The following is a 118,010-nucleotide window of genomic DNA, read 5'->3' on the forward strand; positions in this document are numbered from 1 at the left end:
CTTAAAGTTATACGCATGCATAACCTCTTTTGAGTCGTTAATACAGTGATGTTTTTAGTGCACAAGTATTTGGGTTAGTACAGTTAAGGTCAAGGTAGAGTTGTTATACCATGGACAAAGTATACCTAAACGACGTATAAATTGTCTATTTTTAATAGGGAAAAGAGTCAAATAGGTCTTCAAACTTTAGCTTAAAAGTCAGTTAGGCCCCTAAACTTTTTAAAGGTGCAATTACACACATCAACAATTTATTTAGGTGCAGTGAAGCCCAAAAACAAGTTAATGATCTGCTATCGCAGGTCATTAGGGTTCAAGCCACTTTCCGGCGAATTTTTCGACAAAAAAAGAATGTGACCAGCAATTGACCCAGATTTGCCGAAAATTTCGCCGGTCACTTCTTTTGTCGAAAATTTCGCTTGTCACTTTTTTCTTTGCCGGAAATATTCGCCGAAATGTAGCCTGAACCCTAATGACCTGGGATAGCAGGTCATTAATTTGTTTTTGGGCTTCATTGCACTTAAATGAATTGTTGGTGGGTGTAATTGCACCTTTAAAAAGTTTAGGGATCTAATTGACTTTTAAGTTAAAATTCGATGACCTATTTGACCCTTTTCCCTTTTTAATATTGAAATTTTAAACGTGTAAAACATAAATTGTATTTCTAAATCAAAATACATAATAGTTGTAAGAATCGTTGGATTAAAAGCAAAAAATTCATATCAAGATATTGATAATTTATGTTGACTTTACAACTTTTAATTAAAACACATAACATTACATTTCTATTTGAAAAGTAGTTCAGTTTATTCCAATAATTCTTTTTTTATATATATTTAAAAAAAAGAATTATTGAATATAAATCATTTTTGAAAAAAAAATAGAAGAATAAATATAACTTTATATAAATAAAAAAATAAAAATAAGAAAAACATAATTCTTCAAGAAAACAAAACATATATGCTAGCAATAACATCTTAGTTGGTTAGGTGAGACTCCATGAACGTTCATTATCATATTTATATATTAAATGTTTACTGAATTTTAATTTCTCTAAACAGTTAATTTATTTTTGAATTAAATATCCAGTATTATAAAACGAGTATTTTATGCACGATGCCCAAAAGTAGGTATCCAATATTGATTCTTAATATTAATATTTTTTTATTATAAGGACAGAGGATACCCTACATATACACACTATTGTCTCAATTGAGGTTCGAACCTTACACCTCCCATTTAGAAGAGCAATCCAATTGGGAGGTGTAAGGTATTAAATATCCAGTATTAATTTATTTTTGAATTAAATATCCAGTATTATAAAACGAGTATTTTATGCACGATGCCCAAAAGTAGGTATCCAATATTGATTCTTAATATTAATATTTTTTTATTATAAGGACAGAGGATACCCTACATATACACACTATTGTCTCAATTGAGGTTCGAACCTTACACCTCCCATTTAGAAGAGCAATCCAATACCAGTGGACTACAAGCCACTTGATTGATTCTTAATATTAATATTAAGATTATATTTAAAATAATTTCAAATATAGTAAATATACCGTCTAACTGCGGACTTAAATTTTAGTTAAAATACAACAAATAATGTAATTTTTATATTGTTAAAATTGCTATCATTTTTGCATCTTTCACCATTAATTTGACACGACACAAAAAAAAAAAAAAAAAAAAAAATTAGGTTTATGTTAAATCTTTGATTGAGCATGCTTAATAAATGCTTTTCAGAAGAATATTTGTATTTCATCATGGGTTTTTTTTTTTTTTTGAAAGGTTTTTTTTTTTTCTTTAATTTGTGTCATTTTCAAGTCTATTTGTCTTTGTCTCATTGACTATAATTTGAATGAATTTCATAATATATATAGTGATGGTAATGACTTTCAAAAAAAAAAAAAAATATAGTGATGGTAATGACATTTAAATTTAGATTTATTGTCGAAAAGATTGAAACAAAAGAATAATTTTCTACTATAGTACAATTGTCATTGACTAATGACTTATGCCTATACATATATGTCAAGAACTCAAGATAGATCAATGTCTTTAGTTTTTTTATTTATTTTTTAATTTAATTTAATTTTATTTATTTACAAGAAACTCACAGTTGTGGTACTAATTGACAAAGAATTACAAGCTAAAGCGGTAAATCCCCTATCAGCTCGATCAAACTGAGAATGTCATGTCAATAGACATCTTTCACAGAGCGTCAAAATGTGAAACTTTACAATTACCAAGTGAATCACCCAACTAATCAACTAAGATAATGCCATTTTGTTTTTTTTTTTTTAATATTTTGTACTATGGTTGAAAAAATCGTTAGGCGCTCATCGGACTCTCAGGAGGCACCTAATACCTAGGGTGCCTAGGTGGCGATTAATCGGCTCCTAGGCGCCCGTGTATTTTTTATTTTTAAAAAATGTGTTTAATTTTTTTAATATTTGATAATTATAAACTATTTAATACTTTAATAATTAATACTAAAATATTAAATATTAACTTACTAAACATCTAGAGTTTGAACAATTTAGAGTTATTTTGCTCAAAATGATATCTTTTTGAGTGAAATAACACATTTAAAAAATAAGGGAACAATAGCTAATCGACCGACTAGGCAACCTAGTCAGCGCCTAGGCGGTCGAGATCAGCCGCCTAGAACACTAATTATGGTGATACGTTAGGCGTCGGTTAATCAATGCCTATCCGAAATTTTTACAACACTATTTTGTACATGATGAGATTGACGAATAAGTAATTAAATTAAGATTTTGTTTTTTAATTAATGTCATACTGTGCACAAATCTGACCTATGATCAAGGTATACAAATCCTGTCAGTACTCAACAAAACAGATCACAAATAAAAATAAATAAAAATCTTGTTTGGTGTGGGGAAATCACATCTAATCACTCACGGGTGAAATTAATAAATGTTCTTATACTCCTAGCAATAAAAGTTTGATTGATTGGGTATAATATAATTTTTGTATTAAAAAATTATATATTTAATTATCAATATTTGTTGGGTTGAACTTGTTGTACATAGCTTTTTTAGTACAATTTATTTGTCATGTGTAATTTGTAAGTTATTACACAAAAGTATGATTTATCCAGTGCACGTTCTCGACAAGTGCCTGTAGATTTCACTCATCACTAAAAATGTTTGGATTAAGGTTATTTAATTTATTTATGAGCTCTATTATATAGACTCTCAATCTCTACTCATCACTGCTACCCTCTGACGTGACAAACAATGATAAGTTATCTTCATTCCGCCTCTGTAAATTTAAAAAGGATATCTACATCAAAAATTTATGTAAAAGAGTAAAAGATGAGAATAGATTTTGATTTTTGAGACTCCAAATAGTATTTTTATTTATTTATTTATTTTGCCTCCTAGCTAGGCTTGCTTTTTTTTTTTTTTTTTTTTGAATAATCCTCCTAGGCTTGATTAGTTATTAACTTATTATATAGCTAGTGCGAAAAAGAAATACGCCTCATAGGTTCAAATCCTAATGAGACATTAACTCTTTGTGTTTCAATAAATTAAAAAAATATGTATAAACAAATACTAGGACTATGTGGTCCAATGGTATCCGGGTTGGATTTCCACTTGAAAGGTTGTGAGTTCGAGCCTCAGTGGAGGTGTTATTAGCTCTTTGTGTTTCAATAGGTTGAGAAAGTATATGAACAGATACTACAATGTAATAGAGCTAGTAGCATTCAAAAAAAAAATATATAAACAAATATTAAATTATAATAAAGTCAATAATACTAAAACAAAATACTCCTCATGTGTCGTGCCGTTATTCTTAATAGGGGTTTAGGGTCTCCCCTATTGAGGGGGGAAAAAAAAAAAGGTTTGCTTATGCCTTATAGCGACATGTCCATGGGATTTATATAATTGTAATGGCTAGTCATAGGGGTATAAAATGAGTTTATAATTAATTGTGACTTCTTACCTCCTTTTATTATTATTTTGTAATCGCATCTATGAGAAAATAATATATATAGAAAATGAAATTTAAATTTCATGTGGAAAAAAAAATCGTATTCCATTGTTTTTTTTTTTTTTTTTTGGAAATTTTTGCAAAAATTCAAAAGAATTCGGAATATCTAAATTAACTTTTTCTTTTCTCATATTAGGAATTAAATTAAAATTAAGAAAGCACTCTCCCACTAAGCAAATACGGAAATTGGCAGCAACAATGAATTATTGAAGATTTTTTTTTTTTACTAATCCCCTTTCGTACCGAACCGGTCAGATTGGTTTTTTCATATAAGAAGGGGTTCAAACTTCCGATCTCTCTTAAAAGACAAGAGTGTATGATCACTCACGCCAACCAAATAAAATATTCGTTTAGATTATTTGGTGAGACACTATCAATATTATTATTTAGTGATTAGGAAAATTTGTAATCATTACTTGAGGGCGTGCTAATACAACCTTGAAGTTGTATGGATTACTCTTCTTCGAGTCAAGAGCTGAACTCTATAAAGTGAGGAGAGAAGAGATATATGGTTGTGCTTCGAGTGACAACCCAACTCCAGAAAAGGGGATAAGAGATGAGATTGTCGCCAGACAAATTAATATATTATATTCTTCACTCTTTTCTTCAAATACATAGGTTACATGATCATAAAACTATCCACTACTCCATTAATAACAACAAGAACAACTGCAGCAACAGTGTCCCATTGGTTGTATCACGTGCACCTACACATAAGAAGTAAATTGCGCTAGGAAGAGTGGAAGACTATGTTCGCCAAATTCGAACTCCTTACTAGCTTTCTGGTTAGTGAATCATGCTTTAACAACTCATACTTATTATTAGTATTAGAGTTCTACTACATGTACTCTCAAATCTTACTCCCTCAATTTTATTTTCTGATGTGGCAGGCTTTGATAAACTATTTTTTCATATGAATCCCAATATAAATGTTTATATTAAAAAAAATTTGTATAAAAATAAAAGTTGAGAGGAAAAAATGGAATTACACGTAACATTTTCCTTAGTATTATTGGAAAAGTAATGATCTGAGCTTCTGGAAGTTTAATGCCAATGGGTGTCTTTTGACTATGTAGTATTTAATTTGACCTGGAAACTATATATTATTGGGGAGACACGACAAGGATAGGCAACAACCTCGTCATTTGTTGCCATATAGCCTCCTACTTGGACCTTAAATTCCACCAATTCTTCTTTTTCCTTTAAAAAAATTAATTACAGAAGAAAATTTACTCAGACTTTTGTTGACTCTCACACTTTAATAATCCAATTGAGTTGTTTTTACAAATCTACAGATTTATAACTAATACTCCGTATAAATTATTATAGATGGTATTATTATGTGATTATTACATTTTTGATATGTTTTGAATATCTAAGCATGATATAAATTGTATGTTTTCTGAATTATTATATTTTCTCTAGAGCTCTCTTATGTAGAATAAAATTCTATATTTTATGATCAAAGTTTATGTTAAATTTACAATTGCATGGCTTCACGAGCGGACTCTTCAGCGGGAAACCTTACGCCGACGGCGACTCACCGGTCGCCGGAGGACCAAGATCTCTTGGAAAGAAGTACAAAGAAATCCAAAAGAGGACGATACCAATTGCTGACCACGCTGTTGTCACCAAAGGATGCTTTGGGTCAAGATTCCCCAACTGAATCGAACCAATGGAGAACCCCTTTGGTATCTCCCAGCAACCCGTGGAATCGCAGAATTCCTGATCGAGCACCAGTGGTAGAGATCGATTCCGATGACGACATGGAGGAGGACGGTGTGACTTTTGATTACCCGGTCATAAAGGTGAATAAGGAAGAGAAGGAGAGACTTAGGCGTCCCTGGCGTAGATCGCTAATCGTTAAGGTTCTTGGAAGATCTGTGGGCTATTCCTATCTACTCCAGAGGATGTGGAAAACGGAAGCTGCCTTTGAGCTAATAGCCCTAAATCATGACTATTTCTTGGTAAAGTTTGAATCTCTTGCTGATTACGATGCTGTCAAGTTTGGGGGACCTTGGATGGTTCTTGATCACTACCTTACTACACAACAATGGAGACCAAATTTTGACTCTAGATCGGACAAATTGGAGAAAATTCTGGCTTGGATAAGATTCCCTTCACTCCCGATCGAGTACTTCGATGACGATTTTCTCAAGAAGATTGGAGATGTGATAGGGCGTCCATTGAAGATCGACATCACAACAAGCATAGCTTCGATAGGTAAATTCGCAAGAGTTTGTGTTGAATTAGATATCACTAAACCGCTATTGTCTAGGTTTGTCTTGAATTGGACGGAGTGGCCGATTGAATATGAGGGAATCCACCAAATCTGCTTCAAATGTGGTATCTATGGTCATCGCATGGATATGTGTGGTAAGGAAAAATCTGGAGCTGGTGAGGGTGACGAGCAAGATGGAAGCAGACCAGCTACTCAGGGCAATGAGTCCTCGCAACAACTCCCGAAGGAAAAATATGGATCTTGGATGCTGGTAACTAGAAGAGTAAGGAGAAATTTGCCTAGGGCAGCCAATGCTACGGGAAGAAGAAGCCAACAAGTGCCAATTCCGCCAGTCCCTCCGCATGCAAACGTAGCCTCAAATTCCAGATTTGGACCTCTGGATGGTCTGGAGGAGGAAGCAGAGGCTTCTCAGCAGCACCTTCTCCCCAACCAGTCCGAAACCCCCCAGCAGGCGAACACTAACTTACCAAGGATTAGGACAAATTATCGTGGCACTAGGCAACATGTTGAGCAGAGGGAATCAGAGAATGAGCCAAGAAATGTGATCCCGCAGGCACCCCAAAGCCGGCCTCAGCAGAATGCCCGAAGGCCTGGAGGTGCACGAGGAGATAAAGGACCACAACCAAACCGAGCAGCGGCGGAGGCTGAACACACCGTAGTTCGGGGGTCCAGTAGAGATGGAACCATTTCCTCTTACACCGTTTATAGCCCGAACACCACTGAAGTGTTTCCAGGTTCCCCGTCAATGGTAGACTGTGAGAACACATTCAAGGAAGTGCCACCTGATAAATTGAGCGACCCTCCGCCCTTAGTTGTTCCCCAAGATGTAACTATGCAGATGGTCGATGGTCGTGATGACCCGTCAGTTGCTATGGCTGATTCTAGCCTACACCAATAGGTGTGCTCGTTCCTCTCTTTTTCTTTTATATTTTTCATGATTTTTTTTACTTGGAATTGCCAGGGTGCGGCCTCATCTTCCTTTAGGCGTACCCTTAATTACTTGATTCGCTTGGATAAACCGTCCGTGATATGCCTTCTCGAGCCTAAGGTTTCGGGTAACCAGGCTGATAATATTTGCGCGTCTTTAGGATTTGATGAATGGGTTAGAGTAGAAGCATTAGGTTTTTCGAGGGGTATTTGGATCTTATGGAAATCCTCTATCCTCTTAGAAATTTTGTACACTCATCCACAATTTGTTTGCTTGCAGGTTCAAGACTACGTTGGACATTGGCTGCTCTCTGTGGTCTATGGCAGTCCAACCCTGTCACTTAGAAGAAAACTGTTTGCGGAGTTATCTGGTTCATTCTTTGAACCACAGGGCCCTTGGCTAACGGTTGGTGACTTCAATTCGGTGACATGTCGAGAAGAAGTTAGCAACCCGGAGACCTTCACTTCATCAAGAACTACCGATTTCAATGATTGGATTTTTAGAGAAGGGCTTGTGGACTTAGGATTCACGGGTCCCAAGTTTACATGGACACGCGGTGTTGACACGACCACATTCAGAGGAGCCCGTTTGGATCGTGCCCTTTGTAATTTGGACTGGAGATGTCGCTTCCCAAATGCAGTGGTGCACCACCTCCCAAGAGTTGGTTCGGATCACTCTCCGTTATTAATTAACACTAATCAGCATAGGCAAGGTGATACCTTGGCAAGGTTCAAATTTAACATGGCTTGGCCCACGCACCCTAGCTTCCTAACTTGTGTGCAAGCTACATGGAATGGTGATCGGGATCTAATTGAGAACAACATAGCCATGGCAGAAGCATTAACTTTCTGGAACAGAGATACGTTTGGTAACGTTTTCCAGCGCAAGAGACGTCTTTTAGCAAGATTACAGGGAGTTCAACGCAGCCTGTCTTTGGGCTCCAGAATAGACCTCATCAGACTAGATTGCCGACTTCGCAAAGAACTAGAAGAGACCCTCCACCAAGAAGAACTCATCTGGTTCCAGAGATCCCGTGAAGAGTGGATCACATCCGGTGATCGGAACACCCGTTTCTATCACACAGCTACGGCAGTTAAAGCAAATCAGGCAAGGGTAAAATCTCTGAGAGATGAGGAAGGCAATCATCTCGTCGAAGAATTTGCTATTAGACATCACATCAAAGCATATTTCCAGACCCTTTTTGCTATGGACTCCAACTGCTCTGCTCATGCTTTGAAAGAAGGTTTGTTTCCGGCAATAGGGGTCGAGGAGTGGGCAGAAATTAATGCCCCGATTAAGGTAGAAGAAATCAGGAAAGCTCTTTTTGATATGGCACCTTGTAAAGCCCCTGGGCCAGACGGTATTACTGCTGGCTTTTACCAAAAATCTTGGGAGGTTGTACAGGGCAGTCTCATAAAATTTGTAACAGATTTCTTCGAACAAGGTCTTCTACCACCGAGATGTAATGACACGCTCCTATCACTCATCCCAAAGGTCCCGAACCCGGAAAGTATCAAGCAATTTCGCCCCATCGGTTTGTGCAACGTCTCATATAAATTACTTACGAAAATTATGACCATTCGTCTTAAAAATATTTCCAGGAATTTAGTAGGTCCACACCAAACGAGCTTCATTCCGGGGAGACAAATTTTGGACAATATCTTGGTCTATCAAGAGATCTTGAACTCTATGAGAACGAAGAGGGATGACTTAGTCCTCTTTGGAGAAGCTACGGTCCGTCAAGCCATGGAGATGAAGAACTGCCTAGAGTTATTTTGTGCAAGCTCAGGTCAGAAAATTAGCCCCTCCAAGTCCTCTCTATTCTTTTCCAAGAACACGGATCCTGCCATCCAACAGAGTATCGAAGAGGCGATCGGCATACCTAGAGTACAAGATTTGGGAAGATATCTGGGAGTACCTTCTATTCACGGCCGTCTCAAGAGTGATTCTTTTAGTGGAATTTTAGAGAAGATACAAGCCCGTCTAGCTGGCTGGAAAGCGAGATCCTTATCCTTAGCTCGGCGTCATGTGCTGGCTCAATCCGTACTTGCCTCAATACCTTATTTTACCATGCAGACTACCTTGTTACCGGAAGGCGTCACTTCTTCCATCGAAAGATTGATCAGAAATTTCCTATGGGGCAGCAGCGATGGAACTAAAAAATGTCACCTCTTAAATTGGGACACGGTGACTAATAGCAAATCCAATGGTGGTTTGGGTATTCGCAGTCTCAGACACATGAACCTTGCCTTTCTAGCCAAATTGGGATGGAGGTTGTTTCAAGATGATGATTGTCTTTGGGTTAAGCTGTTCAAAGCCAAGTATGGTGTGACGAATTCAGACTTTCTGTCTTGGCAAGAAAAACGAAATAATTCGAATGCTTGGAGAGGAATACTAAGGACCAAACCTATTCTCCTCAGTGGATCAAAGATGACGGTGAGAAATGGTCAAGACACCTTATTTTGGTATGACAAATGGTTAGACAATAGACCTCTTTTAGAAGCAGCTATGGACACTGTTCCCCTGCATGACCGCAGTCGACCGATTGCATCCTACTGGGAGGAGGGTGTTGGATGGCGCTGGGATCAACTTGACACACTACTTCATGTGGATATCCTCAGTAAACTGGCAGCCTTCATCCTTGTAGAAGATCCTCAACTAGCAGACATAAAAGGATGGGATAACAAATCCTCTGGGCTTTTTTCAGTGAGCTCTGCCTATGAATTTTCTGTGAACGCAAGTGAGTCGGTTGAAGCGGCTAAGTGGAACAATATCTGGAAGCTTAAGCTGCCTAATCGCATCCGCACCTTCCTTTGGCTTCTTAGGCATGACAAAATCATGACAAACCTGAACAGGATGAGACGCGGATTAACTAACATTGCTACTTGTTGGCTCTGCGAGGGGATAATTGAAGACACTGACCATGTACTACGCCTCTGCCCAGCCGCGAAAGAAGTCTGGAATCAGATCTTGCCCGATATTCACAGTAGGTTACAGGGATTAGCTCTAAAAAATTGGGTTGATAAGGGTATCTCGTCTACAGCAAATAATAGAAGGCCATGTAGTGACAATATCACCTTTGCCGTTACCACATGGTGGATTTGGAAGTGGCGCAACGAAGCGATTTTCAATGGAAGTATTAAGCCGCTTAATTCGAAAATCGGCGTCATAAGAGCCCAAGTTGCAGAAATCAACACAGCCTTCGCTAGAATAAAGGGTCCCCACTCAGCTGAGAACGCCATGATTTGGAAGCAATTGTGCTGGGATAAGCCAAGGGAAGGCATCATTAAACTAAATGTGGATGGCTCTGCAGTCTCAACCTCACAAACAGTTGGGTGTGGTGGAATCATCAGGGATCACAATGGGAAGTGGATGAAAGGCTTTCTTGCATCCTTTGCATCTTGTACACCATTCGAAACAGAAGCTTGGGCGATTCTAAAAGGTATTCAATTGCTTGCTTCTTTGTCCTATAACCATACCATCATTGAAAGCGACTCTGCTGAGGCGGTGAAGTATATCAACTCGTCTAGATCACCCACAATTGCTGGCCATAATATCCTAGAAGCTTGCAAACGAGAGATTTGTTCTCTTGAACATTGTGAGATAAGATTCATTCCCCGGGAAATTAACTGTGTGGCAGACAGTCTTGCACGCTTAGCTAGAACACAAGGCATCAGTTTTCAAATCTTATCCGACCCCCCTGTAGAAGTCATTCCGGCAATAGAAGACGATGCTGCTGGTTACCCAGTTTGGCGCAATATGTGTAATTCCCCTTAGTGTTTCTTGTACGCTTTTGTGGGTTTCCCCCTTCCATTAAATACAAAAAAAAAAAAAAATTCTATATTTTATATTTTTTAATCAATAAAAATGCAAAGTACACAAGAGAACAAACACAATTTGTAACATACTTGATCCTGAGCCTTTATATAAGGTTATCAGTTACAACTTCCCTTAATATCAAGGCCCCCTAAACTTCCTACTTTATTTGCCTGACTCTCTTATTTAATTGCATCCTCTTCCACAGATAATATAATAATATAATAATGATAATAATATATGGAATATTATTATTCCATCAATACTATATATGATTCATGGTTTTATTTTGATTTGTTAGTGTTGAATTTTATATTTTACATTTCTTTTTGTCTTTAATGTTTAATTTTAAATATTAAATTTTATATTTTATATTTGTATATATTTTTTATAAAAACAATTTGCATCATAATGTTTTTATGACATATTCCATTAAATTGATTAACGGACAATTAAATAAATAAATATGAAACAACTCCTTCTAGTCTATGTCATATTTTTAATGAGCATGGGTTTTGTGTTATAACTTTTTATCTCTTGTGTTATTAAATTTTGTATCTTATGACTTTATGAGTAGAAATTCTGCACCTAGAATAAATTAGTAATCGTGTCTCTTATGTTATTAATTTTTGTGTCTTGTGTTGTAAAATTTTATGTCTATGAACATAAATTATGTATCTATATCATATTTGAAAAATAAGTAAATACATAACATGTGTATGTGTCTTGCGTTATGATTTTTTGTCTTGTGTTATGAAATTATGTACCTTATGAGTATGAATTATGTACCTCGTCTTTTTCAATCTAGTTGGGTCCATAAAACTAAGTTATGTGTCTTGTGTTGTAATTTTTTTTGTGTTTTGAGTTATGAAATTCTATACCTTGAGTATGAATTCTGTACCTCGTTGTTTCAATTTATGGTCCATATATATACTTATGTGGACCTTGGTCTATGATATAAATTGGATGACCTAAGGTAGTAGTAATTAAGGTCCATCATTTGAAAAGACCACCTTTAATTTAATTTGCATGAAGACTCCCACCCCAAACATTGAGGTGGCCTGGTGGGAAGGGTAGGAAACAACCCGAAGTTAGGGTGTACATGAAATAAATAGCAATTCACCATAAAATTTAAGAACAATAATGACCATATATTGATAATTCTTGCATACAATTTTAAATTTGAATCTTGTAAATAAAGTAGAAAGTAATATGTATTAGAAAATCTTTTTGTATTGATTTAATAATAACTTAATTATAACTGAGTAGTTATGTTCTGCATCCGTATGCACCATGCATGGTGCATACGGATGCAAAAACGACGTCGTTTTATTAAAAACGCGCGTCTCCCCTTAAAAAAAATCAGGTTCGATTCCCAGCAACAACATTATGTTGTTCATTCATTCTGGAATTTTAGTTCACAGATTATGGAATTTTAGTTCATTGATTCTGCAATTATAGTTCATCGATTCTGGAATTGTAGTTCATCGATTCTGAAATTTTAGTTCATAGATTCTGGAATTTTAGTCCATTCATTCTGGAATTTTTAGTTCATAGATTATATTCTGGAATTTTAGTTCATAGATTCTGGAATTATAGTTCATCGATTATGGAATTATAGTTCATCGATTATGAAATGAGTTAATACCCAAAATCGTCCTCAACTATAGTGGTTTTTCTCAATTTCGTCCTAAACGACTTTGGTGACCTAATATCATCCCAGACTTTTGTGTTTCGCTCAATTTAGTCCCAGACTTTTGTGTTTTTGCTCAATTTAGTCCCTCATTTGTTATTCTGTCCATTTAGTGTTAAATAAATAGACAATTCAGTAATTTTAATATTGGCATCTCTTTACTCATAGACATGTGAACTGCGAAATCCTTTTTTTTTTACGAAGTACTCCCAGAATTACTCCTAAAACTGCGAATATAAAATTTGATTTGCAGGTCCGGGAGTAATTCTGGGCGTAATTCGTACAAGAAAGAGGAATTTCGCACTTCACAAGTTGAAAGTAAAGAGAGATCAATATTGACGTTACTGAATTGTCCCTTTATTAACACCAATTTGACGGAATAACAAATGGAGAACTAAATTGAGCGAAACACAAAAGTCTGGGATGATATTAGGTCACCAAAGTCGTTTAGGACGAAATTGAGAAAAACCACTATAGTCGAGGACGATTTTGGGTATTAACTCATTATGAAATTATAGTTCATCGATTCTGGAATTTTAGTTCATATGTTGTTGCTGGAAATTGAACCTGAATTTTTTTTAAGGGGAGACGCGCGTTTTTAATAAAACGACGTCGTTTTTGCATCCGTATGCACCATGCATGGTGCATACGGATGCACAGCATAATTTGCCATTATAACTAGCTTGGTTGGCGTGAGTAGTTGTGCACTCTTGTTTCTTTAAGAGAGGTCGGAGTTTGAACCCCCCTCATTAATTAACTTATTTATAAATTAGTACAAGAGTTAATACCTAAAATGATCCCTTAACTATTTCTAAATTGGTCATCAACTATCAATTCACTTAAAATTGTCATTTGATTATGCCAAATTTTATTAATTTTAGTCTTTCGTTAACTACACCGATGACTAAATTGAATAAATTTTTCATATTCAGTGACCATTTTATGTGAATTGATAGTCGATGGGCTATTTTAGATATTATCTCTTAGTCAAAATATATATACATTGTACGTGACAATCAAACTAACACTTATGGGGTATATAATAATAATAATAAGGGATAAGGGTCAAATATGCCCTTCAATTATAGGTCAATGTGCAATTAGCCCCTTAAACTAACAAAAGCTTCAATTAAACCCTTCATCTTTTCACTTTTATACAATTAAGTTATTTGTTACATTTAAGTTACTTGCAAACTTTTTTTAACTTTAAAATTTAATTAAAATAAAAAAAAATATTTTTAATTAAAATAAATTAATAAATTAAAAAAAAAAAAAGAAAAAAAAAGGCTCGGCGACCGACCAGCTTCTCTGTCCAGTTGGACGGAGAAGCTGGTATAACTTCTCCGTCGAACATTTTAGTTCTTCTTTTTTTTTTTTTTTGTAATTTTTTTTTTAAAAAATAATAATTTTACCTGTTATTACCTTGTGTTTACCTACAAATTGAGCTAATTGCACAAATTTAAAAATGACAGAAGTGTCAAATAGGTTCATTTACCAGTTAAATTTGTTTTATTATCTTTTTTTTTTTTTTTGCAGGTTCCTAACCGGTTGTCTATTCAATTATTTAAAAATATATATAAAATATATATATATATATATATATATATATATATATATATTTATTTATTATTATTATTATTAGGACTCTATGTATATGAGTCTGTTTAGAACTTCTTATCCTTGTCACACTGTGACTCTCTACTTCTTATCATTGTCACACTGTGACTCTCTATTCTATATATTCACATCATCTGATCTCATTGTAATCAAGTTCAGAAAATATAATACAATCAGTTCTCATCTGGTATCAGTTAGCTAGGGTTTTGTGATTCATAAAATTAAGAAGATGCAGCGCTGCGATGGCAACCTTAATTACCGTGGAGGTCAGCAACGTGGCTTCGATGATCCGTGTCAAATCTGTAAAGGTTTCGGCCACACAGGAGTCAATTGTTTTTGGCGCTATGATGATCCGTGTCAAATTTGTAAACGTTTTGGTCACACGGGAGCTAATTATTTTTGGCGCTATGATGATCCGTGTCAAATTTGTAAACGTTTTGGTCACACGGGAGCCAATTGTTTTTGGCGCTATAATGATCCGTGTCAAATTTGCAAAAGTTTCGGTCACACGGGAGTCAACTGTTTTCGGCGATATTCAGGGGCTCCGGGTTCTCAGGCTAATTTGGTGTTTCAGAATGGTTTAGTTGCTAAAACCTCGTCAAATTCTCATACTTGGGTTCCGGACACTGGAGCCACAAATCATGCAACTCCGAACATCGTTGTCCTTTCTACATCGGAGAAGTACACTGGTAATGACACTTTACGTGTCGGTGACGGTATGGGTTTATCTATTAGTCATGTTGGCCATGCCTCTTTTAATACCCCTTCTAGATCATTTACATTGTCTGATATACTTCACGTTCCGCGTTTGTCTAATTCTTTATTATTTGTTCAGAAGTTTGCATCCGATAATAAAGTCTTTTTTGAGTTTCACCCCTCCTTTTTTGTTGTAAAAGATATCAATACCAAAGAAATACTTCTTCGGGGCAATAGTTCGGGGGGACTATACACACTTTCATTACCTAGTTCGTCTCCGTCAGCGTTTATTTCCGCTCGTGCCTCGGCTTCCACTTGGCACAATCGTCTAGGTCATCCTCATAACCGTGTTCTTAGCCATATACTTCGTTCTTGTTTGGTTAGTGGGTCTCGTGATAATATTCGTTGTCATAATTCGTTATGCAATGCGTGTCAATTAGGCAAATCTGCCCGTTTTCCCCTCCCCCGTGTTGCTTCCTCTAGTTCTCAAGTCCTAGATCTTATTTACACAGACATTTGGGGTCCTGCGCCCACTTTATCTACTTCTGGCTTCCGTTATTTTGTGATCTTTGTGGATGACTATTCCCGTTATACATGGTTCTTTCCTATGAAATTAAAGTCTGATCTTTATGTCATCTTTGATAAATTTCGTACTCTTGTTGAACGGTCCTTTAATTGCAAAATAAAGGCCATTCAGTCTGATTTAGGTGCTGAGTACAAAAAGTTCATTCTTTGTTTGTTCAATTAGGAATTCAACATAGACAATCCTGTGCCTATACACATGAACAGAATGGTCGTGTTGAACGAAAACATCGTCACATTGTTGAAACTGGTCTGGCTCTTCTAGCTCATGCCTCTGTTCCTTTGAAATTTTGGGATTTTGCCTTTGAGACTGCTGTCTATTTAATTAACAGAATGCCATCTTCTGTATTAAATAACTCCAGTCCTCATCTCCTGTTACATAAATCCCCTCCTTCCTATCTTTTTCTTCGTGTCTTTGGGTGTTTATGCTACCCTCATCTTCGACCATATAATCGTCATAAGATGTCATACATGTCTTCTCCATGTGTCTTCCTAGGTTATCCTGAGTCCTTTAGGGGGTACAGATGCATGGACTTACATACTAATAAGATTTACACATGCAGGCATGTCAGATTTGATGAAGAAGTTTTCCCCTTTGCTACTAAAACTTCTTTGCAGGATCTATCTACTCCGTTTTCTGGACCTTGGGCGGAATCTGTTCTCAGTCACAGCACACCTATTCCTGACGTGCCCAATGATGAGCTGCCAGAACCGCCGCTACCTGCTTCATTCGAACCAGCCGTGGTTCCTGGACAGGCTGCCTCGTCGGGTGATCCTGTGGAGCCTGTTGCTCGCCGGCGAGGCCGTCCACGTGGGCGGTCCATCAGGCCCAATGTCCGTACTCACTCTATGGCCACTCGCAGCAACGCAGGTGCTCCTCTTTTTGCTCTAGCAGCTCAAGTGCATCCCACGGAACCCACATGTTACTCTCAAGCTGTCAAATATCCTGAGTGGCGTGAAGCCATGGACCAAGAATTCAATGCTCTCCTGCATAACCACACATGGTCTCTAGTTCCACCCACTGCAGGTATGAATATTATTGGCTGTAAATGGGTGTTGTACGAAGAGAAAGGCTGATGGTGCTATTGAAAGGCATAAAGCCATGCTGGTTGCGAAAGGTTTTAATCAGGTTCCAGGTCAGGACTTCTTCGACACTTTTAGTCCAGTGGTAAAGCCTACGACTGTAAGACTCCTTCTATCTCTAGCTTTATCATCTGGGTGGTCTATCAAACAGCTAGATGTTCATAATGCTTTTCTGAATGGTAATCTGGCTGAAACAGTTTATATGAAGCAACCCCCTGGTTATATTGATGCTAACTTCCCGAATCATGTTTGTTTGTTAAAAAGATCTCTGTATGGGTTAAAACAAGCTCCCAGAGCTTGGTTTAATCGACTACATACGTTCTTACTATCGGTTGGTTTTCAAGCATCCAAGACAGATGTCTCTCTGTTCTATTACTCTAAAGACTCTGCTTTGGTTTATCTATTGGTGTACGTGGATGACATTCTTGTAATGGGAAGTGATCAAGGTATTATGTCTCAGCTCTTGTCCAAACTGTCTGCTACATTCAAAATCAGAGATCTTGGTGAACCAAATTTTTTTCTGGGTATTGAAACAGTTAAGAGTGACAATGGGATTATTTTATCTCAACAACGGTATATGAATGATATTTTAAAACGGGCTGGAATGTCTGAATGCAAACCCCTTTCTACACCTATCTCTGTCTCGAAAACTGTCCCCTTCAATTCAGATCTATATGATGATCCCACACAGTACAGGAGTCTAGCTGGAGCACTGCAATATCTCACTGTCACACGACCTGACCTATCCTTTGCAGTTAATCAGTTATGCCAGCATATGCATGCCCCCACCATATCACACTGGGAGCAGCTCAAACGGGTACTCAGGTATGTTAAGGGAACAGTTGATCATGGTTTACGCATACGACGGTGCTCATCTAGAGACATTCATGCTTTCTCTGATTCTGATTGGGCTGGTTGTCCTGACAATCGAAAATCCACGAGTGGTTTTGCTGTTTTCTTGGGGAGTAATCTTATATCATGGGTTTGCAAGAAACAGAGAACTGTTGCCAGGTCATCCACTGAGGCTGAATACAAAGCTCTTGCAGATGTTTGTGCTGGGGTTCTATGGATTATGTCGTTATTGCGTGAGATACAGATTCCGGGTATTTCCATTCCAAAATTATGGTGTGATAATCTAGGAGCTACATATATGAGTGCCAATCCAATCTTTCATGCGCGCACCAAGCATGTGGAGATTGATTATCATTTTGTTCGTGATCGAGTAGCTTCGGGCGATATCCAAGTCAACTTCATCTCCACAAAGGATCAAGTTGCTGATATCTTCACCAAAGCTCTGCCTGGACCTAGATTTTCTTCCTTAAGGGGCAAGCTACTGTCACACTGTGACTCTCTATTCTATATATTCACATCATCTGATCTCATTGTAATCAAGTTCAGAAAATATAATACAATCAGTTCTCATTATTATTATTATTATTATTATTATTATTATTATTATTATTATTATTATTATTATTATATTTTTTATATATTTTTTAATAATTGAATAGGCAACGTATAAAAAAAAAAGTCAATCGAACAAATTTAGATGATAGATAGGTCTATTTGACACTTAATTTAGTTCGTGGTGGGAATTGAGCACTTCGCAGTAGTAGATGAGTCTATTTGACATTTCTGTCTTAAAAAATTTATAGACTTAATTGCATACAAGTAGAGAGATTAAGGGCCTAAATGAAGCTTTTGTTAGTTTATATGGCTAATTGCACTTTGACTTATAGTTGAAAGGTCTATTTGACCAATAATAATAATAATAATAATAATAATAATAATAATAATAACTTTTAGTCTTGCTTCCCGTGATAGGGTGAGGGATTGAGCTACACATGAAACCTAAGCAATTATTGAGGGGTTTTGACTAATCAATGATGATGAAGATTTCTTGATCTGAGAAGTGTATATGTGACTGGGAACATAGAATCATTTGAACAACTTAGAATTTACTTCTTTCATGGATCTTGAAACGAATTCATAGATCCAGAATATAATTTGACGAAGTTGAAAAACTGAATTATTAAAAAAATGAAACTTAAAAGTCATGTCAACAAATTAGATGGGATTTATCAATCAATTTGGAGTTTGGACAGATGCATCGCTTTTATTCAAGATCTGAATCATTTCAAATTCAGCCCTAAAAGGGATGAACAAATAGGTGGAGCTTGTAATAAAATTTATTTATATGTTCAATTTCTGCTAATACTTTGTTGGTCGAATCGGTCACACAGGATATTTTTAATATATATGGCAAGCATCTTGTGTTTAGATGGCATGTAGTGACCTCTCTCATGTGGGAGGTCATGAGATCGAGCCTCAATAGAGGCGTTGTTGACTTACCTCTCTCATGTGGGAGGTCATGAGATCGAGTCTCAATAGAAGCGTTGTTGACTAGTATGTTTGAACAGATATTACAATAATGTAATATGACTTAGTATGTTTGAATAGATATTACAATGTAATAGAGTCAATAGCATTCAAAAAAAAGTGAATGCCTCTACTGAAGTTTGAATCCATCACCTTTTACATAGAGAAGTAACTACATACATACATACATACATATATATATATATATATATATATATATATATATATATATATATATATATAAAAGAGATGATGTAATACTTAAAAAGTTGGAACATAAATATAAAATGGAAAATAGAAATAATAAATAAATTACTTTAACATACAATATAGAAAAATAAGAGTGACAAAATTACAAATTATTGAAAATTTCGTGGTATACCACGTTGATTGTTGATGTATAGAGGAATTTGAGTTCTTGGCAATCAATATTTTAAGATCATCTGGGTTGTTAACTCGAGAAGTAGTCATGTACAACTGACCATGCACAAAAACTGGTTTTTTAAGTAACAATCCTACATGTGACAATGTTTGACCTTGACTTTTGTTAATAGTCATTGCTTATGATAACATCAATGAGAATTGTCTTGAATGGCAACCTGGTATCAGATGGTGACATTGACATTCTGTGGATCAACACTTTTGTTCCTTTGTTAGCACCATCCATTAACTCAGCTTCAATTACACGGGCTGCTAACTTGGTGATTACCAATCGCGTACCATTACACAATCCAACTGAATGATCAACATTTCTTAACAACATGACTGGTGAGCCAATTAAAGTTAATGAATGGTTTGGTACACCTGAAGCTCTAATGTCGAAAATTCCAGTGTGTGTACATCACCCAGTATTCCAACGTCTGCATCGGCTTTGCACACTGTGTCACAACTAAAATATGTTCTACTTACAGCCTTATGCAACTCACTCATATGTTGTACATTTTTGCACGACACAACTGAATGAGTCAAACAATTAGATTAGGTTGTCATAGTTGACATGCTGTAATAGTTTTTGTATGTGAATTATTATTACTATAATAATTACTAATATATACGAAGTATATATATATATATATATATATATATATATATATATATATATAACAATAATAGTAACTAATATTATAATTTTCTTTTACTCAACATGTTAAATTACATGAATCTATTTATAAAATAATATGAATAAAAATTTTGGGAATTACATGAATCTATTTATCTATTTATAAGTTAATATGAATACAATAAATGTTTTTACATTTGGAGGGAAAATTTTTGGGAATTACATGAATCTATTTATAAATTAATATGAATACAATAAATGTGTTCACATTTTGAGAATTTTTTTTTTTTTTTGAGAACCAGGAAAAATTTTTGAGACAATTATTTTACTTTAATATATATAGAGATAGAGATACAAACTCGCAACCAATTAGTAATGTTTAGCCTAATAAAGCCAGTTCAATACCAAATATATTTGATTGTAAGTGAACACTAAGACTAAGTTTTAGTTATAAATGTTGCAAAACTTGTCGAAGCTGATGTCTACTTCCCAACCATCCCCCTACCTTCCTGGCATATTTCAAGTTTATTCAATATACTAGTTTTTTACGCGCATTGCGCGATTGGGATAATGCCCAATGCTTTTTTTAAAATAAGTAATTTAAAGTATATTAAGGCAAGATTATATTGAAATTGTTCATGCATAGATAATTGAAGGTTGAATTTGCGTATTTAAATAGGTAATTCTTCTCCCAAAGGTTGAGTCCCGAACCCCAAGGGCCCCCCCACACTCCAACCCGACAGAGCATTGTGGGAAGTTGTAAATCACGGTGACTCAATGGTTTAGCAGACAGGGCCAAATGCTGGTACGCACAAGGAATCTGCCTACTTTGGACATAATTCCCGCATTGCCGGCGCCGATGTTCAAACCTTGGTCTCTTCTCCCAAATACTACCCACTAAACCATTGAGCTAAGCCCGTGCGGGTTAAATAGGTAATTCTAAGTTTACAAATTCAAGATAATATAGTCAATATTGATTATAATTGTCAATAAAATAATTGTATAGGTATGGTTGAAACCAAATACGGGACATAAAGGAGAACAAATAAAAATTAGGGCATAAAATATGAAATATATACTAATATTGTTTGAGGAGATTCCGACATTAGGATTTGTGGTTAAGTTCTATTAAGACTTTAATATTAGAATTAGATTAATGGTGTAGTTATATTAGACATTAATATTAGAATTAGACTAACGGTGAATTGACGGAAAAGTTAAATGGATAATCATATAATTAAGGATAAATTAGAAAATCTTAAAAGAAAAAAATTAAAACCTGAACAATATGAACCATTCATTTGATTTAATAATTTGGCGGTCATTTTTTCTACCCATTGTTAATAATTAAATAATCCGCTAACGTTAACCGCTAACTGCTGATTGTCAAACAAGGACATTGCGAGGTAGTTCTCACTTCAATTTGTTATGTGATTTGAATACTCTCTTTGTCACAAAATCTCTCAAGTAGTTAATATGGTTGGCTTTATTAATTATATTTTTTAAATTTTTTCATGGTATTAATAAAATACTTGGTAAATAAATATATAGCATTATTTTATGTTATAACTTTGATATTTAATTAGAAAAATAGTGCACAAAAAAAGATAATAGATAATGTAGTGAATATAATCAATTGATGAATTTGAATGTAAAAATTTTTACATTTGAGAAAAATAAAGACAATATAACTAATGAAAATATTTCTTTTAATTAATTTATTGATAATTAATAATTTGTTTTTCACTGAATAAAGACATTGTAAGGACAATGTAGCGAATATAATCAATTAATAAATTTGAATATAAAGAATTAAAACCTGAACAATATGAACCATTCATTTGATTTAATAATTTGGCGGTCATTTTTTCTACCCAATGTTAATAATTAAATAATCCGCTAACGTTAACCGCTAACTGCTGATTGTCAAACAAGGAAATTGCGAGGTAGTTCTCACTTCAATTTGTTGTGTGATTTGAATACTCTCTTTGTCACAAAATCTCTCAAGTAGTTAATATGGTTGGCTTTATTAATTATATTTTTTTTTAATTTTTTCATGGTATTAATAAAATACTTGGTAAATAAATATATAGCATTATTTTATGTTATAACTTTGATATTTAATTAGAAAAATAGTGCACAAAAAAAAAAAGATAATAGATAATGTAGTGAATATAATCAATTGATAAATTTGAATGTAAAAATTTTTACATTTGAGAAAAATAAAGACAATATAACTAATGAAAATATTTCTTTTAATTAATTTATTGATAATTAATAATTTGTTTTTCACTGAATAAAGACATTGTAAGGACAATGTAACGAATATAATCAATTAATAAATTTGAATATAAAGAATTTTTATATTGAAGAAAAATAAAGACAATATAACTAATAAAATTATTTATCTTATTTAATTTATTGATAATGAATATTTTTTTTTTTGAATAAAGACATTGTGAACACATAATTCTAAATTAAAGAAATGCATATGTATTATTTTTTGTTGTAACTACTAAATTATTATTTATATAATTTAATAAGAGTAAAATAGAGTACTAATTATGCCAACTTTGATTGGGATGAGGTTCGAACTTAAGACCTTTTTTTTTTATTGAAATCAATGAGTAAGTTAACGGTGAACTAACGGCAATTCTTAAAATTTTAACGGAATTAGTAACGGTGTGTGGGTATTTTAGAAAATTTTAGTGTAAAATTTAAATCTGATCAATCTTTTAATCAATCTGAGCCATTCATTTGATTAAAATCTGCGACCGTCATTTTTTCTACCCATTATAGGTCTAACTCTCTTGGGCTTTTATTAGTATATATATATATATATATATATATATATATATATATATATATACTCTATTAAATAAAAGTGATAAATATAATGTTAACTCCTAGGCAGTTTCCTTGAAATGAAAACTCTTGTTTCAATTATCTATTTTCTTGATAAAGAAACATAAAAATTTTATCGTGTTACTTTTATTTATTTTTACCCTTTAATTTAACCATATTGCATTCTTATTTCTTAATACTAGTTAGTAGTTACCACACGCGCATTGTGCAAATAGTCTAATGCACGGCTAAAAATTATAGAATTTTCGACCACCTAAAAGTGATCTTAAATCAAGTCGAAAGCAAAAAATTGTCGAAAATAGCAACAAAAGTTTTTCCGGATACCAAAAGTGATCGGAACAAGGCTCTCGACTTGATTTAAAATCACTTTTAGGTGGTCGGAAATTCTATAATTTTCAGCAGTGATGCTCAATGTGTATTATATTTTTAAATTAATGTTTCAGAATTTATCAAAGTATCATCCAGTATCCTGACGTATATCAATGAAAGATTATCAAATTTATCATTAAAATAAATATTTCAAAATTTTCTATAAAAATAAATATTTCAAGAATACATAAATATGACATGTGACATAAATGTTAGATTAACTAGTGTAATAGCAGTTTAGAGGATAGTACCCAAAACTGTTATATCAAGAATCCATAAATATGACATGTGGCAAAAATATGAAGCACCCTCACTAGATACTAACCAAGCATAATTTTTTCAACACAGAACCCTATTAATTTTAATGTCTGGCGTGATCCATGCTTTCTCTTGTTATCACTCCCGCGATAAATGAATTCTTGATTAATTAATCAAAGTTCATGTTAAATTTTATATTGTATTTTTTAATACATGCACTCTAACATTTCATAGTATAAGTTCAACAATTATGTCAATTCTGATTTGGATGGGGTTCGAATCTAAGGCCTTTCTTATGAAAATCAATGAGTAAGTTAAGAATAAGAATTAATTTCACTTTTGGTCCCACGACTTTTGAGTTCTTATCACTTTTGGTGCACAACTTTAAATTTTTTCAATTTTGGTGCCTAACTTTGTTATTTTTATCAGTTTCGGTCCTTCCAGCCAAATTAACGATAAAATATTTCCGGATTTTATATTTTAGGGGCAAAATCGGCATCCCATGGAAAGATCTTCAATATTTAAACAAAAGAAAAATCATATTAAGAGGAAAAGAAGAGTTTGCCAATGGTCGAAACTATAAATCCCATAGATCTGTCTGGTTTCTGCCCATCTTCCCCATTATTCTCATCATCAAACACCTATAGGTATGATTTTATGGTGATTTTGTTTAGATATTGAAGATGTTTCCTTGGGATAACAATTTTACCCCTAACAATATAAAATCCAGCAACATTTCACTGTCAATTTGACCGAAAGGACCAAAACTGATAAAAATAACAAAGTTAGGCACCAAAATTAAAAAAATTTAAAGTTGAGCACCAAAAATGATAGAATATCAAAAGTTGTGGGACCAAAAGTAAGATTAATTCTTAAGAATAATAATATAGTTAATGGAACATTTCGTTACTAAAGTTTACACTGACGGAATGCAATGATATTTAGGAAAAAGTAAATGATATAATGAAGGGTAAAGTAGGAAAAAATAATAAAAATACTAAAATCAAAATGATATGAATCATTCATTTCAACTCATAATTACATCAACATTTTTTAGTTCCAGTTAGGAACCTAACTTTATTGACTCTTGTAGACAATTTTAATTTTAGCTGCATTCTATAATTTTATAATATCAAGTTTTTTTACTTATCGCAACATAATGTATCTATAAGTGCCAAGCACCTTGTGCTCAGATGACACCTCTGTAGCTCTCTTTGAGGAAAGGTCACATGATCAAACTCCAGCTCTTTGGACTACAACAAATAGAAAAAGTATAAAATATATACTACTTTGTAATAAAGTCAATAGTACTAAGAAAAAAAGTATCTATCTGTATTTAGAGTTAGACACTATTCCTATTATTATTCAAATTAAAACTTGAAATACAAACCAATATTTAGATTTTGAGTGAACCCGATAGGCTATTATTTATATATTTTTAGTTACGTTATGTATAAAAAAAAAATGAACTAATTTGGCATAAACTCAACATGTTAGATTGGATATTTTTAGTTATGTTAAACTCAAATATAGGTTTAATTTGAATAAGAAATATTTAAAAAAAAATATCGCCATCGAACTATTAACCTGTTAAAAATATTATCTGCATAAATTTATAAAGTTAAATAATTTAATTACAAATTTTTTATACAATGACTCAATTGCACAAACATTAATAGTTCAATGAACTATTTAACATTTTTCCATTAATTTATAATCGATTCTAATATTCTATGTGGTATGTATTTTTAAAAAAAATAAAATTTATTGAGCATCTTCGAGCATTCCCATTTACGAATCTAGATCAAAAAAGCGGCGGTATACACCCCTTGAGACTTGAGTCCCCTCAAACTTTCCGGCGTATTCTAGATCGAACACACTTTCAGTTCTATCTTGCGCAGTCTGTGCGCGACTGCGCGCTACGTATCTCACTCTCGGGACTCGAAAAAGTTGAGAAATTACGAATTTACTAAAACAGGTTACATTTTCACAGTTGAATTTCCGGTAGATTTATTGCCAGATTTGCTAAATTTGGCTTTCAGTGATCATTCTACGTAGATAGATACAGTGCTAGATACGTATGCATTCGGAGAAAGAGGGAGAGGGAGTTGATTGGAGCGAGTTCCAAGTTTCGATGCAATGAACTTTTGAAGCTATGAATCGGTGCTTTGTATCGGTCTCCTCTGCTCTGTTGCTTGAATTCATTATGTTTGCTGTCGTGTTGACTCGGTATTGACTCAGTTCCTGTGAATTTCGCTCCTATTTTTGTTGATTAGTTTGTGGAAATTATGTGACTCGGTTGATTTTCTCTCTCTATATATTGCTGCATCTTTTTGTTACAATAACAATGGCGTCGATCCGGAGAACTCTGTCTCCATATCACGAGCGGCATTATCAGAACGGAGGACATCCGGTTTCCGTTCCCGTTCAATCTCAGTCTCAGAAGCTCATGTCCAACGGAAAATTCTCGTCTCCATTACCTTCCTTTGGATTCGGTGTTTGGAGGTTGCTCGGCGGAATGAGATATTCGCGGAGAAAGGTTTTGTCTAGGTGTTTGATCTTATTCTTTCTAGGGTTTGTACTAGGTTTGACAGTGTTTGGTGATTTCGAGGATTTGAACAGCAGCAACTTCCCCGGGAAAATGAAGCCTCCATTGATGAATGATAGACTGGAGCTGAAGGATGCTGTCATACCTAGACCGAGTGCTCTCGTCGATAGAGTTCAATTACAAATCGAGGAGAAGAAGGAAATGAATGAACAACTAGATTTAAATCCTCAGAAACAGTTGATTGTTGTAACTCCAACCTATAACAGGGCGTTACAAGCCTATTATTTGAATAGATTGGGGCAGGTTTTGAAGCTCGTGGAGCCGCCATTGTTGTGGATTGTGGTTGAGATGAATGCAGCTTCAATGGAGACTGCAGATATTTTGAGGAAGATGGGAATTGTGTATAGGCATCTGGTGTGTTCCAAGAATATGACGGATATAAAGGACCGCGGTGTGCATCAGAGGAACTCTGCACTGGAGCACATCGAACGTCATAGGCTTGATGGGATTGTTTACTTTGCAGATGATGACAATATATATTCATTCGAACTGTTTGAGAGTATGAGAAAAATCAGGTAATGTTGGGTCGAGTTTACTTGTTTTTGTTAAACGTCTTCCTTGAATATAGTTAATGTGCCAAACCTGCAATAATTTGATATGATATCATTGTGTTTTCTGCTGATATGAAATCCAAAAATAAGATGCACCACTGGGATTAGTTAATTAATGTATATAAGCTTGCTTGATTGAAACTGACAGTAGATACAGTAACTTCAACAAACTAAATTTCTTCTCTTCGATGTCTAAACAGCAGTGTTTGATATGCAGTTTCACATTTTTATGATGCTCACAATTGCATAATATGTTGCTGAAGGATTTCTTCTAGTATCACATAATGAAGTTAAACGTTTTCTATGATTTGAAAATTAGGACTTTAGGAGTATACGAATTCTTTAGTGAGAAAAAATCTTGTGACTGTGCTCTTCGAATGTGCCTTTTTTTTCGTGGTTTTACTATTCTTATCTAGCCTTTTTTTTTTTTTACCTTGTAGCCGTTTTGGCACTTGGCCTGTTGCTATGTTGGAGCAAAGCAAAAACAAAGCAATATTGGAAGGTCCTGTGTGCAACGGAAGTCAAGTAATCGGATGGCACACAAATGAGAAGAGTAAACGACTAAGAAGGTTTCATGTCGATATGTCTGGCTTTGCCTTCAACAGCACTATTTTGTGGGATCCAAAACTGTGGCGCAGACCCACTGCTGCTCCAATCCGGCAATTGGACACCGTGAAAGAGGGCTTTCAGGTATGTACCTAAGCTCACTTCTTAGTTTGCCTTTCGCTTGACATTTGTTAGCCCGGGATACAAGGTAGTAATTTGTCGTGACCACTGGCAGGAGACCACCTTTATAGAACAGCTTGTCGAAGACGAAAGCCAAATGGAAGGAATACCTCCCGGGTGTTCGAGGGTGTTAAATTGGCACCTCCATTTGGAAGCTCGCAAACTCGTTTACCCAAAAGGCTGGTCGATCCAGGAGAACTTTGATACTGTTATAGCAACTTGATGAGGAAGACCAAGTTTGTTTATTCATGAGGTTTGCCATCTGTTTCTAACCTCAATCTTCCCAAAACCTTATACAAACATATACTGGAAATAGTAACATACTAGAGCTGATGTTTGAAAATCCTGTAATTGGGAACAATGAAAATCCTGTAATTGAGAATCCAATTTTTTCATTTTATTCTTTTTTTTTTTTTTTTTTTTTTTTTTTTAAATCAAACTGGGCTGTTATTAGCTCAATTCAGATAGGAGTTATTATGAGAACATTGATTGATTTGCGTCATTTTTCTCAAGTTGAATTTTTTATATTTATTACGGAGTATAACATAATCTGGGTTGGTTTGGGATATAAATTATTGGGGTTTTACTATCGCTACACTTCATTTGTGCAAGAATTATGATAGGCTCACTTCCATTTTTCACCGTATTTATTTTTTTATCACTTGATGTAAAATGTTTTGATTATTCAATTTTTTTTAATCTAGGAGGCCCTTAGTAATATCAATGACCAATGCTAGGAAGTGAAAAAATAGGAGAACTAAATATTTTCCTTTGTGCAGTTTGAGTCTCTTATCCTCATTTAGTATCATTAAACGTCCACAAAGTTCCATTTTAGTGTTACAAGTGGTAAATATTTATAAGTGGTCCATCTTATTATAACATGATTCACAATATAACGTCTCCCACTTAGTCGTTATTTTAGTTGGACTGTAACTAATTAATTAACTATCAATAATTTAGAAGGTATATGATAATTTAACTAGGTTAATAGGTTAATAAGTTTGACTAGTCTTATTAATTGTTAGCTAATAGCGCATTACATGCAAAATGACTTTTTTTTTTTAAAAAAAAAAATCTTAAATAACATTTTGAATTTTAACATTTTAAATCAATAAGCTGTTAAAAAAATTAATTAATCAAACAATTATATTGATTGTGTAATCAAGTCAAACAGCTAATAGTGATCAAATGAGTTTAAAATTAACTGATAAGCTAACTATGTTAAAAAATGTAACATAATCAATTCATTTTTTTTTTTTACCTAATTTACCACATAAAGCAAATTGAATGACCTGGGGAGGAAACAGGGATGTGGGCATAGTCTAACAGAAGTAAAACTGATTAAAGGAAAAACCAAAATGTTATTTATGGTAACCCAAATAGCCAACAACAGGCCTCAATTACAACAAACTCACCCATACAAAATTAACTTTGTAGATTGAAGGAAAATTGGTTTTCAAATCAACTGCAAATATATATACATTCCCTGATTATGATTAGTACAAGAAAGGCAAGGAGGATTCTCCTCCAAAATTTGCTCGCTAACTCATATCACCAAACATCTGCGACTCAAACTACTCACCCGGGAGTCATGAAACGCGAGACAAATATAAGTACGTACTCCGGCATCTACTGGAATATGAGCGAGCCTGCAGATTTGTGCAGAGAACTAGAGACCTGGAAGCGCCAGTGTGTACAAGTGCTCGAGTTTCATGCTTCGATTTCCAGAGCGCTATCATGTTAGGGTTGCACCATGAACAGATGGACTTGCTTCAGATGGATGCAAAGAAGGCGAAATATGTGGTTGCTGCAAATTTGAGTCGAGCAGGCCAAGCACCGCCAATGTTGGTCTGCAATGCGAACATTAATTAGGACTTAGTAGTGCCACAACACTATACAAGTGACGAAATATATCCAACAACTATCAATTTAAATGATTGTCATGCCCTGGCTCTGATCATGGGATTTGTGTAAATCTTCTTGATTAATCATTCACCAAAAGTAATTGGTTTTAGTTGAACTTCTTCCACCAAAAGGTTGAATCCCCGCCGCCCCCAAGGACCCCGACAGAGCCTTTGGAAGGATATAAACCATGGCAACTCAATGGCTTAGCAGACAGGACTAAATGCCGGTGAGCATAATCCCCACACTGCCACTACCAAGTTTCAAACCTTGGTCTCTTTCCCCAAATACTGCCTATTGAACTAGTGAACTAAGCCTGTGCGAGCTGGTTTAATTTGAACTGTATAAACACATAGATGCGCAGAATATATACCTGGGGAGTGAATTTTTAATGTTTGGTTGACTAGCAAAGGCAGCCAATGGACCTCGGAGGCCAGCATATTTGTTCAAAGCACTTTCGAGTTGTGGGGGAGGCAACTGCAAGCAGGACATAGGAGCTATATGACCCGAAAAACTAACTCAAAAAAACAAAAAAAAAAACATTGACCTGAACAAACTAGAAAATACCTGTAACAATACAGGGAAGGAGTGTGGCTGCGTTTGTGAGACGCATTTCAAGAACCCAAACCATAATTTTGGCATTTTCCACACCTATGCAAAGTGTAGCGTAGAGTCATTTTCTCGTCAAAAAAAAAAAAAAAAAAAAACAAACAAACAACCTTGCTCTATGGAATGAAAGCAAATGAATTAAACCGGAAGAAAGCAATACCTGTCTGTTTACAAGTTTGGACAGTATCTCCATGACAAAATCAACCTGAATATAAAGCAAAGTATAAACACGAACACCTATGATAAAGTTGGCCTGGATATCAGGCAATCATAAAATTACAGTGTAGAGGATTATGCACACCAATGCAATGCTAGAGATCAAAGCATCAATTTAAGCCCCCCCCACCAAAAAAAAAAAAAAAAAAAAAAAAAAAAAAAAAAACTGCATTTACCAGAGTAGGAAAAGCATCAATTGCCTGAATCACAGTTCTCATGAAGAGCAGTGGAAGGGGAGTTTGATCAACCTGCACAATGAACATTTATATGATGAACAGATTGTACTGGTGATCTGATGATCTATCTCTTCACAGATATTGACAAACTTTCTCCATACCATCTGGTTCAAGGCCTTTGCCAGAACTTGTTGTGTGAAAACAGTCCGTTGCTCAAAGCAAGCTGAGCAAGCATCTGTGATCTGAAAGCAACAAGTTCTATGTATTAGTGATAATATCATTTATACTCGCATTAGCAAGAAAAAGCATCTCAGATTGTTTAATACTCCGTAGTAGATAGTGCTACATTAGAGCAACCAGTTCCCTCAAGAAACTTTTTAAGGGTTAACATATTCAGAGCAGTGTGAAAACCACCAAGTGTTTGAAACTAGTGGAAACCTGTATGAATACCAAATCCAAAGTGGTCGAAGACATACCTTCTTTAGTGGCAACCCATCTCTCTCAGGATTAATGGCATGGATGGCAACCAAAACCTCAGCTGGACTCAATGATGGACCTGTATGAGCAGAACCCTGCAATAGAACACACATAGGACATTGTAGTTTTGAGACTTCTCCAAGATCAACCACAACGTTCTTAAATAAAAAAAAAAAAAAGAAAAAGAAAAAGAAATTGCTCCATTTTAGGTAAATCACGGCAATCAGACGAAAAGTATTAATTTAATCAGGACCACTCTAGGTTTAGTGTCACATAGCGCGAAAGTTCACTGAGCAAACAATTAAAAGAGATACAGGAATCTAATTACAGATGGGTCTGTGTGTGCAAAATATATCCAGGATGGCCATATCAGACAACAAATGTTGTAGTGTGCTTTATATGCCCAATTTATATGAGAGCTTATTTTCAACTTATTTGGGGGCTTGATTACCGATATAAGCACTCTTACTGTGTTTTACTGTGATTAGATTGGCCTATGAAAAGAATATCCTTTGAAAAGTTTATTTGCGCTTATTTCCATATGCTGTTTCAGTAGGTTAATGAAAATAAGCTGAAAAAATAGCTTTTCAGAAGTCAGTTGCAATACCAAACACTTCTTTAAGCTGTTTTGAGCTCATTTTAGCAGCTTAATAAAAATTACTTATCATCAAAGTGCTTATTTAAGTTGTTTTGTCCAAACTATGTCTTAGACAGCCATCTGAGCTATTTCTGATGCTATATAAAGTAGATAGGTTTTAGATACCCAAATAAAATAAATCATACGATCTAAAAGGAGATAAAAAAAAAAGTAATCACAGTAGTTCATATATACCTGCAATATACGAGCCATTGCAATCTGAAACTTGTCCAGAGGAAGAGAGACAAGGCGAGGAAAAATAGGTAAAACCTGATAATACATATTCACAAAAATGCACTCCATATCAGGAAAAGATAAATTTTTTGTCCTCTTAAAGTCATTTAGCATGCAACTCTATTTATCAAACCTCATATCATATGAACACAAAAATACACTCATCAGAAAAAAAAAAAAAAAAAAAAAAAAAAAAAAAAAAAAAAAAAGGAAAAAAAAAAGGATAAATGCTCATAAGATACAACCATATTTATCAAATTGCAAGAGATGAACATAAAGAATAGCAAATCACTAGTCGGAGACTAGACATGAACAGAGTTAGAATAGCCTTTCAAGAGACTTCAAACATAGGTAAACATGGACAAAAAGTTAAACACAATTACTAACTAACTATAGAATAGATACCAAAGATTGTGTATGAGGAAGTTGCCCATCAGGAGCAGAAGCAAATAGACTATAGACAGGGCACATATATCCAGGAAGACGAATGTTCTCAGAAAAATCATGGACTATAAGTGATAACAAAAGAATGTTAATCTAGGGTATATGAGCATTATTCATTACCAGAATGTAAGAGGGGAAAAGAAAGAAACAACATAACTGAAAACATTAAAATAAGTCATATCCAAGGAATACCTCGCTTTTAGAAAAGGATGAGAGCATTGGGATAAGAATACTTGCATCCTGTAAGAGAACAGACACGTGAAGGCAAAATTGTCACAAACCAATCGTGTTTCGGTAGAATAACAGTTAAAAATCAGCAGCTCATCAATAGACCTTTAGTTTAGTTTCATATAGATGCTTAACAACTGCAATCAGATCAGGTGGAGGTGTTGTCCCTTCTGACAAAATAGTAATCACCTTGCAGTAGATAAAAACTGTCAGCTCGAGGAGAAGTTTCAAGAAAATATTTCTGGAAGATATACAAACTATGAGTGAGCTTGAATTTAGATAACCTACCAGTGTAAGCAGACTTTCGCATCCTTGGGGTGGATCAGATATTATATGGAGCAGTTCAGGATTTGAAGAACCTATTGCTCTAATAAGAATAGGCATATGGCGATGAATGGCCTGCATAGAATCAAGGAATTGGGATTACATCAGAAGGTAGCTTATTAAACTATAGGGAACAGCAGAATTTCCACACTCAGTTGAATATCTCTTGAATTTTTCTAAGGATTTAACACATCCACAAGTAATAGTAGTTCAAAATGGGCCTAAAAATGTCAAAGTGTGAAAAATAAACTCTTTGTTATAAACTAAGATTGGGCTAGGGTCACTCAATTGGGCTATAATGCACATGGCCAAAGTGCCAAACCACACTAAAAGATTGAATCCAACCAATTAGCTAGTCTAACTCATGGCCTTATAAACCATATGTTCTCTCTTATTTTATCAATATGGGACTCTTAACACTCTTATATGACTTGCAAAATCAAAAGCAGACAGACGAAATAAAGAGCCACAAATGATAACCATCAAGTATCAACTGTTTCCACATAAAACATAATGATAACCACAACTAACAGGTTAATCATTTTGGGCAGTTGATTAAGGCCAAATTCAAGTTGCAACTGTGGATTTCTTGGTACAAGTGGCTCACTGGGTATGCATTGCTGGCCCTGGGTCTCACAGTTACCAACTTGAACCCCAGAACTAATGCAGTTAGTGACATCATAACAGTATACAAACAAATGTAAGTAACAGATAGCCACCTGCTTAACAGCCTTGGGAGCCCTTCCATAACTATCAAACACATGTTGAAGGAGACTAGGCTTCTGCAAGAAAAGACAATCCTTGTGACAAAAATGAAAATAAAAACTTACAAATAAAAGCAAAAAAAAAAAAAAAAAAGAAGAAGAAGAAGAAGCTCTAGTCAAAATCTTGTGTACCTTGGTGCATAAAGCAAAAAATAATGAAACTAGACGTTGTGCCTGAGCAGAAGACAACGCAGAATCACTTTGAGAATCAAACTGAGAACCCCTCAATGAATCATTTTCAGAAATTCCTGTGTCTGAACTCTGAGAGCCACTAACAGAGGTCTCTTGGCTTCCAACCTAAAAGGTAATTTTCCCAAAGTAGAGTTATTATAAGAATAAAATGGAAAAAAGACTTTCTATTATCTGCTGACTATGTCAAAGGCAAATACTTAGAGGTGATGCAAAGTGAGAGAAGCCAGCCAAATGGAGAAAAAAAATGATTCTTTTTGCTCGCAATGCTGTGCCAGATTAATTTCTTTGTATTCCACATACATATCAAAAACAATATGACTCTGGTGTCAGAATGAAATCTAACTTTTCTGAATAGTTGCAAACCATTGTTTTTTACTTTCTTAACCAGATTACAGTAAAAATCCATGAAATACCATGCTTATTACAAATTACAAAAACATCCAGATTTTTCTTCATTTAAATGTCTATTCGTTTAGCACAATTTTAATTCATTTAACAAGACCAGCAGCTATTCACTACTTTGGATGAAACATCAGTCAGAGGCACAAGATGCAACTATTTGATGAAAAGGAAAATATAGTCCAGCTCTACTCTATCATGGTGTCATACAATGAGGAAAGGTGGCACAAAAAGTGAAACTATAAATTAGGTACTACACACCTCCACCTCTTTTCTCTGATTGGTGGCTCCAGATATTGAATCTTCTGGACCTGAAACACGGTTATCTACAGCAGACAAGAATGTATTCATTGCAAACTGTTCGATATTTTCCGAGGTGTGGCTCAGCACATAGAGTTTGTTTGTCACCTAAAGACAAGTGCAAAGTAACAAAGCTCAATAAATGTGCAAACAGTAATTGACAAATTATTTCTCAATCTGAACCATTCTCAGAACTCTGGAGAAAGCAAAGAGGTGAAGAGTATGAATACCAGGCGGATAGCTTTAGCTCGAACGTCTTCCTTTGAGTGAACAGCACACTGATACGAGAGAATTGCATTAGTAAAAGCAAAATATTTGCAGAGTATCCGAGTATGCAAATGAATCCTGCAAGTGTGGTTTTCCTTTATTTTTTTTCTATCCTTATTTTCATGCAGTTAACCAGCACATCAGTTCAAGTGATCACCCCTTTGCAATTCAACTTGTTAGGTTCTGCAAGAAAATACTAGGAAACTACCTATACCTTTTTTTAAGCACTCTAGGTTCCAATGATTAATTAAGGAAAGGAAAAAGAGGCCATGAAATACTGTGTAGAATAAAGGACTAATTGCGCACTTAAAGTTCTTCCAGCTATTATAACTCGAAACTTATTTTTACTAGGCTGTTGGTCATCACCACAAGATGCAGCATAAAAGAATAAGTTGATTAAATAGATCTAAAATAAGGATGTACTATAATCAGTAATGGAACTCAAATTGTGACAACACCTTCAAAGCAATATCCAAACAGGCTTGGCGATTGGGTGGCCGTCCCAAAATCAAGCCCCACACAGCACCAAGACCCTGTGTGACACGGTCACCATCACGACCATCTTTTCCCGAATAATTTTCAGAGCATAAATCAACTAGTAGCCGCATCACAGACTCAGGCAAATAAGGAACTTCACTGAGAAGTCGGCTAAATGACTTGTCAGTTGCCGGCAAAGTATCTAATAAAAATTTTGCCTGCACATAACGATTGAACATGAGCAACACAGGGCACCATTAGGAATATATGTCATAAAGAAACAATCTTACCACTCCCAGAAGAACCTTATCATACAGAGAAGCAGCAGATGAAGAGCTTTCATCTGAATCTGATAACATGAGGGTGCGCAAATGGTAAAGGACATGCATTATGACCTCATGCCCCTGGAATTGAAATCAACATAAGCATTTACTTGCATGACTAAACACTAAGGTTCAGTATAAGGTATAGACTAAAATGTCTAAAGCTCTAATTACTTGCATGTCTAAAGCTCTAACCACTAATCAGGTTTTGAGACAGATACCTTTTGTTGTTGATAGTCTGAGAGAATATGCTTTTGAACCACCACAGCTACATCAGCATCAGCATTAATCTGTGAGCAGAAATATTTGATGTTATATCATGTTATCTTCAGCGAGCAAAAGACACAAAACCCATTTAAAAGAGCAACTCCTTTTATATGTTTCAGGAAAGAAAATTAATAATTCAAGCAATCAAGAGAACAGGGAAAAGTCATACAGGTGCTAGCAAACCCTAAAAACTCTGCAATGTCTTGGTCACACCACATTGTAAAAATAGTTTGATTTTAATTCGGTTACTTCAGAGGTTAGAGTTTCACATCTCCCAAACTCCTAATATCAATTAGATCAAAATGTTATTAATTTTCTCCTTTGATGAGAAGGGTAAGTGTGAGCTTACTTGCTAATGATGTGAGCTTCTTATGAAACAAAATTTGGACAAATTCCAAAAGGGTTGCAATCTCACTAAAGACAATAGGTAATTTATCATTTTCTTCCTCAATGGGACACTGCTGTGGATCAATGGAATATGTTTCACGTGGTTTTTTGAATGATGAGCTCTCTCAGTACCTAATTGTTCAGAGTATGCTATAAATCTTCTTTGGTGCATTTGGAATAATTCATTACTTACCAAAAGAGAATGTTACAAATTAGTGAATGATGTGTTCCACATCAACAAAAGCGTAAATGGTTAACCAGGATACACATTTATCATTTTATATTTATCCTTGACATAAATAAAATAGAATAAAATGTACCAAGTCCACAAAGGAAAACACGCACATCAACCTGCAACTCATAGTTCCTAAAATTTTATATAGTGACAAGAGATTCATATAGAAAGAGAAAAGGAGTAAGTTAAACCACAATCAAAGACAATAAGCAAAACAGTGACTTTACCTGGGCAATCAAGCGAGAAAGCATCGCCATGCCTGTTTGTTTGTTATCTGCCCCTTTTAACCTCTTGTATGAGTCCATTATTTGTTCAATTGCCAAAGTTTCCACACTTCTTTGCTGCTCTTCGGTCAGCTCAATGTATGGCGGAACCGAAGGCAAATAGTCACACACATCCTCAGAGGCAATTGTGTTTGAAATGGGTGGAGAACGTTGATCAGTTTCTACTGAAGATGGTGAGTATACCTCATCTATCATTAAAACATTAGATGGCATTTGTGCCATCAAGTCCTGTTCCAATTTGCCAGCAGAAGAGAATGTTATATCCGCAGTAGCATTCTCTTCAGTGTCAGGAACACTTCTCTCAGCTTCTTCAACCTGAATTTCTTCTTTTGGAGCTGACCAGTCAGCCAAGGCAGAATCTAAACTCTCCAAAGTGTTGTCAGCTTCAATTTTGGGATTCTGAGACACAGGCATATTTTCTGAAGTTGGAAGGATGGGTACCATAAGGGGTCTGTTAAAGGTATTAGAAGCATCAACTTCAGATTGCACCACAGGTTGCATTGGATTGATATTATCTTCGATGATGGGTGGTGGTGGTGGCACTCCAATTCCAACAGTGCCACGCCTTGGGTCAAGGCGACGAGGATCCTGGAAAAAAAATGTCCATTAAAAAGCAAGAACCAGACTGATTCAATTGTGAGACATGGAGTACAAAGTGATGGTAACACAAAAGAAATGGTGATAAATGAAAATGACTGTAAGGTAGCCAGTAATGATTTGGTTGAGCTTACCCTTCGAGGATCACGTTTAGAATCAGGAGGTAGTGAAGTCGACATTTCTGATATAGATGAGTTGACAGCATTTGAAACAGAAACAGGTAATTGAGAAGTGAGAGCTACAGTCTGTTTGGAAACTGAGGAACCTATTGGTAACACACCATTCAATGGAGCACTTGAAAAATCACTTTGCTGAGTTAATGGCAGGGTATCAAACTTGGTGAATGAAGGGGGGTTTCTAGGTAAGTGCCTCATATTTGTAATGACTATATCAGCCATCACATCTGGTGGAATTTTAGCTATTAGAATTTCCAGAGATTCAACACCTCTTTCTCCTTCTGATATTAAAGCACCTATCATGGAGATCATTTGTTCAACAAGGTTAGGGGCATTAACGGCTACAGGAACTTTTTGGGGCACTCCATTGACATAATCCTTTCCAGAATCATTTCTTTCTCTCTCAACAGGTGGAACTACGTGATTGTTGGGCACATATCGAACCCTCTTTGCAGACAAATCATGATTAATAGTTGAATCTTCATTATCTGAAGGAGTGGCCCTTTTCTTTGTTGCATCCCCTGAAACAGGCAAATGATTTGATGGCTGGTCATCCTGAAAGAGACAAACGTTAAGATTTTGAGTGTCTTGTATATATAATTATATGTGGACATTGCATGAAGGACTGATAAATTTAGGATCCAAAAAAGCAGATAAAGCAGAGCAAACTATCCTCTTCTGAAACTAAATTACCTTGTTCATTCGAGCCTCACGTGAAGCACGCTCATTGTTTCTCATCATTTTATCCAGTTGACGGAGAACTTGATCAGCTGCATCCCCAGCATTCATTGCTCGCAATGCCTTTTGCAGTTTCTCTCTTGACTATGTTCAAAACAAAAAAAGTAATTTACCATAGAGCCACTAATTTGGCAAGGGAATGAATGAAACACAGTAAACTTAGGATACTTTTGTTTATATCAATTTGTATTGATACACACAAGAGTCTAGTACATAGAGGTGCAACTTACATTACACCCTAAAAAGTTGAAAAGCAAATAGTAAGGTTGTAATATGTTCCTTCCATTATACAGAAAAGAACAATACAGAGCCTTTCAAGGGCACTGCAGATTTTTTTGCATATTTAGAGCTTCTCATTAAAGAATTTGGATAGAACAAAAGGGATAATATTAATCAATGCCAGCAGGTGTTGGTTGAGAACTAATAAATAAAAACTCAATTAATAGTGCATCAAATTCACAAATCACTCTCAACAATGCTTTTGATTTATGCAAAAATTTCTTCTTATAACAGTATCTTAATTTATCAATTTAAAAAATCACTTAAAACAATACGATGGAAAACCTTCTTTGAAATGTAACAAAAGGACATTTTTAAATTCATATTCTTGTGGTAGAGTAAGTAAAGCTTTTAAATTGCAATAAAAGCATCAATTTCATGAAAAATATATCTTTCCAACTGTGGAGGAAAGCAGCATTAGTATGGAAGGACATTGTCCAACATCAGGAAGGCAACTGACACCTCCATCCAATTTCCAACACCAAATATGACAAAATTTGAAGTTGTAATGCTTAGTGGAAAGCTGGAAAATATTACCTCTAGAATAGCAGGATGAGTACATCTTAAAAATCCTAAAAATGCTGTCCTCAGAGAATACTGAATGCTGGCAGTATGACCTCCTTTTGTCATCTCAAAGTTGGGATCAAATTCAAGCAATGCCGAAAGAATGAAGTTGTAGTGAGCAGGTCTCTTCTTTGCTATAGTAGCAAGGCTGCAAATAAAAGATTAAACAATTAGATTTCTTTTGAAGGAAAAACAAAAGTTAAAGAAAAGGGCATAGAGATATAGTGATATCTCTAGATCTGAAACAAAATGAAGCAACCCTGTGTCATCTGACATATCAGAAAGAAGCCAAAGAAGGCCCAGCTAAAGCATAAAAACCTTAATACAGAGACTAACAATCTATGAGACTGGCTGAAACACTCCAAATTCTCCTATTTGCATAAGGAAATCAAGTCACTAAGAGTGGTAGATTAAACTTTATACATCATACTGACTAAATAAACACTTCTATGATTCAATCAATCACAAAAAAGGGCTTATGATGAAGTTACTAAATCAAAGTGCTTGTTCAGCTGGGAACATTTCAAGAAAATGAAGCCTTATAAACAATAAAATATAGATTAAATATAAGGCCCTTCTTCACAAAAAATAAAGCCAACGCAAACAATGACCACTTGGCTAGGCAAGGCAAAAGTGAGTATGTGCCTCAGTTACTCTAAATATATAGCAACTTTCAGCTTCAAATGACCTCTAAAACGAAAATAGGTTTCCTACTTTCCTCTAGTACCCTAAAACTTCCCACTGGATGAGGACAGTGGCATGCACTTCCAATCAATGGGGCAAACTTATACATATTTTGGCATGCACACATCTCCAACTGTAAAGGTCAATGCCTGAAGGAGGACAACAGTTAGATATCCTCAGCAGGTCAGCTTACACAAATTAATGACTAAGCCATGAACTAAAATTATGAGGAATTCAATGTTCTATTCTTGTTGGAATCAGCACTACTTTTTCCTTTATCCAAGTAACTGACAAAGCAGATGACCGAGCCAATGCGCAGAAAGATTATGAAAAATCATCCATGCATAGAGTAAAAAGATTCCACGGATCTTTTTGCAAGCCTTGTAGCCTAAATTAAGGGAAAAAATGAAGGCTCAAGAAAGACTATTTCAATCTATGCACAGAAGTAATAACACCCTCAATACATCTTCCGTTCTCTCTCACAATATTGACCCACATGAAACATAAAGGCATCATATTCCAAACTCCTGTCACCAAACAAATCAGCAGTAATATTCTTCCTGCTAGATTGTAAATGCTTTCGTTTGAAAAACTGTTCTCAGCTGCAAAAGATCAGGGCATCTTATTGCTGTCAAAAAGGCTAGATAGCCCCAGCTTCCACCATACCTAGCAACCTATATAGAAGGCATTAAAATCATGAATACCATTAACTCTGTTACTGACAGAAAATGCTCCAACGGTCCAACCCTCTTGGTTCACTGGAATTACGACCTTTAAAAAAGTGGCACTAAGGGCTAGAGCAATAAGCAGTAGACCATCAATACTCACAACTAGGATGGAACTTTTAAACAGTGTTAGTAGAATAATTCACAATCTAAACAAGGCATGTTTCACCTCTGGCACCACCAAACGTTCCCAAAAGAGAAATTGGCACACCCTGTCCAAAATATTAACCACTACATATTTGCTTCTGGAGAAGCTAGAAATTTAGCACCCATTTTCATTGCAGGTTTTAGCCAGCACACAATTTTAAAACGGTAAACTATTTTCTCTATACTGTGAACTTGCCCAACCACAAATGACCTCCAACCAACTACATCAAAAAGAAAAACAAAACAAACAAACCAAAAAATCGAAAGTAAATCAGGGTAGTCCCACAAACAGGAGAAGAAGAAGAAATACTACATCATTTTAAGACATGCAAATACTGAAAAGCACATACAGAGGCAATGCATAACAAACAATCGTATTCAGTCAGAGCTGAAGGTACAATAGATATGCATCCATACAGTCCTTTCATCAATGTTTAATAAGAAAGTAAAAAGCTAAGTGTCAAAATGGAGAAAAACTAAAAACCTTGTATTGACATAAAATCTATGACATGCACCATATCCGTAACTGGAAAAGAAGTGTAAATGTTGTATTAAGCCCTACAAATAAGTATCAAAACAGAAATCACAGTAGTATTACACAGAAATAGTAATCACATAGCATACAGTGATACAGATAAGTGTTTATCCCACCCAATTCCTGTAACAATTTTATCTTTCCCTACGATTTGAGCACACCAGTGGCATAACATTACTTCAGGAGACGGAACATTCATAAATTATTTGCTCAAATTCTAGCCACTATAGTATACTCAATGAATGACCAACAACAATTTAAGAGTACAACTTCCAAGTTCCAATCAGCATCCCTCAAATGTTTTCAAATGAAAAATAAGTAGCTTTGTGTTGGCAGCAGAAAAAAGGCAATTAGGATTATAGATACTCTTCTCCACTGTGTTGACCCGTACGTTAGATCTAGAGACTTAAAAGCTAGTCTGCTACTTCATCGCCTGTATAGGGATGAGTAAAAAGAGACAGACAGGTGAATTAGAGATTACTGTTATTAAGTTTTGAAGTCTTTATACCCTGGCCATTAGTTCTTCCAAAAATTTGAAGTCTTTATACCCTGGCCATTAGTTCTTCCAAAAATTTTACAGAAAAACATGAAACATGATATCAATATTTTTTTGTATTTTGGTGTAATTTATCCAAATATAAGGTACTCCAGTCAGCTGAAGGGACTCATCAAGAAATTGGAAGGAACATGGACAATTTACTAAGTGCAGAAAAATCCTAAAACTGACTTGCACCCGACTCCTTACAGTTTATCTCCTAAAGCTGTCCATCCATCTTAATTGCAGAGGAAAGCTGTTGGATGTCTCTGACACTAAATGATGTTCCATCCTTCATTGCAATGTATAAACTTCTATCCTTACTGAATAAACATCATAAACTGTAAGTAGGTGTTAATTCATAGAATTACATCTCCCAACATAACTCAGTTCACATTCCTGCAAAAAGTAGATGAATGGATATGCAAGAACTAAAACTTCAGACTTCTGCAGATAATATGCATGGCACATCACATCACACTCCATTTCATTTTATTTTCTTTTCCAAATTAACGTACATATTTATCAGAATACTAAAATAGTTAGGTTATGCTCCCTATATATCCCAGAAAAATGCTTCTGGAATAATCCGGCAAATCTCAACTTGTGAAGAGAGGTCACACAGAACCCTAGGGAAATGTAGCATCACAGAGCAGGATAGTTTAATGGAATGGCCAATGACAGTAGAAATTTGATTGATGTTTGGTTCCCTATCACAGCAAACCCGTAAAAGCTCCATGCCAACATATGTTGGCTCCCTATCAACAGCAAACCCGTAAAAGCTCGATGCCAACATATGAAGATGAAAGTTGTCCAAGCCATGATCTTTCTGTATGCAAGTGTTAAATATTTTGTAAAAGGAGTTCAGCTTCATGTCCTTTCAAATTATTTGATTAACAATCTATGAAAGACAGCATATCCAAGGAAAGAACAGTATTGAACATCAATACAATAACACCATATATTTTTGCAAAACACTAGAATATCATATGAAGCGAGGGGCAAAAGCCTGAAGATTTTGATTAATGAGTAATACCATGTGTAGCAGTTTTACAAATTAGCAATACATTTTCAAAGATACATCAAGGAGGAGAAAAGTGATTACTGTATAATATACTAAAAACGGTAGAATTAAGTGTTTCTATCCAATATACTATACAACGTGGTTAAATTGCTTGTCCAACCAGTTTTAAGCAATAGGAGAATTTATCCATGGGACCATGGCTTAATCATCCCTACCATCTGTCAAAGCCGTTGGCATCAGCTTTCTCCTGATATCCGAACAGCCATTCAGCAGCTGAAGCAAAATCCTATTTAACTCCACATTAAAATGCCAAACTTCATGCTGCAATAATAGCACGATCAAGCTGTCGAGCTTGTACTCAACCATTTCCAAGCTTCAATTTTCCCTCCATGATCTTAAAAATGATAAAACTGATTATGATGTACAACTCAAAATTATGAAACTCCACCCCCACAAGCGTGTTAAGGTCACGAGCATCAAGATATTTTTTATTTGTATAGTGAGTAATATATGGATAAAAGATTGAGAAATAGAGACGAGAAACCACACGTAACACAACCCCATTACTAACCAATTAAAAGCTGAAATCACACTATGCTAGAAAACAATGTGATGTTCTCCATTTGAAACTGTCTTAGATAAAAATTACATTCACAAGCACATATGTAATTTATTTATTAAAAAAAAAAAAAAAAAGATCACTAACATACAAAAGTTTCTCCAATATTCAACCAGAAGCAATTTGGAAGTTATCACTTCATAATTTTGGGTTCACATACACAAATTCAGCATGTCATGTGCACTAACAGAAAGAAATTTAGAATATCAAAATGCAATCCCAATATGCCAAACAACAGTAATAGAAAATGATGGATAGGATGAAAGCACAGATAGTTTAGATAAACAAAATATTAAATTCAGATTTGATGGCACGAATAATGCCCCATTTTAGTGGGACCTGAATCTCAGAACAGAACCTCAACCTTAGCTAGAGGAACCCCTTATTGATGGGATTCTATTTCAAACCTTGACAGCCACCCCAGTAAGCCACTCTGCCACTACTTCTTACTAAACAAGAAATGCCAATCCATCACTTAATGTGTATGCCACTTAATTATTTTTTTTGTTTGTTTCTTCTTTCAGTATAACACTATAGTACTATACATGGAATCAGATATCATTTATAAAAATAAAAATAAAAATAAAAATAAAAATCACTGCAGGGGAAAAGAATAGTCCATGCAAAATGCATCAAGAAATTGTCTGTATTTTTTAGGATAGTTTCTCATTTAATGTAATTTACAAGGATTCCTTCGGTGAGAAAAATAAAAAATAATAAAAACAAGAGAGTTTTCCATCGGTTGTATGTGTCTCTCACTCTCTCTGTCTCTCCCAATCAAAATTTTCACATTGAACTCTCATTGGACATTTGGACCTACCCCAAGTTGCTTGCAATTAAGAACAAAATAGATAAGATAGGTCCTTTTGCATTAAAGGACAAGTATGGATTGAGCTTCCCAAAAATTCTACCAAGCAAAGCTACACCAGTTTTACAGACCAAAAGAAGCTATAGACTGCCTCCAAGTTAGAAATTAAATTAAATAAACAAAAAAAAAAATGTTAAATTCTGAATAGAAAGATAACTGCAGCAAAGTTCACATAATGATTAATGAACATAACATGAAAACAGAGCAAAGCAAATAATTTTTCTGCTGTCATAAATCAAGCTAAAAACATTACGTTCTTTTTTTCAGAAAGGAACAAATTAACCTAAAATCATGTCACTATCCTCTTGAGTTGAAAGGAAAAAGAGCAAAGAATTTTCAATAATAAGAATAACAAGAGTAATAATAATATTTTAAAATTATAAGAAAGCATCTGAGTGATTCCCTTTAATAGTTTAATAACCACTATACTCACATAAGATGCAATACAATCATCACAAGTAGTCCAGAAAAATATTACTTCCTTCCTGTAATACTGCCTAGTTTAAGTAATCAATTCTCTGTTATGCACCTTCATATTGAAATTACATATCCAGTTTTCTTTTAGACACCTATAGAAATCAGTTCTTACTACAGAGTCAAAGTCATAAATATTATTACACACACAATAGATGCAATATAAGATTTGCTTTAAAAAAAACATTGGTGAGAGAGGTGAATCAGGATTCAGGAAGTCACCTATTAACAACAGAGATCGTCAGTGAACCAGGAACTGAACTTGCAGAGCGCAAAAGCTCCAATAGAATGCCAATGGTTCTATTTGCATCAGATATCAGGGCAGCTGGATCCATAATAGGATGATGACCAATTATCCAAGAAATATTAAAGGCCCGCCTAAATTTTGTCGGAGCTAGAAGCAAAAGGAATAACAAAGCATATATATGTTAATAATTAAGAGCTGGAAACTTTATGGCAGAGTGCTAAAGCACAAAAGAAAAAGGAGCACTATACTCTCCTGGTTCTGAAGCAACATAGAAAAATGCAACTGGCCCACTGGGCACATTACATGCACCCAATTAAACCAGGAGAATGCTCAGGACCAGGTAAAAGCAATTAATATGAAGAAAAAACTCAACATCCTTCAAGGTCAGAAGCACACACCTTCCGATGTATATCTCTCAGAATCAGTTGCATCTGGTGTGAAAAGTAAAACGTATATTTCCAAAAATTTTATTGCCAGCAATCTTACACCAACAGGGCCAGCCTAAAACAGGAAACCCAAGTCAATCCATGTCATTTCTGTCCACAATACTGTGATCTAGTTGTGACAAAAGAAACAACCTCAGCGTTTGTACAATATAATGCATTTTCTCTCTTTTATCAATAGCAATTTATTTGTCAAACAAGTGTTCCAAGAGCCTAAATTAGGGAATTATCTTTTCATTTTGTTTTCCTATGTTTTTTTCATTAACCTTTGTCCCTTTTTTTACTTCTTTTTTGTTTTTTTTTTTTTTTTTTGTAGGGTGATTGGAGTGAAAAAGGTCCCATCACTTTGTGTCAGAGATGAAAATGAAACAAATAATTAGTAACCAAAATCATTTCAAGTGTGAACTTGCCATTCTTTAGCAATTGAATTGTTCAGGAGCACAATGTTAAGTAGCTCATTTAGGAAATAGAGTTCATAAAGACTCAGCCAATGCAGACAACTCAAGCACTTGGTTTTTATTTTATAAAGTATTATTAATATAAGAATGTAACTGCACTGTACAGTCCATACCTATATTTCAGATTATATTGCTCATTGCATCACAATTAATAGTCCAAAACTACAGAAGTTACTGAACCAGATACAACTTGACTTGATTGAGATCAAATACAACTCTGTAACAATTTATAAATGTACCATTTGTAAAATGACTGTCAACCAACTTTACATTACATGAAGTTGTGAACTAATCTTGTATTAAGATATTTTCTATTGTTTAAAAAGATCATATATTTCCATATACCCACTTTTTGATCTTTATTTACTAGTTCTAAATGTATGGTTGCATTATGGCAAGGCAAAAACAGGCAAGAAAACTTAACTACTTTAGTTGCAACGTTCTATATGATACCAGCATAACTTTTGAAAAAGGCAAAAACAGGTGTAACTTTTTGAAAATGAGAATATTCCCATTTATATACACTATATGAACAATGCTAAATACATCTAAAACAAATATCAATCATTACTAAAGAGAGAAATCATCTCTTAACCATTGCACTTCTTGATTTGATCTCTCAGTAGCAATCATACAGGAAATATTTTCATGTTACCAATAGATGCATAATTCATGAAAAATGCACAGTTGCACACATACCTCAAACAGAATTCCAAAGATGGCATCCTTGAACTTGATCATCCATGTCCAAAACTCTTCAAGCCACCTCTCGATTAAACCACGCCGGTGAAACTACATTTTGCAAAATAATCACATGTATTAATGTGTGTGTCTATATAGATATATATATAGGATTCCAAAATAATATGAAGAGTTTTATTGTTAATAAAAATAAATACATAAAAGATTAAACAAAGTTATCTTTAAAAGTAGAGATTGAAAACAGAAGCCATCCATACTGGGGAAAATGACAAAAATAATCAAGTCCAAAAAGAGAAGATTGTTAAGATTTAGAGTAAAAATGATTAAATGAACTCTGCATATTGATGCATTGCAAACTATCAAAAACTTGAGACAGATAAAACATTTTTTTAAGCAGGGATAGGAAAAGAAAGTTATTCAGACTCTAGAGAAACACAAACAAATCAACTCCAGAAAGAGAGGAATGTTTGGATTTAGGACAGAAATGAGGAAGTAATCCTGTTTTAGCACTTAAAGATGATAAATTGAATTATGTATATTAATGCATTAAAAGTTTAAAACATCTCAGACATGAAATGAGGTCTGTATATAGCATTGAAAGGTGTAAAGCTTTTGAAGATCAAAAGAAATTGTTACCTAATATAATTAAAATATGAAATTCATTATATCCAAATTTTGTTGAACTCTCTCCTCTAATCTAAGATAAGAAAGACACCCTCTTGCAAGTTGTACAAGCAACCCATTGGCATTCCATATTTTAACCAAATATGATTTTCAAGAAAAGCATTGGCCTTCAATATTTCATACTTTTCCAGATTGCAATGTAAAATAACATATACATTCAGCTTCATCCAACAACACAACGGCAAGCTATTTACTAACTATATTCTCCAGTATTAGAGAAACACATCTTAGTCTAAGAAATATAGAGATATCCAACTTAGGACCAGAATGTATTGTCATTACCCCTTCCTCTTTCTTTCACAAGTCAAATTTATAGTTAAGTGTTAAAGCAGGAGAAATTTGAAAATATATTTTAAAAAACAAAAAAAAAAAAAAAAAACAAACAAACAAACAAAAAAAAAAAAAAAAAAACAAATTGCAGACCAAAAGATTTGGGAAATAATATGCGGGAGAACACCAAATCAAGTGTAAGAGGGGGACCTGCATTGATAATTCTTCCACCACTCCATAGAAGATGCTTGTTCCAGAAACAATGGATTGCTTCACAACCAATGAACTATTATCTCTCAAAGATGCTAATAACACAGGCATTAACATCAAAGCATGCTCCATTGATTTTGCGGCAATATCCTCAATCACCCTGTTTTTTCATGTATAACTTCCAAAGAATGAGGGGAAAACTAAGGAGAAACACAATGCACTGGGAAATGGAAGATTCAGTTATCATGATAAGGACTGTACACACTATGTAAATACAAAATTGTGTAATTCTTCTTGGATGATAACTAGCCCCTAAATAAAGTCTACAGATCTACATAGCCATTAAGTCCCTGGCAAATTTAGGGGTATAAGACCAACTTGAGTAACGAGTCAAGCCAAATTCAAGTATTTCAACTATCTTAATACTCTGCTGAAGACGCTTGTGAGCCTAATAGAGCTTTTACATTTGTATATACTTTTTTTACATATAATATATTAATAAAACTACAACTTTATACAAATATTGTTATATATATTTATAAAAATAATTTAAAATATAAAAAGTTATCCTAAAAGTTCTTCTCACAATCAAGCCTTCAAGCTTGTAGTGCTCAAACTTGACTCAACTTGATTAAGCCCCTACCCACAATCAATAATGCCGTCCTCAATTAAAAGATTCCTCCTCCACACAAGTAAAAAACTCCAAGCTTTTTAATTCCCTTTCCTCGACACAACCACAATCAATACAATATTGTACCCCATAATAACCATCCAAAAAACTTGAACCATTTTGACAGCATTTCTCTATACCCCATAAAAACCAATTCTACTGCATTATTGAATTAAAGTTAATTAAAGTTAATTTCGATCACCCAAACATGCGAAACTAAATAGAGCCAAACAAAACAGAGCTAAAACATCCAAAACGGGGAAATTTCTTACTGAATTAGGTATTTCCGCAGCATGGTTTCGGGCGAGGACTGAAGGTCAATCAAATAGGGGAAAATCTCGGCGGCCTGCGACGCGTCAGCAGACAGCAAGACATCCTTAACCTGCCTCAAAGACGAAAGCTTGACATCCAAATCGCCGTGGTTGTTGGCGGCGGCGAGGAGAGGGAGCACTTGCTCCCGTATCAGCGGCCCGGCCATGCGAAGGGCCAAGAGGAACACAATTGGCGACTAGGGCGGTTCAGATACGGGTGATTAGGGTTTCGTCGGGGGCGACAGATTGAGTAGACGCTAGGAATCGGAGAAAATCTTGGAGCGGTGGTGCGTGCGGCTGTGGTTTGAATTTATAGAAGCGCAGAGTTGAACCACACTTTGCCGGTCGGTCTGCGAAACCAAACTATGTTCTATGTAGTACAAAACCAGAAACTGGGAAAACTGAACAATTTTGTAGCAAAAGGAAATGTATATAAATATTTTGTTAAATAGGTATTAATATTAATATTAACTTTATAATTAAATAATCGAGTAAATACCAATTTTGGTCTCACGAGTATTAATATATTAACAAAATAACAATTTTGATCAACATGTTTAATTCCTACAAATTTTCACGACTATTATTTTAGTACTAATTTTCATTCACAACTACTGTTTTAGTGTCAAAATTCATCACGTTGATCACTCTTCCGTTTAAGACATGCCGAAATCTAAAATTTTTAAGGATATTTTCGTCATTTTCAACTTGAGATCTCAATTTGAGCATAAATAAAGAAATTTAAGTCCAAAAATTGATCTCATTTCACAATTATCCGCCTCATCTTACCTTAATTTGAAGAGTATAATTGCGAATTGGGATCGATCTTATGACTTAAATTCCTTTATTCATGCTCAAATTGAGATCTTACTTCAAAAACGACAAAAATACTCTTCATAATTTCATACACTTTACTACAATCGAAACCATACAACTATTCGCGCGATGATACATTCGATTTCACAACAAAACACAATATGTTTAGTGATAAGGGTGGATATTCCTTGCTCATTCTTATATAATCTTTTGTTTGAGCGATAAGGGGATTGGAAAAGGTTTTCGTTAATTGATACGAGACAACAGGATTACAGAGTATATCTAACTCTAACTAATCCTAACAAATACATATACTAAGTCAAGCTATCTAAGCCACACAATATAAAACTATACAAAAGAAATAATAATAATAATAATAATAATAATAATAATAATAATAATAACTTATACTAACACACCCTCTCAAGCACAAGGTTGGAGGGCGACAACATTGAGCTTGTCACGCATGGCAGCAAACCGTGGAGCAGGTAACGGTTTCGTGAAGATATCTGCAAGCTGGTCTGTCGTGGATACATAATTGACGAGAAAATCACCCGAAGCGACCTTGTCACGGACAAAATGATAGTTTATCTCCACATGTTTCGTACGTGCATGGAACACCGGATTGGCACAAAGATACGTGGCCCCTAGATTGTCACACCAAAGCGTTGCAGGCTTCCCAGAGTGTAACACAAGCTCACGTAGTAACGAAACAACCCAAGTAACCTCAGCGGAGACATCAGCTAAGGCTTTGTACTCAGCCTCAGTGGAGGACCTAGCCACAGTGCGCTGCTTCTTCGAGAGCCAAGAGACTAGATTGTCACCTAAGTAGACGGCAAACCCACTCGTGTTTTTCCTATCCACAGGGCAACCTACCCAATCAGAGTCTGAATAAGCGTGAATATCGGATGTCGCAGACAGAGAAATTCGTAGCCCGTAATTCAGAGTACCCTTAACATACGGCATGACTCGTTTCACCAAACCCCAATGCTCATCAGTGGGTGAGTGCATGAACTGACAAAGACGGTTGACGGCATAACTCAAATCCGGCCTCATAATGGTTAAGTACTGCAATGCGCCGATACTGAGTCGGATTATCATAGAGCTGAGCGGAAGGTACAGTGGCCTTTGTGACGGCTGCTGGCGTAGTAAGAGGCTTGCAGTCGGCCATACCTGAACGGCCCAACAGATCAGTCATATAGCGTCGCTGTGACAAAAACATACCACTAGTAGAGAACACAGTCTCGATACCCAAGAAGAAACCCGGTGAGCCTAGATCTCGAATCTTGAAGGTAGAAGCAAGCCGATGTAGGATAGTGTCTACTAGTGCACCATTGTTGCCCATCATAATTATATCATCAACATAGACGAGTAGATATACACGAGCGACGCTTGAAGTGTAATAAAACAATGACACATCCGTCTTCGATGACTTAAACCCTGCTGACAACAGAAAATCGTGAAGCCGCTTAAACCAGGCACGAGGAGCCTGTTTGAGACCATACAACGACCGCTGTAAATGACAAACATGTCCTGGTGTAGACGGGTCTTCATACCCCGACGGTTGCTTCATGTAAACTGTTTCTGCTAAATGACCGTTTAGAAAAGCGTTGTGAACGTCCAGTTGCCGGAGACTCCACTTATTAGTTACGGCTAGAGAAAACAAGAGTCGTACCGTGGTCGGTTTGACCACCGGACTGAACGTGTCGAAGAAATCTTCACCTGCCACCTGATTGAACCCTTTGGCTACCAACCGAGCCTTGTACCGTTCTACTGACCCATCTGCAATGCGCTTCGTTCGAAATACCCACTTGCACCCGATGATATTCATGTGTGGCTCCGGAGGGACCAGATGCCAGGTTTGATTATGTAATAAGGCGTTAAACTCCTGATCCATGGCCTCACGCCAGTGGGGGTGCCCTACAGCTTGTGAGTAACAAGTGGGATCAGCAACTGCTGTCAAGGCATGAAAAGGCACAGATGTGCCTTTGGTCATGTGACGAAGGCGCATAACATGATCACAGCTTTGCGGTTGTGCACGCCGTTTGCGAGGCCTTACCGGAGCGGTCTGTGTGATCGCCAACTGAGGAGGAGCCCTTGCTAGAGGTAAAGGTTCACTTTCAGAGAGCACAGTATTAGATGATACAGTGTGACTACTATTCGGTGCCGGTAGACATAAAGGTGCTACCGCCCAAGGTACCGCCGGAGGTGTAGGTACTTGTGTATAGTCTCCTGTTGCAAAAGGAAAATTAGACTCGTCAAAACACACATGGCGACAGATATAGGTTTTCCCAGTCGCCAAGTCAACACATCTATATCCCCTAAATGAGGGTAGGTAATCTAGGAAGACGCAAGGAATGGAGCGGTGCTCAATTTTGTGTCGATTGTATGGACGGAGATGTGGGTAGCACCGACACCCAAAGACACGTAGGAAATTATAGGGTGGTGAAACTTTGAATAAACGGGTGTAGGGACTTTCATAATTAATTGCTGATGATGGTAAGTAGTTGATTAAGCATGTTGCTGTTTCAAAACCGTAGTCCCAATATTGTTGCGGGACTTTGCCTTCAGCAAGTAGGGTGAGGCCTGTTTCAACTACATGCCTGTTACGGCGTTCAACTTTGCCATTTTGTTCATGTGTATAGGCACATGATTGGCGATGATTTATACCTAAAGATTGGAAAATTGTGTGGAGTTTGCGGTATTCACCCCCTAGATCGGATTGAATAGACTTGATAGAGCGCGAAAACTGTCGCTCTACCAAAACACAAAACGACTCAAACACTTTATATATCTCTGATTTCACCCTTAATGGGTAAAACCAGCAGAATCTGGAATAGTCGTCTACAAATAAACAAAAGTAACGATTACCACAACTATATAGTTAAAGGGAAGGACCCCAAATATCGGTAAAAATTAAATCGAGTACATTTTCACTGAAATGAGAAACACTATCTAGTTTAAATCGAGACGACTTGCCCAGGTGACACGATGCACACAATTCAGGAGTGGTGTTTTTATTGACCGTGACGGGACAGCTTTTCAGGACTTTATTTAATACTTGACTATGCGGGTGACCAAGCCTGTTATGCCAAATAGTGGGAGTGGCACGGGAACTGACGAACGCATATTCTGACCGTAACAATAGAAACTTGTACAACCCACCAGAAGTGGATCCCTTAAGTAGAACCGCCTTGGTTGTGGAATCCTTCACAAAAAAAGAATCGTTATGAAATTCAAAAAACACTTTGTTGTCATTAGTAAATTTATGAAAGGACAACAAAGGAACAGACAAACGCGGGACATGTAACACATCATTTAAGTGGAGATTTTTAGATTTGGACGGAATAGACGTGTGACCGACTCTCGAGATAGCCGAACCTGCCCCATTGCCGACACGACGCACGTCCGGCCCACCATACTCCTCGGAATTACCCATCATTGACGCATCGGGAGTTGCATGCGCAGTAGCCCCGGTGTCGGGATACCACCCATCTGGAGCATGCGATGCCGAGGACGACGGTGCCTCACCGGACACAGCCACGTGAGCCTGAGCGGGCGGTTGCGTGGAATACCGCTTGTAGCAATACACGGCCGTGTGACCATGTGATCTGCAAATTTGACACCGCTGATTACCACAGCCTCCACGACCGCCACCACGGTTCTGATTCCGACCGCCGTTGCCGCTAGAAGTCCGTCCGCCACCCCTGTGTTGGTTCCGGCCGCCACTGTTATTATTCGAACCGCGCCCGACATACAAAGCAGTGTGCACCGCACCACCATCCAGTGATGGATAATCATCCACCAATATAAATTCATGTGCCTGCAAATAATCAGATAAGTGCGATAATGTCACCGGATTCCCGGTTGCCGTCAGCGCAGTGGCTAGAGTCTTGAGCTCCGGACGAAGCCCGCAAATAATATAAAGGTTCTGCTCCATCAACGTCAATGGCCGGCCGGCCTGGATCAGCGACTCCACCAGAACGCCGGCACGCCCAAGATAATCGTCGGTGGTTAAATTGCCCTGTCTGAGCATCTGGAATTGCGACAGCAGATTTAGGCATCTCGCCTGGCTTGAGGATCCTAGCGCACCGGTAATGGATGACCATATCTCGGCAGATATGTTCATCCCGAGTGCGAGATGAAGCGTCTCATCCGCCATAGATGAGACCAGTAGAGAGATGATGGTCTGGTCCTGCTTCACCCAGGCTTTGAAAGCCGGATTCGGAGTGTCGGACTGGACGGCTGCGCTTGACGAGGCGTCGTCATTCGCCGGTGTACCGGCGATAAACTCCGGTGGGCAGGGAAAGCTGCCATCAACGAAGCCCAGAAACTCCTGGCCACGGAGGAAGGAGACGATCTGCATCCTCCTAAAAAGATAATTCTTCAGCATGAGCTTCATCGTAACATAATGATGAGCGCCGGCGAGTGAGCCACCGGCGGCTGGAGCTGCACCATCGGACGCCGTACGATCGGAACCGGCGGACGACATGGCTGATTTGGAGTGCAGGAAGGGAGGGGGAATATTTGCGGTGGAGGTTTAAGAGAGATCGAAAAACCTAGTCTGATACCAGATTGGAAAAGGTTTTCGTTAATTGATACGAGACAACAGGATTATAGAGTATATATAACTCTAACTAATCCTAACAAATAGATATACTAAGTCAAGCTATCTGAGCCACACAATATAAAATTATACAAAGGAAATAATAATAATAATAATAATAATAATAATAATAACTTATACTAACAGAGGGAAACCTGAAGCCACTATATGAGGGTGTGCACTAGGTAAATATCGTCACAATGAGGTAAGGTCGTTCGTGTTAGAAGTCAAACTTGTAACTTTGTAGTTACCAAGTTAATAACATGACAAACTTAGACAAGGTTGCCTCAAAAATTTGTCCCTAAACTAACTAATTTTATGCAATTAGTCCAATTTATAGGTTTTCCATGTTAGTAACAAGTCACCCCAAATTTCAAATATTTTTTAAAAAATAATTATTAAAAAAAAAAACATCTCCAACTAGAGATGAAGGAGGTTTCTTCGTCTCCGGACATTGTCTCCATGGTCGGAGACGAAGATTATTATTATTATTATTTTTTTTTTTTTTTTGCGGAGACGTGTTTTTTTTTCAAAATTTAAATAATTATTTTAAATAATAATTTTTTAAAAAAATATTTGACATTTGGGATGACCTATTATTAACCTGCAAACTTGTAAACTGGATTACTTGCATGAGATTGGTTAGTCTAGGGACCCAATGGGTACTTTTTTAAGTTTGCATTATTGTGTGGATTTCGATGACCTATTTGACCCTTATTCCAAAAAAACAAACCAAAAAAAAAAAACCTAGTATGCTGCCGTATGCATATTATATTAGTAGAGTTTATATATATTCGGGTGAAATTTGGATTAGTTGAGCACTTAAGGAGGTTGACAAAAATCAAATTCATAACCTTTAGGTATGATAGGCATAACCCACATACTAAACAACCAATTCGATAGCCCATTGATCACCAAATTAATTTTAATTTGATTAACTAATTAACCAAACAAAATTTTATTTTGATATATTAACCAAAGAATAATGTTATTCTCCCCTCAAATATTATCTTTTTGATGTGGCTTTAAAACCTTTTCTATCCATGACTATGAATTTATTGATCTCACTACTACTAAAAAAAATAATTTAGTTAATAATTAAATACTGAAATGTCTCATAAAATAATATAATGTTAAGAGAGAGAATTTAAAAGTGTTCAGCATATAGGGCTTGTTTGGTTATCAACGGTTAGCGATTAGCGGTAGCGGGTTGTGTTAGCGGTTATCAGATAGCGGGTTTGACCAGCAGATTATATTAACGGTTTATAAAAAAAGTGTTTGGTAAAATTAGCTGTTTAGATTAGCGGTTAACATGTAAAATGACCATAAGGGTATACATTATAATTTATAATTTATAATAATAATAATAATTTTTAAAAAACAAAGAAAAAAAAAGAAGGGAGCAACGCAAGCTGCTCCCTTCTTGTATTCCCACTTTTCCCACCGTCCCACATCGGTGGAAAAAGTGGGAATGGAGCCTTGAGGCTCCTATTTAAGGAGCCGTTTTGCTCCCCAAATTGAGGAGCCATTTCGGCTCTTCAAAATTAGTTTTAAGTTTTTTTTTTAATTAAATATAAACAGGGGCGTTTTGGGAAAAATTTAATTTTTTCCAAAACGCCAACTGCAAACGCTGCATTTTGTAGCGTTTGCCAAAGCAGCGGTTTGGAGCAAATCACTGCTCCAAACTGCTGCTAACTAAACGGTTTTTTTTTGCGATTTGACATGGTCAAACCGCCAAAAATGGCGGATCCGTCAAAAAATGGTGGATCCGCCAATAACCAAACATGGTCATAGTCATTAATGTGCAATCCAACTATCAGCTTAACCTTTTATTTAAGATGGAGCACATGCTTCAATTAAAAGAAGTGTATAGAAATACTTTGAACCAAATCGAAAGTGGAAATTTATACAATTCGAAACATATTTATCTAGAACAATACTCTCCAAAGATAAAAAAAAACATTGGATTGCAGTCTACAAATCCACAAAACATGTGGCAATATAAGCCCATGCAGCCTGTGAGAGGAAATGGTGTAGGTACAAGCAGCCCATTCTCAATCTTCCAAGATTGGGTTTTCATAATTAAATGAGACAATTGGGGCAAATTATTTTGTGAATCGGGGTCACCTTGCAAGGTGGATTTGAATCTAAAAGTATACAATTTATATATTGAATGTTCATAATTTTACATACTAAATGTTCACAATTCAAATTTTGAACATTCAGTATGTAAATTGTGTATTTTAAATCCAGATTCATGGCATAACTGTTTGACAATTGGACAAACTAGTGGTGTGCCATAAATTGGCAAATTATTTTGTGGACCCCGATCCAAATGTTCACAATTTACATACTAAATGTTCATAATTTACCCTTTAAAAATTCACATTTTTGTATACTATGAACACACAATGATAACATATATATAATTGATTACCTTGTTTTGTATTCACAAGTTTCTTTCAAATACTGCCTTATATTGTATTCAGTTATTCACAAATTTTCTTCTACATATGTTATGTGTTTTGACTTTGAAACACAATTTATACTTTAGAAATTCACAATTTCAATACTAAAAAAAATACAATTTATACGCGTTTAGGACTAGGGTCCACCTAGAGTATCAACGACACTTTGAAGGAGTGTCTTTTAGGTTCATTCCGAGATCAGTGAATAAAGCCGCTCATGCCTTGGCTAGGGCTGTTAGTTCTCATTCTGGTCCTTCTATTGAGTTTTCTTCTTTTCCTCAATGTATTGAACACTTGATTTAATGAAGTATTCGTTTTGGTTTAAAAAAAAAAAAAAAAAAACTATATTTTTCTATTCTCATTTTTCACACACACTAGTTTCATTATAGTAACACTGAAGTATCATTTTAATTACACTTTAGGTTCATTTGACAATATAAATTATTACATGAGATATGTTTTTTAGTTTCATTTTTTACACACACTAGTTTCATTATAATAATGCTGAAGTATCATTTTAATTACACTTCAAATTCATATGACAATATACGTTATAGGCTTATAGCATGAACTTTGTTTTTAGTTTCATTATCAACACACACTAATTTCATTATAGCAACACTAAAATATCATTTTAATATACCCCATTTTCATTTAACAATATACATATTTGTAATTTGATATGTCATTAATTAACAATAACGGTGAAAAATGATATCGTATTGGAGCATGGTTCACTGTGTAACAACTACACACATATAGGGGTGGATTCAAATGAAAATAATTCTCCTCTAGAAAGTGATGGCTGATCACAACTACCCATCCAAGTCATCAATTATTGGAGATTTTAGTATTAAAAAAATGCAAGGTCAATTTTATAATTATGCAATATTTATAAAACTAAGACAACTCATTTTCTTTTTATTTTTCAGCAAACATTAACCGCTGAGCTACCCAAATGAATCAATCAAATAAGTTATTACTTTTTTATCTATGAACAAATTGCCGCTATTTTTGTTAAAATATTAAAATTACAAAAGATATTTATATGACCATATATAGAATAATGTTTTAAGTTTGTGAACCCGCATGAGCAGCTCAATTGGTCACAGAGGTGAAACTTTGGAAGAATGACCAAGGATTGAGCACAGATCTAGCCTCTGTGGTTCATGTTCAGTTGAGTTGCCATGATTTACATCCTCCCAAATACTTTGTCGAGTCGGAGTATGAGAGCCCTTAGGGTTGGGATTCCGCCTTTTGGAAGAATGTTTTAAGTTTGTGGATCTCATTTTCTATTTATCATTTAATTTGAACCCTTGCGTGTGACTGCGTGAGAGAGTTTTCTAGTAATGCCTTTTAAACATTATCTTTTTTTTTTTTTTTTAACATTATCTTAAAAAGTTAAAATGTATTTTTTTGAGAACCAAAGCTTATATTAAACCATCAAAAAAACGTGAGATACAACTCGGAGGGTTCCCAACCCAAACCTCAAGATCAGAAGAAGAACCAGTTGTCCGTGCAAACACATGAGCTACGTGGTTTGCTGACCTCTTGACATGGCGAACAACAACGTTCCCAATGTCCCTAGCAATGGTACGACATTGCTTAACGAAAGACCCAACATAAGACAAATCCTGCACTACGGAATTATAATTATTAACAAAATTAAGACAATCAGACTCAACAATAACATTATTAAAACTACAGCTCTTGAGTCACGCGAGAGCCTCTTTAACCGCCATCGTTTCAGCTTGGTACGGATCCCGTAGGGACATGAACCATCCATTCATTGCAACGACGAACCCACCGTGATGATCCCTTAAAACAGCAGCATACCCAGCCCCCTCATCGAAAACCGCCGCATCAATGTTGCATTTTAAATAACCTTGCGGCGTAGTGGGAGCTTCCAGTGGTTGTTGCCCTCTTCCCACCTGAAAGGCCTGCTGCCACTCCAAGACTAGCGCACACTGTTTCTGCTTCAGCTCTCCCATATTCCATCTCTTCCCATTCCAGTAAGACTCATTCCTCGCCAACCACACTGTCCAAAAACTTGCTACTAGCTGGACATGCACAACAACATTACTAGAAGTTAGATAATGCCGCACCATTTGAAGAAAAGTGCTGCCAGTTGCAGCCCCAAATCCCTCCCAAAGCTGCATTATGACCCCACACTCATAAAATAAATGTGACACACTCTCAGAATAATGGTCACAAAGCAGGCAACCCCCCACCACCATAACCCCTCGTTGACTCAACACCTCACGCACGGGCAGAATATTCCTCACACAACGCCACAAAAAATTACGTACCTTCGGCGGGATCTTAAGGCTCCAAATCGCACACCAATTAGTAAACTCCAGGCCTGGTTCTTGACTCAAATGTTCACGCATGAGGGAATTATAACCATGCTTAACGGAATAGAGGCCACGCAAATCCCCCTTCCAGTACCATGTGTCGGAAGACTGTATAGAGACAGGCGTATTAAGAATCCTTGGCACGTCCGCCTCATTGAAAATATCTCGCAGCAGCTCCACATCCCAACACCCTGCATTATCCAGAAGACCACATACTTTAGTATCCTTCAACTCCTCTATTTATATTAGTCAAAATTCACATTTATTTTTATGCGAAACAAATATAATGATACTTCAAAACCTTTTAAAACTCATTTTCTCCAACTTCATGTGTATACTGTGAGAATCAAATTCTTATTCACCTAGCTATAAACTATTATTCACTTTGACTCTTTGAGGGTATAAAAATTTCAAAATTCATCTTTTCAACTAGGAGAATGCAACTCATCTTCGACCTTATTATTAGAACCAAAAGTTTATCACCTTACATAGTAAATGCACATCTTTATCATTTTATACTTGGGTAGCTAGCGACCAATGCCATATTTCAATAGTATGCTGGTGGACTTGAACCTCCAAGTTAATATCCAACCCTAATAAGTTGTGAACAACACTCAAAATAGTCGTTCGATCACATGCCATTTAATTTCATACTAATTTTTCAACATGATTTTTATATATATTATGCATTTATGCTTAACATGCAACTTCACGTAGAGGTACGTTTCAATCCATAACTTTTCACTTGGGTTTAGCTCTAATACTAAACTAAAAGATATGTTCCGTCTCAATTAATTAAAAGTTTAAGCTCATAGTTAGAACATGCATTTATTATTTATAAGAAAAATTACATTTTTGGTCATCTAGTTATACTCGTGATATAGACTTAGTCATTGAGTTATATGCATGACCATCTTTAACACATAAGTTATGCATGGAGTGACGATTTTAGTCCTTGAAGGACCAAATCAACCACTTTGTTAAGTGACAAATTAGTGATACGTACAAATAGTCCCCGAGGGATTAAAATTCCCACTTCGTGCATAATTTAGGGTTTAAATACAATCATATATATAACTCATGGATTAAGTTTGTACCACGAGTATAACTAAATGACCAAAAATACAATTTTCTCATATGCTAAACAACACACAATTAAATTATAATATCAATCAATAAATGTAATGCAATTAACAAATTTTAAATATTAATATAACCAATGTTTCAAAAAAAAAAATATTAGTATAACAAACGGTAATATTTATAATACGGACTACCTTTATGTAAGTAGAGATGAAATTAAATATCATGGATAGTAATTCATATTTTGATTTTAAAAGTGACTGTTTAATAGATACGAGTGACAATACAACTTTACCGATAATACCATGGACCAAAAGTCTAAAACATGCAAAACGACAACTTGTGCACAAATTAAGGTGGCAAAACATGGGATCAAGAAACTAAGTTAATTAATTCCCAACATGTTCATCTGTCTTAGCTTTAAAAGCATGCAATGCTTTCTTGCACCAAGAACACTAAATCTTGTCTTAGTGAAACCATTCATTTCTTTAATCATCTTCTGGGTTTTTTTATGTTAATGAAAATGTACGATTCTATTTAATTTGTATAGTGAGTGGGGTGTTCTTTCGTAATTGTACCAAATTGTTTCGAGTGACTTGACTTAAAAACAACGAGAAAACGGTTATGTTTTGCCTAATAAAAAACATTCATATTATATGCAAATTAAAATAACTTATCGTTTCTTAGCTTGTACTTCTTAGACATATCGGTCTCTGCTTTTGTAGTGTATTTCTCACCGAATTGTTTTAACTCACTTGACATAAAAACATGAAAAAAATAATTATATCTAACTTGAACAAAATCATATTGTATGTAAAATAACATATATATTATTTTGAAGGTAGTTTCTTTATCACATTGTTCTTTGATTTTGTACCATACAAATTTGTTTTAAATATCTTGACTTAATTAAAAATAACAAAAATATAGTACTTACCTTGATAAAAAAAAAAGCATATTTTATGTTAAAAATACTAGTTTAAAATATTTATTCAACACGTTGCCTTCCCTTTGCACTATATACAAAATTGTTATAAACGACTTACTTAAAGAACGATTGAGAAAATAATTATATCCTATTTAATAATAAAAAAAAGTATATTTTATACAAAATATAGATATTTTAACCTTCTAAGTATGTATTTCTTCAACACATTGGCATTCATTTTGAGTTGCTTCTCTTTTTTATTATTATTATTATTTTTTTTTTTATTACAAAAGAATGGAGATACCCAGATATACAATCTATGCCTACACCAAGGCTTGAAACCTAGACCTCCCACATAGGGGAACAACCAAATATCAGTAGACTACAAAGTCCTTAGTGAGTTGCAATGTCACTCAACCACAAGACCTTTGACTTATTCCATTTATTTAGAAGTATAATAATTAGTTATTTATTATAATCGAGACTTTAACAATTGTATTCATTGAATATTTTTTCCATAACAAAATGATCGGACCAAACAATGGAATAGTTCTATTTCATTCCTAACCTATTTCATAAACCAAACATACCATAAGTGTAATTATTTGTACTTTGTGCAGAATTGTATTTAGAAAAATGATTAATGTACTCTTATTTTCACCACATGTCCTGATCTCATTGAACGAATAAAGGGAAAGAAAATTGCATTTTTCTTTTTGTGCCAATTGACATGTGGTACAAATGATCAGCAGAAAGTAAATAATAGAATAAAAAAAATGCCCGCAGAGTTGAACTCTTTAACATGGTGCATCATATACTACAGTTAAATTTATGACTATACACTTCTATTAGTAATTTGTTTACCAATACTCTAACATATTGGATTATACTAAAAATATTTTAAGAAAAATTGTTAAATAGACCATGCATTGAACTTTACATGAAAAATAAATTAAACCTTGAACTTTAAAAATGTGCAATTAAACACTCAAACTTATCATTTTAGTGCATTTAAACTCAATACCTGATTGTTCAATTCACCTGGAATAACCAGATATCATTAGGGTTTCGTTGATAAATTCGGCGATCAACGACTGACGAATGTTTGCCGATCGCTGGTCACCATTGTCGATCGCTAGTCACCATTCCCAATATATGCTTTAGTTATGTATAAGACTACGAGCAAAAGAATTTGTAAATGTAATTATCAATGATTTTTTTTATAACGAGGAAAACTCATGACCATTTGTGTGTGTTGGGTAAAGTCGCTCTTTTATTATAGTCCACAAACCACACATGACAAAGTAAACCACATTAGAAAAACACTATGTGATGAGTTCAGGAGAATATTAACAATAATTAAACTTGCGACCATTTGGTATAAGAATTATGTTCCATTCATTCAACAACCCCTATTAGAGCAATAATAATACGCGAGTATGTTTTAACCCTATATTGAAGTAGTTAATTTAAGTTAAATTTTAATTCACCCATATTAATTAATAAATCATTTTGATTAGTGTTATTAATAATGAGATATAAAGAATAGTTGATTGTATTTTGTAAAAAAGAGCAAGATATGGGTGAATCATCAATGTGAGGCCAGGCCAGCTCCACAACATCTATTGCAAGTTGTGGTAGAAAATCCTAAGATTCATTATCTATCACTAGTTAACTACTCCTTTGCACTTTTCCACGTCACATCTTATCATTTTCTTGGATATATGTATGCATGTATCCTACAATGCTACAAGCTAAACATATCACCTTATCATAGTAGTCTATACGTCCCATTTTATCTGTTCTATTTACTATTTATTGGTCAAATCAACTCTTTTTTCTTTGTTTATTTTCTTTAGTATTTTATTTTTTGGTGTTTATTAGTTCTTTTAGTGTAGTTTCTAAATATATAAATTTTGTATACTAATACTGAACTTAATAGTATGAAAAATTGAATTAAAAATAATTGATGTCAAGCCTCGTTAATCGAACCTGACACATAAAATGGGACGGAGGGAGTACATTTTAACTTTGTACTCTAGAAAATACTCTATGTACTCTATTTTTCACTTTCAATTTTTATTTCTACATACAAAATTTTGATGTAGAAACTTGAATTGAGACCCACATGAAAAAAGTAGCGTTCCCACCACATCAAGGAGGAGTAAGATTTGTGAGTACATGTAGTATAACTCTTATACTCTAGATATTATTGGTTAGAAAATGACAAGTGTATAAGTGTATTTAGTGTGTTTGGTTAGCAAGAGTTTAATTCCTTTTCTTTTTAATTTTTTTTTTAATTTATAATAATTTATTCAATGGGTTTGGGAGTTGATACAAGTTTTGAGTGAAGTATATAAAGTGTGGATAAAACGTGGAAACCATTCGCCAATCAGAATTGAAAGAAATCTCCAACTCGCTGACTCAGCACTGGTCAATACTCGCCCACGCATTTCCCCTCCGACCAATCATTTCCTCAACGTCACAACCCCTCCGTCCAACCGCCACACGCCTCTCCGACGCCCCACTTTTCTCCGATCCAAGGGGGTAAGGCTTGTGGTGGAAGCGCTGAATTCTTGCCGCGGGGAATGGCGGTCTCCGGCGCATTTTCAGGGGCCAAACTCGAGTCTTTGCTGGTCAGCAACGCCGCCGCCGCCGCTTCGAATCCGGCGGCTTCTCCGGCGTCGTTTGGGGTGCTCTGCAAGGCGTCGGCTCGAGCTAGACCACGCGGCTTGGTCCAGAGGGGTTCGTTCAGTTCTTCCATCAGGTGCGAGGTCTCGGTTCAGCCTCAGAATGCTGCAGCCGCCGCCGCCAATGCGGCGTCGGATTCCAGCCTTTCGGCCCTCGAGCAGCTCAAGACCTCCGCCGGTGACAGTATGTTTCGATTCTTTTGCATATTCTTAATAGCTTCTATTTGAGTTTGAGTTCTATTCGAAATCCTATTCCATTTTTTCAAAGTGATCATATGAAGAATGCAAAAGGGGTGGCTTTATAATACACCTAAACTTTTAGGTGTAAATGTACTAGATACCCAAACTAAAATCACAAAATATCTTGCCCTAAAAAGGCAAAATCCCTCTCCCGAGGCCGAGGGCATCTACAACCCGGCCTAACAGGATTGTGGATGAGTATATCACGGCGACTCAACGACCTATTAGGTGGGAGGACTGGTGACTAGTGTCCACAAAGAGCGGGTGAAACTCTCACACTGTGCCTGTTAGGCTTGATCCCACGTCCTTGCCCAATCTGTCACCTAATAGGTGGTTGAGCCAACCACCTATATCACAGTGACTCAACCACCTATTAAGTGGGAGGACCAGTACCTAGTTTCCACAAAGAGCGGGTGAAACTCTTATAGTGTGACTGTTAGGCTTGATCCCACGTCCTTGCCCAATCTGCCACCTAATAGGTGGTTGAGCCAACCACCTATATCACGGTGACTCAACCACCTATTAAGTGGGAGGACCGGTGCCTAGTGCCCGTAAAGAGCGGGTGAAACTCTCACAGTGTAACTGTCAGGCTTGATCCCGTGTCATTGCCTAATCTGCCACCCAAGAACCAACTGAGCTACCCGTGCAGGCAAATCACAAAATATCTTGTAAAGATGCTTTGTTGCCTGTTGGCCATTTTCTCTGCTTTTGCCTACAAGTTAGTTCAATTATTGGGAGAATTCTTTTGGTTGAGATAGGGGGAGGGGGCAAATATTTGTTTATACGCATATTCTGCTCAATTCTGTTAAGAGATGAAGTATGAATAGTGGACTTATAATTCTGCATGCTTGAATATTCCAGCACTGATAGGAACATATAAGAGTGAATAGTTCTTCAGACTGGGCTCTTTCTGTGCTTGATTTATGAAAGGAGGGATCTTTCTTGTGGAAAGCCATTAGTTTTCTAAGATTAGAGGTTTTGACCTATTTTCCTGCCTGGTTGCCCCATCATCTTTAAACATACACCATGGAAATGAATAGCTTTGAAATTGTATGTGATACAGGATATACAAAAGAAAGGAGCAGTATTGTTGTTATTGGGCTCAGTATCCACACTGCGCCAGTTGAAATGCGAGAAAAACTAGCTATTCCTGAAGCCGAGTGGGGTAGAGCCATTGAGGAGCTCTGCAATTTGAATCATATCGAAGAAGCTGCTGTTCTTAGTACGTGTAACAGGATGGAGATATATGTTGTAGCTCTTTCTCAGCATCGGGGCGTTAAAGAAGTGACTGAATGGATGTCAAAGGTAATTTTCTCTCTACCCTTTCAAGATGCTACTCTAAATTCTCTGATCTTGATTAGGAGAGCCAGTCCTTAGGCATCACATCACGAGTACGTGTCGAACTGAATCCAAATTTTCGTTTCTTTGACAGAAAAGTGGAGTCCCGAGTTCAGAGATTTGCAAGCACCGCTTTTTGCTGTATAACAACGATGCCACTCAGCACATCTTTGAGGTATCAGCGGGGCTGGACTCGTTGGTTTTGGGAGAAGGTCAAATCCTGGCACAGGTGAAGCAAGTAGTGAAGGTTGGTCAGGGAGTGGCTGGTTTTGGAAGGAACATTAGCGGGCTTTTCAAGCATGCAATCACCGTGGGGAAGAGAGTTAGAACCGAAACAAATATTGCAGCAGGGGCGGTTTCTGTTAGTTCAGCTGCTGTCGAGTTGGCTCTAATGAAGCTTCCTGAATCGTCTCACGCCAGTGCCAGGATGTTGGTTATTGGAGCGGGGAAGATGGGGAAGCTCGTGATCAAGCACTTGGTAGCCAAGGGTTGTACGAAGATGGTGGTTGTTAATAGAAGCGAGGATAGAGTTGCTGCAATCCAGGAGGAGATGAAGGGTGTCGAGATAATCTACAAACCCCTCGACGAAATGCTGGACTGTGCTGCAAATGCAGATGTAGTTTTCACCAGCACTGCTTCAGAAACCCCCTTGTTTCTGAAAGAAAACGTGCTGAACCTTCCACCCGTAAGCCCTAGCGTTGGGGGCTTAAGGCTTTTCGTGGATATCTCCGTTCCTAGGAACGTGGGTGCCTGTGTTGATGAGCTCGAGACTTCCCGAGTGTACAACGTGGATGACCTTAAGGAGGTCGTGGCTGCCAACAAGGAAGACCGGGTTCGAAAAGCAATGGAAGCTCAGGCAATAATTTCTGAGGAATCAAAACAATTTGAAGCTTGGAGGGATTCACTGGAAACTGTCCCCACCATCAAGAAACTGAGGGGTTATGCAGAGAGAATCCGAGCTGCAGAGCTCGAGAAATGCTTGTCGAAAATGGGGGATGACATCACAAAAAAGACGAGGAAAGCAGTGGATGATCTCAGCAGAGGCATAGTAAACAAGCTTCTTCATGGTCCAATGCAGCATCTGAGGTGTGATGGGAGCGATAGCCGCACTTTGAGCGAGACCCTCGAGAACATGCACGCTCTAAACCGGATGTTCAGCCTCGAGACTGAAATATCGGTGTTGGAACAGAAGATTAGAGCCAAAGTGGAGCAAACACAGAAGTGACAACCTTAATGGGGGCCAAAAAATGTATGTTTTCTCTGTTGGTTCTGTTGTAAATTCTGGGTGGATATACTTAACAGGACATGATTACTTTGGGGTGATCTATCATTGTTGGTTTGTTGTTGCTGTTGATTTCTGGCTTTTTCTCAACACATCTGAAAGGAGATTTCCTTCTTTGTATGTATTTTGCTTTCTAATGTAATCAAGACAGTAAAAAGTGAGCTTTGAACCTTATAACCCATGATTTTGTTGGAGTTTGTACTTGTACTTAATGCACTGTTCACTGATTAATTGAGACCAAATTTTTTGTTAATATGTATATTCCAATGGATTATATTTCCTTTGGTATTGTGATGTTAAACTATTGGGTTCATGGAATAAGTTAGGAATAGAATAACATTTCTGGGAATAGACTTATTTCATTGTTTGTTTTGATCATTTTGTTATGGGGATAACATTTCTAGGAATGAGCTATTCCCTTTGCAAGAGGAATAGCCATTTCCGGAGGAGAAGGGGAGGGCTTGATATTAAGTTTTGTTTAGGAGAGTGGTGAGTTTAATGAATTATGATGATAATAGGGTTGGAATGTTTTATTGTTGCAAACGCTAGACATCGAAACGGTCTTTTAAAGGACGTTTAGAGCAATGAAATCTTCTCATCGCCCTAAATGCTTGAAAAGTGAAAACTAATACTACTATCCCTATCACCCTAATATAGCTTCCGAGAACTAAACACTGTTCTGACCCCACCATTGTAAATGCCCTCCTAAATGGTGCTTTCGAGAACTGAGACTGCTCTATTTTCACCATCATGAATGCCCTCCCAAATAAAGTTCTCGAGAACTAGCACTACTCTATCCCTACCATTGTAAACACCCTTCTAAATGGTGCTTTCGAGAACTGAGACTGCTCTATTTTCACCGTCTTATTGAATGCCCTCCCAAATGAAATTTTCAAGAACTAACACTATACTCTATCCCTACCTTTGTAAACGCCCTCCCAAATAGTACTTTCGAGAACTGAAACTGCTCTATATTCACCGTTTTGAATACCCTCCCAAATAAAATTTTCGAGAACCAACACTGCTCTATTTTCACTGTCTTGAATGCCCTCCCAAATAAAGTTTTCGAGAACTAACACTACTCTATCACTCCAACTCTCTTCATTCATCACTTCTTTCCATCTAATATAAAGAACATAGAGTGGGACAAAAGACAGAAAACAGATAGGACTGAGTGAAAGAGAGTGGTAGTAAGAAGAAAAGTTGGAAAAAGAAAGCAAAGGGAGAGGGTGTAGATAAAAAGTTTTTTTTATTTTTATTTTTTATTTTTTAACAGTAATACACGCTGTGAATTGAGCAAGACAAAACAACATGTAAAAGCAGGTTAAGACATAAGACAAAACAAAAGACCAATCAAATTTTAAAGATGTCGATCGAAACTTGACTGGATCAATCTCATTTATAAAACGTTGTAACATTAATATAGTATAAAAAAAAAAAAAAAAAGTGGGACCGGTGTGAAGATAAATAGTCAACGGTGGAGCATGAATTCCCTGGTTGAAAGGGAAGCTCTGGCGGCCTTGTGTTTGAGATTGAGATATTGATGAATAATGTGATAATTTTTGTCTGATGCATATTTCTCCCATCCCATGTTTCTGCTCGAATGATGTCTTTTCATCCTCTCAATCTTTAACTTTAGTTATGTCAGCCGTCCGGTAGAATTTCTATCTTATTTTTACCTAACTTCTACCTCATTAATTAATACTCCGTAGTAATATTCGGGCAATTTATATCATAAATCAGGTCCACATAGCATTATGGATCTTGAATCAAAACAACGAAGTACAGAATTCATACTTGTAATAAATTACATAATTTTATAGAGTTAATTACCGATTTGGTCCCTCGACTATGAGAATTTCACCAATCTGGTTCTCGACTTTCAAAATTCTCAATTTAGTTCCCAACTATGCTCTTTTTTTTTTTTAATACCCAAAATGGTCCTAACCGTAAGATATCCGTTATCTCGGGACCAAATTGATCATTTTGCTATAGTCAAAGGACCATTTCAGTCATCACATGCACCATTTTCTCCGAAAGTTAATTACTGAAATGGTCTCTTGACTATAGCGAAATTACCAATTTAGTCCCGAGTTAACGGACCTAACGGTTATGATCATTTCGGAAAAAAAAAAAAGCATAGTCGAGGACTAAATTGAGGAATTTTGAAAGTCGAGGACCAGATTGGTGAAATCCTCATAATCGAGGGATCAAGTCGGTAATTAACTCTAATTTTATAACACAAGACATATAACATGTTATATATTTACTTATTTTTAAAAAAATATGATTTAGGTACATAATTTGTGTTCATAAGCATCGAATTTCACAACACAAAACACAAAAATTCATAGCATTAGACACAATTACTAATTTGTTTCAGGTACATAATTCATTCTCTTAAGATACAAAATTTAATAACACAAGACACAAAAACTCACAACATAAAATACATACACATGCATCAAAGATCTACAGTGTACCGTGAACCCTGGTCCATGGTATAAGGATTACCACAAGTAAATTTTAATGTAGACCATGGGCCATGCAGTTGCGTGGACCATGATTGAAAGCAATGTCGTTTCTTTAATGAAAAGAAATAGCACGACACTCGTTTGACCGTTTCGTCCAACTAATTATTTTTTTTAGCGTATTCAATTTCATTTTATATACACTGTAGTTTCATTACATCACAACGTAACTAAAGTATCATTTTGATTTAACTACATTTTCATTTGATATTATACACTCAATATGTGAGACATGTTATTGAATTTCATTTTATACAAACTATAATTTTATTACAACACCACTAAAGTATAATTTTAATTCAACTACGGTTTTATTGGACAATCCATCAATTTTAACCTTATGCTATCATATAATCCATCAATTTATTGCGGAACAAACTCTTTAAAAATATTTTTTTTAAAAAAAATAATCTCTCTCTATTTCTAAAAAAATATGTATTATTGTACCTTGGGACAACATATAAGTGGATCGCAAACGGTTAATGCAACTGTAAAGTTCAGTGAGTGAAGTCAAATTTTGCAAGTGTAACTCAAGCTGATCGAAATGTTCTTTAATAGTAACAAGCTAATAATTTATGTGACAAGATCGATGTCAAGATCATATACAAAAATTGACTTACATTGATCAATAGTATTACAAACGTGGTTGTAGAAAATATGTATAATTGTGTGGTACAAATATTAAAATGACATTTTTGTTGTTAAGAAATAATTGACACAAAAAAAGTAAAATAAAATAAACAATATAACTAACACTGTTTGTTCTTCTGGAAAAAGTAGCAATGGAAATTTCCCAGCAGCCTCTGAGAATGTACAATCATTAATCATTAAAAGAAAATATTGATTTTGGTAATGATTAAAGGTGGTGCAATAGATGTGTTTATAGGTGTCATGTCAAAATATTCACTTCAAATCTCTGTGTGTATATATGTATCGCAATTAGTACAAAGATTGAGTCACACCCTACATTTTTTGCAACTTCCATATTTCCAAACTTGGGCTCCATCCTTAATAATGTCAAAATGTTGTCTGTTCCTCGTAAGGAATATAATGAATTATAATTCTTGTATCAGAAAATTACGAGTTTAATTTTTCTCAATATTATTTCAATCGAGTTTATTGCACAGTAATACGATTTATCTCGTCTATTTGATTTGTTGACTGTTACACATGATCGATCAATGCGCACCTCTTCGAAATTGCTAGTTTTGCACATTAATTTGAGTAAACCCATTTTAGAGTCTTAAAATAATTCTTGAAATTTGTATATGTGCGCGCGCGCACACACATAGACCTTAGTTCCAATGCGGTCGCGTCTTAACGTGCGGTCAGTGCGGACGCACCAATAGTTATGCAAACACGCACCAATAGTGTTAGGAAACGCACAACAAAAAAATGCACCAATACACCAAAAACTGCACCATTAAATACGCATCACCAAAAAACACATCATTAGGTACGCATAAACGCACAATTAGATATGAGGAGACATGGTGCATTTTTTGGGTGTGTGGTGTGTTTTGTGGTACATTTGTACACTTCATTGTTTTGCGCTTTTCTATTGGGGCATCCGCACCGACCGCACGTTAAAGTGTGACAGCATTTGAGCTGATATATATATGGTTATGGAGAAGATAAAATGATTGGAATAATGGAATCCATTTATTTTGGATAACAATTATCATAAAAAGTTTGAGTACAATCTCAGATCTCATTTGAAACTACCATTTTCAAAACATAATAATCTGGCCACATGATTTTTAGACCTGCTCTAATTTGTTCTCTTCGAAATTTTATCCTCTACTTAAAGAGTTAAAGACACCTTCCTCCATATCCGGCATTCCTGAATAATGCCTGTTTTATGTCTTCTGTACTCAAAACTCCCCTTTGCTCCAATTCCTATCATATATCACAACAATTTTAGAAAACAAAAAAGTCAAAAATCTCAGCATAAAAGAAAAGGAAGAAAACTTTAAGTAAACACTTTCTTTTTGTTATGATTTATTTTGATACAATACGGAGGAGGATTACAACTGTCAACTCTAAATACATTAATAGATTCACAATCATTCATCCATCTACACTAGCTAACTACAACTCATGCATGTACAAATTAAATGCAAACTAAATAATACGTCACAGTCACGGTTAAAGATTAAAATATTACACGATTTCTATAAAGAGCATCTTCAATAGTAATGTTTTTTTTTTGTGGTTTTTGAAGTGCCAACTAGGAGAGAGAGGAGGGAAAGAGAGGAAGGAAAAAAGGGGAAAAAAAAGCAAATTTGACCGTCTGACACAAGGAAAAAAATAAAACAAGGCATAGGACGCACTAGTCGGCGCGTGCAGGCTGGCCCGCTGAATGTGCGCCCAATGCGCACAAAGGCAATAGCCTTCTGCATCTCTCTCTTGCGGGACCCACAAAAAATTAATATTTGCAGGAGAAATTTTTGAAAAAAAAATAAAAATCATGCCTCCCATTAGTGTAAAAATCCAAGTTTAATTTTTTCTTCCTAAAAAAGGGTGAAAAAACCATTGTTGTAGATGCTCTAAGACTCGAAACCCAACCTAACCCTATAGAGCTTCCCTTTTGGCATAAGTATCCATGCCTTTTTTATACCGGTATAACTATGCATACTATTTGAGTTATATAAGATATTGTCAAACACTTATCCTTATAATATCGATATACGGACACATACCCTACATAATTATACTCGGTTTAAAAAATTACTGGTCCAAATTAACACCTAATTATTGTACCTGAGTGCAGGAAGCTCTGAGTGCAAAGTCATTGAAACAACTAATAACACACTGTTGAATCTCTAGGCCTAAAGCCTCTAGAGTGGTCACTGTTGATAGCAGAAGCCCAGGCTTGGCTGAGCAGCAAATCTCCACCCTTGTATCACTCACTTCTCTCCTTTCCACATCAAACTGCAATAAATAAATAAATAAATATGAAAACTGATCAGAAAAAAAAAAAAAAAAGAAAAAAAAAGACCCACAAATTACAGACTGACCCCTGAAGAAGCAGGAATTTATGAAATGAAACCATATATACCTTGGGTGAATTCCTGACAGACATTTCATCTGGTTTTACATCCTTGAAGATGCTCATTAGTCTGAGTTGATCTGGCCCCACCTCCATTTCTTCTTGCAGATGGTTTATTCTCTCCAGCAGCTCCTTCATGTAGTCTATTGTGTCCCCAAGAATGGATGTTCTATCCATCTGCCAAGAAAAAAATAATATGCAAATTAACACTCTAATTTTTGTGGGTTAAAGTAGAACAATCAAGAAAATGACCCCGAGCCTGCCCACACAGATAGCTCAGTTGATTTTCGGATAGCAGATTATGGATAATGATGCAGGATTAAATCTTGGTAACAGTATAGGAGTTCCAGCCTCCCGTGGGGTGAAAAGTTGGTCCTTCCACCTAATAAGCCGCTGAGTCACACTGATATACCACTTCGCAATTCTATATGTCGAGTCGGGATGTGGGGCCCACCGACATTGGTTCTCCCACTTAATGGACGACTGAATTACCATGATTTACTTCTCCACAATCCGGTCAGGTTTATAGATGTCAGGATGTGGGGCCCACCAACATTGGTTCTCCCACCTAATGGGTGGCTGAATTACCGTGATTTACTTCTCCACAATCCAGTCTGGTTTATAGATTTTGGTTTTTGTGGGCAAGAAAATGATGGCTTGTGAGATAAAAGGGATTAATTGATTAATTAATTAATTACCTTGCTAATCTTGGGCACAATTGATCTAAGCATGGAGAGCCTGTCATTAAGCCTCTTCCTTCTCCTCCTCTCAGCCATGAGGTTCTTGGAAGGTTGGCCATGGAGTTTCTTGGATTTGGGCTTCTTCTCAGGGCCAGATGACCCAATGTTGAAGGTCACACCAGGCTGCACAACCTCACAACCACCACCGCCGCCGCCGCCTCCGCCGCCGTACTGGTAAACTGCAGGCTCCATTTTACACGAATGAGTATTATGGAAGCAATTATTAGCCTCCTCGTCAAAGATTCCGGCCGGCGATGACGACAAGAGCTCCTCGTGGTAGCTGGCCGGAAATGGCGGCGGGGTGCCGAGTTTGATGTTGGACGACTCAGTGAGTTGCGGGGAAAGCTCAGTGTAGAGGTCATTGAAGAAGCAGGAAGAAGAGGAGTTGAAGCTCTGCTCAAATGGCAGATAATTGGCGTAGCAGTCGTCAAAAGAAGCGGTGGTGGCCGTGCTGGTGGCGGTGGTCGCCGCCGTCGTGGTGGCGGCGCTGCAACACCCGCCGCCGGGAATTATTGGCACCATCATCTGCTTCTCATCCTCAACACAATCAAAACCCCCATTCCCATTAACAACATTATTATTGGAATAATAATTATTGTAACAATAGAAATCATCAATATTATTCCTGTTCATTCCCATTCCCATTCCCACAGGAATAATATCACCTGCTTCCCATGAATCACTTCTCAAAGCTAACAATTCTTCCAAGAAACCATTCTCATAGTACTCCATCTCTCTCTCTCTCTCTCTCTTTCTCTTTCTCTCTCCTATGTTTTCTTTAAAAAGGTTGATAAAAATGAGGTTTGATGGGAATGAGGTTGCACCAAGTGGAGGGAGGGAGGGATTCTTATATAGTGAAAGACAACCTTATGGTAAGAGCAAACTTTGTTATTTTTTCATATAAAATTAGAGATTTGGATTGCATCTAGGGTAGTAAATGAGCCGAGCTGTTCGATCAAAGTTCGGTCAACTTCAAATTTGAGACGGTTTGTTTTGTAATCGAGCTCAAGCTCAAATGTTTTAGACTCGTTGCTCGTCGAGCCGCTCGCGTGAGCCATATATATATATAAAATACAAAATTATAGCCGAGTGGCTCGCAAGCCGCTCTCAAAACTCGGCTCGAGCTCGGTCAACAACTTCGAGCTCAAATCGAACTCGAGCCGGCTCGTTTCATAACCCCAAGCTTGATCTTTAGTTTTCGAACTCAAGCTCGAGCTTACCTATTGTTTATCGAGTTCGGCTCAACTCGTTTACATCCCTAGTTGCATCAAACAAATAGTATTATAAGAGTAACTTTTGAGTCACCATAATTTATATACTCCCAAATGTTATGTCGGGTTGAGGTGTGGGACCCTTGGAGTTGGGGATTCAACCTTTTGGGAGAAGAGTAACTTTTGTTCTTACATTTGGAATATTAAATTTCCATTTTTAAGATATTCTGATTAGTTATAATAGCTTGTTATAAATGGAGATATAAAACTTGGTGTTTGGATATTTTAAAAGTATTATTTGTGATAATTGGTTGTATAAATTAAAATAAAATTTGTAATATTTTTGGTTTGAATTGAACAAAAATAATTATTTTTTTATTCATTCAAATAATATTGGTGGTGCCTATATAATTGACAACTATACATAATGATTATCATGATATGGATAGTTAAATTACACAAACATTTTATCATCAAATATATGGTTGAGATTTATATTTAATATAACATAGAAAAAATTGGTGTTTTAAAAGAAATAAATATGATGTCATATTAGACGCACTTTACACGAGTTGTAATCTAATTTACTTAAAAAAAATCATTATATACACACAAACAAGAAGCCTACGTTTACTTCAATTATATTTTCAGTTTTACAAATGTATAAGTACATATTTACTGTTTCTTTTTTTTTTTTCTTCTATTTATCAGAAAATAGAGAAATTTTCCAGTTCCTAAATGCATCAAAAATAATTTTTTTTTTTTTTTTTGGTTTGATAGTAAAAATTTTGAATTGTCTCAACCCATGCCACAATCAACAATTCATGATCGTCAGTAACTGGATTGTTAATGCAACTATAAAGCTGAAAGTTCGACTCTATTTGTATATGTCCAATTAAATAATATTGGTCCTATATGTAAGTTTTTCCCTAATAATATATATTATATATTATATATTAGGGCCTTAATCAAGTGATGCAAGTGGGCTAGGCTTGTTAAGTGGTCTGGTTGGACTGAATAACTAAAAGTTGTTAGTCCACCAAATTCTGTGCCTAATATAATCCTGGATTGATGGGATACAGGATGATTGGTGTTAGCACATTCAATTACGGTACTCAGACTACTCAATAGATACCAATACACCATCTAAGGTTCTGAGTTAGGTTTGAGGCAAAACATGGCTAATGGTCTACCGTTAACTATGGCTAGAGATACACGGCTACGACTAGCGCTTCCGCTCATACGAGGTCAGATCTATAGTTAGATTATTCTATATCTAACACTATACTCATAGTTGAAAAAATCGCTAAGCGCTCCTCAGGCGCATAGGTTGCGATTAATTGGCACCTAAGCGTGTATATTTTTGCAACACTGTCTATACTATTAAATTACATTGTTGGATATTGCTATAGTATGTTAAATAGGCAAGGTAGGGTAATTAATAAGGAATTTTGTTATTATGAGTGTTTCTTTTTTTAGAATTGATAATTATCCATGTCATTCTCTGGCAAGGTCAATTCACAGGAATTTGCTAAAAGAAATAAAGTTTAATGTAACAAAATTTATAAAACATTAAATTGACCCACATTTCTGTCCGAAACGAAAAGGGATGGAGTTAGTAAAAGACCTTGTCAGGCTCTTTGGCATGCATAACCTTCCCTTCAATTAATTGGCATGGCATCATATCCACCTATTGGGAGGGAGGGAACCAACTCCTACCAGACCTTCAAACCCATCCTTACAAATATTATATTAATACATCGAATTAGTGGAAGAGAAATGAGGTGTTTGGTAAACAGCTGTTAGCTGATTGAGATAATGGGTTTGACTAGTTTATATAACATTAGCTGATTGTAGAAAAATGTTTGTTGAATTAGCTGTTAGCTAATAGCTGATTACATGCAAAATGACTTTCTCAAAAAACTTATCGAAAAAGCTATTTTGAGTAGCTTTTTGAATTTTAGCGTTTTAAACAATAAATTAATTGTAACCAAAAGTAATTAATCAAACAGTCGTATTGGCTATTTAATCAAGTCAAACAGTTAATAGTTGTCAAATAAGCTAAATTGACTGATAAGCCAACTATGTTACTATAGAAATCAGTTGGCAAATTAAGGACAAAGTACTTGGACATAAAATTTTAACCAAAATCTTTTACCATTTGACGGAATAATAACATATAATTTTTTTAATTCATTGGTTATCATAAATTGGTCGAACTAATTAATCAATATTTAGTCTTACTTTCAGCGGCAGGGTGGGGGTTAAAACCTAATTGGGAACTTGAGAGCTCGTTGGAGACTTTGACAAATCAGTGGTGATAAAGACCTCTTGTGCATAGAAATTTACATGCGACATGGAACTTGGATATAGTCCAATGAAATTGAAAAATCTCGGTTATCAAAAAAAGAAGAAGAAAGAATATACTACTTATATTATATTGCCACATCAGATTGTGAAATTTTTTTGTTCTTGTAGCATGATTTGTAAATCAAATACCTATAGATATTTGATTTGCCGTGTAGTGAATTTCACTTAACCAATTATTTGAGTTGAATAATGTGAATGAGAGTATTAAATATTGGAAGAGCTCCGTATCGAGAGTGGAGACATACCTTTATGAGTTATTCATCAATTCAAAATAAGTCCATAAGTTATCTTACCATTTATCTCTTCTGTCAATATCTGGTGCCAATTAAAATTTAGCAACATCTCTATTTCAAATTAATCAAATTTAATATGACTATCAACTATCGAAAAGATGATAATACTAAAAAGAGAAAAACCAATAATTATACCCAAAAAAAAAATACAGAGGGAATACATGCGCTAAATAACGCTACTTATTGCCGACATCATGTGGTTATTATGATATATATGAATCTTTTATTGGATTTTAGGTTTGAGTTTCAATTCATGCACTTCATTAATATGAGTACTATTATTTTTTGCTTCCGATGAGGGGGGACACCCCAAAAACACAAAAAGCTGAGACTCAGACACCCGTATTACTGTGGATGCTTCTTGCGATGTGCACCCCCAACTTATCCAGCCAAATAGCCTCGGCGAGCTCTTGAGGGATATCCGTCAACCTCCATAGACCAGGGCTGTTTGAAAGTGCAGCTGTAGCCATCTTGTCCGCCACTGTGTTGCCTTCACGCAGAATGTGCTCAAAGACCACTCTCGGAATCTTCGCATCCTCAGCCCGGCATCGTCTCACGATATTGCTTAAATCCGGCGAATCCTCGGTGTTTTGGAGCAAAATCTCCACTAGCCTCTTCGAGTCACACTCCACCACGAGCGCCCTCCACTAGCCTCTTCGAGTCACGCTCCACCACGAGCGTCGTTGCTCCATACTCATTGGCCATGCACAGTCCTTGCCACACCCCTCATGCTTCTGCCTCAAAGGCCTGGCAAGTGCCTATGTTCAACAGGCATCCCCGACACCAGTCTCCTCTGGAATCCCGAAGTAGACCACCGTAGCCAGCCCGACCATTACCCTTACGGCAGCCGTCGACGTTTAGCTTTAGCCATCCCTCGGCCGGCGCCGTCAACCTCCCGCCCCGGAGACTGAGTACTATTATTGTTGGAGTTATATTTCTTTCTTTCTTTCCTTTTTTTTTTTTTTTTTTTTTTTTTTTTTTTTTTAAATACTACTGACTCTATTACAATGTAGTATATGTTCATAACTACTTTCTCAACCAAATGAAGCACAAAAAGCCAATATCACCTCCACTGAGACTCGAACCCACAACCTCCCCTATGAGGTAACAACTTCGTGCCATTGGACCACAATGTCCTTGACCAAAAGGTTAAATCTCCAATCCCAAGAGCCCGGCCTCACACCCCAACCCGATAAAGGATTTGAGATGATGTAAATCACGGTGACTCAATAGCTCAGCAAAAACTTAGCTTTTACTGTTATCTTTTGATGATAGTATTCAATTTACTACCCCGTAATATCTTATGCGGATCTATCTCATATAAAAATGGATGCTAAATATATCATACTTTTTAATGAAAATGTAATATTTTTATAGGTTAACTGTCAACAATCATTGTCACTAATACTTCTAAAGAAACGAAACGAGTAGAACTTTTCCTGGTTGAGTTTTTATTACATACACTACACTATTCATTAGTACGTTAAACTATCTTTCTTCTTAATTAGATTTTGTGTGATAGGCTTGACAGAAAGGGTATTAACAAGAATGGAACTCATAACCCTCATGTACGAGAATCATATTTCAACCACTCGACCACCCTTTTCTGGAATCACTACACATTTATTTGATTGATAGGTACAATAAATGCAAATTTTCGAATATTATTTTTATCATATGAAGTACGGAGTAATATTTAATTTAAAAAGGGTTAGCAACCAATAATCCAATCCAATTATGAAGCAAGAAGAAGTAAAAATCACTAAAGCACATGTTTTCCCATCAACAAAGTTTTAAGATAAAATGAAAATGATACTCATGCCAAGTACCTTGTGCTCAAATGACACATCTGTGACTTTTCTTGAAAGAATGTCAAAGGACATATATAAAGTATGATATAGATACATTACCTGGTAATATATCAAATCAATAGTACTAAAAAAAAATGATACCCCATCATTTTCTCCTCATCATATTTTTGACAATATATACTTCTAGCATAATGTTTTTTTTGAATTACAATAAATTTTCCTCAATCCAACTAGACATATAAGGGCGTCCTCAATGGTGGTAGCTTTTTGAGGAGTTTTTGCAAGTGTGATTAAGAATGAGAAAATAGGAGGGGAGGGAAAAAGAAAAAAAAACAAAAAAAAAAATTAAAATAATAAAAAATATTGCTTTACGGCGCATATCCAAAATCAAGTGGGACCCACATTTCCGACCAAAAATTTCATTTACTGCAAAGACTTCAACTTTTCTCTCACCTTACCCTCTCTTCTCCACCTCATCCACCATTCCTCAAAAGTTAATACTAAATCCTCTAACGGGCCGGGGATGCTCTAAAATAAAACTCATAAAGTATTAAGTATCAAAATTAGATAAAATGAAAAAGAATAAAACAAAATAAGAATATGAACTAGACAATTTTGTTTTTACAACGTAAAATATGTTGAAGTGTGAATATACAAATTAAATTAATTTTTTCCCTCACTATTTGATGTGGGATGGGAAACTTTTTCCAATTGGGACCCACACATAATGTCACAAAAAGTTTGGCTTATTTCTTAAATTTCAAAATGAGTTGGTGGGCCTGTTTTGTTGTGTCTTCACATTTTTATTGTAATTAACCACAAGATGACAACCTTTGTCAAAACTTCCTTTTGAATAATCCTCAAATTTAAGCCAAGGTGAGATGCACCTCTAATATAATCTGTCTATTCTATATATTTAGGAAAATGATGTTTAATGATTTGAATATTTTATCCAATTAGTAAAGTTTTAAGATTTTTTTTATTATATAAAACATAGATAATATTTTGATTTCAAGTGATGCTACTATACATTCTACCCTAATATTTACCTCATTGTGCATCAATATATAAACACGAGGTTAGCTAATTCAGTCTAACTAATTAATTAATAAAAAAATTAATTATCTTATTCAAAATGTGAAATTATGAGATGAAATTGAGAAGGGGTGGGGATGAATTTTATTCTTGAGTTTATGCTGTCTTATTTATTCTTACCCCAAAAGACTGAATCCCCAGCCCTAAGGGTTCCGACAGAGCATGTGAATCACGGTGACTCAATGAGTTAGTAGACATGGCCAAATGCCGGTGCGTACAAGGAATTTGCCCACTTTGGATACCGACAGAGCATGTGAATCACGGTGACTCAATGAGTTAGTAGACAGGGCCAAATGCCGGTGCGTACAAGGAATTTGCCCACTTTGGATATAATTCCCACACTGCCACCGCCGAGGTCCGAACCTTAGTCTCTTACCCCACATACTACCCACTAAACCATTGAGCTAAGCCCGAGCGAGTAGTCTTATTTATTCTTCCCAAACAGGTTGAATCCCCAACCTTGGCGCACAAGGAGCCCCCTCACTTTGAGAGGTTGATCCCACACTGTCAGACTCGATCCTTGGTCATTCTTCACAAACTTCACCCCTATGACCAACTGAGCTGCCCATGCGGGCCAGTCTTATTTATTTCCTTATACTTATATAGCATCAACGCCACGCCACGTATTTCATTAGTGTTGTGAAAAATATCGTGAAATTCAATATTTGTTCATATAAGTCACATATAAGTAATTAGATTTCTAATTTTATTTCCTTATATAGCATCAAGGCCACGCCACGTTTCAATGTCAGGATATGTTATAACTACTTTCTCAACGTACTGAAGCATATGTTATAACTAAAGCATATGTTATAACTATTTTCTCAACCTACTGAAGCATAAAGAGTCAATACCGCCTCTACTGAGGCTCAAACTCACAACCTTAAACCTCCCATATGGGAAAACAACTTATTAGCCATCCAAATATCTACACTACATCTTACTTTAGATGTTTTTTTGAGAAAACATCTTACTTTAGATGTTATTGTGTATATTTTAACTCTTCCTAGGTGTTGTCTCTTCATATTAAATAGTTACTCCGTATTAGTTTCCGACCGAATCAGCATTTCTCATTCATGCTTTTAATTTTTACAAGTAAATTGTTTATTGCCTTTTACTAAAGAAAAGAGTATTTATGAAAAAAAAATGTTAAACTAACCAAATAAAGTTACATAAAATAACACAATACTTAGCCAATGTTGGTTGGGGTTCAACTCTTATAAAGGATGTATAAGCTTAAAAAGCACCGAGCCAAACTTTCTAAGTACGAGTTAGACTCTGCATATGCCATCGAGACCTAATACAAATTAATCTTAAAATAGTAATAATATAGTACTTCATTTGTTTCATTTTATTTGTTTTACTTATTTTTTTTAAGGTTATTTGTGAAGGATATAGGTGATGCCTCTTATGTTATTGGCATTAAAATTCAGATAGATAGGCCCCGGGGTATACTGGGTTTATCTCAAGAAACCTATATAAACAAAGTTTTAGAGAGATTTCATATGCAAAATTGTTTACCAAACGCTGCTCCCATATCAAATGGGGATAAATTCAGTTTGGACCAATGTCCGGAAAATGACTTGGAGAAAGAATCCATGGAGAACGTCCCTTGTTGGATGTCTTGGATATATTCAAGTCTGTACAAGGCCGAACATTGCTCTTGCGGTTGGAATGCTTGGGCGTTACCAATACAATCCGGGGTTAGACTATTAGTGAGCTGTAAAGAGGGTTCTAAGGTATCTAAGATGAACCAAAGGTTACAAGCTTGGGTTTAGGCAGACGGACAATTTAGATGTTGTCGGTTATTCAGACGCGAACTTCGCTGGCTGAGTTGATTCTCGAAATCAACTTCAGGGTGCGTCTTTATTATGGCCAGTGGGGCTATCTCATGGAGAAGTGTTAAACAGTTCTTAATAGCTACTTCTACCATGGAAGCCGAGTTCATTTCCAGTTTTGAGGCAACTTCATAGGGTGTTTGGCTAAAGAATTTATCTCTGGGCTTAGAATTATGGATTCTATATCTAAGCCATTGAAAGTCTACTGTGACAACTCAGCTACAGTCTTCCTAGCTAAGACCACAAAAGTGGGAGTCGAATTAAGCACATCGACATCAAGTTCTTAGCAATTAGGTAGCGTGTCAAAAATAAAGTTGTATTCTTTGAACACATTCATACTGAGTTGGTGTTTGCAGATCCCTTGACTAAATGCATGCCTTCAGTTAAATTCAAGGATCTGGTTCAGAAAATGGGAATTTCATCTGCTTTGTGATTTGTATATACATTCAGTTTCAATAAAATTCTTTGGCATTCAGACATTTTCTCAATTAAGTGTGTACACCTTCATTTGCTTTATATTGATGAGAAAATGTACTTCAGGCACTTGGAATAAACATATGGTTTATTTCGTTGGGTTTTGTTTCCTAATTAAGTGCCCAATGGCAGTTTGCATTTGATCATAATGGATACTACTCGTGCTAATGAGAGCATATCATTATGGTTGGTGTTTTTCTGTTATTGAGTGGTAGTGCTTGCACCAAGTGGGAGAATGTAACGTTTATCCGTTACTATTATTATAACATTAGGATAAGTTATGATAATATTCAGTATTTGATATGTGGTGCAACACTAATAACCTAATAACTAGACTACCACTATGATTAGGAGTCTGGTTAGGGTTTAAGAGACCTAAAGACAATCAACCACAATGATGGCCAGTGGTTATATAAGGTCACTAGTCCCCTCACTGCTCACAATACATACCTCATACACCATCTAGAGAGAGCTGAGTAAAGTGAGAGACAAAATACTTGTTATCTCTGCAGCAGTCCGGATCGCTCAACCGTAACAGAAACTATGGCTGGAGGTTAGTCGATCCTATAATCACATATTATATGATGCATGTGATGTTTTAGTCTAACAATTTGTCCTACTTACTATTCATAGGCAAAACCAACTCTTTTTTCTTTGTTTATTTTTTTAATATTATTTTTACTTATTTTTAAATTTGATTTTTGTGTGTTTAATAGTAATTTCTAAATATATAAATTTCGTATATTAATACTAAACTTAATATTATAAACAATTGAATTAAAAATAATTTCAGTCAAAATCTTGTTGATCAAACCAGACACATAAAATTGGATGGAGAGACTACAAAGAATATAATAATACCCAAAAAGCACTTTTCTCAAATAATTATTAACTTTTTCAATTCTTCTTTGAATTAACATTATGTTGGTTGCAGCTGTCTGAGTTGATTAGCACATTTTCATTCCTTTTTCACCTGGCAGACAGAACTTCTAATTAGGGAATAAAATAATTGATGTAGGGAACATCTATGATCTATGTGTGTGTAATACGACAATGTTGAACTGAATCTATAGTTTTTATCAAATGAATTTAGTTCAATTTAATCTTGGCTCATATTACATGTCTTATTCTCTCTACAAGAATATGCTTTCACTTTTTTAAACTGCAATTTTTGGCTTAAGCGGTCTACTAACTTTGAATCTCTGGTAAGGGCATGTTTGCCTATGCAGTAGTCTATCAATGTTAATTTTCTCCAATAAAATTGTTCATCAAGTGTGTGCCTTGGTGTCCATCTTCAACATTCTATTAATAAGAAACATCCTATGATCCTAAAGCCTAAAATTAAATAGGTATAAGAAACATCCTAAAACCTAAAATTAAATAGGTCCAGTGTACTATGAAACATCATAATTTTTTTTTTTTTTAGTAACAAGGAAAATTAAATGCGCAGTTACTACTTAATGGTGTGCGTTGGGTAAACCCTACTGCAATTGCATGCAAAGAACACGTAAGAGGTAATAAATTGCACTAAGAAGACATATACGACGGACTTAACTGAGAGAGTGTTGACAAGAATCGAACTTATACCACGATTTCGTAATTCAATAATGTCTATTAGTTCAATATAGTAGTCTATGAGAGGTGTCAGTATGTATAAATGTGTATAAATTTATCACATTGTGTGTGTGAGGGGCTAGCATGATTGGCATTATTCATAAACCTATAAAATTTGCAAAGCTAGGCATTTGAAGAAAATAACATACACTACACAGTGCTATAAGTATTTAGAAGCAAGTTGTATAAACATTTCAATATTTTTTTAAAAAAAATATGGTCGATATATTATAAATACATATATACATGTTACGCTTTAATCTTCTGGCCCGCTGTCCCATCATGCCTACAATTCAGTGAGTGAATTAGTCATTATGTTTGACGGTGAAAATCATAGGTACACTAAAAAAAACATATATACATGTTACGCTTTAAACATGCATTTGCATGCTTGGGGGGTCAAGTTTGTGCGAGCAGGTTTGGTAGAATTGGTGAATCATTTGTAAAAATAGTAATAATAGACTCTCATATAAAAAGTAAAGACTGATTTGATCCATCTATTTGGATAGATCAACGGTTGAGGGTTGCCGGGAGAAAATGGGTGGGATCGTTTTATAAATCTTGCAAACTTAAAATTTTGCAATAATTATTATAAAATTGACACAATTTTTTTTTTTTTTTTTACTAAAACTTTCAACATGAAACCTAGATAGATGATTGAGGTCCGTCTTCAGTTTTTTTTATAAGGGAGATTGTTCTTATTTGAACCGACCCCTATGGCTGTGTGTGTACAATAGCACGCATAAAGATAAGTGTGTTACATTACAAGAATTTGTATGTATTATACATTATAATTATGCAGGCAAATACATTTGTATATATAAAAAGATATATAATTAATAGATCAGAACACAATTCAATAAGTAAATGGGAAAATAAATACATATCAGGGAGTATATATCCACAAAGGATTTGATTGATCGATCTCAATTAAAATATTAAGGCCTTGTTTGGTAAAATAGTTAGCTTATACGTTAATTTTGGCTTATTTGACCACTATTATTTGTTTGACTTGGTTTAAAAATTAAGGAAAAATGGTCAAATAGGTCCTCGAACTTTAGCTTAAAAGTCAGTTAGACCCCTAAACTTTTTAAAGGTGCAATTAACAATTCATTTAGGTGCAATGAAGCCCAAAAACAAGTTAACGACCTGCTATCACAGGTCATTAGGGTTCAGGCCACCTTCTGGCAAAAAAAAAGTGACCAGCAACCGACTCAGATTTGCCGAAATTTTCGCCGGTCACCTTTTTTTTTTTTTTTTTTTTTGTCAAAAAATTCGCCGGAAAGTGGCCTGAACCCTAATGACCTGTGATAGCAAGTCATTAATTTATTTTTGCGCTTCATTGCACTTAAATGAATTGTTGAGGGGTGTAATTGCACCATTAAAAAGTTTAGGGCCTAATTGACTTTTAAGCTAAAGTTCGAGGGCCTATTTGACCCTTTTTCCCAAAAATTAATATATGTGTTTGGTTAATTAGCCTTTTGTACTCTAAAATGCTAAAATTGAAAAAGCTACTCAAAATAACCTCTTTAATTAGCTTTTTGAGAAAAGAAATTATACCAAATAGCTATCAGCTAACAACTAATTTACCAAACACCTTTCTACAATCCGCTAATGTTATCAACTAATTATACCCTTTAATTAACCCAATCAGCTAACAGCTATCAACTAACAACCATTTACCAAACAAGGCCTAAATTGTTATTAAAGATTAAAAAAAGAGAAGTTATTAATTCACTTTTTGTATGCAAGGACAAGAGTAGCTAGAATTGATTACTCCAAAGAGCAAAAAATGGAATAGAGCAGGAATGGCCCCATATTATGTCTGTATCATAGATGAAGCAAAGATCACATGTTCACATTATAGCGCTGGCCATTCTGGAAATTAACCTTATCTCTTAGCTTTCTAGTTTAATTTATAGCTTCATAAAAAATAATAAGGCAGGCATATATGTAGTGTGTATATATATAGTATATACTGCAAATTGGGGGTCACCAGCTTGCAATTGCCCAAATTTAATGTCAATGCATGCTAGCTAATTATATCACCATAATCCCATTTCAAATCCATCACCCGTGAGCCTCACGTTACTCCATCCAAACTCTCTCTCTCTCTCTTCTTTTCTCCCTTCATTGTGTACAATGAATTTTTATCACTAGAGATTTTGGGGTGTTTGGTAAATAGGGGTTAGCTGTTAGCTGATTGTGTTAGTTGGTTTGACTAGTTGATAGCATTAGCTGATTGTAGAAAAATATTTGGTAAATCAGCTATTAGATGATAGTTGATAGTTGATTACATGCAAAATAACTCTCAAAAAGCTTATCAAAAAATTGTTTTGAGCAGCTTTTTGAATTTTAGTGTTTTGAAGCAATAAGTTGTTACAAAAAGTTAATTAATCAAATACTTATTTTGATTATTTAGTCAAATCAAATAGCTAATAATGATCAAATAAATCAAAATTGACTGATAAATCAAAATAAATATATTCATGTACGAAAGCTTTTATCGATACTCAAAAACAAGTTTCGTAGGGTTTAGAATGAGCTTTTTGAAAAAAAAATCCTACCTTTTACCAAGCCAGAAATGGATGGGAATTTTGGTTCACTACTTTTCTGCACATAGTATATTTTGATTCCAAATGTGAATCAAAGAATAAAGAGTATCAAGATCTATAATCAAGAGTAAATATACAAATTTATTTCCTTACACTTGCATATAGTACCAGCTATTGTCACATTCTGAATACAAGCTAGCAGTAGGATGCTACACTTGACCTTTTAGGCTTCTATCCAACATCGAGCTTAGCTAACTAAAAACTTGATCAAATTTCAATCCACTAAACTAGTGGATAGAAATGTCGAATTCATGGTTTTATATAGACACGTATAATTGAATGAATAGAAAGCTGGTCAGAAACATGTTTTTTCGACCAACTAACAAAGTGAGTTTATGTCATTTTATAATAGAAATCAAAAAAATTAAAATTTTCTAGTTCTGTTTAAGTTAAAGTCAGATCAAACAACGTAACATACTTCTATTTTACTAACAACAATGATTAATCACTCGGTCACAGACATATTTTTTCTTCTATAATTATATTTTTTTTTCTCTATAATTATATTTTTTTTCTTAACCATCATATCACATGGCCAACCTTACCTTAATATATAGTTCTTTCTCCCCTCATTATCGCATCAATTTCCCAATTAACTATCAATTGTACGTTACATATACAGATAGGATTAACAACAACATTAATATTGTTAATCTAATAATGCTACATACTTACCCTAAAAACCTAGGAAGAATCACAGCCACATGCTAGGAGTTCTCATGCATTCATCATATCATAGGATATATAATACTATGGTCATACGTGCACCTATAATATGGGAGTCTGCTACTTAGGTTGATCTATAAAAATGAAAAAAAAAATAGGATAAGATCATTTTAGGACCACAAATATTTTGTAGACCAGATCGATAGATATATGAAGAACTTCAACCATGGTTGAAGCTGCACCGTACCCATAGGATCATCGTATCCTTTGCCAGCTTATATTAGCCACTGGAAATAATGCTTATACGTATGCTTACGTTATATGCGTTATCCATTATATGTATATATGTATGTACATCCTTAACCACATGGGATATTTTATATGTTGTACATGTGTGCCTAATATAAGCTTTGTCTGTTTGTGTGTGTTTGTATGCGTATATATTGCATGGTCGAGAATTTCCACTACTTATAGTTATATATCATAATGTGTATATTGTAATTCTAGTACTTTTTTGTGCGTGTAAGTTTTGGTCGGAACTCAAGATGGTTAGAGGAAGATACCGATTAAGAGTTTGAATTGTATTGAAAATAAATATGGGTTTAATCGAAGTGCATAATTTATTCATCATAATATATAATTAAGAAAGAAAGAAAGAAAGATTCTTGGTATATATATATATATATATATATATATATATATATATATATATATATATATATATATATATACTAGTTTTTTACGCGCATTGCGCGATTGAGATAATGTCCAATGATTATTTTTAAATAAGTACTTCAAAGTATATCAATGCAATATTATTATATAGGAGATGTTCATGCATATAAGTAATTGAATGTTGAATTTGTTTATTTTAATCATAATTCGAAGTATATACATGTAAAATGTATTAAAAGTTTGATAGATAATGCCATGTGAATGAGTGATCAATAACGGGTGATTTCGTAATAATGAGAAACAGTATTCTTCTCTTATTACAAATACATTTTTCAACAAAATGAAAAGAAAAAAGTGGATATATATTGATCAAGAATATTAAATATGTATTTCAATTATTAATTTAAACTTTTAGTTAAGATAAAATATAAGTACGAATGTAGTATCTGTACCTCTACTGAGACTTGAACTCACAACTACCAATAACACCTCTATTAAGACTTGAACTCAAAACCTTCCAAATAAAAATTCAACCCGAGTACCATTAAACCACATAATCTTGGTGCATGCAAAAACACTTTAGTTAGTTAAAATTTAAAAATCTCTTCATGACATTAAATTATGGTGTTGATCCTCATCGAGAACAACTTATTAAGGTATCTTTGTCCATTTATTTCTTGTTTATTTAGAGGATGGAGTTGTCATCAATAATTGTAATTATTATTTGGATGTTAATATTTATATTTGTTAAATATTACCATCAATTAAAATAATTTAAATTAAATTATATTCTTCAGCTTATCAATCAAATATATATATAAAGTGATTGGTTAGATCATCAAACAAAATTTATCTAATACACATTTTCAAATAGTGACTGTGTATTTTTTCTCGTCATCTAAAAGAATATATAAAGTGATTGCGTATGGTTATTAGTTTTCAAACATCCCAAATGATAGAGATGACAAGCCTTTTGTCAACACCTTTTCGAACCAGATTGTTATACATGGTCTTTCTTTTACGATTTACCTTTTCCTTATAGTTTGTTGGTTGTGACATAAAAGCAGAGTTTATCTTATATACATTCTCGAATAGTTGTTGTACGTGAGTTTTTCTCGTGATAAAAAAATACAACAAATTTCTTGAGAATCTAAATCTGATTAAAAATTTATTCTTAACAACTTTTTAATAAAATTGGAAAGCAATCTTAGTGAAGAATATTCCAAGTTAAGCCACATGGGTATGTGCTAAGAAGATCTAAACCAGTTTATATATCTGAATCGATCGTGGGGAAAAATGTACGCCGATCGAATCCCCTCAAAAACCGCCCGGCATTACCCATGGTGTGTTTGGTTCGCACACGAGAATTGAAAGTGGAATGGAATCATATACTTGAAAATGGTATGTTTGGTAATAGGGTGTTATTGGAATGATTATTGATGTTTGGTTATGTATGGATGTATGACCATATAATAAGAGTAAAAGTTTTAAAACTACAAAAATAAAAAATCAAGACAAATAATCCTAATATATATATAATGACACCCAAAACACCAAATGGTCCAATACGAACAAAAAATAAAATCTAAAAGCACTAATTCAAACTTAAAATCAGTTCACCAATAAGATGGAATGCTATATGTTTTTAACAAGTTGTCAATCAAACATTAACTATGACTTTACATGATTCCCATTCCTGGTTTGTAAACTCATTAACCAAATACACCCATAGTCTGGCGGTCAGTTACGAGTTCGATGGAAAAATATACTAAAATATGTTTTCTTCAGAAAACTTGTTTTTCTTGTTTCTTTTTTTTTTTTTTGGCCGAGACTTATGAAGTGAATATTATTAAGAATAAGAGTTAACTCTAAGAATCATCCTTTAATTATTGACATTTATTAATTTTTATTTTTAGCTTTCAATTTGATTATAAATAGTTTATAACTATTGATTTTGTTTCAAATTTGGTCATTCAGTTAAATTTTTCTTTAATAAGCCTTAAATTTAAGGGTAAGAATGTAAAATTGAATTGCTAATGAGATTGGCAAATTGAGTTCATAAACTTCATACACTAGGTGTGAAGAACAAGTTGATACATAAGCCAATGTGGACAATGCTACTAATATGCCTCTGCCCAATGACCAAAGCTGGAACAAAATCAAGATTTTCAAACCATCTAAACCGTACCCCTAATCCAACTCGGTTGATCTATATGCTAGTGCAACGTAACACCAGTATATATCATCAACTCTAGTATGTTTTTTGTACATATGCGCAATCTAAATCTCTTATTTGATTTTTCCATACGAGAGGGGATTTGAGCTCCCGGCCTCTCTTAAGGAATGAGAATGCACGACTACTTACGTCAATCAAGTTGGTTAAATATGTATATATTTTTTAATTAAGAGTAATAGGCAATGCCATCATTTGTGAGAAGGGTAAAATTCATTACCATTGCAAATATATATGCATAATTAGTTAGTTTACTTTCTTCCCCTTTATTTTCTATGATTAAAAGAGGTAATCAATTATTTGAAATTTGCAACATGATGGCAAGTTGTACTGTGGGCAAGGTTAAATAATATGATATTGATGGAGTGGTTTGGTGGTATAAATTAAAAGAGACAAAAATGAAATAATTGCAATGTTCAGCATGCATGATTACACAAATCTTCAATTCATATTTTATTGAATAGCTTATTATGAGTTAATTAAATGATGGAATTCACTATCAAATGGTATATGTTTTAGTTAGGAACATTTGAGCTTAATTCAATTAAGATGTTGCAAGCGTCATGAATATATTTCAAGATATCTTCTCTGACAAGATTAGACACGTCACCTGTCAATTGTCAGATCAAGTGCTTATTACTACGACAAAAGTTATAGCTAGTAGCAAAGACACAACTTTATTTCCTTCTACTTGTATAGCAGTCAACGTCACGTTTCAATGACATGATGGTAGGCTTAGCTCCTTGAGCCGCTGCCCAACAACAACGCCAAAAGTTATAGCTAATAGCAAAGATACAACATTATTTCTTTATACTTGTATAGCAACCAATTTCACGTTTTGATGACAAGATGTTGAACTTTTTTTGTTGTTTTTTTTTTTTTTTTTTTTTTGGTATAACCTAGGGTTTTCACCATTGACACAATCCTTCATTGAATTGTAAGCACCTGTAAGTGTGAGACAGTTGGCCTGGAGATTTAAATTTCCACCCAATATTCTCTTTTTAAAAACATCTTTATATATGGTACATTGATCGTAGAATATGACATGAAATTTGAATTCAAGTTTATTAATAATAATAAAAAAAGAATAAATTACCTTTAATTTATGAAAATATCTGCAATACTGTCTAAACATGCGCTTTGAGTGAAACTTGCTTTTTAACCCTAGGTCCCTAGCGTTACTTACCAACCATCCTAAATTTCAATAAATTAAAATAGAACATACTCCAGTGGTTTATTAAGGAAAATACTTGGTGTACTCACATTTTTAACTTTCAAATTGTACTTCCTCTCACATGCTCTTATGTAGACACTTTTTTATGAACCCACATGATGAAAATAACCAATCCTGATTTGCTACCTCAGAAAGTATAAATGAGGGAATATAATTATGAGAGTCTATGTAGTAGAACTCGTTTATTAATCAAATATATTTGTGTTTGTTGCCCATCAATTTTAAGTGTCTTATTGTAATAATCACTAATGACAGACCTAAATGATTCTAAATGATCATCTTTAATTAGTCAGATAAAAACAGTAATAATCATCTTTAGTCACATCCAAAGAATTTTTTTTTTTTTTTTTTTTTTGAAGATACTTCCAAAGAAATTTTTAATAATTATATTTAACCTATATATTTAGTCCCCCTTTTAGAGTATTTTAATTGATTGTAATAATTAGTCGTTGAAGATATATAATTCAATTCACATCAATGATTAATAGTGTATAATATATTAATATCATTGTAATATCATCATTTCGAATAATGGGTGGAATAGGGCTAGTCTGTTTTATACTATAGACATGACCAAACTTTAATTTTTAGTCCATAGTCTGGTCCGATCCGATTCAGCCGACTGACCAGTACAATTTTTTTAAAGATAAAGTACGTAATAATAATATACATAATACAATTAACTATTAACAATGTGTTAAACACTTAAAGTGTACTGGTAATATTTTACTTCATTAATTTACATATATATTTTTAAAAAAATTAACATATATAGTAACATTCACTCTATTACTCTATAATATATTAGTTATATAATGCATCAATGCAACATTAGCATTTAAGTAAAATATATAAGTATTTATACAACAATATCATTTATATAGTGCAAAGCATTAATGTAAGCTAAGTAGTATTTCGGAGAAGAATGACTAGAGAGTAGTAAGAGGACCCTATGTCATATTCGTACGATTCAACCATCATAAGCCGTGTATAACTAAAACTATTACTAATTAAGATATAATATTCTGAAAATTGACATGGCGTTTGGTTGGAGGGAATTACAGTTCCATATTACCTAATTCCCACATAATTCTGAAGGTAAGCAAATTCTTTCGTTTGGTTGGAGGGAAGCAGCGCAATTCCACAGATTTAAAATTTCCTCATTTTTATGAAATTAGAATCTCTTGCCCCCCCCCCCCCCACCTCCCCTGTATTTCAATTCTATGGATTTTAAGAAGAAAAAAAAAAAAAAAAACTAACTTTGAGACAAAATTACCCCTCTCTTGTTTAACCTAAAATTGATGTTTAACCTCTCTATTTTGATTATTGCATGTCTTCTTCTTCTACTTAGGGTTGTCGAATCAGGCCGACGGGGCGTGGCTCACCAAAGCTCGCCATATGGTGAGGGCGAGCTAAAAAGCCCACCAAAATACGGGCCTAAGGGAGGTCGGCCTGCCCGCCCAGTGAGCTTTGGCGGGGGCTCGCCAAATTTGAAAAGTTTTAAATATAAATAAAAATTAATATGAAAAGTTAATAAGTGTATACTAAAATAATTTGGATAGTTTAAAGACATTAATGCATTTGTAATTTGTTAAACACAATAATAAATGATAAAGTAATAAATCCTAATAAATAATCGAATAGATAATTTGTTAATCTATAAGTCAATAACAAAAAATTTATACGATATACTAATTACTAATACATTTTTTTCAGTATAAACAAATAAATAAACATATTATATATATATATATATATATATATATATATATATATATACACACTAATATTAATAATACATATATACTAGGCGGGAATACGAGTCACAAAATTCAAAGGTCTCGAATGAAAGGCATTTTATACCGCAACATATTTTTTAAGAGTCAACATCGCCTCCACTAAGACTCAATCTCATTACTTCCCATATGAAGAAGCACTCCATGTCATCTGAGCAACAAGCTACTTGGCTTTCCTCTCTGTTCTTCACCTCTGATTAAAATACTAAATACCATACTCATCACCTTTTTATTCTATTTTAAAACTTAATATATATATATAGTATGTAAATTAAAAGACATAAGTAAACTTTTCCACAATTAACCATGGAAATGCGTACTTAGGAAATTTTATGACTTAAATCCTGCAGGGATGCACAAAACCGTACCATATAACACATGGCAAAATAAATAAACAAAGGCGGGCGGAGATCGATGATGAAGAAATTAAAAACCGGTCGACGTGAAACAAAACCAGCGGCGATTTCCCTTTCACGTCCTACAAAACAGCTTTGCCTGCCCACAAGATTACCTCAAAACCACTCTCTCTCTCTCTCTTCTCTCTCTCTCTATATATATATATATATCTAAGTCTCTCAGTCTCTGCTGTATGTGTCGTTGTCTTGTAGCACTTTGTTGTGTAGTCAAGACTCAAGAGCTAAGAAGTCAGAGGTTTTGAGGTGAAAGGGTGAAATAAATATTATAAGGTACAAAAATTGAGGTGCCCATATTCATTATTCAATTCCACGACGACGATAATAGTATACATAAGAAATTGGGAGAGTGTAGTGCGTTTGGTGGTTGGTCTTTAATGAGGACTGAAGCCTAGAATTAAATGCGACCTCAGTCGTCTAACAAACGTACGTACACTGCATGTGATGCTATCATACGTACACTGAGGACGACCACCTCACATTAATCTTTGGAAGAAGCCTCGTTTTATGATGTTTCATTTTTGAGCACTCCTATAGTCCTATGTTCAATCATGCATCCACACATTTCTTCTTTCATTGTATGTGTTTCAAACACATGCAAGTTGTTTGGTTCAACCAATTCAACCATTGGAATCTAAGTGAAATTAACTTATGGAGTCTAACCAACTAAGCTACACAAAATATTAGCAAATTAAACATAAATATTTATTTTATATAACATCTAATGCTATATATGTATATATATACTGTATATAGGGATGGCAATGGGTCAGGTGTGGGTCGGGGAGAGCTACATCCATCACCCGACCCACCTTATATTTTCTCCACCCACCCCCACCTCCAACCCGCATCGGGTGGACTTTTTCAGAACCCACCCGCACCCCCACCGGGTGCGGGTGCCCACTACGGTTACCCACCACTTATCATCTTAGTATGTTTTTCAAAAAATAATATTTAAATTATTTACCCATAATAAAAAAAAATAAAATCCATTAGTGATACTAAAACATAAATAATGGAAATATTTAAATATAATAACAAAATTGTTAATTTTTAAAAATAAACTTAGTAGTTTTGATATAAAAAATAGTAAAAAGATACACGAAGTTATATAAACTATTATAAATAACTACATACTAGTACTTATTTCACTATTATATATATATATATACACACACACATGGTGGGTCGGGTGGGGTTCTAGGCGGGTCTTGTACATAGAACCCGAATCCAACCCGACCCACCGCGGGTTTGCTTTTTTAAGACCCACTCCCAACCCATCACCCAAAAAAACCTGATCCATGCGGGATGGATTCGGGTGGATATCCACGGGTCGGATTGAAATTGCCATCCCGGCCTAACTGTATACATACATATATATAAAGGGGTGGGGTGGGGGTAGTGGGGGCAGCTGCCCCACTGCCCCGACACTAGCTCCGTCCTTGCGTCCAACAATTCTTTCCCTTCCCCTGCACCTGTTCACCTAAAAAATGTGTATTTAGTTCTTATACCACTTGTTAGGATCAATAGCTTAGAGCATCTCCAATGTGGACTGCAAAACTGCAAAATTTGACTGCAAAACATCAAATATGCAATTGGGATGCTCCAAAGGGAGATTGCATTACGCCATAACGCCAAAATGCTTGGCGTTAATGAACAGTGCAGCGCCAAATATGGCGCTGCACGGTTCATCCACGGCAAATCTAAAATGGAGGGGAAAATGACTATTTTGTCCTTATTTCTTTTTATAATTCCAAATGTATCATTTATTTGTTTTATGTGTAATGTTTTATTTTGTTAAATACTTATATTTAAAGTTTGTATAATTAAATAAAAATTATACCATTTTAAAGATCTCATTGAGACGATCGAAACAAGACTAATATTGAATATATATTAATTAAAATTTCAAATACATCAAACATAACTAGAACATAATTAAATGTACAAGATGTTGTATGCTATATTATTATTGTGGAATAAATTAAATTTTAAAAAATATTGTTAAATTCGATTTTTTAAAATAATTAATTTTATAAAAAAATTAATGTTAATAAAAATTATTATTTACATCACAAGTTACATTTTATATTAAACTAAATAAGTTCGAACTAAATTATATTAAACTAATTAAATTTGAAATAATAATTAAAAAATAAAATTATTTTAGTGTAAAAGTTTGGTGTTTTGGTGAAAATGGGTTGGAGATGAATAAAATTTGGTGTGAGAATATGCTGAGAATATTCCTTCTGATGTGACATTTAATGAAAAAATTTGGTGTTTTGAAGTAGAGTGGGTTGGAGATGCTCTTATTGCACTATGCCAAAAGCCATAGCTAGTAGTGAATTGGAGATGCAAATTTATTTCTTTATACCACGCACACTACATGTTTGAAAGGCATAATGCTAGACTTGACCTTTCAAACTTCCGTCCCCCCACACACACTTTTTGATGGGCTCCATAGTTTTACTATGCATACTCTTCATTTCTAATCCATTATATTATTTTTACTCCCTTACCAGGCATGCAATGACAAGACATTTTCTTCATGTGGATCCTACTAAAAGTGTACACATCTAAAATATGAGTGTCAAAATTAAAAGTTAGAATTAGAATTTTGATTAGAATACATGTAACATTTTCCATATTGTTATGTCTCAACTAAAAATATATTATATATACTTAATCACACATTTATGTTTATATACATTTTTAAATATATATAATATATACTTAACAATTGGAATTAAACACGCAATAATTAAAATGAGAAATGCATCCTAGCTAGAGTTCTTTAACACTTCTATCTTAGAGACTTGGTACACTAGATAAATCATTATATATGTCTCAATTATCCATATATATTTTTAAAGTGTTTATACACTAGTATCCACAAAACCAATTTTAATTTATACTTCTCATTCGTAAAAATCAAACACTACACCATGCATGCGGATACCAAACTATTAAACTTAATAATTAGGAAGATTATATTGAACAGATACTACACTATAATAGAGTCGGTGATACTCAAAAAATAATAATAATTAAGAAGAGTTTATTTCGTAGAATGTAAGATTATCTAAGGCAATATGATTACTTCTTGAGTGTAATGTGAAATAACATGAATGTAAAATTACTATGGGAGTGTTAGCTGATTGGGTTAGTGAGTTTGCCTAGGTGATATATTAGTTGATTGTAGAAAAGTGTTTGGTAAATTAACTGTTAGCTTATAACTTATTACATGCAAAATGACTTCTTCGAAAAGCTTATCGAAAAAACTATTTTGAATAATTTTTTGAATTTTAGCATTTTGGAGCAATTAGTTGTACAAAAAAGGTTAATTAATCAAACACTCATATTAATAATTTAACCAAGTCAAATAACTAATAGTGGTCAAATAAACTGATATTGACGGATAAGTTAATTATTTTACCAAACGGAGCGAATGTGTTTAGTTGGTAATTGGGATTGTGAGTTAGTTTAATACTGAAATACATAGACGACTATTTGGTAAATACTATACATGCAGTCTAGTGACTGGCAGAGTTGTTGCATTGGAATATGCACCCAGTAGTATCAAACTGCCCTGAATGAAACCTAAACTCCTAAAAAGATTGAGTTGAATTAGTCCAATAATATAAAATACGAACATCAGTATAATATGAAAAAAATAATAAAAAAAAAAAAAGTCTTGGAGATTTTATTTATTTATTTATTTATTTATTTTGTGATTATACAAGTGAAACATCCGAAACGATTATCATTCTATTTGTTAACACCGTTCTCTTAGTCGAACGAATGCCAGACCTATCATTGTCCAGTGAGCTAAGTTTATACGGGCAATATTACTAAAGTCCTAAATTCATCGGAAAGTGGTTGGAAAACATGTCATGATGAAAAGATTCCTAAATTATGTAATTATATGGCCTAAAATGTGTTTTTTAATGTCATTTTAACCCCATCAGAATTTAATTATAACGGATAGAACAAGCATTTCACCCTGGCCACAAATTATATTGTGGACAAAAATTTACCATGCGAATTATGAATTTTGGTTCAGATTATTTACTTGCATTTAACATATTATGTATATATGTATATTTAATTAATAGATTAAATATTTGTAAATAAATTAAATATATATAATATATTAACTATAACATTTACATAATCTATTAATTGTAAGTATATAATATAGACAAGGTCCAGGCCAATGATCTTATAGTCTAGTAGCATGGAGTGGCTTTCCCAAATGGGAGGTCATGATTAGCAGTACATTTGGTTCACGGAATGAATTTTGGGGTTATAGGAATGCTATTCCATAAGAAATGGAATAGGCAAGGAATAGAATATGAATTGTATTCTATTGTTTGGTTCGTGGAAGGAATAGACTTTAGTAGGAATTATATTACAGTATTTAGTTGGTTTAAGGAATAGAAATGAAATATGTTTTAAAAGACATAAATACCCTTATAAAAATATGTGGTGGTGGTGGTGGCGACGACGATGGTGGTTGGGTGGTGGCGGTGGCGGCGGCAGTGGCGGCGACGACAGCGGTGGTGGGGTGGTGGTGCTGGTGGCGGCGGTGGTGAAATAGGAAATAAATTTAATTAGCGATTAAATAAGAAATATATAAATGTGTGTGTGTGTGTGTGTGTGTGTGTGTGTGTGTGTGTGTATATATATATATATATATATATATATATATATATATATATATATATATATATATAATCATGTATGTAAGGGTATTTTTGGTATTTGTAATATAAAAGCTATTCCCATGCTTATGGGAATAGGAATGACTATTCCCCTTGCAAAGGAAATAAGTTATTCCTATGAATAGTATTCCCATAACAAAATGATGAACCAAACAATGGAACATGTCTATTCCAAGGAATGTCATTCCATTCCTGACCTATTCCATGAACCAAACATGCCATAGGGGTGTTAGTGAACAGAGCTTTCGGCAAACTACTCGTGTTAGTGTTCAGTAAGCGTTCGTTTATGTTCGTTTGTTAAGGTAAACGAACATTAACAAACAAAATTTAGAGCTCGGTTAATAAACGAACAGAGGTTGAACAGTTGTAAGCCCGTTTGCTAAGAGATTGTGAACAAGCTCGTTTGTGTTCGTTTAATAATGTTCGCGAACATGTTCCGATGATATATATATATATATATATATATATATATATATATATATATATATATATATATATATATATGATTATTTTCAAATACAAACCCCCCTTAAAATACAAACTGTGTGCATGTAAGTATGTTAATGTGTACACGAGCTTTGATGGATGGTTGTGATTTTTTCCTCCTACGCATTGTGTGCATGTAAGTATGTTAATGTGTGCACGAGCTAATCCCAGAAATTGTTGGCAGTGCGCCCTGTGTGCATATAAGTATGTTAATGTGTGTACGAGCTCAAGTTTGTATTTTAAGGGGGTTTGTATTTTAATGCAACCCTATATATATATATATATATATATATATATATATATATATATATATATATATATATATATATATAATTATTATTAAACAAGTAACTTTCATTTAGGCACTAGGCTTTTCCAACTTTAGATATTTATTGTTCACGAACGAATTGTGATCATGAACATGTGTAGGTGTTTCTTTATTAAGTGTTCACGAACGTGTTCATGAACATAAATGAATATGTTCGTGAACGTGCTTGTTAACAAACACGTTCGCGAACGTTAACGAACACTAATGATCACTTAACAAACGAACACGAACAGAATTTTCAAAAACCTTTACAAACGAACACGAACACGAATGAACACTTCAAATTTCTTAACAAACGAACACGAACAACCTTCGTTTGTTTATGTTCGGTTCGTTAACAGCCCTAGTCATGATGAGTTTGTGAGGGCGGTATTAACTCTTTGTAACAGAGTCAGTAGTACTAAAGAAAGATCCACAATGAGGATAACTACATTGTAATAGAGTTAGTAGTACTCAAAAAGTCGACAATGAGAATAGTTAACCCTTGTGCATGATATAACTATTATATTGCATTGTAACATTGTAGTCTAACAATATCATAAATATGTGATTTTAAATAAAAGATGTCTCATTTTTTTTTTTTTTTTTGTATATATGAATAAGAAAAAAGAGATTAAAAAACAAAAAGAAGAAACCTTGACAAAACCCCACTTGTTGCCCTAGTGGGAGGCATTATTATTATATTATATATATTATATATTTGTAAATTTTTGTGCTTAAAAAAGTTGATCAAATTGCACCATAAAAACCTCAAACTATATTATATGGTCGATCTTGTTGTTCAGTTGGAAGGATTTGTTGCCAAGATTTTCGATTTGGTCACTGATTGCATGAAAGTGGCTTTTATGTCTATTTAATCCAACTTGTCTTTCCAACCACTGACTAACCACTCTTTAACTCTTGATTGATCGATGTATAACTTCCAGCACTTAAGTCAATATTGAGATTTTCTTACTTTAAATCGGGATTCGATCTTGATGAGGAGTAAACAAAATTAGGTATCTTATTTTGCGAGATTCAAAGCGGTGCCAAAATCTTAAAAATTAACATCTCTTTAACTATTTGGTGTTGAGCGAAACTAATATCCTATTATCAAAATGCGGTGCTAGCTACTACGCAAGTATAAGAAAATAATGTTGCATATTTACTACTAGCTATTATTTTTTGCATAGTGATATACGCTTGATCTTAACAATACAGGGGTATCAGAGTAACTTGTGCCTTGTTATGCAAGTATAATAATGATAGTTTCAATTTTATCAAATGATCAACATACTAACTTTCACAATCAAAATAAATTAAAGCGGAAAATAATTGTTATATTATGTACATTTTACTTTATTTATTAAACTTATTAAGATCAAACTCTTACTAATACAAAAAAAAACCTATATACCTAATAGTATAGAAGTAACTCCAATGTCCAATGATCCCATCAACAAATTGCTTTATCAATTATCATGTAATTGAGTATAATTATTTATTTGTATGCATCAATTATCAACTCCTAATTAATTCCTATAGTGGAGTATGGTGGGTCCAAGACTACTGTCTTTGTATTTTTTCCATAGTTATGGGTTTAAAATTAGAATGAATATATCTAGTTGTCTCAATAATTTCGTAAAAATAAATAAGAATTTTCTATGTGCATGCCTCAATTATGTATGTACATTATAATTTATAATTACAACACTATCAAATATCAATATATAACTTTATTACTAATTAAAAAAAATTAAATTGGTGATATTTTTACAATTTCTAATGATTGTATCAAATAATCACTATATTTTGTATAGGATTAGAATCGAAGTTGTGATTTTAGACTTATAATTAAGTACTTCAATACAAGATCAAAATAGTTAATATATAGACTACTATTATGTATTTTAATTTACTTGGACCGTTCTAGAAACTCCTACAATTATAGTTCCACATTATTTATTAATTAGCCACTCCTTAACATGTCATCTTTTAATTGAATACATAAATTCCTTATGAACTCGATCAGTGAGGGGGTCCTACACCAGTAATCCTTTTAATCCGGGACTAGTAACTGTAGGGGTAAGAAGCATTTTCCATTTTACTAATGATTGTTTTTTTTTGTTGGGTGACGTGAGAAACCCACAATCACTTCGAGGGTGTGCATTGAATAAACCCTGCTGACGGTAAATATGTTACCGGATAATATTAGGAAAGTAAACATACAAGTCAGTACAAAATATTCAGCGTATCCTGCTTAATGAAGGGTCTCCTACTTATATTTGTGCCTCCAACGTTCTTCTGCTTAAGTAACGGTCCCATAGTAATGAGGAGCTGAGTCTACATTATTCACCATAATTGTCCCGTCTTGAATAAGCCGGTGCTGAAGTAAATGTTTCCGTTACGTGAACGTTGTTCTTCTTCGAGTGATGATTCCGGGTTGGATGTCTGTCTCATTATTTTGTTGTCACCCGCCTTGTGAGTTGTGACCCGAGCCAGTAACTAATGATTGTTTTAGTTAAATAATGAATGGTATTGTATTTATAGAAAAGGCTTATATTTGGTCACATACAAGCTAAGACAAATTGAAAGGCCAAAAAAAAAAAATGTTTGAAGAAACTAAGTGACCAACCACCAACAATATTATCAGATGTTCAACATGCACAAGTGTTCAAAATAAGGTTGTTGGCTGTTCCACAGTCCAACTACATACAAATCTAACCCTAATCCCTTCAAAGATTGCAAACCTCAAATCATCAAATGACAGCATTTAAATATTCACCAATCCTCAAAATTAGGGTTTCATAGCTTTCCAAAACGACAACTTCACTCAAGCTCTATGAGTCTATGTGATCAAGTGGTTAGATACAACAACGTTGTATACTGTTTTGTTTTTTGTTTTATAATGAAATTTGAGGTGTATTATTAATGGGTGGTTAGCAATTCCTCCTAAGTTGGAGACACCAAATTAAATGCGATAGTTTAATGGGAAAAACACCCAATTTGCATCAACATAAACCCTTGAATTGGATTGACTTAAACAAACTAAATCGGATTTTTTGGCTGTATTCACGAGATTTTCTAAGAATATGAAAACCCTAGCTAGCACTCTCCTCCCACAAAAATGTCTAGCTGCTTTGACCCTAGATTTGTCTTTAACGTTGTTGATACTAGACAGGCATCTTAATTTGATAAGGAGCAAGCTAAGAATGTTTGAAACCAAACAAATTTGAATGGAAGGTAATAGTGACTTCAAGATCGAATTTATGTTGATTATATAAAAATACATTAGTTTAAGTGGGAGGGCCGAATTGCTAAGTAGCTTGTAGGTCACTGACACCTCATAGTACATACTCCAAAAAAAAAAAAAAAAAAACCTACATTGTAATAGATTCCACGGTTTGATTACAAAATGCTAGATTAGATCCTCCAGGCACCTGTTGAGCATATAATATATATATATATATATATATATATATATATATATATATATATATATATATATAAACATAAATGTGTAATCCAACTATTAGCTTAGACTTAATTGAGATGGAACACATTCTTCAATTTGGTATCAGACCCCTGGGATCGAATCTTCGCGTCACTCGATAAAAAAGAGAGCATAATTTTTAGTTCAGATGGAGCACGTGCTTCAATTGCACCCACCCAACTATAATGATTTTATTAGAAGAAGACATTTTGTGACCATTTTTTTGGCAGAACTCTTTGTTAAGTATACATTGAACGTAAATTAAATTAAAACTGTTAATTATGCGTTGAAAACAATGAAAATATATGTAATGTTCATCAGAGTTAGGAAACTGTTATTTACATAAAAATCTGCACTTGATCACAACAATTAGTATATCACAAACATATCATGTTACATATTTTTCTTCTTCCAAAAAATTGAATCATCAACCCCGACTCGACAGGATAAAAATGTTAGTGCACATAAGGGATTTGTTCACTTTGGACATAATCTCCGTACGGACAAAAATGTTTTTAAAATGTCAACAAATTAAAGTGATACATGTTTTTCTATTAACATTTGATACTTATTTAGTTTTACATTTTTTATATTGATTTTATACGCACATAAAATACATGTTACATACGCTACTAGAAAGATATGTATTATATATTGGAATAAGATATGTATTATATAGTTTTAAATTGCGTTGATTTACAGGACAATATATATTTACTGGACAATATATAGTTACTACTCAAATGTGCTCTCTAAGTGAATTTTGCTTTGTGAATTTAACCTGAAAAAAAAAACTATAAAAAGGTAAATTAATCTAAATAATATTAACTGATTAAATCGTGAAAGTGAATACACAATTCTCTTCAAAACTAAAACTTAAAGCCTTTGACCTTTGTTATATAATAATCCTAAATTGCTATAATGTATAGTAAAGAAGTTTTTTGACGAGGTTCTGATCTTTTACAGTTATTTCTCGAGTTCCTAAATATTCAACGTTGAAAATGCGGAAACGAACAAATCTTTAATTAATTTTCTTACCGTGGGCGCCATAGGGTTTGGGTTACCCATAGTATTAGAGTTCTTGCAAACTAGCTTATACGGGCTTAGTTTATTATTTCAATAGATAATATTTTAGAGAAGAAACTAAAGTTTAAGCATAGACAGTGTCAGGAATGTGCCTAAAGTGAACAGATTCTTTGTGCGTATATGATTTGATTCTATTTGATCTGCTGAGCCATTGAATCATCGTAATTTACATCCTTCCAAATGTTCTGTCAGACTGGGATGTGGGAACTTTTGAAGTTGGCGATTCAACCTTTTAGGAGAAAAGAGTTCTTGCAAATTAATTGAGTATTATCACCAGAAAATACTTATTTCCTGGCGTTTTTTCATTCCTAATATCTCTCATTAATGTTATTAAGTTAAAAGAACTTACTAATTAATAAATATTGAATACTCAAAACATTTTTATTGATAACAAACATTCTTAAATTATACAGTGTAAAAAATATGGTGAAAAAATAAAAGACTCTAACATGACTTATTAAAAAGCACGAAAAAGGGGAAAATGAGGATACAATATACACACACATATATACAGGGTTTGGATCAAATGAGAATATGGTCTTCTTGTAAAAAATGATGACTAATCTTAGTTGTCCATCACGGTTCATTAATGGTTGAGGGTTCTAGATTTCGAGTAAAAAAATATGGAATCAATTTTATAATTATTGAAAACTTTTAAGAGCGGATCGGAGTTTATATTATAATTATTACAAACTTAAAAGTAACATTCTAGTCTTTGATTTATCAAGATAGAGAGTGTGAATGTGGCTACCTTTTTACATAGAGACATGTTCTCACATGATAGAACTGTGCATTCAAATGAGAACAATCAAATTAAAGTTTATTAATGGTTAAACTTGTAATTTTATAGTCACCATGTCAATAGCCTGATTAACTTGATTGTGGTTATGAAGAAATTTTTTATAGTAAAGAAGCTAAATTTATTAAAATGGATCTTTATAAAGATTTAAAAAAAAAAAAAGTTTTTGTCTTTATATGGCATCTCATGAATATAATGATCTCCTTGCACTCCAGGTTGCATCATTCCCTACGTCAGGTAGTTGTCTTAACTAGACTTTAAAAAAAAATTGAAAAAAATATATAATCATTATTCGAAGATGTATTTGTGTGTATGACGGACTTGATCAAAATAGTACGTGCTGATAAAAATTAAATTAAAGACATATTAGTACTAATCTAATGCAATTAGTACTATTTCAGTATTTCTTTTCTCTTTGTAAAATTTAAAATAATAGTACTTATAGATTACAATAAGTTAAAAAAAATCATTTCAATGAAAAAAAACATGTAATAATATACCTACGAAGGTTGTTAAATATGAAGTTTTTACGAATAATGCACTGATACAATTTTCACTATTTAACGTGTTTTATTTGTCTAATACAATCTATGATATAATTGATCATTAAAGTATGCAAGTTTGTCTTTTTTTTTTTTTTTACAAACTATATTAGACGATGTAAATGTTGATATATAAATAATATTTTCCTTTAAAGTATTACTCCAAGTTTAAAAAAAAGCTATTATTTTAAACTCTCTATATTTTACCAAAGAGAGTTATATTATTTATAGCTTAAAATAAGTTATAAACTCTAAAATAAACTTTACCAAATAGGACCAATTTATTAGACTGTAAAATTCCGCTTAACTTAAAAAACATTAACATGTTACTTTTTTTTTTTTTTTTTTTTTTTTTTGATACAATAGAATTGAAGAAGAAAAATTAAAGATAAATGGATCCCCAAAATGTGACTAATATATGTCACTCCAACACATTAGTCACATGCGGCGGGTTTTTCTCATCACTAAAAAAAAATTATGCGGGTGTTTAGTAAATAACTGTTAGCTGATTGGGTTATTGGGTTTAACTATTTGATAGCATTAGTTGATTGTAAAAAAATATTTAGTAAATTAATTGTTAGCTGATAGTTGATTACATGCAAAATAATTTTCTCAAAAAGCTGATCGAAAAAATTACTTTGAGTAGCGTTTATAATTTTAACATTTTGGAGCAATAAGTTGAAGCAAAAAGCTAATTAATCAAACACTCATATTGATTGTTTAACCAAGTCAAATAGCTAATAGTGCTCAAATAAGCTAAAATTAGTTGATAATAAGCTAACTATGTTACCAAACACGGTCTGTGATTTGGTTGTGGAAAAAAAAAAAAAAAGGAAATGAAGTTCAATATGTTCAGAGTTCACATTAATCGTCATCCAATGGGTACTGAAATTTGCATCTTCACGGACATATTAAGATAGCAATTCCAATTCATCTTTAGCAGCTCATGATTGGCACAAATAATATGATGAACATAGGGTTTTTATCATTTCCTTCTTGACAAATTGACAAATTTTCTCGATCGAGGACCACTTTCTTCTTCAAAAAGGTTAAATCCCCAACTCTAAAGGCCCTCCACACTCCAGTCCGGCAGAGCATTTAGGAGGATATAAATCACGGTGACTCAATGATTCAGCAGATAGGGCCAAATGCCGGTGCGTACAAGGAATACCACAACCACTTTCTTGGATCACAACCATGTAGTCATTTGCCCAACACCCTACAATAGGATGCGATATGATGATGATAAATAATAAAGAGTTCTACTAACAACTTTGTAGTCCCTTGCACACATTAGCATTGGATGATAAATAGCCTAGAGTTCTACTAACAAACTTACAAACTTCTTGTAACCCACACTCAATACTAAAATTCACAAATAGTGTTCATGGGTAGCTCAAGTAATTGCCTAATTAACGTTTAGTTTTACTTTCAGCAACAATCAGTGGTAATAAAGACCTCTTGTACGCAAAAATGTACATGTTACAGAGGAACCTAGAATCATTTGTGCAATTTAAGAAACATGGGTTATCAAAAAAAATTCACAAATACATATTACATAAGAATGGAGTTTATTACCCAATGCACACTATCACGTAGTGACTGTAAGTTTCCATCTTCACCCAAAAAACAAAAATACGTTGACATGAGAATATCCCGTGTTGGAAAAATTTGCTTAAAATGACATTTAAAATGACTATTTTGTAGTATGATTTTTAGTGGGTTTACTTCTGATTTGAGTCGGGTTAAAATGGATTGAATTTTACTAAATGAGCTGGTTCAAATTGATATATATATATATATATATATATATATATATATATATATTATATGTATAAAATGGATGATGGGTGATTGAGAAATGATTCTCAAATTGTGCCAATTTAAGTTTGAAATTAGAGTTGGGAAGGTTTTGATGGAGTTTCCGTCCCACATTGATTGAAAAATGAATGTGAGTTTGCATTATTATGTATACAATTTTCTTTTTTGAAGTAGCTTAAATTGTAAAGCATAAAAGCTCACTCTCGTGAACATGAGGGCGTGCAAAACTGGGATGATGGAAGGTCGCAACTCTTAGGACGGGATTCTGTGGGCTTAAAATATTTTTTTTTTAATATTATTAAAATTTCCTCATTTAAGAAATTTTACCAATCATTAATGGTCTGTTTGGTTGGGCGTAATTTGGCTGTAGTTGAATTGCAATTCAGTGGAAGCCACAATTACGCCGTTTGGGTGGAGGGAATTGCAATTCCACAGAATTGCAATTCCTCCTTTTGCTGAATTGCAATTCATGGGCACCCCCTATGAATTGCAATTCGGTGGTTGTGGGAAAAGGAAAAAGGGATGAAATAACAAAAGTACCCTTAATTATTACTACTATTATTATTACACAAGAACATTTTAGTTTTTATATCACTTCTTTCATTTCCTACCCAATAATTCTATTCATCCATACCAAACAATGTAATTTGAATTCCTACTTTATTCCCACCTTATTCTTTTCCTACCGAATTGCAATTCCTTTCCACCCTAATTCCTTACTCTCAACCACACGCCCTGTAATTTTCCCCTCACCATGATAAAAGAAGATCATCATGATCTTCAAATCTGCACCAAATTAAACAATAATCCACACGCATTGCCTCTTAGCTTATAATATAAATTCACACGAAGCAACTAGGAAACTAAAATTAATGATTTCATGCAATTATTGTTTTTACAATACGAGATTCTGTACATGATTAATTGATAGATGATCACCTTATAACATAATTAATGTTCCAAGTCAGAAATTGTTAATAATAATCAACATAAGCATGCAACGACTGTACACGTATGTATAAATACAGAGTGTGCAATTACTAAGGACAAATGAAATTTTTTAGCATATAACAACGTACGGAGTATATAGTACCATGTGTTTAGGCCATAATAATGTACTGACAGAATAATTTGACCTTATTAAATATATACATAATAATTAATGAAATAAAGAAACTTGTATTTATTAGCACAAAAAATAATACAATTTGTATCCTCAAAAAAAAATACTACAATTTGTATTATTATTATTATTATTATTATTATTATTATTATTATTATTATTATTATTATTATTATTATTATTATTATTATTATTATTATTATTATTATTATTAATTAATTAATTAATCTCAATGAATATTACTTATTCAAAATGTAATTGATAAAAAAGTTAAGAGGGGATGAACAATTCCTCTAGAGCTAGAGAATGAGTTTTACTCAAGATTGCAATGAAAATTGTGTAATGTTTATGATGTGTATTGATGCAATTGGTAGCTATAAAGGTTTTGTTGTATCGGTTTCAATTACAGAGAGTTTATGATAATTGAACTGTTCAAATATGTCATTGGAATCATCTCACTGTTTTTTAGACAACACCTATACCTTCTAAATGAGATAGCAAAGTAGGTGTGAAAAAAAATTATATGCAAGACATTGTACGTGTTTATGAACTTCTATAATGATTGCAGTATATTTGACAAACAAATAAATACCCGGAGTATCGGATTATTGATCCAAATACAAACGAGGTGTATCAAGCACTAGTTACTAATTAATTTATGAGAAGTTAATCCTATCGAAAAGGGTGATTGATTGATGGTAAAAGTAAAACTAATTAAAAGAGAACAAGGTAGCAGGTTGATGAAAACAATAGAGAAAGAGTGAGATTTCTGGGATTCAATCGCTTAATCACTTATTGTCAATCTAAGGTGCAACATTTAATTCGGGTTCAAACAAGTGTGCGAATGCATACAAGGGAATGAACTACTCCCATAATTCCAACATAAAATAACGCGAGTGAATATTCATTCTCATGTTATAAACACTCAACAATTCAAGAGCAAGCATTCAAGATATATAAATCCTTAACTAATATGTCATCTCCCAATGTGCAAAGTTAAGTGTGATTGTGGTGCCTAATATGCCCTAACTCCCATTAAGACATAATGATATCAATGAAACAAGTAATTTAGGCCTTTAATTACTAACATCAACAAAATAGAACACTACAATTGCAACACAAGTCATAAAGCCCAAATGTAAATATATTAATGAATTTAAGAACTAGGCACATAGGTTATAAACACTTTCACCCAAAAATTCCTAAGATGTTTTAGCCACTCATGGCTAGAATAACATTCATAGCAATAATATAAAAGAGTTTACAAGAAACAAAGGAAGTAAAAGAAAAGGAAAGAGATTCTCCTGAATCTTCCTAGCTTTTCCTCCTTCTTCCAAGGTAACTTGTAGCTCTTGAGGTCTCTCACTCTTTTTTGTCTCAAAAAACGCAGCTTAAGTCATAGGGTTTGAGGAAGATGGACCTTTTATAGTGGGAGCCAAATAGCTAGGGGTAGATTAGGAATTTCCGCACAGCTTAAATTTCGCACAACACGGAAATTCGACGCGTCGAGTTTTGGTCTTCTTTCTTCATGCAGCTACTGGAATTTTTTGACGTGTCGAATCCATTTTGAACGCGTCGAGTCTTTCGGAACACATGTCCAGCCTTCATAAGAGTTGTAGCCCTTCGAGTATTCTTTCCAATTGGCGCAAAAATCACTTGAATCAGACATTCCTAGGCTGAGACATGGTCCAAACACCGAACTGTCGCCAATCTGTGCGATAATTTTTACTTCTTACTCTTTTGCTCCACTTTTGCCTTTGTTTGCCAAAGTGATCAAGACCATTGAAGACACCACTCTTTGAATCTCTTTGAAGCATTTTAGTCACCTCCTTAGCTTCACCTTGACTCCCATTAACTCGAGATTCACTCAAAATGTCCCAAAAAGCATACGATTGTCTTCAATTCAACAATTTATGCACCCAGGGATATAAACAAATGAATTAAGGCACATTTTACATAAAACCAAAATATCTTTCACTCAAAATAAGTCTATATTTGATGTAGAAATATCAACATAAACACACTTATCATATAATGATCGGAGGCACATGTGATTTTATTTTTATATTTTTTTAGGTTCCAAAAGAGGACGGGGGCAACTCAGAAAGCAAAACCACAATGAACATTAGACGGGATAATTCATCGATCAACAACTAGGTGCAATATATAATTACGTCATCCTAGAGTGAATATATATCTTCGATCAACAACTAGGTGCAGTATATAATTACGTCATCCTAGAGTGAATATATATCTTAGCAAGGTGATTAGCCACTCTATTTTACTATTTTAAATATGAATTAATTGGACCTCCCATTTTCGCTTCATCTCACTCTTACATTTGATAAGCAAATTGACAATTTACCCTAACCATTTAACAACATTGAGTGAGCCAGCCAAACTTATATATGCCTTTTTTATTTAATTAATTATATTAATTTTTAGAGTTAATTCCAGCAATAGTCCTCCGACTATAGTGATTTTCCAAAATTAGTCATCGACTTTTAATTACACTTTAGGTCTCTTGACTTTCAATTTATTTCCAATTGAGGTCCTTTCGTTAGAATACGGTTCATTAGACTTTAAATGAAGGGGTAAACTCGTCCTTTCACATGCCTATGTATTATTCTTCGTATTTCTTCCTTCGTATTTCGCTGTTATACCTTGTAAACATCTCAATAATAGAGAAACGCACACACGAGTAGTCAGCAAATGGGGAACGACGAGGAACATTTTAGGGTTTCGACTAAGATTATCTTCATATATATCGCGTATACAATGGAGAAATACTAAGAATAATACATAGGCAGGTGAAATGATGAGTTTACCCCTTCATTTAAAATTCAATTAACTGTATTCTGACGAAAGGACCTCAATTGGAAAGAAATTGAAAGTCAAAGAACCTAAAGTGTTCAAATTAAAAGTCAATGACTAATTTTGGAAAATCAATATAGTCGGAAGACCATTGTTAGAATTAACTCTTAATTTTTACGTTTTATAAATAAAGACTGTCGTAACTCATCTTACTAATAATAAAAAAATAAAAAGGCAATGGTTGCCGGTTGGCATTTTGGTACGGAAAATCTTACCAATAAGGTTGGGTCCAAATGTCGCGGAACTGAACGATTCGATTAGGTTTATTGTATTAAAAATCAATACATTAAATCTGTAGAATCAGTTTCCTTCTACCTAAATCACCGTTTCCTAATGTGTGCACATGCCTGCATACTTAATGCATGGCGGCTAATTGTATTTTTTAAAAAAATATTATCGATTCTATTACAATGTAATATATGTTTATATACATTCTTTTAATATGTTAAAACACAAAGAGTTAATGTTCCTATTAAAATTTGAACTTATAACCTTTTATTTGGGAGAGTCACAAAGGTGTCATGGATAATTATACTTTAGTTCTTTCTAAAAGTATCAAATAGGTCATTAAAATGTTACTTTTGTGTAATTAGGTTATTAAATTTTAAAAATTGTAATTAAATCATTAAACAAGTAAAATATATGCAATTGAATATTTTTTCAAATTTTTTCCCGGTATAACCCATCATATTAATTACATGATATGTAATAATAATCACCCTTTCAATTGTCATACTAGTTGGAATAAAAGATTGAAATATTTTCAACTTAAATTTCATTAAAAGAAATCATAAAGAAATGGTTCAATTACATAAATTTTACTCGTTAGATGGTTTGATTACGTACACACTTTTTAAGTCCAGTGACCTAATTATACAAAAATAATAAATTTATTGACTTATTTAATTGACACTTGCTCCTTTTTAAACTAATAATTGAAGATGATTAAATAAAGTGTTTAATCGTATAAATGAATTAATGTTAGAAAGTGTTTAATCGTATAAATCGTATATAGCTTCTAGCCTTCTATTGCCAATATAGTTGGTTTTAGTATTACTACGTCCATTATAATGTAGTATATGTTCATATATATTTTCTCAATCTATTGAAGCATAAACATTAAAATTCAAACATGTGACTTTCTGTTTGGAAGAGTCACAAAAATTCCATTGAGTTACAAGCTACTTGACACCATTATAGTTATCAGTTTTATTTTAAATTTTGCACATATTTTGATCACTAATGTTAAAAATAAAAGTATGAATAGCATGACAATGACAATTATTTTGATTAGTGAATGTACATTATTTGATAGTATGGTCCACATAGCTGAGGTTTGTCAGTGATACTTAGGCAATTTATATCGTGCACCAGGGCGCACATTGCATTGTGCGCCGTGGTGCAAAACGATGTCGTTTTGCACTTCTTCCTCTTTTTTTTTTTTTTTTTAATTTCATTTTTCCGTGCTTGTTGTTAACTTGTTAAAAAGAAAAATTCATGTTTTGAAAATGTACATAATTGTATATGAGAATGTACATAAACTTTTAACTATTAAAAAATCGCGTGTTTGAAAATGTACATAATTGTATATAAAAAAATGTACATAATTGTATACCAGAATGTACATAATTATATAACATAATACACATACACTCTGTCGCGTCGACTCCCCACACAACTTATCAAAACGACGTCACTTTGGGAGGCGTGGGGCGCACAGTGCTATGTGTACCGTGGTGCAGGGTATAACGATTGGTGACACTTAATGGAATCGGCAAATTATGCCGTGCATCCGTATGCACCATGCATGGTGCATACGGATGCAAAAACAACGTCGTTTTATTCAAAACGCGTGTCTCACTTTAAAAAAATCCAGTTTCGATTCCCAGCAACAACATTATATTGTGCATAATTTGAACTATATATCCAGAATCAATGAACTAAAATTCCAGAATCGATGAACTAAAATTCCAGAATCTATGAACTAAAATTCCAGAATGAATGAACTAAATATCCATAATGAATGAACTAAATATCCAGCATGAATGAAAAAAAAAAAAAAATCAGTTTCGATTCACGTCTAAATATCCATAATCAATGAACTAAAATTCCAGAATCTATGAACTAAAATTCCAGAATGAATGAACAACATAATGCTGTTGAGGGAGATCAAAACTGAATTTTTTTTAAAATGAGATGCGCGTTTTTAATAAAACGACGTCGTTTTTGCATTGCATACGGATGCATAGCATAACAATCCAATGGAATCCAGATGGGCCGACGTATAAAATATATTTGAGTTAAGCCTGAGTGAATTAACCAGGCCTCATTTGGGTTTGCAATTTCGTCGGCCCAATTTGGTTTTAGGCTTCAAAAGATTACTTTAGAGTATTGAAATGCATCTCAAAGTCCATTAGAAATAGTTAGCTGAACTGAAAGCCTTGAAAGGGAATGGTCCAGTAATAACAATCACAAATTTTATAGACTTTACAAATATATAACAAAGATTTATTTCAACTACCTAATAAACTAATGTTACAAAATTAAGTATAATTAAATGAATTTAATCAATATTAATTGAGTTAATACTCAAAATCGTCCTCGACTATAGTGGTTTTTCTCAATTTCGTCCTAAACGACTTTGGTGACCTAATATCGTCTCATACTTTTGTATTTTGCGCAATTTAGTCCCAGACTTTTGTGTTTTTGCTCAATTTAGTCCCTCATTTGTTATTCTGTCCATTTGGTGTTAAAAAAAATACACAATTAAGTAATTTTAATATTGGCATCTCTTTACTCATAGACATGTGAACTGCGAAATTCCTTTTTTTTTTTACGAATTACTCCCAGAATTACTCATAAAACTGCGAATATAAAATTTGATTTACAGGTCCGGGAGTAATTCTGGGTGTAATTCGTACAAGAAAGAGGAATTTCGCACTTCACAAGTTGAAAATAAAGAGAGATCAATATTGACATTACTGAATTGTCCCTTTATTTAATACCAATTTGACAGAATAACAAATGGAGGACTAAATTGAGCGAAACACAAAAGTCTGGGACGATATTAGGTCACCAAAGTCGTTTAGGACGAAATTGAGAAAAACCACTATAGTCGAAGACGATTTTGGGTATTAACTCAATATTAATTCCTTACTGATCAGAATTAACTCACATTTTCAATACCTTATAACAGTAGAGGAGATACAAATAGAAAAAAGAGAGTAGTAACACAATCCCTACCCTTATTGCGAACAGTAATGTTCTCATTTAATTGGGAAAAATAATTCAAAAGTGTTGGCAAAATTTCAATTTGTCTATATATGTTGTCAATTTTTAGTCGAGCATTCGACATGCTCGGATCGTGGGTGTACACGGCTTCAAGTTCATTTTGTGATTTAAGTTGAATTCACGCTGACGAGATATAACTCCTATGTATGTTATACAATTCAAACTTTTTTTTTCTAAACTTTCTTTAACATTTTTAACCCAAAAAATTTAAATCTCACCACCCGGATCGAGATTCGGGCTAAACATATTAATATTTAATTGCATACTTTTCATTCATTCAATATTACATTCATCATATAGTTTTTTTTTTTTTTTTTTTTTTTTTTTGAAAGTTACTGGTCCTATTACATTGTAGTATCTGTTCATCATCATATAGTTAATCATCTAGAAATTAAAAAGTTTTGCATTTTTGCTTCTTGTATATTTTGAAGAGTAAATACCCAAAATGGTCCCTCAACTATAGCTAAATTCACAAATTGATCCTCGACTTTCAATTTTAATCAATTAAGTCCTTAACTTTACAATTTTAACACGATTTGGTCCTCCATCTATTTGACCGTTTGTTGACCGTGATCTCTGAGGATATATATGTATAAGTCATCGTCGTCCGCCCTCATTTGCTGCCGTGACACAGTCTATCGACCAGCCACAGGCCACTGCCCAGCCGCCCTCATCTACTTCCATGACACACTCCACTGTCTAGCCTTCACATACTGCCACGACACAATCCACCGCCCAAACACCTTCGCATAATTCATCATTGCTGGCGCTACAACCCAATTTGCAATCTTCATCAGGTCCAACGCCACAAATAATCGTGTCTCGTCGGAGCACGTGGAGGCCTCCAAGATGACGCTGCACTTGTTCGGAAACACGTCGTCGTCTTCACTCTGGTACGAACTAACTACATTGAATCCAAAGGGAGGATGAAGAAAGGCGACAGGATTTGGCAGATTGCTTTTGGCAGTGGATTCAAATGTAACAATGCGGCCTGAAAATGCAATCGGAGCCTTAAAAAACCGACGATGGACCACGAAATTACATATATATCCTCAAAAATCACAGTCAACAAATGGACCTGGAAATGCAACCAGAACCTTAAAAAACCGACGGTGGATCATGAAATTATATATATATCCTCAAAAATCACAGTCAACAAATGGTCAAAAAGACAGAGGACCAAATCATGTTAAAATTGCAAAGTTAAGGACTTAATTAGTTAAAATTGAAAGTCGATGACCAATTTGTGAATTTAGCTATAGTCGAGGGACCATTTTGGGTATTTACTCTATTTTTTTCTTCTTTAAAAAAGTTGAATCCCCAACTCCAAGGGCCTCACCCCGGCTCGACAAGGGATCTGTCCACTTTATGTGTAATCCCCACACTAGGACCATTGAGGTTCTAACCTTGATCTTTTCTCCCAAATACTATCTACTGAACCATTGAGCTAACCCCGTGCAGGCTCTTGTACATTTTTTTTAATTTCATTCATGGTTGATGTATCCAGTTACATCAATTGTAATATTAACTTATTTTTATTTCTTTATTCTTTTTTATTTACATAATTCTTTATAACATTTACCTTATTGACCTCTAAGATATATTGTTATTACATGTACTCATCCAAACTTTCAAATTTCATTGGTTGTGTTAGTGACTGTTTATTTTTCCGTTTCGTCTTAGAAGCGTCCTTTTCATGGGCAAATTATTGTGTGGACCATGGTGCACATAGTGTTATGTGGACCATAATAAAATGTATATTTTTAATATATTAAATGTATATTATTTTTGTACTGTATGTACATTATACAATATAATGTACACTCAGTACAAAAATAATATACATTCTCTGAATATAATATACATTATTTTTGTATTGAATATACATTATTTTCTAATATATAAATATAATTTATACAACTTGTATGGTCATAATTCACACAATAATGATTACTTTTCATGGGATAAGGGATAGAAACTCCCGCATGCATCAAGACCCGCATAAACCTGTGAACATGTATTTGATGCCTTGTTGAACTTTACTTTTACATATCGTATATATATAGACAATATTTATTTACAAGACACTATATATTCATATTCCTTACAAGATTCTCTTCATTATTCCTTACAATAAGAATCTCTACATTATTCCTTAGAATATACTTTGAATTATTCATTACATGATTCTCTGCATTATTCCTTACAATATTCTATAAGAATAAGGTTCAAATTGACCACTGGACGTAACAAGAAAATGCAATTAGGCTACTGAACGAAGAAAAAGTGCAATTAAACCACTGAACACTTCAAATGTATACAATTTCACCTGATAGCAGGTTACCAACAATTTTAGCAAGTTACCTGCTTATGTGACAGTTGAGTTGACATTTTTAATAATTTTTAATAAATTTTAATAATAATTTTTTAAAAAAAATATTACAAAAAAAAAAACGACGGCGACCACCCCATCATTTTATTTTTTTATTTTTTTTTTTCAATTTTTAAAAAATTTATATTAAAAATTTATTAAAAATTCCAACTCAACTGCCACGTAAGCAGGTAACTTGCTAAAATTGATGGTAACCAGCTATCCGGTGAAATTGCATACATTTGCAGTGTTTAGTGGCCTAATTGCACGATTTTGGAGTATTCAGTGGCCTAATTACATTTTTTTTTCGTTCAATGGCCTAATTGCATTTGCAGATTACGTTCAGTGGCCAATTTAAATCTTATTCCTATTCCATATATTACTCCTTACAATATTCCCTACAAAGTTTCCTCTTATGTTCAATATAAACCAACCAAATTCATATCACATTAGTCATTCTATTCCATTTGTACAATATGGCAAATCATAATTGAAGAGGTGATTATCGTAATTATTTATTTAAAATTAAAAATTAAAGGAATAAGGGTCAAATAGGCCATCCAACTACACACCAAAATGTAATTAGGCCACCCAACTCAAAAAAGCTACAATTAGGTCATTGAACTACACAAATCCATGCAATTTCACCAAAAATGACTTGTTTAACTGTTGTGTGGGTTACAAAATTAAAAATAATTTTTAAACTTTTATTTTAATAATTTTAAATAATAAATTATTTTAAAATTTAAAAATAATAATAATAATAATAATAACCAGCCGGAGACCTTCGTCTCCGGCCAGCCATGGAGAACCCTTCGTCTCCATGGCTGGCCGGAGACGAAGGGATCCCCTTCGTCTCCTGGCTGGCCGGAGACGAAGGGAGCCCTTCGTCTCCTGGCTGGCCGGAGACGAAGGTCTCCGGCTGTGTTGTTTTTTTTTTTTTGTTTTTTTTTTTAAAAAAAAAATTTAAAATAATTTATTATTTAAAATTATTAAAATTAAAATTAAAAAAATATTTTTAAATTTGATAACCGACACGTCAGCGTATCAATAGGTAAACAAGTAATTTTTAGTGAAATTGCATGAATTTGTGTAGTTCAGGGACCTAATTGTAGCTTTTTTGAGTTGGGTGGCGTAATTGCATGTTGGTGTGCAGTTGAATGACCTATTTGACCCTTATTCCAAAATTAAAAATAGACATATAAATTAAAATTTAAAGTAAAATAAATAATATTGTAATTATATAATAATTTGTTGTAATGCAATGCAGTTAATAGTTGATGTGCCTGTGATATCCGATTCATTCGTAGGGATAGAAATTAGGCCGCCCATGCATTGGTTAAAGTCGAGGGGGCTTGCTCTACTTTCTTGGAGTGGTGTGATGTGCCACTTCCTTTTTTGGACTCTTTGCTAATATAAGTTACTTGCTTGGTTGCCTCAAAAATATAATAATTTATTTTTAATTTATATTATAAATAAAATAATAAAAATGAATAATAATAAACCAAAAAAAAAATTTGCAAGAGTCAGATTTGCAAAAGCGACCAATATGGCAATTTTTTTAAAGAATAATTAATGTGGGATTGCAATTAGCATAAGCTCATAATTGCATGGGTGCTATTAGCTTTAGGGGAAAATGTTTAAGTGATTTATTCATCAAAATGTGAAACTGTTCTCAAAAAAAAAAAAAAAAAAAAAAAAAAAAATCAAAATGTGAAACTTGTCATGAGTTTGACCATAAACAAGTAGCCAACGGCGCAGCTTCTCGATCCGACCGTCGATCCACGAGCGACCACGTACATCGTACGTAATTGACTTGCTTGAATTGTCACTTTGAACACGTCTCTGGTCCGTGAACACCAATTTTGAGTATACAACGTGGGCATTATTATCAGCACATGTCATGTATATATAATTAGTAAAATGGACTCGGAACATACTTCAACAAATAATCGGAGGCAAATTATACCATAGGTCAAATGTGTCTGTAATTAACGTACTTTCAATTTAGGAATAGGTATGACAG

General features: G+C 34.3%; 5 protein-coding genes across 5 annotated transcripts; 2 read left to right on the forward strand and 3 right to left on the reverse strand.

Annotated features, from left to right (window-relative positions):
- The first annotated feature begins 25,439 nt into the window (after positions 1-25,439).
- Positions 25,440-28,071, forward strand: LOC109152638 (probable beta-1,4-xylosyltransferase IRX9H). Its single transcript, XM_019300280.1, has 3 exons — positions 25,440-26,737; positions 27,214-27,463; positions 27,555-28,071. Exons 1-3 carry the CDS (start codon positions 25,962-25,964, stop codon positions 27,720-27,722), a joined length of 1,194 nt encoding a protein of 397 aa, XP_019155825.1. The 5' UTR covers positions 25,440-25,961; the 3' UTR covers positions 27,723-28,071.
- Positions 28,072-28,837: 766 nt separating this feature from the next.
- On the reverse strand, positions 28,838-49,002 carry LOC109153156. The gene is made up of 27 exons (XM_019300957.1): positions 48,563-49,002; positions 47,621-47,780; positions 46,454-46,546; positions 45,252-45,354; positions 44,829-45,000; positions 38,969-39,143; positions 38,108-38,236; positions 37,373-37,969; positions 36,585-37,229; positions 35,690-35,758; positions 35,436-35,549; positions 35,127-35,363; positions 34,632-34,679; positions 34,363-34,509; positions 33,643-33,807; positions 33,466-33,528; positions 32,711-32,821; positions 32,528-32,611; positions 32,387-32,434; positions 31,712-31,786; positions 30,879-30,974; positions 30,564-30,644; positions 30,403-30,474; positions 30,171-30,215; positions 29,969-30,052; positions 29,775-29,878; positions 28,838-29,349 (listed from the first exon to the last, which is right to left on the reverse strand). Exons 1-27 carry the CDS (start codon positions 48,766-48,768, stop codon positions 29,235-29,237), a joined length of 4,038 nt encoding a protein of 1,345 aa, XP_019156502.1. The 5' UTR covers positions 48,769-49,002; the 3' UTR covers positions 28,838-29,234.
- Positions 49,003-58,206: 9,204 nt separating this feature from the next.
- Positions 58,207-59,389, reverse strand: LOC109152773. The gene is made up of 3 exons (XM_019300419.1): positions 59,365-59,389; positions 58,801-59,036; positions 58,207-58,644 (listed from the first exon to the last, which is right to left on the reverse strand). The coding sequence occupies exons 1-3, from the start codon at positions 59,387-59,389 to the stop codon at positions 58,207-58,209; spliced, it is 699 nt and encodes a 232-aa protein (XP_019155964.1).
- Positions 59,390-63,240: 3,851 nt separating this feature from the next.
- LOC109153243 (glutamyl-tRNA reductase 1, chloroplastic-like) lies at positions 63,241-66,659 on the forward strand. Its single transcript, XM_019301098.1, has 3 exons — positions 63,241-63,730; positions 64,850-65,091; positions 65,219-66,659. Exons 1-3 carry the CDS (start codon positions 63,445-63,447, stop codon positions 66,347-66,349), a joined length of 1,659 nt encoding a protein of 552 aa, XP_019156643.1. The 5' UTR covers positions 63,241-63,444; the 3' UTR covers positions 66,350-66,659.
- Positions 66,660-70,577: 3,918 nt separating this feature from the next.
- LOC109152657 (transcription factor bHLH61-like) lies at positions 70,578-73,559 on the reverse strand. Its single transcript, XM_019300301.1, has 4 exons — positions 72,688-73,559; positions 71,999-72,166; positions 71,701-71,871; positions 70,578-70,836 (listed from the first exon to the last, which is right to left on the reverse strand). The coding sequence occupies exons 1-4, from the start codon at positions 73,459-73,461 to the stop codon at positions 70,750-70,752; spliced, it is 1,200 nt and encodes a 399-aa protein (XP_019155846.1). The 5' UTR covers positions 73,462-73,559; the 3' UTR covers positions 70,578-70,749.
- Positions 73,560-118,010: the final 44,451 nt, after the last annotated feature.

Source organism: Ipomoea nil, unplaced genomic scaffold (assembly GCF_001879475.1).
Source record: "Ipomoea nil cultivar Tokyo-kokei standard unplaced genomic scaffold, Asagao_1.1 scaffold2480, whole genome shotgun sequence".
Taxonomy (NCBI): domain Eukaryota; kingdom Viridiplantae; phylum Streptophyta; class Magnoliopsida; order Solanales; family Convolvulaceae; genus Ipomoea; species Ipomoea nil.

Bases quoted from the DNA above. Each gene is read 5' to 3' on its own strand.
- LOC109153156 (XM_019300957.1), bottom strand. From the start codon at position 48,768: ATGGCCGGGCCGCTGATACGGGAGCAAGTGCTCCCTCTCCTCGCCGCC. The intron at 47,781-48,562 runs GTAAGAAATTTC...ATGAAAAAACAG, and splicing joins CTGCGGAAATACCTAATTCA to GGTGATTGAGGATATTGCCG. The intron at 32,822-33,465 runs GTGGCTATCTGT...GATTCTATGCAG, and splicing joins CTCCCAAGGCTGTTAAGCAG to GCCATTCATCGCCATATGCC.
- LOC109153243 (XM_019301098.1), top strand. From the start codon at position 63,445: ATGGCGGTCTCCGGCGCATTTTCAGGGGCCAAACTCGAGTCTTTGCTG. The intron at 63,731-64,849 runs GTATGTTTCGAT...TATGTGATACAG, and splicing joins CAAGACCTCCGCCGGTGACA to GATATACAAAAGAAAGGAGC. The intron at 65,092-65,218 runs GTAATTTTCTCT...TTTCTTTGACAG, and splicing joins TGACTGAATGGATGTCAAAG to AAAAGTGGAGTCCCGAGTTC.
- LOC109152638 (XM_019300280.1), top strand. From the start codon at position 25,962: ATGGCGTCGATCCGGAGAACTCTGTCTCCATATCACGAGCGGCATTAT. The intron at 26,738-27,213 runs GTAATGTTGGGT...TTTACCTTGTAG, and splicing joins GAGAGTATGAGAAAAATCAG to CCGTTTTGGCACTTGGCCTG. The intron at 27,464-27,554 runs GTATGTACCTAA...GACCACTGGCAG, and splicing joins CCGTGAAAGAGGGCTTTCAG to GAGACCACCTTTATAGAACA.
- LOC109152657 (XM_019300301.1), bottom strand. From the start codon at position 73,461: ATGGAGTACTATGAGAATGGTTTCTTGGAAGAATTGTTAGCTTTGAGA. The intron at 71,872-71,998 runs GTATATATGGTT...TATTTATTGCAG, and splicing joins CTGTCAGGAATTCACCCAAG to TTTGATGTGGAAAGGAGAGA. The intron at 70,837-71,700 runs GTACAATAATTA...GATATATGATAG, and splicing joins TCAGAGCTTCCTGCACTCAG to GAATTGGAGCAAAGGGGAGT.
- LOC109152773 (XM_019300419.1), bottom strand. From the start codon at position 59,389: ATGGCATTGGTCGCTAGCTACCCAA. The intron at 59,037-59,364 runs GTATAAAATGAT...TGGATAATGCAG, and splicing joins ATTGGTCGCTAGCTACCCAA to GGTGTTGGGATGTGGAGCTG. The intron at 58,645-58,800 runs GTACGTAATTTT...GTCATAATGCAG, and splicing joins GCCTTAAGATCCCGCCGAAG to CTTTGGGAGGGATTTGGGGC.